Below are 144,179 nucleotides of genomic sequence, written 5' to 3'. Positions count from 1 at the left end.
ACATAATGATTTCGGTGTATATTTCTTTATGCCCTGTGTGTCATTTATAGTGTTATTCCCATTTTGGATGCTGTTCTACCCTTTGTCCACAAGGTGTCCTCCATAAAATATAACTCAAAGGCAGGCACTCTGCATCTGAAACCTCTCAGAACAAATATGGCCTAAAAAATGTGTTTACGGTAATAATGAATGAGAATTAACATAAGTTGCAAAAAATAATAAATAAATTAAAATCAATTAAAAAGATATAAAAAAAAAAGACAATGGTGAATGTTGCATAGAGTACAGTGGCGTCCTTGTATCCACAGCCCTATGTATGGGTATATATAAATATGATAAATTGAGATTAATTGTTATCACAGTCCTATGTATGGCATATATGTATATATGATAAATTTAAGATTGATTGTTACCATTCATATGGCTGCAACGAATCGCCACTTATTGTAATAATATTATGTTACAAATAATTTACATATAGCACAAATAATACGTCTTATACAGCTTAAAGTAATCAGACCGCTGTCTTGCTTATAGTAATAATGTTCTCTTTGAGAGTAATTCCCTCTCAATGATGTTCATAGGGCTATTAATATATGTCACTGGTTGGATAAACTTGAATATTCGTATTGTATCTGTTCAGTCACAAGGGTTCAGCCTTCTTTAATCGTAATGGTTCACTTAACCTTGTTGGTAGTAGTGCTATCTCTCAGTGAAAATAATGTATAAATATTTGTCACCAATTGTCACAACCAGACATCTGAGAAGCTCTGACAGATGCCTTTCAGAACCTCCTCCTTGAGTTTTCTTGGTTTTGGTTTTCAGTTCCTCATCTCGTTAGCCTGTCTCAGCTGTCATGTAGTTGGACTGATTGCATCCCTTTAAATTCCTCCCCATAATGCATTAGTGTGCGGCTTATACAACTTCCTGGAGTGTGTGTGCATGCTGATCCTATTTCCCAGTCTTCTACAAGATAAGCAAAATTTTCTGTTTGCTGGATCCCAGGTGACCCTGACTCCCTCCGTGTCTAGTGTAGGGAGCCGGTGGTCGTGTCCCCTCACTATTGTAGGGTGTTCAGGTGTTATATAGTCGAGGTACGAGGATATGCGATCGTCCACCATTGGGATTATCGCATAGGCTGAGCGGTAAGGGAGAGAGCCAGGTCTGATGCAGGGGTCTCCCTTTTGTTCCTTACTTTTGGATCCAGTGAGTCATATATTCATTTTGCATTGTCTTGTTTCCTGTACACCTTCCGTGACACCAATGATAGCTGCCAATCGTGGCGTCCCACGTGGCAGTTAATACACTGACTCCTGTTGCGTCCTATTTCTTGCTGATAAAACCTTCACTCCTGGCTATTATTCCCCGCAGTTCCCAGACCCGGTAATAATTTGCCGACTGTGTCGGTGGTTACTTTACCCCCTCCTGTCTTATGACCGGACAGGAAGGGGTAAAGTAACCACCGACAGAGTCGGCAAATTATTTTGTATACTAACCTGTTAACCCCTGACACCTGTGTAGCCTGACTAACGGTGTGCAAGTCTCTCTTCAACTAAAGACTGCTACAGTATTATGTGAGAAATACTAACCCGAATAACGCGCCAACACCTTTAATAGTTTACAAAATCTGAAATAATTGGGGAGTATCGACCATTAAGGACGTTTATTCAAACTTACCAAGGAACATTTATCTATGGTACCATAGCGACATCTAGTGGTGACCACCAACTACTACACCATATATGTTTTTTTCTTTTTTTCTATATTTTCAATATTTTTTTAGGGCTTTTTATCATTATTTTATTATGTTTCTAGAATATTTGTAAGGATTTTATATCAGAATAAATCATTTATTTGCATTTACGCTAGTGATTCCATATATTTTGAGTGGCAATCAGTTATTTTCTACTAATTATTATTCTTTAGACAACAAGGGTGTGTCTAATGGATTATATATAAAGCCACTGGATTATAGATATTTACAATTAATTTACAAATCTTAAACCATTACGATTAAAGAAAGCTGAACCCTTCTAACTGAACAGATACAATATGAATATTCAAGTGTATCCAACCAGTGACACATATTAATAGCCCTAGGAACATCATTGAGAGGGAATTACTCTCAAAGAGAACATTATCACTATAAGCAAGACAGCGGTCTGATTACTTTAAGCTGTATAAGACGTTTCATTTATCACGCGCATGCAAAACGCATCAAAATGCATTACACCCGCGCGATAAAAACTGAACAACTGAAATCGGGCATTTTTTACTGAACGCATTCGCAATGCATCCGGACCTAATCCAGACACGCTCGTCTGCAAGGGGCCTAATATTATTACAATAAGTGGCGATTCGTTACAGCCATATGAATGGTAACAATTAATCTTCAATTTATCATATATATATATATATATATACAGTATATACCATACTGTACATAGGGCTGTGGATACAAGGACGCCACTGTACTCTATGTAACACCCACCATTGTGTTTTTTATATATTTTTAATTGATTTTAATTAATTTATTACGGTATTTTTTGCAACTTGTTATGTTATTCCCATTCATTATTAAACACATTTTTTAGGCCATATTTGTCCTGAGTGGTTTCAGATGCAGAGTGCCTGCCTTTGAGTTATATTTTATGTCTATATTTTGACTGGGTGAGTCAGATTGGCAAGAGCGCCTTATCCGTGACAGCCCCTATATCTGTTCTTTCTTTCAAGGTGTCCTCCATGCTTCATTTTTTAAGGGCTTTTCTGAGGGTTTGAAATTGATGGCTTATCCTTAGGATGGGTCATCAATATCAGATCAGTGGGGTCCAACTACCGGTGCCCTTGCTAATCAGCCCATTTGAAGAGACCGTGGCACTCCATGAATGCATAGGACTCTTCCTAGGCCAGTGATGTTCATCTGTCACATGGTCTTAGGGTTGCCACCTTTCCCAACAAAAAATACTGGCCAAGTTGGTTTTGGGGCGTGGCTTAACACGGGGTGTTATGTCCCTATCATACTGACTGTGGCTCCCAATAATAGTAATGCCTCCATTAGTGCCGCCCCAATAATAGTAATGCCCCCATTAGTGCCCCCAGTAATATTAATGCCCCCATTAGTGTCCCCCAGTAATAGTAATTCCCCCATAAGTGCCCCCAGAATTAATACTGTCCACATTAGTGCCCCCCCAATAATAGTAATGCCCCCATTAGTGCCCCCAGTAATATTAATGCCCCCATTAGTGTCCCCCAGTAATAGTAATTCCCCCATAAGCGCCCCCAGAATTAATACTGTCCACATTAGTGCCCCCGGTAACATTAATGCCCCTATTAGTGCCCCCCTGTTATAGTAATGCCCCCATCGGTGCACCCCAGAATTAATGCCCCCCAGTAAGAGTAATGGGTCCATTAGTGCCCCCCAGTAAAAATAATGTCCCCATTAGTGCACCCCAGAATTAATGCCCCCTTTTATTCCCCATCAGGAAGAATAATGCCCCCCATTTGTGCCCTAGGAAGAATAATGCCCCTATTTGTGCCTCCCCGGAAAAATAATACCCCCTTTAGTGCCCATCGCAAAAATGATGCCCCCATTAGTACCCCCAGTTAGAATAATGCCTCCATCAGTGCCACCAGTTAGAATAATGCCCCCATTAGTGCCCCCCCAGTTAAAATAATGCCCCCATTAGTGCCCCAAGTTAGAATAATGCCCCCATTAGTGCCCCAAGTTAGAATAATGCCCCCATTAGTGCCCCCAGTTAGAATAATGCCCCCAATAGTGCCCCAGTTAGAATAATGCCCCCCTTAGTGGCCCCAGTTAGAATAATGCTCCCATTAGTGCCCCCAATTGGAATAATTAGTGCCCCCTTCTCTGTTTCTGCAAAAAAACAAACAAAAACAAAATCACTCACCTCCTTCATTTGCTCATATCTCTGGGAACACTCGCTGCTGACTGGAATCTCAGGACAGGACCTTCACTCCAGCGAGATGACGTCTCGCAGGTCCTGTCCTCCAGTCAGCAGCGCAAGCAAATGGAGGAGGTGCGTGCTTCTTTTTTATTAACACAAGTGTGGGGGGTAAAGGCTGCACTAATGATCACTCCGCAATAGAAGCGCTCATTAGAAGCAGTCCTGTTAGGAAAATAAAATTACCAGCACCAGCAGGGCCACTAAAACACCGTCCAGGTGGCAACCCTACAAAGACTAGGCACAACGCAAGTAAATGGGGCGAGCTGCAATACCAAGTACAGCCACTAGCCAATGGACGGCGCTGTGCTTTGTAAGCTAAGAGGAGGCTGCGGCTGAGGCCTCCAACAGCTGATCGACGGGGGTCCTGGGTGTCGGACCCCTGCCAATCTGATATTGATGACCTAAGAAAGATTTAAATAATGCAATTTATTTAGTCTTGTAAAACCCCTATAAGTATTTTATTCGGGTTATAATAAAGACTTTTACGCTTTGATTCATGTATTGGAGACTTTTTGGGTTTGACTATCTATTATTGGTGTTTGTGCAATTTACTGAAATGGAGCAGTGCAGCAGATGAGGAGAGCACAAGGAGATGGAAAAAACTCCATGTATAAGAAAAAGACATTGTAATTTATCATTTGCATTCAATTATTTTTTTCTCTCTTTCCCAAATGGTTAACCATGGAAAAAAATGTTAGTGAGACAGTAATATTATATACTGTGCATGTACCATAAACACTTCTCAACATTGAAATTGCAGCTTTAAGATGGCCGCAGCAGGCATCGCTAAGATCTGCAGATGAGGAAATTTTCAAGCACCTAGCTCCAATGTGTGAAACATAGAAACATAGAATGTGTCGGCAGATAAGAACCATTTGGCCCATCTAGTCTGCCCAATATATCTGAATCCTATGAATAGCCCCGGCCCTATCTTATATGAAGGATAGCCTTATGCCTATCCCATGCATGCTTAAACTCCTTCACTGTATTTGCAGCTACCACTTCTGCAGGAAGGCTATTCCATGCATCCACTACTCTCTCAGTAAAGTAACACTTCCTTATATTACTTTTAAACCTTTGCCCCTCTAATTTAAAACTGTTTCCTCTTGTGGTAGTTTTTCTTCTTTTAAATATGCTCTCCTCCTTTACCGAGTTGATTCCCTTTATGTATTTAAAAGTTTCTATCATATCCCCTCTGTCTCTTCTTTCTTCCAAGCTATACATATTAAGGTCTTTTAACCTTTCCTGGTAAGTTTTATCCTGCAATCCATGTACCAGTTTAGTAGCTCTTCTCTGAACTCTCTCTAGAGTATCTATATCCTTCTGGAGATATGGCCTCCAGTACTGCGCACAATACTCCAGGTGAGGTCTCACCAGTGCTCTGTACAGCGGCATAAGCACTTCACTCTTTCTACTGCTTATACCTCTCCCTATACATCCAAGCATTCTGCTGGCATTTCGTGCTGCTCTATTACATTGTCTTCCCACCTTTAAGTCTTCTGAAATAATTACTCCTAAATCCCTTTCCTCAGATACTGAGGTCAGGACTGTGTCAAATATTCTATATTCTGCCCTTGGGTTTTTACGCCCCAGGTGCATTATCTTGCACTTATCCACATTAAATTTCAGTTGCCAGAGTTCTGACCATTCTTCTAGTTTTCCTAAATCCTTTTCCATTTGGCGTTTCCCTCCAGGAACATCAACCCTGTTACATATCTTTGTGTCATCAGCAAAAAGACAAACCTTACCATCGAGGCCTTTTGCAATATCACTTATGAAGATATTAAACAAAATTGGTCCCAGTACAGATCCCTGTGGAACCCCACTGGTAACATGACCTTGTTTTAAATGTTCTCCATTGACTACAACCCTCTGTTGTCTGTCACTCAGCCACTGCCTAATCCACTCAACAATATGGGAGTCCATGCTCAATGACTGCAGTTTATTGATAAGTCTTCTGTGTGGGACAGTGTCAAAAGCCTTACTAAAATCTAGATATGCGATGTCTACTGCACCTCCACCGTCTATTATTTTAGTCACCCAGTCAAAAAAAACTATAAGATTTGTTTGACATGATCTCCCTGAAGTAAACCCATGTTGTTTTTCATCTTGCAATCCATGGGATTTTAGATGTTCCACAATCCTATCCTTTAATAGGGTTTCCATTAATTTCCCCACTATTGATGTCAGACTCACTGGTCTATAGTTGCTCGATTCCTCCCTACTACCTTTCTTGTGAATGGGCACGACATTTGCCAATTTCCAATCTTCCGGGACGACTCCTGTTACTAATGATTGGTTAAATAAATCTGTTAACGGTTTTGCCAGCTCACCACTAAGGGCTCTTTCACACCTGCGTTATAGTCTTCCGGCATAGAGTTCCGTCGTCGGGGCTCTATGCCGGAAGAATACTGATCAGGATTATCCTAATGCATTCTGAATGGACAGTCCGTCCTTCAGGATGCATCAGGATGTCTTCCGTTCCGGAACGGAACGTTTTTTGGCCGCAGCAAATAGCGCAGCATGCTGCGCTTTTTGCTCCGGCCAAAAATCCGGAACACTTGCCGCAAGGCCGGATCCGGAATGAATGCCCATTGAAAGGCATTGATCCGGATCCGGCGTTAAGCTAAACGTCGTTTCGGCGCATTGCCGGATGCGACGTTTAGCTTTTTCTCAATGGTTACCATGGCTGCCGGGACGCTAAAGTCCTGGCAGCCATGGTAAACTGTAGTGGGGAGCGGGGAGCAGCATACTTACCGTCCGTGCGGCTCCCGGGGCGCTCCAGAGTGACGTCAGGGCGCCCCAGGCGCATGGATGACGTGATCGCATGGATCACATGATCCATGCGCATGGGGCGCTCTGACGTCATTCTGGAGCACCCCGGGAGCCGCACGGATGGTAAGTATGCTGCTCCCCCGCTCCCCACTACTACTATGGCAACCAGGACTTTAATAGCGTCCTGGGTGCCATAGTAACACTGAAAGCATTTTGAAGACGGCTCCGTCTTCAAATGCTTTCAGTACACTTGCGTTTTTCCGGATCCGGCGTGTAATTCCGGCAAGTGGAGTATGTAACGGTCAGCAGAGGAAGAGACCGTAGAGCAGGACTCAAGTACAGTGCAGCAGACAAGGAGGCTGAAGTAGAAACCGGCTTTATTAAAGGAGAACTCTAACTGCCGGAGAAGCAGATTTACAATATGAACAGCTTGAGAATTCACAACAAAGATAATGGAAATTTGCATAAAGAAAACAAATGAATCACAAACACAAGTACAGACAATAGCAGGCTACTCTCTTCTAGGTAGTCCTATCTGTCCCCGCTACCCGGGGTGCACCTCTACGGTGCACTAAACTAAATCCTATTCCACTATGTCCTAGCTCCGGTTAGCATCAGTGCACTCACAGTTCGGTGTCCGGCACATGCAGGCAGATACAGTCTGGGTCCCGATCTGGTTGCTTGCTTGCTTCAGCGTGGCTCAGCTCTGGCCTCTCTTTGTAGTCTCTGTAACTCTGGTTAGAGATAATCAGCAGCTCTGGACGTGTAATCAGGCAGGGCCTGGAATTCACTCACAGTTCCTCTGGTAAGTGCCTCACACTACAGCAGTCTCTCTTCTGCACCAGGAAACATCAGCTCAGTCAGGGAGCAAACACACTCCAATGTCTCAGATACTGTGTCACAGCAGGCAGGGAGGAATCACTCTAATCTTCCCTGTGGATCTCCCTCTCAGTGCACAGCGTCCTTCTTCCTGTGTACTCAGACACCTGCACCCCAGGCTCTCTGCTCAGCCCGGGAAAAACACTTAACTCCTTGTCCTCTGGAAACAACTCCTCACACTGTCCTACTCAGCCACAGTGGCCTCTGGTGGCTGGAGGGAAACATGACAGTCTGCTATATATATATGTGTTGGAAATGTTGCTGGATGATCAGGGCTGCCTCTTACATGCCTCCCCACTTAAAGGTGGCCGTCCTCGGCCTTGCTATATAGTCCATAGAAATAATGGTTAATGTAACTTTTTATACAGCAGTACAACATTGTCCACAATACATACAGGTGGACCAAATGAACTCATCAGCAGCGTACCTGTTTGGTGGAACCCCTGCAGTAAGCCTACTGGATCTCCGGAGGTCCTGGCTATCTGTTACGACCTGACTCTCTCCACTAGGAACTGCCAGTCTGGATTCATCCACCACAATAGGAGGTTCGGGTGTGTCCGAGGGCCCCTCTCCATTACGGGCCGGCAATGGTTCTGTGACAGTGCCTTCATCACCTGTAACCTGGGAGGCTCCTTCAGTGTTGGGAGCAGTCCACCAGTCTTCACCATAATCTCCATCAGAGATAACAAGTTCTGAGTATGGGGCAGGAGGAGGTGTCCTCTGAACAGGTGCGGGATCTTTGGACCGGCATGGCCGTAACATATTCCTATGTAGAGTCCGTGAAGCAAATTCCTCATTCTCAACCTGCACTTCGTAGACCGGACCATTAGGGTACACTCTCTTGATCACTTTATACGGCTGTACTTCCCAACGCTCACTCAACTTGCCTCTGGGACGTTTCTCTCGTACCAGTACCCGATCCCCAGGCTGCAATGGAACCTCCTGAACTGGAGGACGGTCTGTATGAGCTCTCTCCTGTAACCGCTGACCTGCCAACCGGCGAATGGTCTGGAGACGCCGACGGTGTTCTTTCACCCATGAGGTGGTTGATCGCTCTATTAGGTCTTCTGGCTGTTCTAGGTTTAATTCCACGATCTCTCGACCAGCCCTACCGAACAGTAACATGTATGGGGTGTAACCGGTGGTGGTGTGGACACGATTATTGTAAGCCCAGACTAATTCTGGCAGGTAGTCAGGCCAGTGTGCCCTCTTGTCTTCCTCTAGTGTCCTCAGCATTTGCAGCAATGTGCGGTTAAAGCGCTCACAGGCTCCGTTTCCTTGGGGATGATAAGGAGTTGTCCTGGATTTTTCAATGCCGTACAGTCGATGTAGCTCTTCCATCACTTTTCCTTGAAAGCACGCCCCTTGATCTGAATGGATCCGCTTTGGACACCCATAGACCCGAATGAAGTCTTGACAAATGGCTCGTGCCGCGGACTCGGCCGTCTGGTCCCGAGTTGGGGTGACTACTGCAAACTTGGAGAAGTGGTCGATCATGACCAGGCAATACTGTGGACCTCTTGACGATTGTCCCACAAGAAGATAGTCTATCATCAACACTTCCAGCGGTTCTGTGGTCTGGATGGACTGTAGGGGTGCTCTCTGTTCTGTACTCTTCGTGAGTTCACACACTCGACACTGTCGGCAAACTTCTTCAACTGTGGCCTCCAGTCGCGGACAATACACATAACGCTGCAGCCACTGGTATGTCTTGACTGGCCCGAAGTGAGCTCCAAACTCATGAGCCTCTTTGGCTATCTCCCATGCCATTCTTCTGGGTATCACTACCTGCCACCTCGCCTCTAGGTCGGCAGGCTGTTGCCACTTGCGGAACAAAACAGCTCCATGCACTTCCAGTCTGTCCCATTGATGTAGAACGGACTTCATCTCGGCATCCAGATCAGTCCTTTCTTCTTTGTTGGGTTTCCTGCACTGGGTTACCCAGCTTTTCATTTGCTGCAGTCCAATGTCTTCATCTTGCAATCTGCCCCATTCTTCATTAGTTCTCCCCAATGCTTTGGGTAGCTTACGGGCCTCCCCACTTGTCTGGGCCGCGACTGTTGGGGGAGCGAACTTGCGGAAGTCAGGAGTTTCATCTTCTTCCTTTTGTTCATCCATATCCCCTACTGGAGTTTCAAAAGTAACCCTCGAGAGACCATCAGCATTAGTGTTCTCTGTAGCGGAGCGGTAGCGAATTGAGAAGTCATACTTTGCGAGGCGAGCCGCCCAGCGTTGCTCCAGGGCTCCCAACTTGGCAGTACCCAGATGGGCCAGGGGATTGTTATCCGTCCGTACGAAGATCTTAGCTCCTGTCAGATATCCTGCAAATTTCTCTGTCATAGCCCACACCAGGGCAAGGAGTTCCAGCCGGAAGGAACTGTAGTTATGGGGGTTTCGCTCCGTATCTCGCAAGGATCTACTGGCATAAGCGATCACTCTCTCATGTCCATCTTGTACCTGCAACAGGACTGCCCCAAGTCCGTAGAGGCTGCCATCAGTAGCTAAGATGAATGGTTTATCAAAATCGGCATAAGCCAAGATGGGGGCCGATGTCAGGGCTTCTTTCAGGGCCTGGAAGGCCTCTTCCTGTTTCTGTCCCCAGGGAATACTTTGGCCCTTGGGTTGCCCAGCCGTTCCTCTCAACAACTCATTCAGAGGGCCCGCTATTTTTGCGTAGTCTTTGATGAACCGCCGGTAGTACCCAGTCAGTCCCAGGAAGGCCTTCAACTCACGCAGTGTTCTCGGCACTATCCATTGTCGTATTGCAGCCACTTTGTCTTGGGACGGTAGCACTCCGTCTTGGGACACCCTATGACCCAGGTACTCGATCTCCCTCTTGAAGAGATGACACTTCTTTGGCTTTACCTTCAGGCCATGGGATCGCAGTCGCTCGAGTACCTGCCCTAGCCGATTCAAGTGTTCTTGAAAAGTAGCAGAGTATACGATGATATCGTCTAGGTATATCAGAGTGGATTCAAAATTCAGGTCTCCCAGGCATCTCTCCATCAGCCGCTGGAAGGTTCCAGGGGCATTAGTCAGTCCGAATGGCATCCTGTTGAATTCAAATAACCCCATGGGGAGTATGAATGCTGTCTTTGCCTTGTCCTGCTCAGCCACTGGTACTTGCCAGTACCCACTTGCTAGATCCAGGGTGGAGAAGTATTTGGCTCGTCCTAGAGCCGTCAGAGACTCCTCGATGCGTGGCAGAGGATATGAGTCTCGCGCAGTGCAAGCATTCAACCGCCGGTAATCCACACAAAATCGAATAGTGCCGTCCTTCTTCTTGACAAGCACCACTGGGGCTGCCCAAGGGCTCTGGCTTCCCCGCACCACTCCGGAATCTATCATCTGTTTCAATAGCGTCTTCACTTCCTGGTACAACTTGGGCGGAATCTGTCGATATCTCTCCCGAATTGGTGGAGTGTCCCCCGTCGGTATATCATGTGTGATAGCATTCGTGCAGCCAAAGTCATCGGCGTGGCGGGCAAACGCAGCCTGATTCTCCCACAGCATGGTTTCAACTGCTCGCTGTTGGTCTAAACTGAGAGCCTTAACATCTATCTCCATTTGATCCAAGATGGTTCCCCCATTCCATTCTGGGGTCGGCGCCTCTTCTGCACTGGCAGTAACTGCCAGGGTCCAACCAGCATCCCCTACCGGAGCTAGAGTCACTTCTCTCTGACTCAGGATTTCTCCCTGATGTAGGTACACACGAGCCAGTTCCACCCCTGGCGTCAAGGGAACTTCTAGATATCCCACATTCACAGCTCTTATGGGTACTCGTCCATTCTGGACCACTCCCAGTGTCCGGGCCACCAGGACGTCCTGACCCAGCTCTCCTAGGCCTGTTGGTTCAACGAACACCTCCATGCCTTCAAGATTACGGAAAGTTCCCACGGGTAACGTCAGCACGGTCTCCCGACCAGGGGGAAGGGTGAAGGTAGCCTTTCCTGGCGCTCGGATCGTTCCCACCGCCTGGTGTGCTGGTACACTTTTCTGTGTTCCACAAAAACGGATTAGCCGTTGAAATGCTTTCTGGGTAGGTTTGTGCGGGGTGGCTTGTTTCCAGTAACCCGGCCCCCGTTTGGTGAACATGATCTGATCCAATTCTCGCAGGATATTCATGCCCATTATCACCGGCACATCTTCTTTGAATGTTTCGGGGACCAACAAGATACCTTTCCGCCCCACTTCCTGTCCACATAGCCGTACATTCATCCACACGACCCCTGTGACAGGAATCTGTTGTTGGTTAGCCAATGTAACCCGGACCAGTGTCTCTCGTTCTGGCTTGGCCAGCGCTTGAAAGTAACGGTAGAAGAATGACTCGGGCATAGTTGTCACTTGAGACCCAGTATCCACTAAGCAGTCGACAGGAACACCTTCGAACTCAGCTCGTATAGTGGGGCACCCTGCGACCAGGTGTTCGGAGCTTTGCTGGGTAACTTGGCTCTCCACCTCCCCTGCAGTACGCCCCACTACTGCAGGGGTCGGTAGTTTAACGGCGGCTCTTGGCGTCCAGCTGGATTATTCCGACACTCTCTGGCGAAATGTCCTAGATCTCCACACCGCCAACACTGTGCCCCTTGACGGCCCACTTTTTGCCTGCGAGTGGGAGGTGCCCTCAGAGCTTGGCTGGATGGCCCCACTGAAGGGTAATGAGGGGCTTGATGGTATGGTAAACTAGCATAAGGGCATTCGGGTGTAGGAACCCACGGAGTCGCCTGATAGGTTTGTTGTCGGGCTGGATAGGCAGCCTCAGTAGTATGGCGCGACTCTATCCGTTTCTCCAGGTGTGTCAACTTTTCGTGCATGGCACTCAGGGAGCTCTGCAAGTCTTGTACCACTCTGACCAGGGCTTCCTCATTTCTTGTAACCCCGGGGGGTGTAACGGTCTGGGTCCGTATTACTCCAGAAGCATAGCCGTCTTCTTTGTTTCGCGTCACGGCCTCTGCCAAAATTTGTCGAAAGGTTAGGGTAGGGTCTACTCTGACTCGTTCCCGCAGAGCCTGTTTCAGGGGATTGCTGTAGAGCCCCAGAATAAATTGTTCCCGCAGTATCCGGTCTATGGGTCCCATGCCAGTAACCCCATCTGCCTCTTTTTTTTGTACCTCGGCCAACACTTCCTGTAGGGCTGTAGCGTACTGAGAGACACCTTCGTCTTCCCGTTGAATCCGGTAAAAAAACTTCGCCCGGAGGTGCCCTGCACTGGCTGTTTCCCCATATATTTCTTCCAGGAATCTCACCATCTCTTGCAATGTATTGCGCGTGGCTTCTGGTTGTAGGAGAACATTTCTTCGGGCCTCACCCTCGAGAGCGGCCAAAGCAATTTCTACTTGTAGTTCCGGGCTGACATTGTAAATCCTAACAGCACTCTGTAACCTTGTCACCCAGTCTGACAATGTCATGTTCTGGCCATCAAATTTGGGTAGCAAGTTGAACAACGTGCCAATAGGAAGGGCCCTTGCAAGGGTTCCACCATTGCCTGAGGTACTCACATTAACATCATGCACATTGCCTTCAGCCGCCTCCATCTCTGTGACTGTACCCTGCTCGCAGCGCCACTTGTAACGGTCAGCAGAGGAAGAGACCGTAGAGCAGGACTCAAGTACAGTGCAGCAGACAAGGAGGCTGAAGTAGAAACCGGCTTTATTAAAGGAGAACTCTAACTGCCGGAGAAGCAGATTTACAATATGAACAGCTTGAGAATTCACAACAAAGATAATGGAAATTTGCATAAAGAAAACAAATGAATCACAAACACAAGTACAGACAATAGCAGGCTACTCTCTTCTAGGTAGTCCTATCTGTCCCCGCTACCCGGGGTGCACCTCTACGGTGCACTAAACTAAATCCTATTCCACTATGTCCTAGCTCCGGTTAGCATCAGTGCACTCACAGTTCGGTGTCCGGCACATGCAGGCAGATACAGTCTGGGTCCCGATCTGGTTGCTTGCTTGCTTCAGCGTGGCTCAGCTCTGGCCTCTCTTTGTAGTCTCTGTAACTCTGGTTAGAGATAATCAGCAGCTCTGGACGTGTAATCAGGCAGGGCCTGGAATTCACTCACAGTTCCTCTGGTAAGTGCCTCACACTACAGCAGTCTCTCTTCTGCACCAGGAAACATCAGCTCAGTCAGGGAGCAAACACACTCCAATGTCTCAGATACTGTGTCACAGCAGGCAGGGAGGAATCACTCTAATCTTCCCTGTGGATCTCCCTCTCAGTGCACAGCGTCCTTCTTCCTGTGTACTCAGACACCTGCACCCCAGGCTCTCTGCTCAGCCCGGGAAAAACACTTAACTCCTTGTCCTCTGGAAACAACTCCTCACACTGTCCTACTCAGCCACAGTGGCCTCTGGTGGCTGGAGGGAAACATGACAGTCTGCTATATATATATGTGTTGGAAATGTTGCTGGATGATCAGGGCTGCCTCTTACAAGTACACGCCGGATCCGGACAACGCAAGTGTGAAAGAGGCCTAAGCTCTTTTAATAATTTTGGGTGTATCTCATCAGGCCCCTGTGACTTATTTGTCTTCACTTTAGACAGCAAACTTAGAACATCTTCCTCTGTAAAGACACATGCATCAAACGATTTATTAGTCATCCTTTCTAGTGGAGGTCCTTCTCCTTCTTTTTCTTTTGTAAAAACTGAACAGAAGTATTCATTAAGGCAGTCGGCTAGCCCTTTATTCTCTTCTACATACCTCCCGTCCTTTGTTTTTAATTTAGTTATTCCTTGTTTTAATTTCCTTTTTTCATTTATATATCTGAAGAATGTCTTATCCCCTTTTTTCATAGACTGAGCTAGTTTTTCTTCTGCCTGAGCTTTAGAAGTTCTTATAACTTGCTTGGCCTCTTTCTGCCTAATCTTGTAGATTTCCTTATCTTCATTGCTCTGGTTTTTTTTATAATTACAAAATGCTAGCTTTTTATTTTTAATGATTTGGGCCACTTCTGCTGAGTACCACAGTGGTCTCTTCCTTTTTTTGCTTTTACTGACAAGTCTAATGCAATTTTCTGTTGCCTTCGATAATGCACCTTTTAAGTAGTCCCATTTCTCCTGGACTCCATGTAATCCGTTCCAGTGGGAGGGGCATAAAAGCCAGATTAAAGGCACATTTTTTTGCAATGCCTCCTGTTCATCGCCAGTTATTGTCACCTGACGCAAACTGAGGGGGACAGAATCCTTGAAGCGAGAGAACTTGGTTTATCCCTCTGGCAGATCGCTACTTGCCCGGGGGCGAGATGTCAGCATTGTTTGACCTTGTGCAACGAGAGGTGGCAAGGACAGTAATAGCAGTGCTCGCGGTGCCCGTTCTCACTCTGGCGCTCTCTGGGCCATGCAGTGACGGGAGGGGGCGCACTGTTTCTTCCCCTTGAGCACACCCTGTGTCTTGGGATCTCCTGCCTGGTGGAAGTTGGGGTGCCCTGGGTGTTTTCTGGTGCAAGGCAGGGCTCCCTTGAGGTATTGGGGAGAAGTAATGAAGTGACAGTGCAGGTGAGCGATGCAAGGCAGGGAGGAGGCCAGTTTTGGTAAAACCATCCACCGCACTTAACTGAAGCAATATTGTAGATGGGGACAGGGACGCGCAGGAGTAAGGTCAGTCAGCGCGGCAGGACATTCCTCAGACAACCATTAGCAATGACTGTACATGCGTATGGTCCTCATACTCGATACTGAATAAACTGAGATATTTTAAATATTACAATTTTATTATCATTTGCATATCGTTAAAGGGCATCTGTCAGCAGTTTTGTCCCTATGACACTGGCTGACCTGTTACATGTGCGCTTGGCAGCTGAAGGCCTCTGTGTTGGTCCCATGTTCATATGTGTCAGCATTACTGAGAAAACTGATGTTTTATTATATGCAAATGAGCCTCTAGGAGCAACGGGGGCGTTACCATTACACCTAGAGGCTCAGCTCTCACTGCAACTGCCGCTCCCTCTGCAGTTTGATTGACAGGACCAGGTTTAATGACATTTTGTCTGTCTCGCTCTGTCAATCAAAGTGCAGACAGCGTGGCCAGCAGTGTGCATTGTCCCACTTACGTGACCGTGGGCACCGCAAACGTGTCTTAATTATGTATAAATGTCATGTAATATGCCTGCATTTTGTATTTTATCTCCAGTCATATTCTCCCATGTCACAATGTGATTCTATATGCAAAAATACTTTACACAGGCCTATTGAGGATGCACTACACTTGTTTCTCCACAAGATAGGGCAGTGTCAGTGTATATACTGTATGGCCTGTTTCAGACGGGCGAGTTTTCCGCGCGGGTGCAATGCGTGAGGTGAACGCATTGCACCCGCACTGAATCTAGACCCATTCATTTCTATGGGTCTGTGCACATGAGCGGTCATTTTCACGCATCACTTGTGCGTTGCGTGAAAATCACAGCATGCTCTACTTTGTGCGTTTTTCACGTAACGCAGGCCCCATAGAAATGAATGGGGCTGCGTGAAAATCGCAAGCATCCGCAAGCAAGTGCAGATGCGGTGCGATTTTTTACATACGGTTGCTAGGAGACTATCAGGATGGGGACCCGATCATTATTATTTTTCCTTATAACATGGTTATAAGGGGAAAATAATAGCATTCTTAAAACAGAATGCTAAGTAAATTAGGGCTGGAGGGGTTAAAAAAAAAATATATTATTTAAACTCACCTTAATCCACTTGTTCGCGCAGCCGGCATCTCTTCTGTCTTCATCTGTGAGGAAAAGGACCTGTGGTGACGTCACTGCGCTCATCACATGGTCCATCACATGACCCATCACCATGGTAATGGATCATGTGACGGATCATGTGAATGCAGTGATGTCACCACAGGTCCTTTTCCTCACAGATGAAGACAGAAGAGATGTTGGCTGCGCGAACAAGTGGATTAAGGTGAGTTAAATTATTTTTATTTATTTTTTAACCCCTCCAGCCCTAATTTACTTAGCATTCTGTATTAAGAATGCTATTATTTTCCCTTATAACCATGTTATAAGGGGAAATAATACAATCTACACAACCTTGAACCCAAACCTGAACTTCTGTGAAGAAGTTCGGGTCTGGGTACCACATTCAGTTTTTTATCACGCGCGTGCAAAACACATTGTACCCGCGCGAAAAAAACTGAACAACGGAACGCAATCGCAGTCAAAACTGACTGCAAATGCGTACCTACTCGCGCGGGTTTGCCGCAATGCACTCGGGACGCATCCGGAGCCAAAACGTGACGCCCGTGTGAATGTGGCCTATAGCTTAACTCAGACCTAAGTTAGGCAGTTCAGTTCAGATCAAACCAGATCAGTTGATGTTCAGATGAGCTCAGGTAAAGTGAGAGTTCAGTTCAATGCAGTTCTCTCATGAGCCTACAAGAAAGCAACAGCGATGTAGCTGAATACCTGGAGGGGGGCATCTTCCTAGCCTCTTTACTCGGCTGTCGGCTCCATAGCCCAGGGTTAAGGCCTGCAAGTATTCTACCTAGAGGTGAGCAATCCACTCCTATAGATCGCTCTTCCAGGGTGACCAATGTCTAGACTGTAGGCAGCCGAGTATATAAGGAATTATCACGTTTATGCAAGACAAAGGATTAGCAAGATAGTCATTACCTGAGGACTTATTAGGCACCTTTGTATTTGGTGTAGGAAATAGCTTGAAGCATCTACATCTCCAATCCAAATCCTGATGACACTTAGGCCAACTGTCAGAACAGCATTGGAATAGCAGTTTTAGGATTCAGAAACTCAAATTAACATAAAGGGGGAAAAGTTAAGCACTTTTTTTTTTTACACTAAGCCACTCCTCTTACTCCGCCCAATGCATAACTATACTCGCCCAGTCCCATTAATAAAATCTATCATCGGTTACATGGTGGTACCAATACACCTTGCAATGAAATGAAAGAACCAACTGGTCCTACCGCATCCAGTGTTTTCCTGGCGTCTGTGTGATGTCTGCTGGAACCAGAACAAGGTCCCTGTGGTGATAGAGCAAAAAAGAATAATCACATAAGGAACGGATGGTAACTGTCCCTTGAAATCCCCAGCAGGGAGCGCTGTGCTGGACCTATAAGACCGAGCCATCCCAATGTATAACAGGGTCATTTAGGGCATTGCTTTCCCCTTAGTGCTACCACACAGTACTAATGCCCACATTGTGCCTCCTTCACAGCCGGGACAGCTCCTTGCTTCACCATGGAAATGAACCGCCCCTTGCTACAGTCCTGGGCATGGCAGGTGCAGAGAGCGGAGCCTCTAGGTGTAATGGCAACGCCCCCGTTGCTCCTTGAGGCTCATTTGCATATATTAAAACATCATTTTTCTCAGCCATGAGGGCACATATGAAAATGGGACCAACACAGATGCCTTCAGCTGCCAAGTGCACATGTAACAGGTCAGCCAGTGTCATAGGGACAAAACTGCTGACAGATGCCCGTTAATGATATGCAAAAACCTTGGAGCCAACTTTTAAGAGTCAGGAGAATTGTATCCGATGATACCAACTTCACACAAAGGGTGGATGCCATGTGTGACAGATTCATTGAACGGGGCTACCCTAGGAAGCTCCTCGACAGGACCAAAAAGAGTCACATTGGTTGACAGGGATTCTGCTCTCCATAAATCTACTGGTTCCAATGTCACGAATAGAGTTCCTTTTGTGTCTGTATATGGCCGGGACAGTGTGGATATTGCCCATATTCTCAGAAAAGAGTGGCGTATACTACAACGAGGCCTGCCAGATATTGATGAATTCAGTGCCCCTCCATTGATGGCGTACAAGAGGAACTCTAATCTACGTGACAGGTTGGTCAAAACTGATGTTGGCGGCTCGGGTTTGGGCGCACAGAGATTATTGGCTCCGCGTAGGAATGGAACCTTTCCTTGCTTGTCTTGTTGCAACTGTAGAAATAGCCTCAAGGGTGACCATTTTTTTCACCCATACAGTGGCAAAAAAAACAAGATTAACGTCTATTACACATGTAGATCCCGGGATATTGTATATGTTATACAATGCCCTTGTAGTCTCATCTATGTGGGTGAGACTACAATGGAGATTCGTGAGAGGATCAATAAACATAAGAGCACAATCCGTAAAGCCAACTTGGATAAACCAGTGGCTATACATTTTGTGGAGGCAGGACACTCCGTCAACCAACTGCGCTTTAGGGTGATAGACAGTGCGGGTGATTTGCGTAGAGGTGGAGATAGAGAGGCTGTTCTCAGGAAGAAGGAGCTTAAATGGATATACACCCTTAGGTCCCTGCAACCACATGGACTCAATTTGGAGTTCAATGTGGCTGGGATCAGTTAAGGAACCCATCCGGTACAAGGTTCTATGTGTTTTTATTCATATATGTATTTGTACCCCCGGGGTGATTATAATCATTGATGATGTAATTGCTTATAATTGTGTTGGCGCATTGTCTGTTGAGGCGCCCTCAATGTATGACCTATGTGCCGATCATTATTATTTTATATCACACCATATGTTTCCCCTCCCATGTTAGTGAGACAGTTTTGTATATATCGACTGTCCCCCTTGTCTAGACGCGCATGTCCGGGACTGTGATAGGATACTAACACCGCGTAGCTTGGTTGGTAACTAGATGCATACAAACAGCGGTCATGTGACTATGATGCTGAGTCACGTGATTAACATGCTTACTTTTACATCATCAGTGCGAGTTGATTTTGGCACTAAAACTTCAGGTAGTGCATTGACATAACCTACTGGTTAAGGCCTCTTTCACACTACAGTTTTTTGCGTTCCGTATACGGTCCGTTTTTTGCGTTCCGTATACGGTCCGTATACGGAACCATTCATTTCAATGGTTCCGCAAAAAAACGGAATGTGTTCCGTATGCATTCCGTTTCCGTATTTCCGTTTTTCCGTTCCGTTGAAAAGATAGAACATGTCCTATATTTGGCCGAGAATCACAGTCCGTGGCTCCATTCAAGTCAATGGGGCCGCAAAAAAAACGGAACACATACGGAAATGCATCCGTATGTCTTCCGTATCCGTTCCGTTTTTTGCGGAACCATCAATTGAAAATGTTATGCCCAGCCCAATTTTTAATATGAAATTACTGTATACTGTATTTGCCATACGGAAAAACGGAACGGAACAACGGAACGGAAACGGAACCACAACGGAAGCAAAAAACGGAACAACGGATCCGTGAAAAACGGAACGCAAAACACTGAATGCAACATACTGTAGTGTGAAAGAGGCCTAAGATTGTTCAGAAGCCTTATGGAAAACCACAGTCTTAGGGTCCATTCACACGGCCGCAATTCTGTTCCGCATTTTGCGGAACGGAATTGCGGACCCGGTCATTTCTATGTGGCCGCACGATGTGCTGCCCAGATCCGGAAATGTGGACCCGCACTTCCAGGTCGCAATTCCGATCCCGAAAAAAATAGAACATGTCCTATTCTTATCCGCACTTGCGGACAAGAATAGACATTTTCTTTTAAGTTCCGGCGATGTGTGGTCCCCAAAATGTGGAACGCACATTGCCGGTGCCCGTGTTTTGCGGATCTGTGGATCCGCAAAACACACTACGGACATGTGAATGGACCCTTAGGCTACATTCACATGGCCGTGCAAATTGCAGATCTGCAAAACATGGATGCCACCCGCGAACTGGCGGCCCATTATAAAAATGCCTATTCTTGCCCACAAAATGGACAAGAATAGGTCATTTTCAAATTTTTTTTTTTGCGGGCCCACGGAACGGAGCAATGGATGTGAACAGCAGTGAATGGGCCACAAAACATGGAGCTTGGATGTGGACCAAAACAACGGTCGTGTGCAGGTAGCGTAAGAGGACATCAAAAATGTATGGAGGCTGCTACATCTAAAGGGTGGCATCACTCGTCCCCATGCAGGACAGCGGTGTGCCAGTGGCAGATCGTGATTACACAGCACCAGCTGCCTCAACTAAATCCAGATCTTTCAACATGCGAAAAACTGATCCGAAAAAAATACAGATGACGTTATTGTGCATTCCGTATTTTGCAGAAAGGGACATCTGCCCGCTAATAGAACAGTCCTATCCTTGTCCATAAGGCCTCATGCACATGACCGTTGTGCGGCCGTTCCGTGCATTGGAGACCGCAATTTTCGGTCCCCAATGCATGGGCAATGTCTGTGCATCAGCCGGGATGGATCGAGACCCATTCAACATGTTCTATTTTTTGCGGTACGGAGGCACGGACAGAAACACCATGAAAGCACTCCGTAGTGCTTCCGTGGGGTTCCATGCCTCCGTTCCGCACCACAGCTCCGGAATGTGAGAAAAATGTGAGAAACACACGGCCGGCGCCCGCATATTGCGGACCCGCTGTTTGCGGGCCGCAATATGGCCATGGCCGGTGTGACACAGTGAGAGGAATGGTCTGGGAAAACAGGTATTTTCCTCCCAGCGTGTGCTGCTAGGCTGATTTGCAGCCAGGTGGGGTCAAATACCGGACTGGATTTTAATTGCCGGTCCGGGTTTTTGGCAACACCTGGCTGTCCTTAAATAGGCAGCTGGGCTCAGCAGCAGGATCTCTGTGTTGGGATCTGACAGGTTGGAGGGCTGACACCCATGGGCTGAGGAAACAGGCCTTCTAAAGCCTGCCGTGGACTGCTGGAGGCAGAACTGACATCAAGGTGACTTGTCTTTTATGAACTTTCCATTGTGTGTGAAGTAAACACCAAGACTGCAAAGTAACGCTGAAGTTTTGCGTTAAGAACCTGTCTTTTGCCTCTGTACTGCGCCCGCTTACCCAATCTATCAGAGCGAAACCCCACATCGGGTAACAGCCGTGTGAATGAGGCCTAATGCAGACAATAATAGGACGTGTTCTATTTTTTGGCGGAATGTAAATACGGACATACAGAAACGGAGTGCAGACTGAGTAAAAAAAAACGGAACAGACACGGAAAGAAAATACATTTGTGTGCATGAGCCCTTACAGTTCTGTCTAGTGGTTTAAATAACACACCATTTTAACACAAAACCTCTAATTTTACAATCCAATACTAAAGCTGAGAAATATATGTTCATGTCCACATTATTGGTGTTAGCTCCCTGATACTGAAATAAAATAAAAAATTATTTCAATTCCATAGTTGCAAACTATAACCACTAGAGGGCAGTAACTGCATGACATATTTAATTTACTTCCATCCACTTTGGTTTTTAAAACCTGTATGAGGCTGGGAGTTGATAAGGAATGGGGTGTATGGGGCCGGGGAGCTATGATATTGGAGATGCATGAGGCCAGGGGTGTATGAAGCCTGGAGTTTATGAGACTGTTGGTGTATGGGGCTGGCAGTGGTTGAGCTTGGGGTGTATGAGGCTTCTATTGTATGAGGAGGAGTCAGGCTGGGGTATATAAGGTGGGTGTATGAGGTGGATGTATGAGGCTGGCGGTGTATGAGGTAGGGGTTTATGACGCTGGCGGTGTATGAGGTGGGGGTGTATGACACTGGCAGTGTATAAGGTGGATGTATGAGGCTGGCGGTGTATGAGGTGGGTGTATGACACTGGTGGTGTAGGAGACTGGAGGTTCAGTACAGGAGCTAGATATTAATTAGAAGATTTCAAACTGTAAAATCAGTACCTGTACTACTGCCCCTAGGGTGAACAAGTGTCAGATTCCTGTTCAGCCCCATACTGTAGGTGGAAATGGTTTTCTGTGCTGACAGATTCCCTTCAAGCAGCTTCCAGAAACGCCTCATCTGTTTCATAACGATGGAGTGTGTTACCTACAACAATTCTCAGGAGGCTCTGGGTCCAATTCACACTGATAAATGTGCAGTGGATGCCAAACAATATCTCGTATGTATGACCAGATTCATTCCAGCTTCCCTCATCAGGCTGCGGCTCCGACACACATACATGCTCTGAGGGGGCGGTATGCATGACGAAAGTGGCATGGCCTCTATCGGGTTGCGAAGAGGTTGGAATCTGTAAAAATGCGCAAGTCCGTGCACCCTAAAAATTTTGGCGGCGCACAGTTCATGACCAGCTAAACTCCATATCATAAATTGGGTAACCAGGCCAGCCAGGATCTACCCCAGACTCCACCTGCTGGGAGCTGGGAGATTATATTCCACAAGTAACTTTCTTGAAGTCCCAAGGAGCAGATGTCCAAAAAACACATGGCCATGGACAATTGTTTTCAAAAACTCAATTGTTTTGTGCTAAAGTTGCTTACCAATGCAATTTATGGCCACATTGTGCCCGATATTTGTTTTCTCACCCAGTGGCATACATAGAGAAGTAAGGACCCCATAGCAAGGATCAAATCAGGCCCACCACACAGGATAGAAGGGCTTCTGTCTAAACCCTTTTCAAAGACCCTTGGACCATTTTTCCACTGCCTTGTTTGCTAAAAGTTATTCCTTTAGAGGGTAAAGTTCTGACCACGTTTTTACCTCCAGTAAAAGAGGAGATAATCCTAACTAAGACTAGGCCCCCTCTTGCCCTGGGCCCCATAGCAGTCGCATGGTCTGCCGCTATGGTAGTTGCGCCCCTGGTCTCACCCTTTACAAGATATATAATAAATGGCATCTCTTGAATTCTCATCTATCTGGTGAATGAGTCCATCAGTTCCTGACCACCGCTTTCTCCATGTACATCCTTTTCATTGACGTGTTTGGGGAATGCCATTGGCTGAAAATTTGCAAATGGTGGTCAAGTAACATTTCCATGTAGCTGTACAGTGGACCACCAGAATGTGTTTTACTGATGGCCTCTAGGCACCCCAATTTGACTCTGAGTATGCGTGTTATCACCAGCATCTTTTCACTGAAACATGTGCCTTAGGGTGTGCCTACTAGTGACCGGCCAGCTGAGGAGAAGTGGTTGGCCATGTAAGGCAGAAGTCTACACCACAGTGATCCATGGAGGACCTTGTAGGCAACGTTGTGCACTTCAAGGTTCATGGTGCAGCCAAGGGCTGAAGGTCTAACTCATCACTGGGGATTCCAACTGGTAGGGGGTAACTCTCACCATTAACCATTGGAGGCACATCCCTCCATTCATAATGACCTTTATAATGCCCATAACATGACAAACACTGCATCCAGCCCTGTCATTGCTACATTCTTCATATCAGTTCCAGAACTTGGTCTGGTCACCACCATGAAGTTCTCCAGTCCCTATTAGATAATATTAGTTAATGATCAATAAAGAGACTCAGACTAGTGCTGAACGAATCGGTTCATCCCTCTACGGACAAACTTGATTTGTTCAAAATATAATTTTTATTGTGACCGAGGGATTGTTCTGCTCACCATCTGCCATCCTGACCACTATTATGGGATGTGTTGGCCCTTCAACTCAATATTGAACTCTGGGCCCCACATGAGGATGGAGCAGTGGTGGACACAGATTTAACAAGTTTGACAGGAACAGGTGTTTGCTCAGTATTGGGGCATCTAGAGTTGGAAAGAAAAGTAAGTGAACCCTTTGGAATGACCTGGATTTCTAAATTGATTACTAATACAATGTGATTGAATTGTTATCTAAGTCAGGATTATAGACAAACACAATCTAACTAAACTAATAGCAGAAAGCTGTTGTACCTTCCATGTCTTTCATTGTGTTTATTAAGTAAACATCCACAATGCAGATAAAGTAAGTGAACCCTTAAAGGTAATAGTCTGCATGTCCCGTTTAGCAGCAATAACCTCCACTAAACAATTTCTGTGGCTACAAATAAGATTAGCACAATGTTGAGGAGGAATTTTGGACCCTTCCCCCCTGCAGATGTGTTTCAGTATTTCTGGAATGCCTTGCATGCAGAACACTCTTCCGGTGAAGTCACAGCATCTTCATAGGATTAAAGAGGTATTACCGCTTATTGATATTGATAGGTCATCTGTCAATTTACCCAGCCACAGCTGTTCTAGGAGACTTGATATGTGGACCAACGGAGCCCCGGCTGATCAACTTATTTATGAGCTTCGGCGCTGATCCAATCAGGTCCCCTGACTCAGCTTCTAATACCAGAGCCATGCAGGGGATTTAAGTCTTGTGCTGATTGTTTCTTTTGCCTGTGATTTTGGTCTTGGCTCCTGTTAGTTCTCTGTGCTCTGAACAGTGCTGCATTTCTGTTCGACCTTTCTGTATATTGAGCTTGGCTTGTCTCTGGATTAGCCCTTTAGTACTGATTAGGCTTTAACTGTTTCTACAGGCTTTGACTCCTCAGCTTGTCTCTGGTTTAACCCTTTTGGCTTCTATTGACTCTTCAGACTCAGACTATGTCACGGTGATGAGTGGGGGAAACTCCCCACCGTACAATGTGGAGCAAACGGAAAAGCAACTAGGCCAGAGGCTGGGGTAAGGAAGCAGATCACCTCCTAAAGCATCCCTAATCCTCGCCCTAACTCCTCACCGTATGAGTGGACCTGGATGGTAGGACGTCTCATACTCAGGAAACCTAGGACCCTGAGTCGCCCTGATAATTCCTCAAATTAAGAAAGGGCAGAGACAACCTGTTCATCCCAGACACGGATGAACAGGAGTCTCCACCGGCCTAGCTGCAATGAAAAAGAGGAGACTGTATACAGTAACTGGATTGGCAGTTAAGCACACAATATAACACACTTACCTGCAAACAAGACGCATGGCGGCCCTAGGCAGAGCAGGATACAGACTTGTAGTTCCTTCTCCGGGGAACCCTGACACCCCCTTCCGGAGGCAGGTGGTCAACGCTGTTCCCCCTCCGAGGAACACAGAAGCCACTCACCGGAGGCACAACACACAGGGTAACGTCTTGCATACATGCTGGGACAAACAACACCCACAGACCAGACATGTAACTACAAACAAGATTTACACCACACCCTGAACGTAAACCTACACCAAACATAGGTAAAAGAAAGGTGGGGAACATGGAGGATATAATAGGAATTCAATCTATGTCCAACAAGGTGGCCCTCAAGCTGGACAGATGGAAAGGTCCAGGATGGCAGCATAACTCCTCCCAAAGAAGCTGAAGTCCCAAAAAGTTCAGGCTCCAAGCACACTTACTATAAGATCCATGAGGCCAAACCCAGCTCCATCTAGCACACACCTTAACCCGTAACACACCAGAATGGGAAGAGAAACTTCTTTAAAGGGGAAGTGCACACGCATGCTTTGCAAACAACACATTGCCACACTACCACAAGGCCATGACAGACTTTGGCTTGTTTTACTCTCCTGCCACTCTTTGGCATCTGATAGGTCTGCTTCTGCTCGCACCTGTTTTATGCCACCTTACTCTGCCGATGTAACCTAGGTTCCTAGCAGCCAAGTCCAACTGGGCTCTAGGCAGGCTCAGTCGAACACCTAGATCTACAAACTGAAGTGGTGAAGAGAGAAAGGTAGCAGATATAGAGTTTGCTGGTTTTGGTCGTGGATGGTGACCCTGCTTTCTTCCTCACCTCTGTTACCTTACATCATCAATATTAGATCGGTGATATGAGATAGATAGATAGATAGATAGATAGATAGATAATAGATACGAGATAGACAATAGAATCCATTTTCTGAACCGTGGAATTTTCTTTTAACCTCTAATGTTGATGCACATAGCTTAGTATTGCCCCCTCGAGCATGTACACTCTGTATTGTCTTCCATCCAGTGATATGTACGGTATTTCCCCGGCTAAGGCTTTATTATTACAGTTTGGTACAAGTTGCTTTATTGCAGCTTTTCTGCCTTCAAGAAATTTCTGTCCCATGTTGCAATAACAAGATCATCAATAATGTATTGAGGCGAGAAGCTGCGGGGATGTAATCTGCAGATTACTGAAGACATTGTGTTCTGTAATATTACACCTGATAAGTGCCGGTTCCTCCTAAGCTCTATTGGAGGACAGTGCTGTGAAAAAGTATTCACCCCCTTCTAGATTTTTTACGATGCGTTGAAATTACCGACTTGATACTGTTATTTATAGTCATCTGTTCTGAACATACCTCTGTCTGTACTGTGCCAGTACAGTATCTGTGCTGCTAGAACAGTTGTTTTAGGTGGGAATGTGGGGGTCCTTAGAGCCCTTCCATAAAAATGTGCAGACGTGTTCATTGTGTTGACATGTACTTTGTGACGAACCGCACCTCTCAGCCGTCCGCCTGACGTCACACTACGTTGGGATCAAGCGGTATGGTCTCGTCACTGTGACCAAGATGTGACGTAAGGTCAGGGAGTACGTAAGGTCAGCTTGGCACAGTATTACACAGACACAGGGAGGCAAGGGGAGTGAGAAAGGGTGGCCCATATGACCTCCGGCGTGGCACAACACTAGCTCACAACTCACTCAGTGAAACAGAGCCTTACCAGCAACAGTTCCTTGTTAGATATAAGCCTGGTCCATTAATGGGATTATATCGGGCTAGAAACCAGCCCAGGTAGCATGTAATACAATACAGAGACACGGACATGTGGATTCGTGGATCGAGATAAAAGAACAGCGCAAGATTAAACTATATACTTAATCGCCTTAACAGCACACTAGACACAACTATATACACAAAGTGTCTGTGAAGGTTCTCATTTATCCAGGTCATGGTATATCTGTAAAGAATAAATCAAGGCAACTGGACGTACTGTAGATTTCTTGAAAACGTTTCACTCGTTCTTCCAACGAGCTTTCTCAATTCTGAGTGACTGTACAAAAATTCTGGGAATAAATATGTAACTGAATCAACATCTGGTAATTATACCCAGCATTGGGTCATTGGGTTTATCACCTACTGACTCCAATTAGGATAATGAATCAACACCTTTGACCCAATGCTGGGTATAAAAATTCCAGATGTGGATTCAGTTACATATTTATTCCCAGAATTCTTGTACAGTCACTCAGAATTGAGAAAACTCGTTGGAAGAACGAGTGAAACGTTTTCAAGAAATCTACAGTACGTCCAGTTGCCTTGATTTATTCTTTACAGATATATACACAAAGAATATATACAATGGTCAGAGATGCAAACACAGGTGATGGCACAGTCAGCGTTAACAGATAAATGTCAGTCACTGGCTATATGTATAGTCCTTGATGCTGTAGTCACATGGGAGGCAGTGAGGTCAGTGAGGTTTCCAGTTCTCTCAAAACTCGATACCTCCCTTCAGAGAAAGACAATGGCTGTTGCCTCGCACGCGCAGTTAACCTTTAGTCGGTCACGTTCCCCCTGGGAGGATCCCACTCCCCCTCCCTTTGGTTATGGTAGCTAAAAATCCAAAAACCCAATATGGATCATAGCTCCTCACCGGAAGGTCACAGAGTGCGGTTCTGGTGCCAATGGACCCAGCCAGATCCCAGGTACATGTGGAGACCAAACATGGCAATGCTATTTGGCTCCTACTATGTGTTCGACATATCTCGCCTTCCCTGCATCCTATAGGCGAACGAAGTCCAGGGGAACGTCTGGCTCGGTTCCAGGGTCTCAAAGATGTAAATTGTGTATGGCTACGATGTGCGGTAATTTCATAATTCCTTATGAATTCGTGGTTGCGGATTGTCTGGAGGATTTCTTTTGATGCAGCTGACCAGCTCAGCCCTCCCGCTAGGGTGGTCGTCCTGTCAGCTAAGTTTGCTTCCAGTCCGGCTGCTGGAGGTGTGAAATGTTGTCACTGGCTTTGAGGCAGGGCCACCTATGGAGTCTGTTTCCTCCGAGATGACAGCAAATGGGCAGGCATTAAATTATAACTCCTCATATTCCTCACATACTTGTTTTAGGCCATTTGCCAAAATTACAAAGGGGCACATTTATTAAGACTGACGTCTTAATATAGCCCTAAACTGGTGGTGGATCCGCCAGGTCTCTCCATAACTTTGGCGCATCCAGCACCAGTTCTGAATGTAAGACAGTTTTCGAGCTGTCTTAGGCCTCATGCACACGACCGTTGTGTGCATCCGAGGCCGTTGTGCAGTTTTCCGGTTTTTTTTCGCGGACCCATTGACTTTCAATGGGTCCGTGTAAAAATCGTAAAATGCACCGTTTGGCAGCCGCATCCGTGATCCGTGTTTCCTGGCCGTGAAAAAAATAGGACCTGTCCTATTTTTTTCACGGCCAACGGTTCACGGACCCATTCAAGTCAATGGGTCCGTGAAAAAACATGGATGCACACAAGATTGTCATCCGCGTCCGTGATCCGTGTCCGTTTTTTCCTATCATTTCAATGGCAAACTTGACTATAGATTTTTTTTTTCATTTTTCATGTCCGTGGATCCTCCAAAAATCAAGGAAGACCCACGGACGAAAAAACGGTCACGGATCACGGACCTACGGACCCCGTTTTTGCGGACCTTAAAAGAAAACGGTCGTGTGCATGAGGCCATACATTTACACCTATTTCTACACCTAAAACAGGCGTAGAAAATGGTGAATGAGACGGCGGCCTGACCTCTTCCCCACCCATAATTTTAGACGCTGGCACGAGCGGGGCGAAGTCACAGCTATCTGCTCCTGAAATAAGCCTAGTTTAGGAGTATTTCAGCATAATAAATGACCTCACAAAATGTTTAAACATGACTACTCTACACTGATGCATCTGGTGCCCTTAATTCGCTCCCCCTCCATACAAAAATGTATTTACTTTAGATTAACTGTTCACACATCATTCCAATTTTTCCATATGTGACACCGACAGATCACTACACTTTAGTACACCACCCTGATCAATATTAGAAATTGTCATGAATTGCTGGGATATCATCAATCATGAAGATCAACCATACATGCTGGACTTTATAACTTCCCCTCCATGGCTCGCCACGACATGCAATGAGAGCTGCATTCTGAAAGGGGTTGTCTCTGAAGAGACATCTGCTGTACTGGAAGCTGTAAAGAGTGAGCTCCCTCTAGTGGTGGCTGCATGCAAATGCTATGACTTTGTGAGCTAAATCCAGGGAAGTGCTTGAGCACAGGCCCCGCTCTCAGTGCGGATCCCGTAGCAGTCCTGTGTTCTGCCTCTCTGAAATTTGCCGTACCACTGATTTTTTTTAGAGGTCATTAATTTCTGCATTGTATTCTGTTTGCACACACAGCCTTATCTCTGACTTCAATCACCGAGCCAACACCGACGAGACAAGCTGAAAACAAATACCTGCGATATCAGTTGTAAGTCGAGCAAACAGACAGGTGACGCACATTGTGAATACAAAGTGACAATATATCAATAATCAAGTAACCTGTAATACCCTGAACAAACCACACGCAAAGAGTTAAAGGAGTATTCTGGTTATATAAAGTTATTCCCTATCCACAGGGATAGGTGGGGCTAAGCTCCATTCAAGTGAACAGAGCTTAGCCGCGCCCAGGCCAGTTGATACTAGTCGCAATGTCACTGGGCCAGCGGTAAACAGTGAGAAGGCCGCGGTGCTGCTGCCTTCTCAAACAGCTGATCGGCGGGGGTCCCGGGTGTCAGACCCCCGCCGATCAGATGCTGATGATCTATCCAGAGGATAGATCATCAGTTAAAACAAACTGCAGAACCCCTTTAAGGAGTATGCAACTCTGTGATGTCATCGATGTGTTTTTTTTATGTTTAAATTTCATTATACTGCATATAAAAATGTTACCATGCAATATATATTAGTTATATCTAATTCTGGGAAAGCTGGGTGACAATCAGTAGGACCATCTTTACAGCTCCCATGGGGTGATCCTTGAAACATGTAAATCTGCAAAACTGAACAGTGTCATTCAGGAGCCTGGAAAAGCCTGTGGGAATGTAATGTACGGTCAGCACACATTTTGTTAAAGGGGTTATTCGAAGATCCCCTCAAGGGGGCTCATCACTGCCGCGGCCTGCTATCGGCTGCTCTCCCCATCGCCGGATGTTTTGATGTGCTCGGCAGGGAGATGCAGCGGCGGCTGCGCAGGGATCTGAAGTGATGTGGGTACCAGGCAGTTAACCATAATGTATACGAGGGGACCGGGCAATGGGGGGGGGGGATGTTTTAGAATTTGGATAACTCCTTTAAGTCATGAATGAGATTGCTCCATACAGAACAGCTCCTTGATTATTCCCACTAATGAATCAGGATGTCGGTAATCAGTAATGACGAACATCTAGATGTAAATCACGCTGCCATGGACAGATTTAGTGAGGCATGCAATTTTTTGTGCCTGGAATCATGATTAGTGTTGATCCGAAGTTTAGGAAAAATGTGATTGCCACGAATCCGAATTCCCTCGCGCTTCGTGGTAGCTAATCTTTTTTTTTTCTAAGATGGAGGCTATACGTGTTACAAAGTGAAAGTAAAAGTGAAAGTAAGAAGCCTGGGAATGTGCAGACCGCCAATCCGCAGATTATCCAGTGCAGTCTCTGCCATTTTACTGTGAATTGAGCTTAGGGAGAGAAGTGACAAGTGCTCATGCGCTAGGGACAGTGTTGCAGAAAACTGTTAAACATAGAATATTGGATAGGGAGAGTGCAGGGACAATGTAGGGAGATCATAGGGAGAGTTTTTTAATACTGTAGGGATAGCATAGGGAGACAGCAGGGAGACTGCAGGTTGAGTGTAATTGTCGCGTGCATCTTGTTCAACTGCTGCCACATTCTTAGTTAATCTGTTATTTTATACATAGACTTACTGTATGTCAGACTCATTATTAAAGGGCAGTCTAATATATCGCCGCATGCATCTTATTCACCTTATGCACCATTCATACTTAATCTGTTACATTACAGATACAGTTACTGTACAATAAGGTACAGTACACCAAAGGAACAGTCAGTGGCAAATACAGGTCCTTCTAAAAAAATTAGCATATTGTGATAAAGTTCATTATTTTCTGTAATGTACTGATAAACATTAGACTTTCATATATTTTAGATTCATTACACACCAACTGAAGTAGTTTAAGCCTTTTATTGTTTTAATATTGATGATTTTGGCATACAGCTCATGAAAACCCAAAATTCCTATCTAAAAAAATTAGCATATCATGAAAAGGTTCTCTAAACGAGCTATTAACCTAATCATCCGAATCAACTAATTAACTCTAAACACCTGCAAAAGATTCCTGAGGCTTTTAAAAACTCCCAGCCTGGTTCATTACTCCAAACCGCAATCATGGGTAAGACTGCCGACCTGACTGCTGTCCAGAAGGCCATCATTGACACCCTCAAGCAAGAAAGTAAGACACAGAAAGAAATTTCTGAAGGAATAGGCTGTTCCCAGAGTGCTGTATCAAGGCACCTCAGTGGGAAGTCTGTGGGAAGGAAAAAGTGTGGCAGAAAACGCTGCACAACGAGAAGAGGTGACCGGACCCTGAGGAAGATTGTGGAGAAGGACCGATTCCAGACCTTGGGGGACCTGCGGAAGCAGTGGACTGAGTCTGGAGTAGAAACATCCAGAGCCCCCGTGTACAGGCGTGTGCAGGAAATGGGCTACAGGTGCCGCATTCCCCAGAAACAGCGGCAGAAGCGCCTGACCTGGGCTACAGAGAAGCAGCACTGGACTGTTGCATGTCATTCGGAAATCAAGGTGCCAGCGTCTGGAGGAAGACTGGGGAGAGGGAAATGCCAAAATGCCTGAAGTCCAGTGTCAAGTACCCACAGTCAGTGATGGTCTGGGGTGCCATGTCAGCTGCTGGTGTTGGTCCACTGTGTTTTATCAAGGGCAGGGTCAATGCAGCTAGCTATCAGGAGATTTTGGAGCACTTCATGCTTCCATCTGCTGAAAAGCTTTATGGAGATGAAGATGTCATTTTTCAGCACGACCTGGCACCTGCTCACAGCGCCAAAACCACTGGTAAATGGTTTACTGACCATGGTATTACTGGGCTCAATTGGCCTGCCAACTCTCCTGACCTGAACCCCCATCTGTGGGATATTGGGAAGAGAAAGTTGAGAGACGCAAGACCCAACACTCTGGAGGAGCTTAAGGCCGCTATGGAAGCCTCCTGGGCCTCCATAACACCTCAGCAGTGCCACAGGCTGATTGCCTCCATGCCACGCCGCATTGAAGCAGTCATTTCTGCAAAAGGATTCCCGACCAAGTATTGAGTGCATAACTGAACATAATTATTTGAAGGTTGACTTTTTTTGTATTAAAAACACTTTTCTTTCATTGGTCGGATGAAATATGCAAATTTTTTGAGATAGGAAATTTGGGTTTTCATGAGCTGTATGCCAAAATCATCAATATTAAAACAATAAAAGGCTTGAACTACTTCAGTTGTGTGTAATGAATCTAAAATATATGAAAGTCTAATGTTTATCAGTACATTACAGAAAATAATGAACTTTATCACAATATGCTAATTTTTTTAGAAGGACCTGTATATAGCTGTAGCCGGCACAAGTAGCAGCAGAAGAAGGGGTGGTGGTAGCAGCAGCCGCACCAACAGGCCAGAGCTGACACTGTCATCCAGCGGTCATGTTTTGACCAACAATGGAATGGTTGACTTGCTTGTACACAGGTTGTACACTGCCTGCTACTCGAGAGACTACCTGTGAGGAGCACACTAGCAGTGCACTGGTTCAATAAAGTAGCAGCAGACAAGCATCATGCAGTTGTGGAGGGAAAATGCCATACTCGCCAGTGCGGGAATTTTTCATCAAGTCGCTGGATGACGCTAGCGTGGCGGTATGCAGAAGGTGAGGCACAGCCAGGGTGCTAATGTTGGCACGACGGCCCTGAGTCAACACATGGAGCGTCACCATAAAGTGGTATGGGAAAACTGTGCGGTGTAGTAAGGAGGATCTGTCAGCTGTTCTGACAGGTCACTGTATTTCATGCATTTCTAGGAGGAATTAAAGGCGTACCCTTTTGCGGATTATTTGACTCCATTATAAATAAAGACGACAACTCCAGTTTTGCACTGCAAGTATTATTTTTAATAGATCAGATTCTGTTAGGAGATTTCCTATTTGCACAATTCATATTAGAATTGAAACATGGATTTCAACCACTGCACAATATCACAACCCACAGCGAGAACATTGTATACATTAGCAGAACACGGCCCCATCCATACAAGGTAGCATCGGATGATACTGTCTGGTCTCCTACTGGCTTATGTCAAGCAGCACCAACTCACATCCGGTAAAATTTCCGGCTGAAAGACGCCGTCATACTAAATAATACGCTTTACAGATACGCTTCATCTCAATGATTACAGTAGGTAAAAATAATTTAGCTTGCATTGAAACCCCACATATAGCTCTATAGAGTTGGGTGCAGTGAAAGTAGCATTCCACCTTATGTATATGCTGCCCCCCTCACTTCTTAGCAATTTTGCGCAAATGGAGGTATAATGGCTTGTTTTTTTATGTCTTGGGTTATAAACTTCTTATGTTTTCTCCTCAGGGGTCATCATCACCATTTTTTTTAACAGCGTTTCTGAATAAATTCCACAAATGTTCAAGATCTCTGCTTGCTGTCATTTAATAGAAAAGCTCTGAGGCTACTTTCACATGTGCATTTTTGCTGTCCGGTTTTGAGATCTGGCATGGTATCTCAAAACAAAAGCAAAATGCTCCTGTTTGAATAATACAACCGTCTGCATACGTTCAGAACAGATCTGGTTGTATTATATTGAAAAAAAAGAAACCGGATCCGGCACTAAAACCTTTGTAAGTCAATGGGTGCCAGATACGTTTTTTTCATGTCCGAAAAAACGGACATGGTTACATGGTTTTTAGTGCTGGATCCAGCTTCTTCAGTTTCCCATGCCGCACACAAAAACGCTGCTTGCATGGGGACGCAACAAACTCGAACGGAATGCATTCTGGTGCACGCCGTTCCGGTTTATTCCGCTTTGTCCCCATTGACAATGAACTGGGACAAAACTGAAGCGTTGTGCTGCGATTTTGAGACCCTGTGCCGGATCTCAAAACCAGACAGTGTAGTGTAGCCTCTGATAACTGCAGTGTAACAAGCCGTGCAACTGTGTGCCCATCACATGACCCGGACAGAATGCTATCCATTGGGGTTAAATTATAAAGGTTTCTATTGAATGACAGCAAGCAGAGATTTTGAAAATTGTGAAGCATGGATGCATAAAGCAAATTAGAAAAGGATATATTTTGTGTACATTGTTTGTTTTGTGTTATGGGCATATGTAAAGGAAAAAACTAAAAACTAAAACAAAGCTGCTTGAAAACCCTGTTCGCTACAATGTAACAAATGAAGAGGAATAACAGATAGAAATATCTCTTGGTTGGAAATCTTTGTTCATAAAAAGCTTTCCTACAAGCCCCAGTCTTATAGATCCCCAATGCAAGACCAGACAGACTCATATACTGCCGATTCCTAAAAATATCGGAGAGCTTCTGCGCCAAATAACATATTTTCACACATTTTTATAAATGTGTAAAAATGTCTGCACATCATCTTCTTGACGGTGAGATGTCTCCTTACGTATGAGCAATAGGAGGCACAATGACCATAAAGACTAAAAGGAATTTTCCAGTTTTATAGATATAGTTTACTTTCCAATATATTTAATATTTTAATTCCGCACTATTTTCAAGACTTCTGCTTGCCATCAATGAATGGGATCATTCTTATTTAAATTCATACAGAATTCATACTTCTCACCAGGGAGTTGACTTAGGGCTCGCTCACACAAACGTGTGAAGCCCGTGCCTGTGCTGTGGACCGCAACTCGCTGTCCGCAATGCATGGGCACCGTCCGTGGGGCAGCCACATGGGAATCGTGGACCCATTCACTTGAATGGGTCCGCGATCCCTCCGTTCCGTAAAACGATAGAGCATGTTCTATCTATTTGCGGTGCGGGGGCACGGAACGGAACCCGAGGAAGCACTCTGTAGTGCTTCCGTAGTGTTCCGTTCCGCATCTCCGCATTTGCGTACTGAAGTGAATGGGTCGGTGATGCGGAATGCACGCGGAACGGTGCCCGTGTATTGCGGATCCGCAAATGCGGTCCGCAATACGGCAACGGACAGCACACGTTCGTGTGAACGAGCCCTTACACCTACAGCATGGTTGTCAAACTCATGGCCCTCCAGCTGTGTGAGAAAAAAAACGACAACTCCCAGCATCCTTTGATAGCTGTAGGATGTGCAGGCATGATGGGAGTTGTAGTTCTGCAACAGCTGGAAGGCCACGAGTTTTACATCCCTGACCTAGAAGCTCAGCTCTCTCTGCAACAGTGGGGAAAAAAAGTCATAATGCTTGTTCTTGTCAATCAAACTGCAGAGGGCGCACCAGCTGCAGAGAGAGCAGAGACTCTAGGTGTAATGGTAACGCCCCCGTTGCTCCTAGAGGCTCATTTGCATACATTAAAACTTCATTTTTCTCAGCAATGCGGGCACATATGACCATGGGACCAACACAGATGCCTTCAGCTGCCAAGTGCACATGTAACAGGTCAGCCAGTGTCATAGGGACAGATCTGCACTGATATGCACATAAGGCCAAAGTTCCTTTATCCTCTCCTGCATACATCTATGCTTAGGGATTACTGTACATCATGTTTTTGTCACCTTTTTTTATGAATCTTAGCAAAAACTGTGACAAAACTGCAGTGTACAATAATCCCCAAATACCTGATGTATGCAGAGCTGTGTAGGAGTGCAGGGCTGAAGGCTAAGCTGCTGCTTCCTGCAGTCCTAGCAGAGCGCCACCTGAGGAAAGAGTCTGAACTTGCCTCATGAATGGTGCACCTCTGAATCTGACATCCACGCTTTTTAGCTCAGGGAGTATTATTAGTCTGCATACAATTTTTGCAAACTCTCCGCTGAGTAGGACTAGGTCAGGTTGGCTTTTGAGCCTTTGGATGTAAACATGAATTTTCACCATACAATGACAGCAAGCAATCTTGAAAATAGTGAGGCTTTGAATCACCATGTTTTTTTTTTTGAAAACCCCTTGTTAATTGTGCCATTTTGAAAGACTAAGGGCTGTTTCACACGAGCGGATGCCATGCGTGTAATCCGCAGCGTGAATGACAGCCAATCCGCGCTCTGGACAGCAGAGACACGGAGCAGTAACATGATTGATAATGCTCTTTGCCTCTCTGTGACCTTTTTACTACAAAATCACGGTGACAGCTTTATCTCACTGTGATTTTGTAGTAAAAAGATCACAGAGAGGCACGGAGCATTATCAGTCATGTTAATGCTCCGTGTCTCTGCTGTCTAGAGCGCAGATAGGCATTCTTTCACGCAGTGGATTCCACGCAGGGCATCCGCTCGTGTGAAAGACCCCTAAATGATGGCGTCTCTCGCCACCGCAGACATTTTTGACATACAGGCCCCCATATTACTGAAATTTCATACATAGAAAATGTTTTTTATTTTATTTTTTTGTTTCTACGTCTGTTTTTATAAACAAATACATTTGTCCTAATAAAAACAAGATTTCTGCCAAAATATCAGAGTTGTTAGAGCTGTTTACTGGTAATTCATATTTTTATTACAGTTATCTAAAACCTTATTTGAAAAGTCAGCAAAACTGTAGTGAAATCAGTACAAAGCAGCAGAATATTTTTACCAAAAAACTGAAAATCCATCCTGTCCGGTTTTTAGACTCTTCATTGTTTGAATGAATCGAAGTGAATAAAATTGTTATCGCCTACTAAAGGTCAAGCAGGAAATCAGAAAATCCAGAAAACATTGGATTTTGGCTGGTTCTACAGTACATGGACATAACATGGGCCACAGTTTAAAGTCTGTATTCCAGCCTCAATACCGAGACCCTCCCCCGTGATTCTACTGAACCCAACTCACAGTACATCTTCATTGGATACTATGGATATGTCTGTGAAGGTTCTCATTCATCCAGGTTGTGGTATATCAGTAGTAATAAGTTAGTAATAATTGGACTTGTACATTCTCTTGGAGATGTTTCACTAGATATCTGACTGGCCTTCTCAATTAGAATGAATTGTACAAGGAATCTCAGGCATTAAATACCGGTGACTCATCATTCAGTCAGTATAATCTGTTTATCATAATCAATACAAGGTCAAGGACCTCATAAAGGTAAGACTGTAGATTGCATTTGCATGACTTAAGCTATTAGGTATGATTACTCTGCCTGGGGACAGGTGTTAGAACAGCCTTGTAACAGCATCTTAGACACAGAGGAGGACTAGTTCAAAAGAGATGTGAAAGAAGCAATTTATGGTAAATTGGAGAAACCAAGCTTGAAGAGAGGTGGAGGGGTGCGACATCTATTGTCTGCCACTTACAATGCTGTTCTAACACCTCTCCCGAGGCAGTTTAATCACACCTAATAGTTTCATTTAAGCAAATGCGACCAACATCTTCCCTCCCTAACATCTCTCTCCTCGTGTTGATTATGATGAAAAATTTATGCTGACTGAAGGGTGAATCTGCAGTATTTAATGCAGATGATTCCTTGTTCAAGTCATTCTAATTGAAAAAGCCTGTGGGATGAATAGAGAAATTACTTCAGGAAAAAAGAGAAAATACAAGAAGACCAGTTCCTCTGACCTTTTATTACTGATGTTCTACGGATCACTGAGTTGCGTGCAATTAGTACGGCGGGCCTTGACTTGCGGCCCATATTACAACAATGTGAAACCAGCCTTTGATTAACTTGCTCGGGATTTAGCTATTCAAAGGATTCTATGAATTAAAGGGATATTACAGTTTCAGCTAATGAAAGTTATTCCTTATACTGTATGATAGTCAGCTGGCTATGTCCGCCGCTGCCCTGCTCTCCCCTGCAGGCATGATACCCACGCTACTCACAATGCTGCTGCCTCTGGCTCCTTAGGACGTGCCTCTAAAACGGTCAGTGCGTGTGCTTCCAAATCTTTTCCCAGCCAATGGCTGTGGGTCCTTCAGTATTTAATGCACCCTCCCCAGTCAGAGGGTGCCTGAGCTTTAGGTTCCCTGGTGACCAGTAAAGGTGTTCTGATAGTCTTGTGCTTTTGAGATTTACCAGTGTTTATCCGGCGTTTGTTCCCCTCTGTGCTCCAGCTTGTACCTGCCCTGACCTTGTCTTCCAGCGTTTCTAGTTTCAGTTCTGTCTGTGTTTAAGCGAACCCTGTTCGTCTGCCTCATCTGTGTTCCTGCCAAGTGTCTAGCCTGCCTATGCTTTAAGTATGCAATTTTCTGATGTACCAATTCCTTAAACTTTTCAAGATCTTTGCTTGCTGCCAGTACGCAAAGGATAACATTCATCTGCTGAAACTAGACTATCCTTTCAAATATTCTATATGTATATATTAAAATCCAACATATATAAAAAACAATGAAAACCGTACCCTGTTAATGTTTAACATGAGAAATAATTTTTTAAATATCAGGTTATACCATAATGAAAATGTCAATTGGCAATAGTTTGTAGAATGTATTTCCGTTCTGCAAATATACAACCTACATAAGCTTTTAATTTGTATATTTTTTTATCACCTAATTCAATTTACGTTTGAATTTTTAAATTAAAAATTAAAACGTTTTCTATAACAATGAAAAAACCTGTCCGCCCCTATGCTCTCCAAATATTATTAATATTATGTTAAAATTTGCTTTAAATTCTGAACACTTTCTATTTTTTGGATACTTTTAGACACAGCGATAATATATAATTTTTTTACGTTATGGTACATTTTAGTCGGTGAAATTTTGATAGATGATATATAAGAGCCTAAGGAGTCAACGTAGTATCAGGAAATCTCTGATCAATTGTATCTGCACCAGAAAAATCAATAAATGCTATCTCCTTTCATCATGTATTACTGTAAAGCCTCCTGCACACGTACGTGTGCTGCCCGTTGCCGCATTGCAGACCGCATTTGCGGATCCGCAATACACGGGCACCGTTCCGTGTGCAATCCGCATCACGGATGCGGACCGATTCACTTCAATAGGTCTGCAAATCCGGAGATACGGAACGGAAGCACGGAACCCTAGGGAAGCACTACGGAGTACTTCCGTTCCGCAAAAAGATAGGACATGTTCTATCTTTTTGCGGAATGGCCCGATCGTGGACCCATTCAAGTGAATGGGTCCGCGATCTGCTGCGGCTGCCCCACGGTCGGGGTTCGTGCATTGCGGCCTGCAATTTGCGGGCCACAGCACGGCCACGGGGCGCACACGTTCGTTTGCAGGAGGCCTAAGGCATCAAATATTGAGCAGTGATTTTTGCGAGCCTTTAAATAAAAGGCATTAAGTTTTGCTATGCAATGAGGTTGCAGCCGTATACAGATACTAAGAAAAATGTGACCGCCTTCAATCTCAACTGTTATCTGAGATGTTTGAGGTGTCTTTGTAGGTTACATCATATCATCGATACAAGATGCAATATCTTGGCTTTAAAAAATGTGCTCAGTGGAGCTTTCCATCATACTGCCCACAAATTATCGTAAATACTTTAGCAAAATAATCCCATACAATGGTCCAACCACCACTTGTCCTACCACCTGTCCTTCTGAAATACTTCCTTCTGTGCTATATCATTCGGGTGTTCGGAAATACAAGCCCCGTTGATATCGTTGAGTTTGTTGTCTGCCATTTCTTCTTGGCTAGTACATAATTTGAGTGCCCTGGTAATAAAAACATCCAGATCAAAAGAAGATTCCGCATTCATAGCGATATCCCTTGGAGTGTGAGGAGGAGGACATGGTTGACACTGTTCATGGTCCTCTTGTGTCTCAGAAACAGGGCTCGCTGGACATTCAAGACCTATCTGGGTGCTCTTGACCCACTGAGCAATTTCCAAAAAGAGGTTGGATGGCTCTTCTTCCCGTGCAAGGTCACCTGTGGGTGGGATAGTGGTTTGTTTCCAGGTGGAAAGATCTAATATTAGTTTAGGTTCTGAATAGTGGTGTGGTTTGTTGTCTCTCCATAGTAGTTTATCCAGATAGGATGGAGACCCTACTTTATACTCACATGACCTTCCACAATCTCCCTCGAAAACCCGGTCCATTGAGGAGTGGGACTGTTCTAGGAACCTTTCTGAGCTACTTTGAGAGTATTTTCGAGGATCAACTTGAGCTTCTTCTGCCTGGGATCCTGACCCCGCACGGGGATCACGTTGGACATCACTCATACCAAGGCTCTGATCTTGTCTCCAGTCCATGTCCGAGGATAAACTCACTTGATACCTATGAAAAAAATACTATAATTAGAGATAAAAAAAATCTATTTCTTCTTTTTGATTTTTTTTTTGTTTCAATTTTTTGATTACAGGTTTGTTTAAAACAGTCACCACGTTATCTATGCTATGTTGTTGGAGAACTACAGTTGTACCTCTGGCAATGAACTGGAGAACCTCAATGTAAACTTACTGACTTTAACATTAGTTGGAGGTATCCCAGAGAAAAGCTGTGCTTGACAGTGCTGCTCTAGCTCTCGATTTCTTTACTTCAGGTCCCATCCTTCTATTACCATATCATTTTATAGTAGGGTTGACCACCCCTTCAATAAAGTAGCCATTGTATGCATGTATCCGACGAACCAAAAATGTTCCACCAAAAAAATCACTATTGGGTCTGCCCATTCTCATGCAGAGTGGACTTCCCTCTCCATGTAATGGTTAGAACCTGACACTAAGCACTAAAAATGTTGTCACTGTCTTTCCATAATTAGGGCTACAGTTCTTCTAACTTCCAACATTGGCAAACTAAAAAAGCAGTGAAGATATATTTATACACAGATGGACTCAAATGACCAACATGTTCTTTCAGCCTTGTAAGGTATTGGCCATTTGCTTGAGAGAACCTGAACCTGGAAAGAGCTGAAGAAAACGACTGACCATAGACATTAGTCTAAAGCTGATCAAAATGGACAATTTCCTCCATATTTAAAGTTTTTGGCCAACTGTCACTAGCATTTGACTATATATGGTGCAATTGGCTGTTATACGAACAACTGTTTTGTAAAATAACTCAGAGAACAACTGTTTGTCCTTTGCCTGACATCACTGAACATGTGTGGCCGGTTTGCACCACTGTAGTGGACTAAATGGAGTATGGTCATGTCTGGAAAATAATTGCTAACCAGAAAATTGTTCCCTCAACAAGTGTTCAACCACTAACCTACTTCTATCTAAAGTGTATGGCCACCTTTGGAGATGTCATCACATGTATACCCTGCCAGAAAGGACACATTCCATCCACCAAGGTGGATACAGAAGCTCCCAAGTCAAGATGAAGCACATTTTTCAAGAATTGTCCCAATGGTCAAGAACATTTATTGTGTCTCTTGACGTCACTGTTCTGCTTTACATTACATAATCATTAGTGGTATAACAGCGCTCAAGGTCCATGCACTAGCGTTTTTTACCATTAAAAAAACACCAGAATAAGTGCTTGCATTTTTTGGGGGCACCCATGACAGGTGCAACAATTTGTCACTAAAATCACAAAAGTGCAGAAAAATGCCACCAAAAATCTTTGCATTAAAGCAGCCTAAGAATGACTTTTTAAATATGGAGGACAACCAAATCTCACCGGTCCCAGTTGGATAACTGGCTCTGACTTGCTTCCATTAGTAAAATATCATCAATTTCATCCTCAATGCGGAAGGGGTGCATGGATATTGGCTCATCCTCCGGACAGGAATATGGAGTCATATATGGATGCTGTAGTGCGGCTTCAGCTGTCAAACGGTCCATTGGGTTGAAGGTCAAAATCTTCTCCAAGAAATCGATGGCTAAGGATAAAAAATAAAAAAAAAGCTTATACAGTGTTATCATAAGTTGTGGATGTTTATAACATTTAGCATACACAGGTTACAAAACATTAAAATCAAATGTTAGCCCAGATATAGTACTGGGCACTGTAACAGACCCTAATAAAAACCTACTCAGTATACAATAAATATACTTACACAAAAACAGCTGAGACTAAACAGGTTACAAATAAAAAATATATATTTTATTAAATAAAAAGAGACATGATTCATTAAATGTAAAGTGTAGTCTACCCCGAGGAAATAATATCAAACTACATATAGGGGGGAAATAACAGGGATCATAAGGATGCTATATCCCAATAGAAAATCATAATTGATGAAGTAATAAACTGATTCTTAGGAATTCGTATATTAGAAAGCATAAATACATAGTTCTCAGTACACTAATAATATTAAAGTGCATGTGCAAATGTACAAACAAGTCGTTCCCTCATATATAGTGACAAACAAGTGTTACATGCCCACTATAGGGAAATACGTACGTGAGGGAAGCAACAGGGGTCCAATGAACACAAAAACCCACAAAGGAACCATAATTGGCAAAATAACGAATTAAATCTTATGAATTCATATATAGAAACTCGTAAAAATTTGAATATTGTGCAAAGTTCATTTATTTCAGTAATGCAACTTAAAAGGTGACACTAACATATGAGACTCATTACATGCAAAGAGAGATATTTCAAGCCTTTATTTGTTATAATTTGGATGATTATGGCTTACAGCTTATGAAACCCCAAAGTCACAATTTTGAGGTCTCCTTTGCTCAGGGGGTATGGATTAATTAGCTGACTAGAGTGTGACATTTTGAGCCTAGAATATTGAACCTTTCACAAAATTCTAATTTTAAGCTGCATTAATGCAATTCCTTTTCATTTGCATTACTGAAATAAATGGACTTTTGCACGATGTTCTAATTTTTCTCAGTTTCACCTGTGTAGCGTAACACACAAGTATCACATACCCATTGTAGGGAGTTTCGCCTCAGGAGAGCGCGCCCCCAGAGGAAGGCATCACCGAAACGCGCGCCAGGGTGTGCGGCTCTCCTACAATGGGTATGTGATACTTGTTACTTGTTAACTCAGTTGTATGTTTGCACATGCACTTTAACATCATTATTATGTTAGGGACTCTGTATTTATCCTCTCCCATATATGAATTCATAAGATTTAATTAGTTATTTTGCCAATTATGGTTACTTTGTGGGTTTTTGTGTTCATAGGACCCCTGTTGCTTCCCTCACATATGTATTTCCCTATAATGGGCATGTAACACTTGTTTGTCACTATATATGAGGGAACGACTTGTTTGTACATTTGCACATGCACTTTAATATTATTAGTGTACTGAGAACTATGTATTCATGCTTTCTTATATATGAATTCCTAAGAATCAGTTTATTACTTTTCTATTGGGATATAGCATCCCTGTTATTTCCCTCGTATATGTATTCCAATATAATTTCCTCAAGTGTAGACCGCACTTTACATTTGATGTATCATGTCTCTATTTATTTATGTCACATTGTGTATTTAATAAAATATATATTTTTTTATTTGTAACCTGTTTAGTCTCAGTTGTTTTTGTGCAGGGATGTTTATAACAGTATAAATGTGTCTAATTTGTGCACCACTTTCTCTTAAAGGGGTTCTTCAACTTCTTAATGGAGTATGTTCTTCTAAAATGTGGCAGATCTTCGGGACCTTGGATAGGTGTATACAGTGGTATCCAAAATCACTGACCAAGTCTGGAGCTCATTACTGATAAATAGTAAGCATAAAACCCAGAACCCAGTCTATAATGGAGAATATGCCCAAAACCTTGGATAATTAACAAGATGATTGAATAAGGAGTTGAGGTGTCTTGTGTCTGATCTATTGGTGGATGAACATCTAGAGTATGTTGACCTGATAATCAAAAGACCCTCACCTTCCAGGTTCATTTCTGGCAGAAGTTTCCTCAGTGGCCTCTTGACTTTCCAGTTGGAGTTGACAAATGATGGCATCACTTTCAGCAGCTCTTCCTTGTCTTCTTTGTGAATGACGGGAATTGTGTCCAAAATCTGTTGCATCTGCTCCAGTTCATGACTACCTGGATGAGCACAGAAAACATACAGTTATCAATAATTCAATGGGGGTCTTCGATACCATTGCACAGTAGATCTGTGGGTGGCCATACACCTTCAATATCTGCTGAACACTCGTTCAACCAACAGTTATTTTGTTACACCCCATACACTTGCCTCGGCTTCGTCTGCGTGTGTTCTCAATAGGAAGAGGGAAAAAAAACGCTTCCAGACTTCTCTCATGGTGGCCCATCTGTACACAAAAGGGCTAGGCATGATGAATTCATGAACATGTGTAACCCATCTAGGCAGGTTTGGACAACATTCATCTAATGCACCTAAAAGGCATTTTAAGGGCTCCAGAATTTGATGACTTTTCCTCAGGAGAGGTCATCAATATCAGACCAGTGGGGTCCTTTCATTGGAATTGGAGCTGACCTGCAGTGACCCAGTATGGCCAGTACACGGAGAATAGAGCTCTCTCTTCCGACACCATTTTGGGTGGTAATTCCAGTACAGAGAACAACTGATCAGTAGGGGTGTCAGCGTCGGACCTCTACCGATTTGATATTAATGACCTATCCTAAGGGCTATATAATGTCTAAATAATACTGCTATACATTTAAAAGGAATGTGTCATCAGAAAATGATCCATGTTTTTGTTTAACATATTTTGAAAGAATTTTTGATTATGTTATTTTTTATTTTCCACGTCAATATCTATGTTTAAACAAAAAAGATAATATCCTGCAGTTTTCGTACTAGCCACTATGTCTAATAATTGGTCTGTACAGATCACTTTATTGCAGTTATCTGCTTAGCTGTCATTCTAATCCTGCCTATAATGATATCACCTCTGTGTATAGATAAGACAGGATCCGCCATTCACAATAGGCGATCGTCAAATCTTATCTAGTCTTTCCCTGTACAATGACCTCTGCACAGGTCACAGATCACGCCCAGAAAACTCTTCCATAGAAGTCACTGAGGTCCCCACCTTACCATTGTTGTCTATGGACCATGGGGCTGCCGTAAAGAAATTTTCTTAATGCTCTCTAAATGCTGTTAAGAACAGCTCAGGCAAGATGGCCGCCCCCACAATCATGTTCAGGAAATAGAATAAATAAATTTGCATTTAAAAAATAAAAACTGATTAGAAAAAAAAATAAAAAGAATAACTGGCAGATAAAAAAAATTGGTGACACATTTCCTTTAAGACTTATGGTGGTAATACCCCTACAGCAGGGGCAGCCTGTGTAACTATACTGTAGCACACCCCTTAGTCCATCCCTATCCAGTATGAGACTCAACTATATAATCTTTAATCTTTAAGTACTGGGCCCATTTTTGGTTTTTATCTTTCTTCCCTATGTTCCAATAGCCATAATTTTTTTAATTTTCCGTTCATATAAGCCATATGAAGATTTATTATTTGTGGGATAAGTTGTATTTTTTAAGGGCACCATTTAATGTATGACGTCTGTTATTGAAAAATAGGGAGTTTTGACATCATGGCATTCACTGTACGCTAAAAATGACATGATGGCCTTATTCTGCAGCTCAATAGTATTACGGTGATACCAAACTTGTATAGTTTTTTTTTTTCATTTTGGGGGAAAGGTGACTAAAAACTGCAAATTATTTGTTTTTCATTTTCTTCTGTTACAGCGTTCACCACACAGGAATTTATTTTTAATATTTTAATAGATAAGACACTTTCAGACATTGATATGTTTATTTTTTTTATAGTTTTTTATTTTTTATTTTTTACTTTAATAGTAATAACATTTAACCACTTTAAGGGGCTAAAACCTGGGATTTTTTGATCCCTTGTCCCATTCACCCTAAGGCTACTTTCACACTTGCGTTCAGAGCGGATCCGTCTGCATTATATTGTAAAAAAATTTCTAAGTGTCAAAGTAGCCTCAGATGGATCCGTCCAGACTTTACATTGAAAGTCAATGGGGGACGGATCAGTTTGAAAATTGAGCCATAGTGTGACATATTCAAACGGATCCGTCCCCATTGACTTACATTGTAACTCTGGACGGATCTGTTTGCCTCCGCACGGCCAGGCGTCCGCCTGCTGAGCGGAGCGGAGGACAGACGGTGCCAGACTGATGCATTCTGAGCGGATCCGCGTCCACTCAGAATGCATTAGGGCTGGACGGAAGCGTTCGGGGCCGCTTGTGAGAGCCTTTGAACGGAGCTCACAAGCGGAGCCCCGAACGCTAGTGTGAAAGTAGCCTAATAGAGATTCTTTTAGGGTGAATAGGATTTTGACACGCATCCAGTCTGCCATGGTAACGGATCGGTGTGATCGGAGGGCAGAGGTAGCCTCATCCTTCTGCCTAACCTCACAGATGCCGCTGTGTTAATCGTGGCATTTGAGGGGTTAAACAACTGGGTTCGTGATCGCCGTTCCCCGTCATTGTGGCCTGGTGCCTGCTGTATTACACTGCCGGCACCTGTCATGTTTGCAGTGGGCTCACCGCAGCAGCCAGCTCCATACATAAGGGGCTAATACCCTAAAGGGGTCACAGCATATGTCAAGGAGGGTTCCCCATTTTATTAGCTAGACAGATCCACCAACCAGCGGCTCCTCGGCTCCAGAGGTCACCGCTTTTATTTGAATGGCCAGTACGGTGCCATGGCAAGGAAAAAAGCTACTGCCAAACAGCTTCCCTCAGCACATAAGGTATCTAAACCCCCGACAGGTGGTGATCAGCTGAAGGGGGGGCTCACCTTCAATTTAAAGGGGGCTGTATGGATGAGACACTCCCTAGTATTTTACCCACTAGGTGGCGTCATTGATACTAATTTTTTTAACCTTTGAACACTTGAGGGTTAAGAATAGGAAGACAGCTGGTGTGGGCATCACTGGTGAGTAGATGTAAAAAATTCACATCCGTGTTCCCTTTTTTCAGCCCGTAATGAGTCATGTGGGACTTAATTATCCTGCTGTGGCAAACGATGTGCGGCATGGCAATTAGGAAAGCAAGCTATGCGAGGCTTACTTAACGATTCGCCGCAATAAATTAAAAAAACGCTGGAATCGGTGGTGAAATCTGCAGGGACCACAGATTCACATGAAAGTTAGAGCTCAACTCATACAGATCCTACAGTGCAAACATCTTCTTCTAAAGGGAAACTCCACACAAAACCGCACATTCAGTTTGGGGAGGGGTCCTCCTCCTACCCCGGCAAATCCCTGCTGCTGCAAACTGGAGGTGGGAAGTTGTGGTGGCCATGATCGCCATTTCCAATCACTGCATTTCCTGAGTGATTTAAAGGCTATGTACACCTTTGGAGCAATTTCACTTTGTGCCGGTCGTCTAATAACCAGGGAGGCACAATCAATTAGGCAAGATGAGTCGATTGCCTCAGGCAGTGCTGCCCTGGAGATAAGTGGGGGCGGTGGTCTAGGCAGGGCCTTGGGAAATGAGCGCTTCCATTGTGGAAGCGCTCATCTCTCTATATGCAACAGTATTGCCGTCTTCAGGATGCCATCGCGGGGTAGGGGAGAGGCGTCTCCCTTTCCTGTTCCTCTGATAGGCTTCAGGCCTGCAGCCTATCAGAGGCCTGACACAGGCGGCGCAGTGACGTCATTATCATCGCGCCACCAGAGCTGGACAGCATACAGCGTGGGACACATCACATTACTGCCAGAAGAATAGAGGCAAGTATTAGTGTTTATTTTTTTTATTTGGCACAATGCAGGAGAGGAGCGCTATGGGGGCATCTAGGGGCACTAAGAAGGGGCATTTTTTACTGGCACATTATGGGGGGCACTATGAGGAATGTAGGACAGAAGCACTATGGAGGCATCAACTGAGGGCACTAAGAAGGGGCATTTATACTGGCAGACGCTATGGGGGCACTTTTTACTGTCATATATTATGGGGAACACTATGGGGGCATCTACTGGGGGAACTATATAGAGGCATTTTATACTGGCACACATTATGGGGGACACTGAGGGAATCTACTGGGGCACAATATAGGGCCATTTTATACTGGCATATTATGGGGGCACTATGGAGGAGGGAGGAAAGCAGCACTATCGGGGCATCTACTGCAGGCACTATATAAGGGTATTTTATACTAGCACATTATGAGGACACTATGGGGAAGGATGGAGAGCAACATTATGGGGGTACTTACCGGGGCATTATATAGGGGTATTTTATACTGGCACATTATGGGGGGCACTATGGGGAAGGGGGGAGAGGAGCACTATGGGGGCATTTACTTGGGGGAATTTCATAGGCTTATGTTATACTGACACACATTATGTGGGCACTATGGGGACATTAGCTCAACTGGAGACACTAAGAGGGGCACACAGAACAGGGAGATTTTTGTACTAGTGCACATTATAAGGGGGCATTTTTTGTACTGAGTCACATAAGGGGGCATTTTTTTAACTAGTGCTCATTTTAATGGGGCATTTTTCTACTGTTACATTATAAGGAGAATTATTACCACTGGGGGACTATGTGGAACATGATTACTAATATGGGCACTATGGGAGCATTATTAATTCTGGGGCACAGTGCAGACATGTTGGGGGTCCTGTAGGAGCACTATTACTACCAAGTACTCTCTGGCAGAGAATTATTACTATTGGTGGGACTTTGGGGAGCACTATTACTGTGGGGGCACCCTGGCACAGTATCAGCTTACCACAATTATTTTTGGGGGACATTATTTTTACACTATTAGTATCAGGGACACTAGTTGCTGGGCATAATTATTTTTTAGGACACTGTGTGCCAAAAATTATTGAAGGAGGCACTATCTGCATGGTACTAGTATTATCAGGAAGTATATCTCTTTCTGCAGTATAATATTGGGGAGCACAACAGGCACAGTATTGCGGGTGGCAGGATGATTTGTCCAGAAGGTGGGAGGATGATGAAAAAGTAGGAAACTAAGATGTCTGTTTGTCAAACTGTAGAGACAAGAGATGGCTGAAAGAAATCATCATGGGGGTCTGGTCTGAATGGAGAAGATGAGGAATGAGAACGTCTACATCAGAGGAGACATCACTGGATGGAAGAGGTATGGGGCGCTGTATTATCCTGTATGTTCTGTAGTGATCTATGTAATGTTAGGAGGGAAGGGGTTAGGTTAAGTATTTGGCATAGGGATTCGGGAAGGAGGGAGGGGGGAGGGGTGCTGATTCAATTTTCGCCTCATGCAGCAGAAAGGCTAGGTGCACCCCTGCTAATAACCTTTATCTCAAAATTACTAAAAGGTCATAAACATTGAAGGTACCTTAAACACGAGACGATGATCATGTAAATTATCATTAAATTGAGTGAAACTGCACGATTATCAAGCAGTGTAAAAACAATGAACAATAGAGCGACAACCAACAATTGGTGGATTCTCTTTGTTTTCATCGTTTGTTTGGGCACAAAAATCATTGTTGGCCGATTTCATGCGTGTAAACAGGAATCGTTCACCGCACGCATGATAACAAACAATTCATTTATGCACAACACCATGAAACACAATGCAACTGTCTGCTTTACAAGCGATGGAATATGCGATGGAAATTACGATTACCAAAGAATGGCGCGTCTAAAGGACATTGTTGAAACGTTCACTACACCAAGAAAAGACTCGTTCGCGGCTCAATCGTACTGATCATCACCTCAAGTAAAGGGACCTTTATTTAAGCCACATTCTTATCAGTAAGATAAGGACTGAGCTATAATAAGTGTTTAGGAGGTCAGAGATCAGGGATAAGGAGCCGTCAGCTGAGCTGCCTGATGGAACAGAGTCAAGACAGACAGCCCGCTACTAGAGAATCTCAAGGTTGTACAGAGAAAAGGGTTCAAACTTTTTAATAAAGACCAATTGACAAAGTGATTTTTAGCTCAAAATGAGTATAATGCAATAATAAAAAAAGAATTGCCCCCAAAAGTGTACATAGCATTTAATTTAAATTCATCCTTTTTCACTATCTACCTTCCTAGAGTCACAACTTTTTTTATTTTTCCTTTCACATAGCCTTATGAGGGCTAATTTTTATTTATTTTTAACGGAATTCACTATGCGGTAAAACCTGCTAACAGGGCTGCAGCTATCGACAATTTTTGTAATCGAGTATTCTATCGATTAATCCAATGATTAATTGAGTACTCTAATAACAAAAAACTAATTAAAAGAACGTTTTTCTTTATAAAAACTCATCAGCCCCCTCCGTGCCATCAGCTTACCCCCCAGTACCATCAGCTTCCCCCAGTACCATCAGCTTCCCCCAGTACCATCAGCTTCTCCCCAGTGTTATCAGCTTCCCCCTCAGTGCCATCAGCTGCCCTCTCAGTGCCACCAGCTGCCCCCTCAGTGTCACCAGCTGCCATCCAGTGCCATCAGCTGCCCCCTCAATGCCATCAGCTGCCCCCTCAGTGCCACCAGCTGCCCTCCCCGTGCCACTAGATCCCCCCCAGTGCAACCAGCTGCCCCCTAGTGCCATCAGCTGCCACTCAGTGCCATCAGCTTCCCCCCAGTGACACCATCTTGCCCCCCCAGTGCCACCAGCTGCCCCCCCAGTGTCACCAGCTTGCCTCCCAGTGCCACCAACTGCCTCCCAGTGCCACCAACTTGCCCCCCCAGTGCCACCAGCTGCCCCCAGTGCCACCAGCTTGCCCCCAGTGCCACCAGCTTGCCCCCCAGTGCCACCAGCTTGCCCCCCAGTGCCACCAACTACCCCCCAGTGCCATCAACTTGCCCCCCCAGTGCCACCAACTTGCCCCCCCCCAGTGCCACCAGCTTGCCCCCCAGTGCCACCAGCTCCACCTCCTAGCCATGTCCCTAGCGCCGGTACTTACCTTTCCTGTAGGAGCACCGCTCCACAACATCTCCATCTTCTTCTCTGCGCGCTGCACTGCCGTCCTGATGTCACACAGCGTCGGGTCATAGTGCGCACTTATGTGCACTATGACCTGATGATGTGTCAGGACACAGTACAGTTCGGTGAGGGCCGGCAGGTGACCATGGAGAGGTGAGTAATAGCAAGCGCTTCACTCCCGCTCCGTGGTCACATGACACAAACAAATCCTCGATGCAAAAAATTTGCATCAATGATTTTTTTGTGTCGAATTACTCGATTCAATTGAGTAATCGTTTCAGCCCTACCTGTTACCTTCATTTTCCAGGTCAGTATAATTACAACTACAGGTATACCACACTTGTATAGTTTTTCTTGTGTTTTAATACTGAATAAAAAATAAAAACCTTAAAATTTTTTTTATTAGATTGCCCACTGTGTTCACTGATGGCTATATAGCCATCATTTAACCCTTTATTTTCAATATTACAATACTGTGCTGCCACCTAGTGGCCTGTATCAGTATATTCCTCTAATAGCTGCCTATTCCGGACTGCTCAGATGCCGTGGTCACATTTGACCACGGCATCTGAGGGGTGAAATGTATGCGATTAGCCTTATGTCTGATCACATACATGTGCTGCGGGTCTCTGCCGTTTGAAACAGCAGAAACCGGGTGGTTATGGGGTCCGCTGCACTTGCGAGTTGGCACCATGTTTAAAGACATGACTTCCTCCATACATGTACAGCGGAGGTCGCAAAGGGAAAGTTATCAGAAAATTATGTTGCTGTTTTTCTTTATTTATTTTCTTCACAATGCCCACAAGAGCAGTCACAATAGGCCGTCACACCCTAGTGCTCATTTATTAGGTTTGCAGTATTAACTGGGACAGAATGAGCAGAGTCATCTCATCATTACAGGATGCTCTGTTGAGCTTCTAGAGGACTAAATAATTCAGGACAGTAACACTGTGCACCTTGCACATAGACAAAGCTTTGCATGCAGCTCCGCTGTTTACATCCGTGTATGGTCCATCACATAGATTGCCATTCATTGCAGCTGCCATAAAGCACACACTGTGTCTATAGAGACAATACAGGAAGGAAGTGTGTGTCTCCAATATGGCCACTCCCAAAGAAATTTCTAATATTAAAAAGAAAAAAAATAGCTACATTTCTAAACAGAACAAACACATAATTCTACAGACTAAGGCCTCATGCACACGAACTTATTTTCTTTCCGTGTCCGTTTGTTTTTTTGCGGACTGTATGCTGAACCATTTAGTTCAATGGGTCCGCAAAAAAACGGAAGTTACTCCATGTACATTCCGTTTTCGTATGCCTGTATTTCCGTTCCGCAAAAAAATAGAGCATGTCATATTATTGTCCGCATTACAGACTGTTCTATGAAGGGCCAGCTGCTCCGTTCCGCAAAATACAGAATGCACACGGATGTCATCCATTTTTTTTTGCGGACCGCAAAATACATACGGTTGTGTGCATGAGCCCTAAGGGCTCGTTCACACAAACGTTTTTACGGCCGTATACGGGCCGTTTCCGTATTTCCGTTTTTCCGTTCAAAGATAGAACATGTCCTATTATTGCCCACAAATCACGTTCCGTTGCTCCATTCAAGTCAATGGGTCCGCAAAAAAAAACTGTATGTACGGAATGTACTCGGTATGTCTTCCGTATCTGTTCTGTTTTTGGGGAACCATCTATTGGAAATGTTATGCCCAGCCCAATTTTTTCTATGTAATTACTGTATTTGCCATACCGAAAAACAGAACAGAAAAACGGACTGAAACCGGAAACACCACTGAAACAAAAAAACGGATTCATTAAAAACAGCCCGCAAAACACTTAAAAAGCCATATGGTCGTGTGAACAAGCCCTAAGGCCTCTTACACACAAACGTTTTTTTTTTCCGTTTCCGTTCCATTTTTTTGCGTTCCGTATATGGTCCTTATACGGAACCATTCTTTTCAATGGGTCCGCAAAAAAACGGAAGGTACTCTGTATGCATTCTGTTTCCGTATTTCCGTTCCGTTCAAAGATAGAACATGTCCTATTATTGTCCGTATTACAGACAAGGATAGGACTGTTCTATTAGGGGCCAGATGTTCCATTCTGCAAAAAACGGAATGCACACGGATGTCATCCGTATTTTGCGGACCGCAAAATACTGAAAAAGACATACGGTCGTCTGCAAGAGGCCTAAGGGCTCGTTCACACGAACGTGTGAAGCCCGTGCTGCGGACTGCAAATTGCAGTCCACAATGCATGGGCACCGTCCGTGAGGCAGGCGCATGGGGATCGTATACCCATTCACTTGAATGGATCCGCGATCCTTCCGTTCCGCAAAAAGATAGAGCAAGTTCTATCTTTTTGCGGTGCGGAAGCATGGAACAGAACCCCAGAAAGCACTCCATAGTGGTTCCGTAGTGTTCCGTTCCGTGCTTCCATTCCACATCTTCGCATCCATGCGGAATGGCCGCGGAACGGTGCCCATGTATTGCGGATCCACAAATGCGGTCCGCAATACGGCGACAGGTAGCACACGTTCGTGTGAATGAGCCGTAATCTAATAAATGAAATATTAATGAAGTGGGCGGGGCCGGAGCGTGACTGACTGAGTGAATGGAGTCCGGCTTAATGAAATTCAGTGACTTCGCCGGGCCCCGCGGCCACTGCAGCGGCAGTTTCCAGCCTCCAGGCTCCCTCTCCAGGAGCTTCTGACTGTACTGTCCTGATAACAGTGTCATCCACAAATCCTCCATAAGTGTTATCCACAGATCCCCTATAACAGTGTGTCATCCACAGATCCCCCATAACAGTGTGTCATCCACAGATCCCCCATAACAGTGTCATCCACAGATCCCCCATGACAGTGCCTTCCGCAGATCCCCCATAACAGTGTCACCCACAGATCCCCCATAACAGTGTCATCCCCAGATCCCCCATAACAGTGTCATCCCCAGATCCCCCATAACAGTGTCATCCCCAGATTCCCCATAACAGTGTTATCCACAGATCCCCCATAACAGTGTGTCATCCGCAGATCCCCCATAACAGTGTCCTCCACAGATTCCCCATAACAGTGTATCATCCACAGATCTCCCATAACAGTGTCATCCACAGATCCCCCATAACAGTGTGCCATCCACAGATCCCCCATAACAGTGTGTCATCCACAGATCCCCCATAACAGTGTGTCATCCACAGATCCCCCATAACAGTGTGCCATCCACAGATCCCCCATAACAGTGTGTCATCCACAGATCCCCCATAACAGTGTGTCATCCACAGATCCCCCATAACAGTGTGTCATACACAGATCCCTCATAACAATGTGTCATACACAGATCCCCTATAACAGTGTCATCCACAGATCCCCCCATAACAGTGCAATCCACTGATCCCCCATAACAGTGTCATCCACAGATCCCCCATAACAGTGACATCCACAGATCCCCCCATAACAGTGCAATCCACAGATCCCCCCATAACAGTGCAATCCACAGATCCCCCCATAACAGTGCAATCCACAGATCCCCCCATAACAGTGTCATCCACAGATCCCCATAACAGTGTCATCCACAGATCCCCCATAACAGTGTGTCATCCACAGATCCCCCATAACAGTGTCATCCACAGATCCCCATAACAGTGTCATCCACAGATCCCCCATAACAGTGTCATCCACAGATTCCCCATAACAGTGTCATCCACAGATCCCCCATAACAGTGTCATCCACAGATCCCCCATAACAGTGTCATCCACAGATCCCCCATAACAGTGTCATCCACAGATCCCCCATAACAGTGTCATCCACAGATCCCCCATAACAGTGTCATCCGCAGACTCCCCAATTAGTTCAAAACCCACCAAAAGCACACCATTTGGTTCAAAATATATATTTTTTATTAATTTCCTTCTCAAAAACCTAGGTGCGTTTTATCATTAGGTGCATCTTATAAAGTGAAAAATATGGTATATACTTGAATAGGAAGGAGACGTCCCAGAGAAGTGAATGGGACAGCTTCTTGTAGTTACACTGCTCACTGCTGCGATGTGCACGGCGAGCAGGTAAACAATGAAGAGAAGGCTGCGCGGGTGCCTTCTCTTCGATCAGCTGATCAGCAGGGGTGCCGGGTGTCTGACCCCCGCCGATTTGATATTCATGACCTATCCTGAGGATAGGTCATCAATAAAAAAAACTGGACAACCCCTTTAAGGAAAGCACTGGATTAGCTGTAATGAACCTATATATAAATGTACTCACCTGCAAAAAGCATCCGCCCCGTCAGCATTTCCGCTAATATGCACCCGGCCGCCCACATGTCAATGGCTTTGGTATAGTTATTAGGTGAGAGGAGAAGTCGAGGAGATCGATACCACTTTGTCACCAGCCCTTCCGAGAGATAACCCTGGAAGAAAATGGAATAGAAATATTTAAAGGGTAAGTGGATTTATTTAAGGTAAGATAGAATGTACAGTGTGACCTTCCAAAAGCTGCACCTGCTGTTTTCTATTCTATTTGTCTTCATAGGAGGTGGTGGTGTCTAACCCCCTGTGAACCTCCCACCTTGATTGTCAAGGCCTCTCCATTAGGCTACTTTCACACTAGCCTTTTAGTTTTCCCAGTATTGAGATCCGTCATAGGGGCTGAATACCGGAAAAAAACGCTTCCGTTTCGTCCCGATTCCTTGTCAATGGGGACAAAATTGAACTGAACAGAACAGAGTGCTCCAAAATGCATTCCGTTCCGTTTAGTTGCGTTCCCAGACCGGAGAGCCTGCTGGATCCAGCAAAAACGCTAGTGTGAAAGTGGCCTTAGACATAAAACTGTCTGAAAAGATAACAAAAAAAACGAAACCACTGATACTCAATAAGATTCTGCAGCCTGAATAAAGTAGGGAGTGCTCTATGCCTACAGTCCTCTCTCATTCTATATTACGGTTTACATATTGAATTCATCTGAATAAAAAGTTGAGCCAGTTTATAAATACTTTACATTACTTATCCTGCATTATACTCCAGAGCTGCACTCACTATTCTGCTGGTGCAGTCACTGTGTACATACATTACTTATCCTGTACTGATCCTGAGTTACATCCTGTATTATACCCCAGAGCTGCACTCACTATTCTGCTGGTGGAGTCACTGTGTACATACATTACATAACTTATCCTGTACTGATCCTGAGTTACATCCTGTATTATACCCCAGAGCTGCACTCACTATTCTGCTGGTGGAGTCACTGTGTACATACATTACTTATCCTGCACTGATCCTGAGTTACATCCTGTATTATACTCCAGAGCTGCACTCACTATTCTGCTGGTGGAGTCACTGTGTACATACATTACATTACTTATCCTGTACTGATCCTGAGTTACATCCTGTATTAGACTCCAGAGCTGCACTCACTATTCTGCTGGTGGAGTCACTGTGTACATACATTACATTACTTATCCTGTACTGATCCTGAGTTACATCCTGTATTAGACTCCAGAGCTGCACTCACTATTCTGCTGGTGGAGTCACTGTGTACATACATTACATTACTTATCCTGTACTGATCGTGAGTTACATCCTGTATTATACTCCAGAGCTGCACTCACTATTCTGCTGGTGGAGTCACTGTGAACATACATTACATTACTATCCTGTACTGATCCTGAGCTACATCCTGTATTATACTCCAGAGCTGCACTCACTATTCTGCTGGTGGAGTCACTGTGTACATACATTACATTACTTATCCTGTACTGATCCTGAGTTCCATCCTGTATTATACTCCAGAGCTGCACTCACTATTCTGCTGGTGGAGTCAATGTGTACATACATTACATTACTTATCCTGTACTGATCCTGAGTTACATCCTGTATTATACTCCAGAGCTGCACTCACTATTCTGCTGGGTGAAGTCACTGTGAACATACATTACTTATCCTGTACTGATCCTGAGTTACATCCTGTATTATACTCCAGAGCTGTACTCACTATCCTGCTGGTGAAGTCACTGTGTACATACATTACATTACTTATCCTGTACTGATCCTGAGTTCCATCCTGTATTATACTCCACACAAACGTTTAGGTTTTTTTCGTTTACGTTCCGTTTTTTGCGTTCTGTATACGGACCGTATACGGAAAAAATAATTTCAATGGATCCGGAAATAAAAACGGAAGGTACTCCGTATGCCTTCCGTTTCCGTATTTTCGTTCCGTTCAAAGATGGAACATGTTCTATTATTGTCAGCATAACAGACAAGGAAAGTACTGTTCTATTAGGGGGCAACTATTCCGTTCCGCAAAAAACTGAAAAAGCCATTCTTGCACACAAACGTATTTTCATTCTGTTTCCATTCTGTTGTTTTTTTTGCGGACCGTAAACAGAACCATTCATTTCAATGGGTCCACAAAAAAAACGGAAGTTACTCCATGTGCTTTCCGTTTCCGTATTTCTGTATTTCCGTTCTGCAATAAAATAGAACATGTCCTATTATTGTCCGCATTACGGATAAGGAAAGCACTGTTATATGATGGGCCAGCTGTTCCGTTCCGCAAAATACGGAATGCACACAGATGTCACCCGTATTTTTGCGGACCACAAAATACATACAGTCGTGTGCATGAGCCCTTAGTAAAATGAGCTAATAACTCTAAATCACTGTACATCAGAGACATTGCAAAACAAGCAAAGTACAGAAGGTGATCTTGTGCCTCCTCTTATCTGAGACCTTTGTCTTAGATGACAAAAAGAAAAGTTAACCGCCATCCGGTAAGAAGTACAGTATGTCGTCTTGAAGTCAGTCTATGAAACAATCCAACCTGAGGATATATTATTTTTATTTCAGTGGTATATGGAGGAATTGGATTCACGGCTACATTATTCCAGAAACAGCACCACACCTGTCTACAGGTTGTGTCCGGTATTGCAGCTGAGCCCCATCGAAGTGAATGGGGATGAGCTGCAATACCACAAACAACCTGTAGACAGGTGTGGTGCTGTTTCTGGAAGGAGTAAAGGGGTTGTCCCAAGAAAAATATTCTACATTTTTCAAACCAGCACCTGGATCTGAATACTTTTGTAATTGCATGTCAATAAAAATGTATTATAGCCACTGAGTTATTCACTGAAATCTGTATAGCGCCACCTGCTGTTTGCTCTTTTTTGTAATTTCTCTGTCCTGCTCACGGAGACGGAAACACATGCTCAGTTCCATCCTTCAACTGCAGCAGATAGGACACGCCCCCTGAGAAAGGACACACCTCATGAGAAAGGACACGCCCCCTGAGAAAGGACACACCTCATGAGAAAGGACACACCTCATGAGAAAGGACATGCCCCCTGAGAAAGGACACGCCCCCTGAACTAACAGCTTGAAATAAATCATAAATCTAACAAAGCAATTGGAGCAATGGATGGGGAGATCCCTGGATCCATGTGAGGTACAGGGCTGGTTCTAGCTTTGTTAGAAAGAGGTTGTCATGTGCTATATGATGTCTGATTTTCATTTTTTACATTACTCCTTTAAGAAAACATGGCTACTTTAGTCCAGAAAAAGCACCACACCTGTCCACAGGTTGTGACTGGTACTGCAGCTCAGCCTCACTGAAGTGCATGGGGCTGAGCTGAAATACCACAAACAACCTGTGGACAGGTGTGGCGCTGTTTCTGGAAGAAAGAAGCCTCTTTAACATTCCTAAGCCAAGCCCCATCCACCCTAAATTAAGTCTATAATCATATACCATGAGGCATAAGCAAAGGGCAATTATCCAGTACAGTCATGTGGCATGTACACCTACCACATGCTGAGAACCTAAGCTGTAGAAAACACTCCATCACCCAAATTTGGGGACTGATTGGCATCTAAGCTAGTAGGGTAACCCCATCTAAGATGTTCATGTGCCCAAATAGTATATAAGGAATTAGGATGTCTTGCCCGTTAAGAAATTGCTATAAAACTAAAGCAATATTACAATTTTCATCCCAAACCCCCGAAAAGTTATTTTCCCCAATTGTTTTCCCTTTCTCCCCACAGATGGTCAATGCAGAGTTCATAATGGAGAGCAGTAGTGACAGCAGCCTTATCAGATTAGACATTTCAATTCGTCCAATCTCCATCTCTCCGGCACGCCGCGCGCGATCTGGGAACAGATCCAAATGACGAGCTGACTGTTATCCTTAGCACTGCTGAATCAGGCGCTGCGCGAGAGCAGCAGAGTGCTATCCAATTAGTCTAATGTTTTCGGTGTCCTCTAGCGCAGATTTCATTTGCTGGCAGAAAACGAATGAATGAAAACAAACACGTTGCGCGACATTTTTAATTTTTTTTTTTTATTCTACTTTTTGCTTTGTACTGAGCATATCAGGGAAATGTGACAGGCGCCGGGCACGAAATCATTCTTTCCTGACACTAGGATCATAATAATAATAATAATAATCTTTATTTATAGAGCGGCAGCATATTCAGAGAAGATCAGTCATTACAGAGTCACAAACTAATTCGCCATTCGAACAATAGGAATGAAGAACAGGGGCAACAAGAGGTAAAAGTGCTTGTTTCTTACAATGGTTCAGCCATCTTTTATAAAAACGGGTAAGTACACAAAAAACGTCAGGAAGCGGTCACCACTTGCAGGGTCGCACCTACCATGAGGCGAGAGGAGCATCTTTACAGCACACTTAAAACTGTGGATGTTAGGAATTAACCTGATGCCCAACCTGCGGCCCTCCAGCTGTTGCAAAATTACAACTCTCAATATGCCCTGATGGCTGTAGGCTGTCCAGGCATGATGGAAATTGTAGTTTTGCAACAGCTGGAGGGCCGCAGGTTGGGCGTTCCAGAGAACTGGTGCGGAAGGGAGTGAGAGGTTTGTGAAACCGTCCGTGCGACTAGATATTGTCACACAGCCGGTAAAAAAAAAAGAGACTTGCAACTATTTTTTCAACTAAAATTGGTCCATTAATAAATGACCCCCTTAATTTCTTGTATTCCAGGAAGCCTGGTCATTGGTCTCCACGTCCAAACTCTAGGCCTTCCCTTGCTCTCCTGCCTTGCATTCTGCTACCCATCCATTTAACATCAGGGGCGCCCCAGCCAGCACCAGGTGGAGATCCCCAAAGTCCAGGATGTGCCCCAAGGAGAAGATGGGTTGTGCCCCTTCGCTCACTGCCTGTGCAGCCTGAGGGAGAGTTGGAGTAGAATCAGCCACCATGAGGACTACAACCACCCTCGTTGCCTCAGTCACCACTCCCATCCTCTCCGTCTCATGCCTTCTTCCTGTGGGTCGGCTCGCTGCAAATGAGAACGCTCCTGTTTCCAGAGGCAGTAATCCTGTCCACAGCTAGTCCTGCTGAGAAGTGGGAACAGTTGTATCCGGTCTAGACAATGCTCTGTGAGCTAAACCGCCTGGACTCCTGACTGATACATTGTAGCAAACAAGCAGAGTTGTATCCGGTCTAGACAATGCTCTGTGAGCTAAACCGCCTGGACTCCAGACTGATACATTGTAACAAACCAGCAGAGAAGTATCCAGTCTGGACAATGCTCTGTAAGCTAAACACATCAACAGCAGCTGCACAAATCTCTCTGCTAGTTTGCTACAATGTATCAGTCTGGAGTCCGGGCTGTTTAGCTCACAGAGCATTGTCTAGACTGCATACAATTTTATCCACTTCTCAGCTGAGAGCAGGACAAGCTATGGACAGATTTGCTGCCTCTGAATAGAAACAATAATTGTTTCATTCACTGACAGCAAACACATATCTGGGAAATGTTTATGAACTGAAACATAATAAAGTCTATTAGGCTACTTTCACACTTGCGGCAGGACGGATCCGACAGGCTGTTCACCATGTCGGATCCGTCCTGCGGCTATTTCGCCGTGCCCCTGGACCGCTGCCGCCGGACTAAAAAGCCTGGCATGCAGTAATTTTAGTCCGGCGGCCTTTCGCCGTGCACCGCCGTGCTGCGCCGTAGTCAATGGGGACGGAGCGGCAGCACGGCGAAATAGCCACAGGACGGATCCGACATGGTGAACAGCCTGTCGGATCCGTCCTGCTGCAAGTGTGAAAGTAGCCTTAGAAAGCTGTAGAACATTGCATTTATACAGGGATTATGCCTTGTTACAACACAAAAATGCAAGCACCGTTGGCTGATCCGTCGGTAGCTCTCCAATGCCACCCCTTGGAGGTATAGCTTCCATATCTTGTACTGACATCACCACTTAGACTAAGGCTACTTTCACACTAGCATTAATATTTTCCGGTATTGAGATCCGTCATAGGGTCTCAATACCGGAAAAAAACGCTTCGGTTTTGTCACCATTCATTGTCAATGGGGACGTAACGTAACTGAACAGAACGGAGCGCTCTAAAATGCATTCCGTTCCGTTCTCATACCGGAAAGCAAACCGCAGCGTGCTGTGTTAAAGATAATACAACCGGATCTGTTCATAACGGATGCAGACGGTTGTATTATCAGTAAAGGAAGCGTTTTTGATGAACCCTGCCGGATCCAGTAAAAACGCTAGTGTGAAAGTCGCCTTAGACATAAAACTGTCTGAGAAGACAACAACAAAACTAAACCACTGATAGTCAATGAGAAACGCTAGTGTGAAAGTAGCCTAATAAGATCACAAAATAATTTCCAGTCACGTGTGAGAGTTCATTGGACCGCACCGTGGTTTTAGTAGATTATTAATATTTTGCACCCAACGCTACTATGGGGGAAGAGGATGATGCTGAAAAAAAATGTGGCACCATTTAAAGGGGTTGTCCGGCCATATAGATTAATGACCTATCCTCCATGCGAGCGCCGCTTCGCAGCGAAATACAAGTACCGGCTCCATTCAAGTGAATTGTAATTACACTACGCCAGGCATGCTCAAAATGCGGCCCTCCAGCTGTTGCAAAACTACAACTCCCATCATTCCGGGACAGCCTACAGAAGGGCATGTTGGGAGTTGTAGTTTTACAACGGCTGGAGGGCCGCAGGTTGAGCATGCCTGCACTACGCCGTCGCTACAGACGAGACGAAGCATAGTGTAATGACCAGGAAGTGGCAGTGCAGCCTCCTCGTCAAACAGCTGATCGGCGGGTGTGCCGGGTGTCAGACCGCCACCGATCAGATATTGATGACCTCTCCTGAGGATAGGTCATCAATATATATGGCCGGACAACCCCTTTAACCAAGGGCCAAAACCTCCTTGTTCCTCCGATACTGGTATCAGAGAGCATAGTCATGTTGATTGAAGGGTGAACAAGAAAAGCAGCAAAATCTTGTTAGAATTCACATGGACACCCTTGAACGGTACATTCCCAGCAGATTTTATTTCATTCGCTTTCAGTAAGTATTTCTAAGCTGCCGTTGAATTGGGTGTTTGTGAGGAGTGAGGACCACTGGGGCCAACGCTGACCTCATCAATCAAGTGCAAAGCATAATAAAAGCTGACTGTAGGGCACAGAGTGTCCGTAGTGACCAGCTGGGCAACCACAATGCTCTACGAATGCAGATTCCCTGATATTTGTTCCGCAGTCATTGTCCAGACGAGCTGGCACTGGACCCTGTGTGCCCACAGCCAAGAGAACAGGACAACAAATGCAATGCTTATGGAACCGTAGATGTTCCTGCATGACAAATGGGGGAAAGGGGGTCTTCAACACTGGACAAGTAAACATGTTTGCACTTGTAATATTATGCGTTTTGGGCACATGGCACTTGTTGACACTGAGTGCGCTGATGGATCAGGGACCAACTCACAATTTATCAAAAAAAGAACTTGCCTTAAAACCAACACTTCCATACTGGAGACCAGCAACTATCCTTCTTCTATAAAAAACAAACAAAAAAACATGGCCTCCAGCTGTGAATATCCAGCCCTTTAACCTTTCACTTAGCTATCTATTGCTTCATCCTGGAAAAAAAGGTAATTTTAATCCACATGCAAATGAGCAATAAAGTGCACCGAGGGCGGGTCCAAGCCACTCTGTGCACCCTTGCTCCTCCTGCTTCCTGTGCCAGCCCCTCCTCCCCTTCAGGATTAAGAGGGCCAGGTCCCATAGTCATCTCACCTGCCTCTGCAATCAAGAAGGAGGGAGAATGCTTGGCGGAGGAGCAAGAGTGCACAGAATGGCTTGGGTCCACCCTCAGTGCACTTAACTGCTCATTTGCATATGTATTAAAATATTTGTTTTCTCCAGAATGAAGCAACAGATCACTAAGTGAAAGGTATCATTACGGTCATCTGAGGTAGCCCTACAAGACATTGTGCCGGGTTTATCACTGAATTTCCTGCTAACAGGTTCCCATTAAAAAGATTTCCGAGCGCAGACTTTGATATCATGTCAATAAGGTTTTGGGAACACATAATCACTGGAATTATTTTTAATATTCCACAATTACGGTGGTTACAGTAAGTCAGATTCAGAACACGGAGGCAGAGCGAATACGTAACATCTGAGCAACGCTCTGCTGATTATATGCCGTTTAAAAAAATTTCGCTGAAAAATTGAACCTACTTTAAAAATTAACTTTTAATGGATACTTTATAAGATAAATCCCAAATAACAATATTTTTACATATATATATAGATTTAGATAACGACTGCAGTATATTTTATACTGGCTGCAGTTTCATATCTAGCATAGAGAGTTCACAGGGTTCTTTTGTGTTTCCAATGTGTATCACACTAGATAAAAAGATTGTTACCACTCACGGTTACCGACGGTGATTCACAGTGGGTCCCAGACCAGGTTTTCAGAGGATGACTGGATGTTGAGTTCCGGATCCGAATACCCTTGATATTCAGGTGTAGGTGCGGTTTCTCCACTATCAGTTTTGCCAATATGTTAGATTGGAGAAAAACGGAACAAAAAATAAGAAAAAGTAGGGGGGTCTGACCCTAAACTACTTGTGAGTCCCTGCCTAAAAGTGGAGAGACCCTCTGCCTAAATGCAGAGGTATCACCCCCTAATGAGGCGACCCCACTTATCGACGGCTAAACCCTGAGTGGTAGCCCTGAGGATAAACTCCCAAAACAATATAGTAGATCCCGACGCGTTTCTCACTGTCACTGGTTTGGTGACAGGATCATCAGGGGATATCAGATGTAAGTGGAAACTAGTGGATTTTGTCCTAACACACAATTACTTCCTGTTCAACCAGAAATTCTTCCACCAGCTCAGGGGCACCGCTATGGGGAGCGCTTGTGCCCCCACCTATGCAAATTTGTTCCTGGGCTGGTGGGAGGATACAGTGGTATTCACCGAAGATAGTGTATGGACGCCCAGGATAGCCTTCTGGGGCCGCTATATCGACGATATATTGATATTGTGGAGCGGCCCCAGAGGGCTATTCTTGGATTTTGTGGCTGATCTTAATCAAAATCAAATTGGAATGCATTTCACATCAGAAATCAGTGAAGGGGGCCTCCCTTTTTTGGACTTATATATTTCTCTCAACAATGGTAGCATCAGTACTAAAACCTACAGAAAACCTACTGCCACAAATAGTTTGTTAAGGTGGGAAAGCCATCACCCCCACAACCTGAAAAATGGCATACCTAAAGGACAGTACTTACGTATTAGGAGAAATTGCAGTTCCAACAGAGATTTTTTCGAACAAGCAAGGGATCTAAAAACTAGATTTAAAGAAAGGGGTTATCCAGATCAACCTCTACAGAGAGCATTTAGGACAGCGAAAAATGCCACTAGACTAGATTTACTTAATCCGAAAAAAGAAGAAAGATATAAAAAAGAAGCCAACCCCATCTGCCGCATAATCGGCACTTTCGATCACTGTAATAGAGAGGTAAAAGGTATCCTAAATAAATACTGGGAAATGTTACGCCTTGACCCCGACATAGGAGAGATACTTCCAACACACCCGGCCATAACATATAGAAGAGGGAGATCACTGGGTGACAGATTCATTCATAGTCACTACATGCCAACAAAGAAATCTGGTACCTGGCTAGACAGGAGGCCTTTGGGGACATTCCGTTGTGGCACATGTATAGCATGTCCCTACATTCATCAAACTAAGAACTTTTTCAGTCATACAACAAATAGGACCTATGTCAGCAGGGATTTTGCTAATTGCAAAACAGCAGGGGTGGTATACCTAATTAACTGCATATGCGGCCTACAATATGTGGGCAAAACTAAAAGAGAACTAAGAAGGAGAATTGGTGACCACCTGGGTGACATAAGGAATAATAGAGATACTGCTGTGGCTAGACACATCCGGTTATTCCATAACAACAACGATAAAGCAATTAACTTCTGTGTCATGGAAGTGGTCCGTCCGTCACCTCGCGGAGGAGACCACAATAAGCGGATTTTGCAAAAAGAGGCCGAGTGGACTCACAGGTTAAAAACGGTGAGCCCACTCGGACTGAATGAAGTTCTGTCTTTCGGATCCTTTTTGTAAAGGACCCCCCCCCTGCCCCCCCCCCCCCTCTTTCTTTTCCTCTTTATGGGGAAATCGTGTGATCTGTCTGTCCTGTGAATGTAATTATCTTGGGAACAGACCCGTCAGACAATTAATACAGTTATCCAACCGGAATAGGTTGAACTGATTATATCTTTTGAGGTGATCTGGGGTATCGACTTATCTTTTTGTATTACGCTTTAATACCTTATCCATCCCTCCCCCCCCCCCCCCCCCCGTGGGATCACCTCCCCCTAATGTGCATATTTATAGATATCCATATGTATAATTGCTGCTTAGAAGAATAATTAATAATGTATTGCCACCCCTATGATTTATGCGATCGCTATTTCCATTGCAAATTGTGTCTTTACCGGACTTTATAAAAAGTAATGATTCTCTATTTAGGTGTCAATGCATACATCAGAGAATTTTCTTCTCCTCACAGTTCTAATAAACATCATCTATTCGGCCGAATGTGCGTTCCAGATGCGGTTCACACACTGGAAACGTCACATCCGGCTTCATACGAGCACTTCCGGAACGCACGATGATGACGCGGTTGCGTTCCACCGGCATCAGCTCACCACACGAATAGGGACACCCCTTATGGGACGCACGGAAGTGCGTCACATGCGTTCCACAGGGCGGAAATGCCTGCCTGTGAAGCGCACGCCGGAACACCTATGGCGATCACATTACAGTAAGCAATTCACTTAATCAATGGGGTATTTAAGGGCAGTAGAATTAGGGATCGGCCTGGACTGCCATCTCTACATCCACCTAGCAGCAATACCAGCAGCTCTCATCTGGCTTAAAAACTTTTTGGGCGATTGTGCCACTTACATCTGATATCCCCTGATGATCCTGTCACCAAACCAGTGACAGTGAGAAACGCGTCGGGATCTACTATATTGTTTTGGGAGTTTATCCTCAGGGCTACCACTCAGGGTTTAGCCGTCGATAAGTGGGGTCGCCTCATTAGGGGGTGATACCTCTGCATTTAGGCAGAGGGTCTCTCTACTTTTAGGCAGGGACTCACAAGTAGTTTAGGGTCAGACCCCCCTACTTTTTCTTATTTTTTGTTCCGTTTTTCTCCAATCTAACATATTGGCAAAACTGATAGTGGAGAAACCGCACCTACACCTGAATATCAAGGGTATTCGGATCCGGAACTCAACATCCAGTCATCCTCTGAAAACCTGGTCTGGGACCCACTGTGAATCACCGTCGGTAACCGTGAGTGGTAACAATCTTTTTATCTAGTGTGATACACATTGGAAACACAAAAGAACCCTGTGAACTCTCTATGCTAGATATGAAACTGCAGCCAGTATAAAATATACTGCAGTCGTTATCTAAATCTATATATATATGTAAAAATATTGTTATTTGGGATTTATCTTATAAAGTATCCATTAAAAGTTAATTTTTAAAGTAGGTTCAATTTTTCAGCGAAATTTTTGCAATATACCTACCCAAATTATGTATTGAAAAATTCTGTGAAAATAATTATATGCCGTTTACATGCGCTGATGTTTTGTGCTTTGCAAATTACCATGAAAATTGTGTCTTCTTAGAGATGAATGATTCCAGGAGAAAAGGATGAAACAATGCACACAGTGCAGAGCTTCACGTCCTGCACAAACGTAATAAGCATATATCATATTGCACACATGAACAGACATTTTGTACTGACATGTTCTGTATATAAAAACCCTTGTATAATTGATTTGTTCTAAGAAAAAGTAATTCCTGCTCCTTCTCACATCCTTCTTCTCCTCCAATGTGGCTTCTCTGAATCTTTGCCTACTATAGCCTGTCGGTTCCTCTTCACTTCCTTGGTAGCTCCGTCCTCACCCTAGCCTCTTCTCTCCTTACTGCATATCCTCTCATTCTCCATACCTGCACCTCCTTTCTTCCCTGGCTTCTTCTCTCCTCTACTCCACCTGCTCCTCCACCCTAACTGCAGCTTCTCTCCTCCTACCTGGCTTTCTCTTCTCCTCCTACCTGGCTTTCTCTTCTCCTCCTACCTGGCTTTCTCTTCTCCTCACTACCTGCTGCTCCTCTCCTCCTACCTTCTCTCTTTTCCTCCCTACCAGCTTCTCATCCCTGGCTTCTTCTCTTCTTCTCCCTACACACAACTTCTCTCCTCCTCCCTGTCTTCTTATCTTCTCATCCCTACCTGCTCATCCTCCATGGCTTCTTCTCTTCTCCTCCCTATCTGCACCTCCTCTCCTCCCTGGCTTCTCTCCCTATCTGCACATCATCTTCCTCCCTGGATTTTCCTCTCCTCTTCCCTACCTGCACCCCCTCAATTCCTCCCTACTTGCATCTCCTCTCCTACTTCCTGACATCTTTTCTCCTCCTCCCCACCTGATCCTCTTCTCCTCCTCCTCCATGGTCTCTTCTCTCCTTCTTCCTGGCTGATTCTCTTTTCTTCCTCTCTAGCTGCTCATCCTCTCCTCTACCATGAATATCCTTCCTTTTTGGGTGCTACTCTCCTCTACCCCTTCTATTTCTTAGCTGCTCCTGTGCTACTTTAGGGTTCATCTTATTCCCCACCTCTTTGGCTGTTCACCTCCTCCGTAGTTTCCTTGCCTGCTCATTAGCTAAGGAGCTGTCATACTCCTCTTCCCAGATGGCTTCTCTCTTCCTGCTCCACAGTTACTTCTTCTCCTTCCTCCCTAACTTTTCTCGTCTATCTCTTTTTCCTCACTGCTTTTCTCTAATTTCGCCCTCACTGCTCCTCTTGCCCTCTTCTATCCTTTCCTTTAGGCTCCTCCATACCTCGCTTGCACCTCCTACTCCCTGCCTGTTGCTCTTTGCTCTTCTATTCCTTCCTTCTGCTCTTCTTCTCCTCACTTGCAGCCATATCCTGCCTAGCTGCTCCTCTCCTCCTTGATACAATGTGACATTAGAGGACAATGCTACAATTTATATTTACAGGGCCCTGCCTTATCCACCGTGGAGAAGAAGAGAACTGCTTACAGTGCTTTCACTTGTGTAAACTAAATCTTCTTGAGCTTTTTAGCCCATAGGCATCAAACACAATGTGATGCTTAACCTGAAAAGGGGGGAGTGGGGTACAAAATCCTTGAAAAGTTGTGTAATTCTGCACAGGTGGAGCAAGGACCAAACTGCAACTTTTTTATGCCATTTGGCATACAGGGGTTGATAAATGTTCTTTATCTACCCGCTGTTACTGGGATGATTCCCTAGACACATGCACCTCCAAGTGTACGTTCCCAATCTACAGGCTGCACCCAACATATGGGATATCTACTGAGAGTAGACGCGTTTCCACATATATCTGTCATCTACATACTCTCACCTCAATATAATTGAGATAAAAATCCACTCAAATTGTCTTCCTACAGAAAGGAGATAAGAAGTTTCAGAGGGTTCAAGGCTGAGATAAAGTTGCAGGCACTCACGCAATCCTCAGCCCAATCCTGATCTGCACTGGGCAGAACATGAGGTGATGCAAGGGTTCATCGGACTGGATAAAGAAATGTTCTTCTAAATTTTCTGCTACAATAAACATGAAAAATAAACCTGAGCGATTCTGGAGTCCACATAAACTCGACTTCTTTTTATCAATAGAGCTCAATGAGGCCAGCGAAACGCGTCTGGGGATACAGGCCGGGACATAATCCTTACATAATTCCTGGTTTCTGCCTTAATCTTTTTCATACAGGATTTTTTATTTTGATGGGCAAAGAAACATAAAAGTGAGAGGCTGATCCGTGTAAATCCTCACATTAAGAACTGCAAGAACTACACAAAAATAGTCGAAAATTTGAAAAATTAGTTTTTGGCTAGATCTCTACTGAAGGCAGGACATACACATTAGATGGCTTATTGGCTGACAGCTATCCTTCCTAACCCCCACATACATATGCACCTTGGGCCCAGCAGGGGGAAGGTAGTATTACAAGCCAGATTGTAAGGTGTTGAGGAGACCCCATGTATATTGTTGGAACTGCTCTCATTTTATCCCAGTTTTTATATTGTTGCTTGTGATTTGTGTTGATACTTTTTCTTTTGCCAATGCAGGTCCAGAGAAGAGGACCGGCGACGGTCACTATGCTCTTTAATAATGTCAGCGCTCTATATGTTTCATGCTGTATAGCAGTTATATTGCATATTGTACATGTATAGCATGGTGGTTTTCAAAGGGTCACTCTCATGCCCATGTCACCACTTTTCCTCTCTGTGACGAGTTGGGTTACATGGTGGTCCTTTTGGTAAGGAGGTTGCGTGTTACCCCAAATCACCAGCATGTCTTAGGGAGACTCTGTGGTATACAGCCACCATACAATCACACACTGCATCTGCACCATGAGAGAACCACCACTGCAGACCTGGCCACGACTACACGGTAGTGGTCCCGGTTTATCACAACTTATTCAAATGAGTGGCCGACTGTGTAAAGTCCACCAGAGCAGGCTCATATATCAATTCTAACCCCAATACAATTCAGACCCCAGACTACACTCCTAAAATTGTTTTAGAACCCCAGGTCAGACAACTAAGATTAATCAGACCCAAGACCAGACCCCTAAAATTAATCAGATCCCAGACTAAAACCCTAAAATTAATTTGGACCCCAAGGCCAGCCAGCTAAAATTAATCAGATTCCGGACAAACCCCTAAAATCAATTCAGACCCCAGACCAAACAATAAAAATAATCAGACCCCAGACCAAAGCCCTAAAATAATTCAGACCCCAGACCAAACCTCTAACATTAATCAAATCCACACCAAACCCCTAAAATTAATGAGAGCCCAGACCAAATCGCTAAAATTAATCAGACCCCAGACAAAACTCCTAAAATGAATTAAGACCCCAATCCAAACAGCTAAAATTATTTAGACCCCAGACCAAACCCATAAATTTAATTCAGACCCCAGACCAAACACACATTAATCACAACCCAGACCAAACCCATAAAATTAAATTCAGACCCCAGACCAAACCCATAAAATTAATTCAGACCCCAGACCAGACAGCTAAAATTAATGAGATCCCAGACCAGAACTGAAAAATGAATCACACCCGTAAAATTAGCTCAAACCCCAGGCAAGATTTGCCCTATAATGGAGTTATTTCAGATGTTTTCAGATCTCAATCAATGGGCAAAAACACCCTCCACTTGTTGGGAGAGGGGGGCGGAAGGGAGTGCAATGCCCCGTGTTAAGAAAGATAAATATTTGTGGTATTTATTTATTTATTTATTTTCATTTTTACTCAAATTGCCCCATAAATGTCCATAATGAGCAATGTCTACCTCGAAGCTCTGAAAGATTATAAAAGGAGTTAATCATAATGTGTATTTTATTGCATAACTGCCGCTTATCATGAGGAGACAACCTGATTACTGTGCAGAGTCAGTTCTGCATTATAAGCTTATAAAATATTCAGGACGGTTTATTCTGGAGGCAGCTCTGGAGAGGAAGGACACCGCATTCACCCTGCAGCCGCACAGACAATGCAGTCCCTGCAGGTTATAGCAGTATATGCCTCTAAAGCTGAGGGCCGCTGGCTCAGTTATCTCTGGCAGTCCCATGGAAGTGAATAGGGTGTTAGCTGCGCTTGTGCAGTGCGCTCTCCACTCATTTCTATGGGACTACCGAAAATAGACGAGTGCTGGCTCAGCTATCTCAGGCGGTCCCATAGAAATAAATGGGGTGGTAGCTGCACATGCGCAGTGCACTCTCTATTCATTTCTATGGGACTCCCGAAAATAGCAGAGTGCACTCACTCAGCTATTTTCGCGACTCCCATAGAAATGAATGTAGAGCACACTGTGCATGCACAGTGTACTCTCTTTCACTTCCAGTGTCCCGTTCTGGAGATAGGAGAGGTCCCAAAGGTAGGAACTGCACCTATCTGACATTGGTGGCATATACTAACGATATCACAGACCCTTTAACTGGTGTGGGTCTGAGCGCCGAGACCCGCTTGATCCCTAGAACGAGGAGACAGTAGCGCACGCACAGCGCACTTTCTCTCCTCACCGCACGAGACAGGCTACATAGAAGTCTATGTCTGTGAAGGTTCTCATTTATCCAGGTCATGGTATATCTGTAAAGAATAAATCAAGGCAACTGGACGTACTGTAGATTTCTTTAAAAAAGGTTTCACACGTTCTTCCAACGAGCTTTCTCAATTCTGAGTGACTGTACAAGAATTCTTGTACAGTCACTCAGAATTGAGAAAGCTCGTTGGAAGAACGAGTAAAACGTTTTCAAGTAGTCTACAGTACGTCCAGTTGCCTTGATTTATTCTTTACAGATATAGAAGTCTATGGGTCCATCATAAGTTTTTGGAACAGTTAGTCACCTTTTAAGCTACTGTCTAAATACATGAGCGCCTGATATCACACGCCTCGCAGTCGTCCTTATATAAACCAGTTCATGATGAGTCAGACATAGCGCATGTTTGGAATTCTTTATTACAATCACTTCTCACATCATAAAATTCGCAGGTCCGTTTTTGGAAACATTATGATGTTATAAAAGATTTACTGGCCCTTTACAAGGTTACAATGCATAAAAAACGCAACTCGGAAAATCTACGGGTCTCGTCACATGACGCGCTGAACTCGCCAACGTATGGCGCTCATCAGCAGTGTCCTTCTAGAATAAATCAGCTGGAACTGGCTTAGACCAGAGTCAATTACATTCCAAAATACACCACCATCACATACACTGAACAAAAATATAAACACAACACTTTCGGTTTTGCTCCCATTTTGCATGAGCTGAACTCAGAGATCTGAAACATTTGCTACATACACAAAAGACACATTACTCTCAAATATTGTTCACAAATCTGTTTAAATCTGTGTTAGTGAGCACTTCTCCTTTGCCAAGATAATCCATCCCACCTCACAGGTGTGGCATATCAAGGTGCTGATTAGACAGCGTGAATATTGCACAGGTGAGCCTTAGACTGCCCACAATAAAAGGCCACTCTGAAATATGCAGTTTGATCACACAGCACAATGCGACGTTTGAGGGAGCGTGCAGTTGGCATGCTGACTGCAGGAATGTCTACCAGAGCTGTTGCCCGTGCAATGAATGTTCATTTCTCTACCATAAGCCGTCTCCAAAGACGTTTCAGAGAATTTGTCAGTACATCCAACCGGCCTCACAACCGCAGACCACGTGTAGCCACACCAGCCCATGACCTCCACATCCAGCATGTTCACCTTCATGATCATCTGAGACCAGCCACCCGGACATCTGTAGCCACAATCTGTTTGCATAACCAAAGAATTTCTGCACAATCTGTCAGAAACCGTCTCAGGGAGGCTCATCTGCATGCTCGTCGTCCTCATCGGGGTCTGGACCTGACTGCAGTCCGTCTTCGTAACCGACTTGAGTGGGCAAATGCTCACATTCGATGGCATCTGGCACGTTGGAGAGGAGTTCTGTTCACGGATGAGTCCCGGTTTTCACTGTTCAGGGCAGATGGCAGACAGCGTGTGTGGCGTCGTGTGGGTGAGCGGTTTGCTGACGTCAATGTTGTGGATCGAGTGGCCCATGATGGTGGTGGGGTTATGGTATGGGCAGGCATATGTTATGGACAACGAACACAGGTGCATTTTATTGATGGCATTTTGATGCACAGAGATACCGTGATGAGATCCTGAGGCCCATTGTTGTGCCGTTCATCCACGACCATCACCTCATGTTGCAGCAGGATAATGCACGGCCCCATATTGCAAGGATCTGTACACAATTCCTGGAAGCTGAAAACATCCCAGTTCTTGCACGGCCAGCATACTCACCGGACATGTCACCCATTGAGCATGTTTGGGATGCTCTGGATCGGCGTAAACGACAGCGCGTTCCAGTTCCTGCCAATATTCTGCAACTTCGCACAGCTATTGAAGAGGAGTGGACCAACATTTCACAGGCCACAATCAACAACCTGATCAACTCTATGCGACAGAGATGTGTTGCACTGCGTGAGGCAAATGGTGGGCACACCAGATACTGACTGGTTATCTGATCCCTCCCCCAGTAAGGAAAAACTGTGCACATTTCAGAGTGGCCTTTTATTGTGGGCAGTCTAAGGCACACCTGTGCAATATTCATGCTGTTTAATCAGCACCTTGATATGCCACACCTGTGAGGTGGGATGGATTATCTCGGCAAAGGAGAAGTGCTCACTAACACAGATTAATATTTCAGATCAATATTAAAGAGTAATGGGTCTTTTGTGTATGTAAAAAAAATGGGAGCAAAACCAAAAGTGTTGTGTTTATATTTTTGTTCAGTGTACATACAATAGCATCTGCAGCGCTTGGGAAATCCTCCTAAAAGAGGACACGTTCCCTTTCCTGACATGTCTGTTTTAGTAACGAGTTTTAGTCCCCATGTAATTACAGTTCTAGAGCATCTCAGAACTCTGCACTGTTTGCTTCCTCCTTTATTCCTCCTATAAGCTTATGAATAAATTGTCAGCTGGGTGTTACCAATTGAGGGGTGTGCCCCTAGCACATTCTGACAATGCTAAACTGTGAAGAGTCACACCCAATTGTGAATTTAGTCATACATTTTTAAGGGGAATAAAAGAGGAACATCACAAGTTAGGGATCTAATCAAAACGAATCCAGAATTGTTATTTAATGGGATGCAGGTATTTATGGAAGCAGATGTCAGGAGAGGTCCTGAACCTCCTCGATGGCCAGAGTCTTAGTGCTAGGTGCAACATTTGGGGCGCAAACCAGGTTTGAAGTTGGGGACCAGTCAGGGTGAGGTGAAAAGCTGGAAGTGAGAGCAGCACCCCGAGTACAGCCATGGGAGTATACAGGAGCATTTCTTCATGTCGTCACCCCTTTAAAGGGGTGACAACAATTTTCACACTTAAAGGGGTTATCCCACTGCAAACACTTTATTCCCTGTCCATAGTGTCTGATGAGCAGGGCCCAACTGCTGGGGCCCCCACCAATCATGAGAACAGGGGCCCTGTGTACCCTTGTAATGGAGCAGTGGTCACGCATGCGCACTGATGCTCCATTCAACTCTATGTAGACTCATAATACTGAGTGGATTGTCAGTGCACACTTATGACTGCCGCTCCATTCAAACAGGGGAATGTGGTTTGGGGATAAATGTTTGCAATGGGACAACCCCTTTAAGGAGTCTTTATTTCTACTACTGTCTCTCCAGGTTTTGCCTGGGTCAGACTTTTAGTCCCAAATAGGAATTTTAAATTGATACAAACTTACATGACAGTGCCCAGGACTGTTAAGCGCGAGGTGGAATTTTCTCAATATATAAAGTGTCCACTTTCAAAAAATAAATGGCAAATATGAGTTTATTTTATATTATTTACTTTCTAAATTTATTATTTGAGTACGTAAAAAATTTGAAAATTGCCTCAAAACCATTGACAGAGAAAGAATTGAGCCAGGCGGGATGTAGATATAAATGTGGCGTGTTGTGACTTCGGCGCCCATATCTTTAAGAGATATTTTTTACTATTTTATGGACTGCATTAATTAGATAATAAAATAAAGATATGGATTTTTATGGCATTTTTTGCACCTTTTTGCAGCAGGAAGTAAAGATGCCCGTACACACTGGAAAAAAAAGCAATTAAACCAACCTATTTTGGAAGGTATGGCTCATACTCACTGGCGTAGCTATAGGGGTCGCAGTTGCGACCGGGCCCCTAAGCCAGGGGGGCTGTATTTTTCCCTTTATATGATGCAGTGCAGGAGGCGGGGGAGTGATGCGCTGTGAGCGCTCTACTTACCCCTCCTCCTGCTTACTCTTCTCAGGACCCGCGCTGCTGTGTCGTGGCTGCCTGCAGCGTCAGGACGTACAGCGCGCACTGTGACCTGATGCTGCAGGCAGTCAAGTGACTGTGCAGCGCGGGCCCCGAGGACACCAAGAGAGCAGGGAGACCGGTGGAGGTGGAGAGTGGCAGCAGAGCAGGAGAGGTAAGTAAATATTATTTTAAAGTCTGATCTGAGGTCTGATCTGGGGGGTCTGGAGGTCTGGTCTGAGGTCCAATGGGGGTCTGAAGGTGTAATGGGAGTCTGTTCTGAGATCTGATATGGGGTTTAGAGGTCTAATGGGGGTCTGGTCTGAGGTCTAATATGGGGTTCTGGCAGGGGCGTTGCTAGGTTAAAACATTCGGGGCCTGGGCCCCTGATGTTTTGTCCCAGGCCCCGAATGTCCTGCCTGCCTGCTAGATACAACTGTATTGCCATCCTCAGGACGGCAATACAATTGAATCTAATGCCCTGAAGGACCTGTGATGACCTCACAGTCCATGTGATTCTGAATGCAGTAGCTGAAAAGGACCTGCGATGATGTCACCATCATGTGACCAGTGCAGGAGAGGATGGCTCAGCAGTGAAGAGAAGCCCTGGGAAGAAGCTGTGGTGATGTCTGCTACATGAGGAGTGGTAAGTGAAGGGAGAGGCAGAGCAATGCTGGGAGTTGTAGTTATTTAACTGGGACTGTATGTTAGGGCTGAAGGGAGGGAAGTTATTTACATGGGACAGTGGGGTGGAGTGATGTTATTTACATGGGACTGAAAGTTGAGGGGGTGAAGTCATTTACATGGGAATGCATGTTGGAGGTGGCTGGGGCAGGGTGATGTTATTTACATGGGACTATATGTTGAAGGCAGCTGTAGGAGGTAGTGATATTATTTACATGGGACTGAATGTTGGATGTTGAGGGGTAATATTATTTACATGTTGACTGCATGTTGGAGGTGGCTAAGGAGGGGGTGATTTTATTTACATAGGACTGTATGTTGAAGGTGTCTGGCGGAGTGATGTTATTTACATGGGACAGAATATTAAGGGGGTGATGGGACTATATGTTGACGGTGGCTGGGGAGAGGGTGATGTTCTTTACACGGGAATGTATGTTAAAGGCGGCCGGGGAGGAGGTTATTTACGTGGGACTGTATATTGGAGGGGGCAGGAGAGATGGTGTGATGTTATTTACATGGGACTCTATGGCGGAGGGAGGGAAATAATGTTATTTACATGGGACTGTATGGTGGAGGGGCTGAGGAATTCTAATTTCTGAGCACACTAAACTGAGAAATATAAATACTGGGGGCACTTCAGGGCAAGCACTATAACAGTAGGGGGCATTATAAATACTGGGGGCATTTTAAATCCAGGAGACATTAGATGTGAGAGATACGTGCTGCTGTATAGCAAGTACAGTAAAATGTCTTCAGTGCTAGTGTTTGCGGGGGAAGGGGTCGGTTGGTCGACTTGGGCCATATGCATTGGGTTCTGGAGATCTAATGGGGGTCTGCGGCGAGCAGGTAAACAGAGCAGAGGAGGCAGCACTCGTGTGGGAGCTGCCTTCTCTTCAAACAGCTGATCGGCAACTTAAGGTATTTAAGGGGGTTAGGCAAAGATTGATGTAAAAAATGAATATCAGAAATAATATAGTACACGACAATCTATTTCCAAGCTAAAACCAGCCCTGTACCTCACAGAGCTCCCCCCATTCATTGCTGCAATTGCCCTGCTAGATTTATCTCAGGCTGGAAGCTCGGCGGAGTGTCCTTTCTGCTACAGTTCTCTCCCCATCACAGCTTAGGGGCTGTGTCCTTTCTGCTACAGCTCTCTTCCTATTCCAGCTCGGGGGCATGTCCTTTCTGCTATGGCTATCTCCCTATGACGGCTTCGAGGGCATGTCCTTTCTGCTGCAGGGCTCTTTCTATCACAGCGTTCTTGTAATGATGGTATACCCTTTGAAAGGGGGTTCTTAATTTTAATGTAAACTAAAATACTTAATACAAATTACTTCTGGTAGGACTCTATTTACAATTTAAGTAAAGAGGATGGGTTCTTTCTACCAGAAACACTGCCACACTTGGGTTTTAGCTGGTATTGCATGGGGCTGAGCTGCAAGGGGTGGTGCTGTTTTTAGAAGAAAGCAGCTAGGTCCACTCCCGTCACCAGGGCCAATCACCCAACCTTTCATAATACCCTTGAAAGTGTTATACATCCTATACATTTAGGTCAGCCACAAATAGAATTAGGAAAAAAAGGAAAATGAAAGTTTATTTACAATAATGGTGCCTTAAAAATTACATTGCGTCTCACCTGTTACAACTATGTCAAAGGGAAAATAATGAAGTAATGGTTCTTGAAGGACATTAATGAAAAAAAAACAGTGTCCTTAAGGCCCCATATAGCCCAAAATCCACTGGAACCTACTTGTTCAAGACTTCGACAGGTCTCCAAGTTCCTACATCCCAAGTTATAAGTATGGTTAGAAGATCCTGGCATTGTAATAACTTGTGATTTAAGAACATTTTGGATTGGCCTATCTAGAGTTTTTGGTTAGAAAAGATCTCTCCATCTTCATGGCTCCTAGAAACCAACCCTTATTAATATACATCAACGTTAAAACTCTAAAAATACTTTTTCAATGGAAATAAATCCATTGGGACCCACTTCTTCAAGACTTTTGACAAGTCTCCAAGCTTCTACACTCCAAACATATGTCTGGTTAGAAGATAAATACTTTTTGATTTAACAAACTTTTGGATTGATCTAACCACAGTATGTGGTTTCAACAGATCTCCTCATCTTCATGGAACCTAGAAACCAACAACTATTAATAAACATCAAAGATAAAAAACAATACCTTATGGGAGTAATGCTGGTCCACAATACGAGCCAAGCCAAAGTCTCCGATCTTGAGTACGAGGTCCTCCGTATTAATGAAGATATTGGCTGGTTTCAGATCTCGGTGAAGCACGTTGGCCGAATGGATATATTTCAAACCCCGTAAAAGTTGGTAAATAAAAAGCTTGGCGTGGTCCTCACTAAGAGGCCCTTGTTCCAACAGCCTAGAAAGATCCATCTCCATGTGTTCCTGTATAATGTAAACCACGTTGTATTTGAAGATGTCTCCTTGAAGGTCAGCCCCCCTGGGACCCAACACGGCGTGAACTTTTACAATGTTGTCATGGTTGAGACGTCGGATGATCTTAATCTCCCGAAAGGCGTGCTTCATGCTCCGACAGTCGCTAATGGTAATTTTTTTCACTGCCACTTTTCGAGAATTTTTGCTATCGACTGCAGAAAGGACGAGACCATTGGCCCCAAAACCCAACGGCTTAAAATCCACAAAATGAACACCCAAATCATAGCCGTACATGTTAGCAATGAAATCACACTTTTCTGCCATGGCAATGCCAATTATGGGAAGAGCTGTTGTAAAATATAAGCCGAACAGATTTCAAAAAGTTGTTGAAAGTGTCTCATAAAAAAAATTCCAAAATGTACTAATTTCAATGGAGATGAAAATTGGGGTTGAATATTTTTGGATCTTCAGTTAAGACATCCAAGCATATCCGTGTTAGCCCAGAGATTGCCTGTCCTGCACAGGTTTCACACAGGGGTGGACAGCTGGTTTTATACCCATCTCGTGACGTAATATGAGAGCGATGCCTTTCAAGCAACCGGCTGCAAGCGTTCTTGATTTCCAAGCTTCCGAGGATTGTCTACAGACTGGTCAAAAAAATCATCCCTCGAAAGAAATTCCTGTTATTCCCATGCTTGTCACAGCCCGGTGATAACTCATGAATGAGCTGATTCTTCTTCTCTTCTTCTCCTCCTCGGTGACGCAATCTGCCCCGTCAAGTCAGCAGAATGCAACCCAAGCCTGCTTCCCCTCACAGCAGTAGAGCCATCCACGTTTCTGGTACCACGGGCATTGATGAGCACTCGTCCTGCACTCTTCTAGCAAGTGATCCTTGAACTTGGTAGAAGACTGGAGTTATGTGAGCGACCTGCATTGCGATCTGCAGCCAGCCTTGAGTTCTGTCTCTTTATCATTCTCTCTAGAAGCAAGCACAAGATTGATTGAATTGATAGGACAGTAAATGGTGGAGGCTTTATGTTCATTCTTACTGTGTGAAGGTTAACATGAGTCAGAGCCCGATCTTTGGTAATTCATTAGCCCTGCTCACCTACTGCAGTTTTCTAGCAGAACAATTCTATAGGTTGTAAAGTCTAACGATAGGAAAAATACAGCGAGTGCCAAAAGTCAAAAAGTTTACTGACAGCATTGTCCCCGAGATAAGTCACAGATCTGTTAAGCAACTGGCACAATTGTGGACACTCTGCTGGGAGATAAGGCATATGTACACAGTCCACTGGCCACTCCATGAAAAATCAGTACACATTAGATGTGTGTCGGCCAAACTCAACAATCAGGATCAAGCAACCATCTAATGTGTATGGGGACCTCATGACTCTCCCCCCAATGACAAATGTTGGGAAGAGTTTTGGATTTCAACATGTCCTACCCTTTTGTTGTAGGATGGTGTCTATCAGCAGCTTTCTTCCCACTCCCATTCACAACACATGCATGCTCAGCCAAGCGGAGCATGCACGTGTATGGGGGATCGGGAGAGATAGCTTTCGACTGACAGATATTGCTGTTCTATGATGGGTCTATCTGGTCAAACATGGATCATCCTAAAGAGGAACATGTCCATGGGGGTGGTGAGGTAGCAGTCACACCTGACTCCTGGTGACCTAGGGGACCAACAGGTCACATACATATTATAAATAGCACATTGTAGGTGGGTTGCTTTAAATGAGTTTTGCAAGAATGAGGTTTTTTTTGGGCAGACCCCCTCACTTGGCTGGACCTGTAAGTGATTGGCTGCGGTGACGTCAAACCAGACGTTTCAGCGAGGGAGCCCAGTGGAGCATCTCAAGCCTGGAGGAGAAGGGAGCTAGCACCGGGAAGCAGGTAAGTAAGCTTCCCTTTACAGGTCTGGCCAACTGGGGGGGGGGGGGGGGGGGGAGGGGGGGTGCCCAAAAAATCTCTGCACCTGTAAAAAGGAACAGTTACATTGATTTTTACTAGTTGCCTTTATAGACGTGTACCACCCAGGGCCTGAACTCTAGTCTGGACTTAGACGCGTTGCTCCATGCCTCCTCAAACCCACATTACATGACTGCAACCACTTGGCAGAAATAAAGCAGCCCCTCTGACTATGGTTCACATACACTAATGTATTTGTGAACCATAGACCATAAGGTATGTTGTCATCACCCTTATACAACTAGACAAGTTAGTAATAACCCCTTCAGAGCACTAGACCACCTAGTGTTAAAGGGGATATCCAGGTGTTTAATATTGATAAGCTATTCTTAGGATAGGTCATCAATATCATTTCAGCAGGGGTCTGGCTCCTGGCACCCCGCCAATAAGCTGTTTGAAGAGGCAGTGCTATGGCCACCAAGAACGCTGCCTTCTATTGCATAGCAGCTGTGCTCGGTATTGCAGTCCATATGACCAATAGGCATGACGTCACAGGTCTAGGGAGAGTCAGCGGTGCTCACGGAGCTATGCAATCTCTTCAAGCAGCTGATCATCGGGTGTGCTAGGAGTTGGACCCCCACTGATCAGATATTAATGACCTTAACCCCTCTTCACAACTTCACTACCCTAGATCAACAGTCATCACAATTAGACCGAATGCACACGGCCGTGTTCCGCGGCCGAGAGCGGTCCGTGGTATGCCGGGCTGGATTCCTGTTCAGAGCAGGAGCGCACAGCGTCATTGGTTGCTATGACGCCGTGCGCTCCTGCTCTGAACAGGAATCCAGCCCGGCATACCACGGAACGCTCTCGGCCGCGGAACACGGCTGTGTGCATTCGGCCTTAACTGCATTACCGTAAAGCAGTTTTTTTCAATCACCATACAAAATTTTTGGGATATAAGCCTTGTTGAAACAGCTACATTTGTTTCCTACAGAATGTCATTCTTCTTGCTAGGAGACTTCCCCTGGATGTATTTTAGCATGGGCACCTCCGAGTAGACGTCAAGGTTGCCAACAGGAATTTAAAAAAAATTCTGGGGCAACTTATCCCAAAATCAAGTACAGCCAATATTTTTTTATGGACAAATTGCAAGACCATAAAGTCAATATACTGATAAGAGCGCATTACCAGTATTTACTGTGAGCTGTAAAATGATGATAATTACCACCAAAATAATCTATTCAAGTACCACCAGCTTAAAAAATAAATAAAAACATGGACACATCCATTTTTTTTTTCACGGACACACGAAAAAAGTCACCTGTTTTTAAGGACTGTCTAGAAATTTCTGGACGGTTGGCAACCCTAGTATCTGTCGGCTACATGCAGTTCAGTCTAAGGGTACTTTCACACTAACGTTTTTGTTTTCCGGTATTGAGTTCCGTCCTAGGGGCTCAATACCGGAAAATAACTGATTAGTTTTATCCTAATGCATTCTGAATGGAGAGCAATCTGTTCAGGATGCATCATATCAGTTCCTCTTACGTTTTTTGGCCGGAGAAAATACCGCAGCATGCTGCAGTTTTCACTCCGGCCAAAAATCCTGAACACTTGCCGGGAATGCCGGATCCGGCATAAATTTTCATTAACAAGTGTTCCGGCAAAACGGATCTGTTCTTTCCGTCCGCACATGCGCTGACCATTAAATCTGTGAAAAAAAAGAAATACCGGATCCGTTTTTCCGGATGACAACCGCAAAGACGGATCCGGTATTGCAATGCATTTGTGAGACGGATTCGCATCCGGATCCGTCTCACAAATGCATCTGTTAGCGTCCAGATTGCCGGATCTGGCAGGCGATGGAACTGCCTGCCGGAATCCTCTGCCGCAAGTGTGAAAGTAGCCTAAAATGCCATATTGTTACATAAAAGAAACATTTGTGACACAAGGAATCCTCTGGTTATACACAAAGATATTATGTTTGTAAACACAGTCATTTCTGTGACCGAGTTCACTGTTTTCAAGCACATAAATTGTTGTTTTGTGAGAGTTATTATTATTATAGCGCCATTTATTCCATGGTGCTGTACATATAAAAGCCTAGTCTGATTCAGGGTATGTTCACACAGAGAATTTTCAGCACTAAAATAAAACCTGATGCAGAATTGGAAATCCCCAGCAATCTAGAATTTATCATCTACCTAGTAGTTAAAAAAGAATATGTGCTCCAAGCTGGAATACCCCCTTTAAAGAGGTTGTCACACTAAAAAATTCAACATTTTTCAAACCAGCCCCTGGATCTGAATACTTTTGTAACTGCATGTAATTAAAAATGTTGTATAGCCGCTGAGTTATCCACTGAAATCTATCTGTATAGCGCCACCTGCTGTTTTCCCTTTTTTCAAATTCTCTGTCCAGCTCACTGAGATGCTCAGTTCCACCCTTAAACTGTTATCAGCCGCAGCAGACAGGACACCCCCCTGAGAAAGTGCACGCCCCCTCTAGCAGAGCAATTGCAACAATGAATGGGGAGATCTCTGGATCCATGTGAGGTACAGGGCTGGTTCTAGCTTTATTAGAAAAGGATCGTCATGTAGTATATCATATTTAATTAGCATTTTGGACATTAATCATGGGATAACCCCACGTTAGTCCAACCTGCAATCAGTGAAGGTTACTTACAATTGCCTTCCACCTCCAGAGATTTATGATTCTGTTACTGACATCTATTTCCAAGAATTTCTTGAACAATCAGCATCTAAATCTCTGTTCCAGACAGTCATATGTCATCATCATCGTGCCGCCTGTTTGCTTAATAGAGCGGAGAAGGCAATATACTCCGCAGATTATCCCTTTTTTATTGGAGCTTACAGCGCGCATTTCCTCATACCTGCTCTTGGATAAAGCGTTTTATGGACGGCACGGCTGTACGACAGGCCAGCTCTCTGCTCACTCCTCTCAATAGCTGAGGGGCACGTGTTAAAGTTTAAATGGAAAGTATACAGCGCAGGGTCATCCAAGAGATTGTCACCGTTTATAACAAGATTATATATTATATATATTTTACATGGTGGTCACTAAAGCCTTCAACGCCCCTTCTCCTACCTGCAGGTTCACATAGATGTATTTGCAGACTTAATCAGTCACCAAAAATTAGAGAGGGAGGAGGGGGATGCAGCTGCAGTCTTCCCTCGCTGTCTATGACACTGTGTGCTGTGAGAGGGGAAAGAGAGCAACAGATCGTCAAAGGGGTATTTCAGTTGTAAAAAGTTATCACCTATCCACAAGGTCTCCCAAAAAGCATGAGAGCAGGGTACCACACCCCCAAATGAATCGAGCAGCAGGTTGACCATGTGTACAATCCATTCATCTCAATGGGACTGCAAGAGCTGTACTCGGCTATTTCCTGGAGTCCAATAGACTGAATGGAGCAAGGCTGCCCATGCTCCACCAACACTCCATTCAAATAGGCGACACAAGACCCCATTTATCATGATCGGTGATCCAGTGGGAACTTTTCTAATTGGAATATCCCTTTAAGGAAGGGTTGTGTTTAAAAAAAAAAGAAAAGAAAAGTTTCAACCTTCAGCAATAGGTCACATTGTAGAGACTCCTACATATGGTAAAGGGAATCTGTGGTCAATTCTGACACCACCAGCTCTGGAGTATAATACAGTATGTAATTGAGGATCAGTACAGAAATAATGTATGTACATGGTGACTGCACCAGCAGAATAGTGAGTGCAGCTCTGGAGTATAATACAGGATGTAACTCAGGATCAGTACAGGATAAGTAATGTAATGTATGTACACAGTGACTGCACCAGCAGAATAGTGAGTGCAGCTCTGGAGTATAATACAGGATGTAACTCAGGATCAGTACAGGATAAGTAATGTATGTACACAGTGACTGCACCAGCAGAATACTGAGTGCAGCTCTGGAGTATAATACAGGATGTAACTCAGGATCAGTACAGGATAAGTGATGTAATGTATGTACACAGTGACTGCACCAGCAGAATAGTGAGTGCAGCTCTGGAGTATAATACAGGATGTAACTCAGGATCAGTACAGGATAAGTAATTATGTACACAGTGACTGCACCAGCAGAATAGTGAGTGCAGCTCTGGAGTATAATACAGGATGTAACTCAGGATCAGTACAGGATAAGTAATGTAATGTATGTACACAGTGACTCCACCAGCAGAATAGTGAGTGCAGCTCTGGAGTATAATACAGGATGTAACTCAGGATCAGTACAGGATAAGTAATGTAATGTATGTACACAGTGACTGCACCAGCAGAATAGTGAGTGCAGCTCTGGAGTATAATACTGGATGTAACTCAGAATTAGTACAGGATAAGTATTGTAATGTATGTACACAGTGACTCCACCAGCAGAATAGTGAGTGCAGCTCTGGAGTAAAATACAGGATGTAACTCAGGATTAGTACAGGATAAGTAATGTAATGTATGTATACAGTGACTCCACCAGCAGAATAGTGAGTGCAGCTCTGGAGTATAATACAGGATGTAACTCAGGATCAGTACAGGATAAGTAATGTAATGTATGTACACAGTGACTGCACCAGCGGAATAGTAAGTGCAGCTCTGGAGTATAACACAGGATGTAACTCAGGATCAGTACAGGATAAGTAATGTAATGTATGTACACAGTGACTGCACCAGCAGAATAGTGAGTGCAGCTCTGGAGTATAATACAGGATGTAACTCAGGATCAGTACAGGATAAGTAATGTAATGTATGTACACAGTGACTGCACCAGCAGAATAGTGAGTGCAGCTCTGGAGTATAATACAGGATGTAACTCAGGATCAGTACAGGATAAGTAATGTAATGTATGTACACAGTGACTCCACCAGCAGAATAGTGAGTGCAGCTCTGGAGTATAATACAGGATGTAACTCAGGATCAGTACAGGATAAGTAATGTAATGTATGTACACAGTGACTGCACCAGCAGAATAGTGAGTGCAGCTCTGGAGTATAATACTGGATGTAACTCAGAATTAGTACAGGATAAGTATTGTAATGTATGTACACAGTGACTCCACCAGCAGAATAGTGAGTGCAGCTCTGGAGTAAAATACAGGATGTAACTCAGGATTAGTACAGGATAAGTAATGTAATGTATGTATACAGTGACTCCACCAGCAGAATAGTGAGTGCAGCTCTGGAGTATAATACAGGATGTAACTCAGGATCAGTACAGGATAAGTAATGTAATGTATGTACACAGTGACTGCACCAGCGGAATAGTAAGTGCAGCTCTGGAGTATAACACAGGATGTAACTCAGGATCAGTACAGGATAAGTAATGTAATGTATGTACACAGTGACTGCACCAGCAGAATAGTGAGTGCAGCTCTGGAGTATAATACAGGATGTAACTCAGGATCAGTACAGGATAAGTAATGTAATGTATGTACACAGTGACTGCACCAGCAGAATAGTGAGTGCAGCTCTGGAGTATAATACAGGATGTAACTCAGGATCAGTACAGGATAAGTAATGTAATGTATGTACACAGTGACTGCACCAGCGGAATAGTAAGTGCAGCTCTGGAGTATAATACAGGATGTAACTCAGGATCAGTACAGGATAAGTATAGTAATGTATGTACACAGTGACTGCACCAGCAGAATAGTGAGTGCAGCTCTGGAGTATAATACAGGATGTAACTCAGGATCAGTACAGGATAAGTAATGTAATGTATGTACACAGTGACTCCACCAGCAGAATAGTGAGTGCAGCTCTGGAGTATAATACTGGATGTAACTCAGAATTAGTAAGGGATAAGTACAGGATACATTATATGTGGAACATACAGTATTATTCTTTGGAATGTACTTTACAGGCTGGGTGCTATTATATGGGTTTTACTCAAAGAGTTAGAGACAATCAACAGGAGCTATCACTGTATATCTAGAACCCTCTGCACGGGACGTGTATTTGTCATGGAAGCAATGTCCCTCTGAGGGTCAGCATGGAAATGTTCTCCAGGCACCAGAAGAAATGAAAACACTGAGCAGAGAGACTGGCAGCACAGAACTGAAAGCCGGTGATGACGCCCGCTGGATTGGAACCAGCCTGAGAAATGAGGCTGAGACGTGCCTGGCACATGTACAAGACACACCATGAATACAAGCCAAGACCCAGTCATAAAAGAAGGGGACACTGCAGGGTGGCAGGAGGAGTAGGACCACACATCCAATGAACTGGGGAAAACCCAACTGACTCTTCTAAGACACCTTTAGACCGGATACTCACACGTTAGAAGGGTTTTCTAATGTTATGTACATAAAGCTCCATTGAAAATGTTTGCAACTTTGGTAACATATCTTGTGTTTTAATATATCACCGTGTTCAAGATCTCTGTTTGCAGCCAGTGAATGACAACACTTGTTTCAATCCAGAGGTTAAACCTGTACAAACCTAATACTTTTAGCAGTTGAGAGTTTGCTACCATTACATCCTTCCCAACCTGATTGTTTGCTACAATGTAACAGTTTAGGTAAAGCTATGTTCACACTGGCATTCCGACTTCTGCTTCTACACATCAGATGAATGTCAGTCGAACCTGGCGATTTTAGCAGGACTGGCAAAAACATCTTAGGTTGCCTTAACTGGCCCCTGATGGCAGATGACAGGAAAGAAGGGTCGGACATGTTGGATTTCAACATGCCCGATCCATTCGGAGATGAGCTGTCGCCAGAGGTCTCCCCACATGGAAGCTCAGCCAAACCATCTAGATACTGCAAACTGCCCCGTGTATTACAGGAGCTCAGCAGTCAGGGTGTGTCTGTCGACAAGGTGTTGACAGGTTCCAATGACAATCAGTGGAAATTTGAGTTTCTTTGAAAAAGTGAAGTTACATGAAAAATACTAATGTACTGGATAATGTGGTTTCTGTTTTTGACTCATTTGTGAGACATTTCCACTTGATAAGAGACTTTTTTAAGACATTGCACAGATCTATAGAGCAATCTATATTTAATAGAATGACACATCTTTAAAAGCTTTAATGCTTTCTGCAAGATACATTACGCCTGCCTCAGAGCGGTGCGAGGAGGACATTTGCATATATGTGAGCATCACTAAGGACACAGGGGAAATTAATGTTATTTCTGGGACGAGAGTGGTAAATGTATCTATCAGAGCTGAACCGCACAGCTACCTCACTGGGAACAAGCCAGAAGGAAGAGGTTGTTTGGTTTAGAAAAACCCCATTTTCAAATACCCGAAGTCTGTCTCTGGAGGACCTGGCACATCCATGCATTACACAGGAAACAGTGCAATTCTCCGTTTCTCCTCTGGAGGTGCTGCAGGGGAGAAGAACACTTCCTTCCAGGATCCTTCACAGATTAGAGCTGATCACTGGGTTCCCTCCAGACAGAGGACCATACATGGGCTGTCTAAAATGAAGAAGACATTACTTAACTCATGGGTTCACTGAAATAGGTTATTTCCCGTGTTTGGGGAAGCCCTCCCAAATAACAATTACAAAAGTACCCAATAAATCTGAATTCAGAACTAATCCTAATTTTAAAAAGTTTTTCCACTGACGAGTTCCCTACTGATCCTCAAGATGAAGGGTCTACTCCACAATGCTGGTTAAAAGGATTGTCCAGTTTGGGAAACCCATTTATATACACTCACCTAAAGAATTATTAGGAACACCATACTAATACGGTGTTGGACCCCCTTTTGCCTTCAGAACTGCCTTAATTCTACGTGGCATTGATTCAACAAGGTGCTGATAGCATTCTTTAGAAATGTTGGCCCATATTGATAGGATAGCATCTTGCAGTTGATGGAGATTTGAGGGATGCACATCCAGGGCACGAAGCTCCCGTTCCACCACATCCCAAAGATGCTCTATTGGGTTGAGATCTGGTTACTGTGGGGGCCATTTTAGTACAGTGAACTCATTGTCATGTTCAAGAAACCAATTTGAAATGATTCGAGCTTTGTGACATGGTGCATTATCCTGCTGGAAGTAGCCATCAGAGGATGGGTACATGGTGGTCATGAAGGGATGGACATGGTCAGAAACAATGCTCAGGTAGCCCGTGGCCTTTAAACGATGGCCAATTGGCACTAAGGGGCCTAAAGTGTGCCCAGAAAACATCCCCCACACCATTACACCACCAGCCTTCACAGTGGTAACAAGGCATGATGGATACATGTTCTCATTCTGTTTACGCCAAATTCGGACTCTACCATTTGAATGTCTCAACAGAAATCGAGACTCATCAGACCAGGCAGCATTTTTCCAGTCTTCAACAGTCCAATGTTGGTAAGCTTGTGCAAATTGTAGCCTCTTTTTCCTATTTGTAGTGGAGATGAGTGGTACCCGGTGGGGTCTTCTGCTGTTGTAGCCCATCCGCCTCAAGGTTGTGCGTGTTGTGGCTTCACAAATGCTTTGCTGCATACCTCGGTTGTAACGAGTGGTTATTTCAGTCAACGTTGCTCTTCTATCAGCTTGAATCAGTCGGCCCATTCTCCTCTGACCTCTAGCATCAACAAGGCATTTTCGCCCACAGGACTGCCGCATACTGGATGTTTTTCCCTTTTCACACCATTCTTTGTAAACCCTAGAAATGGTTGTGCGTGAAAATCCCAGTAACTGAGCAGATTGTGAAATACTCAGACCGGCCCGTCTGGCACCAACAACCATGCCACGCTCAAAATTGCTTAAATCACCTTTCTTTCCCATTCTGACATTCAGTTTGGAGTTCGGGAGATTGTCTTGACCAGGACCACAACCCTACATGCATTGAAGCAACTGACATGTGATTCGTTGACTAGATAATCGCATTAATGAGAAATAGAACAGGTGTTCCTAATAATTCTTTAGGTGAGTGTATATACCCCTTTTAGGGAATTGTTAATAGGGGGAGATTCTCTGGTCAGAACGGGCACTGCTGAACGGGCAATGTGCAATGCTTCACTTCCCCTGTGGAGGCGCTGCAGGGAAACTGAACAGGTACTTATTGTTAGTACAATATTTCAGCGTTTGGGGCTCTACTTTTTATTTTATCTAGGGCCACAATTTGTTTAAAAGTTGCCCTGCCAAGATATAGGTGGCACAATGATAATGTCATGGGGAGAGGCATTAATGAGTGTTGTGAGCATGCCCTGTGGATGACTTTGGTGGGGAGTGTTGAGCATGTCCTGTGGATAACTTTGATGGGGAGTGTTGAGCATGCCCTGTGGATGACTTTGATGGGAGAGTGTTGTGAGCTTGCCCTGTGGATGACTTTTGATTGAACATTGTTGAGCATGTCCTTGGGATGACTATTATGTGAGTGTTGTGTGCATGCTCTGTGGATGACTTTGATGGAAGAGTGTTGTGAGCATGCTCTGATTGGAGTTTGATTGGAGAGTGTAAGGAGCATGCTCCAGTGGTCACTGGCCAGAAAAGACAGAGGGGAGGTGAGCTGTAGCCATCACCTATTGTCAATTATGTGATTGTGTGTTACCTGCCTCCATGGATATTAGATAGATAGATATTTTACATAGTCTTCATGCAGAAGTAAAGTTTCATTGGACTCCTGAGACCATCATAGTTTATTTCCTTGGTATCGGTGCCTGATTTCGGCAGCTCTGGCAGTGGAATAGGGCAGTGACCTTGGCTTACATAGCTGACCCAGCAGGACCATGTTGTATAAACTGCACAGCATCCATTGTAAATCCCACAGAGAAATTCCAAGACTTTGCTTATAAATATACAACATCCAGCATAATCCCATAATCCCCGCGGGTACGTCAGTAAACGGCAGCTATCAGGACTATTATGTGGGACCCTGCATGTCTCCTCTATAGTCCCTGTCCTTCTGTCTGTACAGCAGCAATGTCCTCTAGACAGCGAGCCTGTGATAATATAAAAATCAGACATTTATCCCCCGGGTCATGAGCAAATACCTATCTTCCTAACAGGACGGATGCACATAGGAGATGAGATTAGGGGGCAGGGGTGGCTATTTAAAGGGACAAGCCAGGAAGGCTGGAAATAGATGTTATTTTAATCATGGAGCTGAGAAAGCGAGAGGATTTAGAGGTCGACAATTTAAGGTTAAAGAGACGTAATACTGATAAGGAAGACTACATCAGACACCTTACTGTATGATAAGCTTATCGTGGAGGTCTATGGGCATTACAATACAAGGCAAATGTAGTATTACACATGGGCGAAGCCTGAGGAGGCTTTGGGGCCAATTTCCTGGGTGCTGGGGTGGCTGCGGAGGGGGGGCATGTTGAGGACAGGGCAAAATCTTTCAGGTGAAGGGAACATAGCAATGAGAGGGGTAGTGATGATTTTGATCTTGAGATTAAAGTTTCTAAGATTTTCTAACATGCTTTGCTTTCAATATATCACTAGTTACAAGATCTCTGCTTGCTTTACCTCCAGAGACTAAAAACGAGTACAGATTAAGGGAGCATTCACACGACCGTGTTGGTTTTGCGGTCCGTAAATCACGGATCCGTGTGTTCCGTATGTCTTCAGTTATCTTTCCTTTTCCGTTCCGCAAGTCCGTATAATACGGACGTGGTGCTTCCGTGTGTCATCCGTTATTCACGGTCCGCAAAAAAAACTGATGGGTAATGAAATGGGGTTTCCTAGAATGTTTTCAGTCCAAGGGTCCGTTAAAAACGGATGACACACGGATGCATTTCCGTGTGCTATCCGTTTTTCACGGACCCAATGACTTTCTATGGGGCCACGGACCGCGATTTGCGGCCAAGTATAGGACATGTTCTAAAACACACGGAACGGACACACGGAACGGACAGCACACGGATGAGAATAAAAGGCATACCGCAATTTTCACGGACCCATAGAAATGAATGGGTCCGTGCATTGTCCGTCAAAATTGCGGAACGGACACGGAACGGACACGGAAGAAAAACACGTTCGTGTGAATGCTCCCTTAAAAGGATTGTCCAAGGGGTATTCCCATCTCAGACAATGGGGTATATCGCTAGCATATCCCACCTCTGGGACCGGCACCTACACCGAGAATGAAGCGGGCAAGGTGGTGGCCGGAGGACCTCGGAAAAAAAAAAAACAGGGTCCGGCCGCCACCAAGCGGTCTCCCCATAGTAGTGAATGGGAGGGCGCCCACAACTCCAATTTATTTCTATGGGGCCAACAGAAATAGCCAAGCTATTTTTGGCAGCCCCAATAGAAATGAATGGAGGGTGGCTGCGCATGTGCAGTGTGCCCTCCATAACTTTTCAGGGCTCCGTTCTCAGTGTAGGTGCGGGTCCCAGATATGTCCCCCTTGTCTGAGATGGGATTACCCCTTTAATATTGATGACCTAACCACGGGATAGATCATTAGTATCTGATCGGTGGGGGTCTGACTCCTGCAGCCCCGCCAATCAGCTGACATGAGCGCCGCAGCCTCTTCCTAGCCCATGTGGCATCACGTACAGCGGTCACATGGCCTATGCTCAACTCAAGTGAATAGGGTTGAGCTGCAATACCGAGCACAGCCACTATACCATGTACGGCGCTGTGCTTGGTAAACTGCTAGGAGACCTCAGTGCTCGACAGTCTTCAAACACCAGGATTCGACCCCCACCGATCAGATACCGATGACTTATCTAGAGGACAGGCATTTTTCTATTGCTGGTTCTATAGAACTGTATCGCCAGAAAAATCGCAAACAAGCCCCTTCAAAGTGACTTCTTTTATGTTATTCATCTTGGGGAAATTGGGACATTTTAATTTTTTTTTTTTTAATACATTTTTTTAATTATTTATTTATTTATTTATTAACTTTTTAATAAAAAAGTGAATTAACCCCTTTCTGCCACAGTCAAGGCAGGAAGAGGTTAAAGGGAACCTGTCATCTGGATTTTGGGTATAGAGCTGAGGACATGGGTTGCTAGATGGCCGCTAGCACATCCGCTATACCCAGTCCCCATAGCTCTGTGTGCTTTTATTGTGTAATAAAACCGATTTGATACATATGCAAATTTGCCTGATATGAGTCCTGTCCCTGACTCGTTTTTTTTACACAATAAAAGCACACAGAGCTATGGGGACTGGGTATTGCGGATGTGCTAGCTGCCATCTAGCGACCCATGTCCTCAGCTCTATACCTAAAATCCAGATGACAGGTTCCCTTTAATTCCCAGCCTGCAGGCGGACATTTCATTTTGAAGCCAGCAGGTGGCGCTCTTACCTAACAAAAAGCGCTCCCTGCCGGCTTTTAGATTTTACAATGTAATAGACGCTTGTAGCTGGATGCTACAAGCGTCTATTACTCCCTGACCGCCACCGCTGGCCACGGCACACCTCCCTGTGACCGCAGCTGTCTAATAACAGCTGCGGCGCCTGCAGATCGCAATGTAACCCCACGCTTTTATACGTCGGGTTACAGATAAGAGCCTGCCGCCGTGACGTAGAAAGTCCTGCAGCGGTAGGCAAGTGGTTAAAGACAGCATTTAGAGATATTGAAAATTGTAAATTATTAAACAACACAAAAATATATTGTAGAAAATTGCAGAACATAACAATAAAAAAGCACTTCGGTACATTTTGGAACTATTTCAGATGCTCACATTAGCCCTATGGGCCTCCTTGATCAAAAATAATTGTTTCTATGAGAAATCAGATAATTTCTAAGAAATGCGTTGTGCCGTTCCTCTGCTGTTCTTCCTTGAAATGTATGAATATATGGACAACTGGGCGTTCCCTTTTCCCTTGTCAATAGGGTATTTCATTACACATTCTGCCACCGTCGACACCAATTGTACAGTGTGTAGGTACGTATCAGTGGATTCATACTTTTCAAAGAGGAATAACAGAGGAAAAGGAAAGTTCTAAGAAAAGAACCTCTAGAGCTGTCATGGTGTGAGGAATACAAGTACTTACAGGAGAACCTCTTTAGGTCCCCGAAAATCCCTTTAAAAAGGTTATACACTATTACTCCCCTAAAATTAAAGGAAAAATGTACAATAATAATTTACGCCCGAACATACTAAATGTAAAACACTGGGTAACACTGACATGGAAAAGGACTTAGGAATTTTAGTGGATAGCAAACTGAAGGGGGTTTTCCGAGACTTTATGTGCTTGGTGAGCAGCGCTCCTAGGAGAACCGGTGCCTTCACAAACTGGGTGTCAGACCCCACCAATCAGATACTGATAGCCTATACAGAGGATATCCCATCAGTTCAATAACCTTGGAAAAACCTTTTCACTGTAGAGACCAGTGTCAGGCAGCTGCTGCCAAGGCCAATAAGATAATGGGTTGCACCGAAAGGGGCATAGATACCCGTGATGAGAACATAGTCCTACCACTTTACACATCACTAGTCAGACCACACATGGAGGACTGTGTACAGTTCTGGGCTCCTGTGAACAAGGCAGACATAGCAGAGCTGGAGAGGGTCCAGAGGAGGGCAACTAAAGTAATAACTGGAATGGGGCAACTACAGTACCCTGAAAGATTATCAGCATTAGGGTTATTCACTTTAGAAAAAAAGACGACTGAGGGGAGATCTAATTACTATGTATAAATATATCAGGGGTCAGTACAGAGATCTCTCCCATCATCTATTTATCCCCAGGACGGTGACTGTGACGAGGGGACATCCTCTGCGTCTGGAGGAAAGAAGGTTTGTACACAAACATAGAAGAGGATTCTTTACGGTAAGAGCAGTGAGACTATGGAACTCTCTGCCTGAGGAGGTGGTGATGGTGAGTACAATAAAGGAATTCAAGAGGGGCCTGGATGTATTTCTGGAGTGTAATAATATTACAGGATATAGCTACTAGAGAGGGGTCGCTGATCCAGGGAGTTATTCTGATTGCCGATTGGAGTCGGGAAGGAATTTTTTCTCCTAAAATGAGGAAGATTGGCTTCTACCTCACAGGGTTTTTTTGCCTTTCTCTGGATCAACTTGCAGGATAACAGGCCGAACTGCATGGACAGATGTCTTTTTTCTGCCTTTTAAACTATGTTATTATATTTAAATAGAAGCCTTTGAGTCGTGTATTGTCAAAAATTTTTTTTTTTGATTTAGCCATAATTCATATCCACATCAGAGAAGACTTTAAAAATGCCAAATGGGACTGATGCATCATAGGTAGAGTTGAGCGAACACCTGGATGTTCGGGTTCGAGAAGTTCGGCCGAACTTCCCGGAAATGTTCGGGTTCGGGATCCGAACCCGATCCGAACTTCGTCCCAAACCCCATTGAAGTCAATGGGGACCCGAACTTTTCGGTACTAAAAAGGCTGTAAAACAGCCCAGGAAAGGGCTAGAGGGCTGCAAAAGGCAGCAACATGTAGGTAAATCCCCTGCAAACAAATGTGGATAGGGAAATGAATAAAAATAAAAATTAAATAAATAAAAATTAACCAAAATCAATTGGAGAGAGGTCCCATAGCAGAGAATCTGGCTTCACGTCACCCACCACTGTAAGAGTCCATTTTCATAAATTTAGGCCCAGCACCCAGGCAGAGGAGAGAGGTCCCGTAACAGACAATCTGGCTTCATGTCAGCAGAGAATCAGTCTGCATGTCATAGCAGAGAATCAGGCTTCACGTCAGCCACCAATGCAACAGTCCATTGTCAGATATTTAGGCCCAGCACCCAGGCAGAGGAGAGAGGTCCCGTAACAGACAATCTGGCTTCATGTCAGCAGAGAATCAGTCTGCATGTCATAGCAGAGAATCAGGCTTCACGTCAGCCACCAATGCAACAGTCCATTGTCAGATATTTAGGCCCAGGCACCCAGGCAGAGGAGAGAGGTCCCGTAACAGACAATCTGGCTTCATGTCAGCAGAGAATCAGTCTTCATATCATAGCAGAGAATCAGGCTTCACGTCAGCCACCAATGCAACAGTCCATTGTCAGATATTTAGGCCCAGCACCCAGGCAGAGGAGAGAGGTCCCGTAACAGACAATCAGGCTTCACGTCAGCCACCAGTGCAACAGTCCATTGGCAAATATTTAGGCCCAGCACCCAGGCAGAGGAGAGAGGTCCCGTAACAGAGAATCTGGCTTCATGTCAGCAGAGAATCAGTCTTCATATCATAGCAGAGAATCAGGCTTCACGTCACCCACCACTGTAAGAGTCCATTTTCATAAATTTAGGCCCAACACCCAGGCAGAGGAGAGAGGTCCCGTAACAGACAATCTGGCTTCATGTCAGCAGAGAATCAGTCTTCATATCATAGCAGAGAATCAGGCTTCACGTCACCCACCACTGTAAGAGTCCATTTTCATAAATTTAGGCCCAGCACCCAGGCAGAGGAGAGAGGTCCCGTAACAGACAATCTGGCTTCATGTCAGCAGAGAATCAGTCTGCATGTCATAGCAGAGAATCAGGCTTCACGTCAGCCACCAATGCAACAGTCCATTGTCATAAATTTAGGCCCAGCACCCAGGCAGAGGAGAGAGGTCCCGTAACAGACAATCAGGCTTCACGTCAGCCACCAGTGCAACAGTCCATTGGCATATATTTAGGCCCAGCACCCAGGCAGAGGAGAGAGGTCCCGTAACAGAGAATCTGGCTTCATGTCAGCAGAGAATCAGTCTGCATGTCATAGCAGAGAATCAGGCTTCACGTCAGCCACCACTGCAACAGTCCATTGTCATAAATTTAGGTCCAGCACCCAGGCAGAGGAGAGAGGTCCCGTAACAGACAATCAGGCTTCACGTCAGCCACCAGTGCAACAGTCCATTGGCATATATTTAGGCCCAGCACCCAGGCAGAGGAGAGAGGTCCCGTAACAGACAATCAGGCTTCACGTCAGCCACCAGTGCAACAGTCCATTGTCAGATATTTAGGCCCAGCACCCAGGCAGAGGAGAGAGGTCCCGTAACAGACAATCAGGCTTCACGTCAGCCACCAGTGCAACAGTCCATTGTCAGATATTTAGGCCCAGCACCCAGGCAGAGGAGAGAGGTCCCGTAACAGACAATCTGGCTTCATGTCAGCAGAGAATTAGTCTGCATGTCATAGCAGAGAATCAGGCTTCACGTCACCCAACATTGGAACAGTCCATTGGCATATATTTAGGCCCCGGCACCCAGACAGAGGAGAGGTTCATTCAAATTTGGGTAGCCTCGCAATATAATGGTAAAATGAAAATAAAAATAGGATTGAATGAGGAAGTGCCCTGGAGTACAATAATATATGGTTAAGGGGAGGTAGTTAATGTCTAATCTGGACAAGGGACGGACAGGTCCTGTGGGATCCATGCCTGGTTCATTTTTATGAACGTCAGCTTGTCCACATTGGCTGTAGACAGGCGGCTGCGTTTGTCTGTAATGACGCCCCCTGCCGTGCTGAATACACGTTCAGACAAAACGCTGGCCGCCGGGCAGGTCAGCACCTCCAAGGCATAAAAGGCTAGCTCTGGCCACGTGGACAATTTAGAGACCCAGAAGTTGAATGGGGCCGAACCATCAGTCAGTACGTGGAGGGGTGTGCACACGTACTGTTCCACCATGTTAGTGAAATGTTGCCTCCTGCTAACACGTTGCGTATCAGGTGGTGGTGTAGTTAGCTGTGGCGTGTTGACAAAACTTTTCCACATCTCTGCCATGCTAACCCTGCCCTCAGAGGAGCTGGTCGTGACACAGCTGCCTTGGCGACCTCTTGCTCCTCCTCTGCCTTGGCCTTGGGCTTCCACTTGTTCCCCTGTGACATTTGGGAATTCTCTCAGTAGCGCGTCTACCAACGTGCGCTTGTACTCGCGCATCTTCCTATCACGCTCCAGCGCAGGAAGTAAGGTGGGCACATTGTCTTTGTAGCGTGGATCCAGCAGGGTGGAAACCCAGTAGTCCGCACACGTTAAAATGTGGGCAACTCTGCTGTCGTTGCGCAGGCTCATGTGTGCCAGGCTGCCCAGGGGTAAGGACAAGCTGTCCTCTGTGGGAGGCGTATCGTCATCGTCCTGCCTTTCCCCCCAGCCACGCACCAGTGATGGACCCGAGCTGCGTTGGGTGCCACCCCGCTGTGACCATGCTTCATCCTCATCCTCCTCTACCTCCTCCTCATCCTCGTCCTCCTCGTCCTCCAGTAGTGGGCCCTGGTTGGCCACATTTGTACCTGGCCTCTGCTGTTGCCAAAAACCTCCCTCTATTTTTGGGAATCTGATTTCAGTATCCCAGAATTTTAACCATGTTCTAATACAATTTTACATTTCCCATAGACTATACATTACTCCCCTATGGATGAATAAATGCGGGTTGAGAGCCACGTCCAACTGCCCCAAATGTGATATTGTAGGAGCAGACTTCCTCCACATGATTTGGACTTGTCCAGAACTTGTAAAATACTGGAATAGTATTAATAATTGTATTATCCATAAACTAAAAATTCGAATTCCTTTTGAACCTCATGTATTCGTGCTTAACGACTTTTCCAAATTAAAAAATCACAAGTATCAAAAGATCTTTCTGAGCAGAATATTGATGTTGGCTAGAGTTCTGATCAGTCGGACCTGGTTTGCTCGATCCACTCCAGACATAAATATATGGATAAACTTAACTGATAAGGTAAAAAATTACGAGAAAATTATATATAAATGGAGGGAAGTTGAGGACCAGTGGAATAGGATATGGGGTGGCTGGAAGATTGACTAACTGAGGTCATGTGGGTTTGTTTATGGGGGTCCTACCTTGACGCACCACAGACTAGGGGGGAGGGAGGGGAGGGTTTTTTCTAAATGCAACCAAAAGATGAACTGACTACATTTATATTTATCTACATTTGGTTGGGTCATTAATAATTGAGGGGTTGTAAAAAATTTTGCTGTTAATGCTTTGTAATTTTCCCAATAAATTTTTTTGAAAAAAAAAAACAAAAAAACTCCCTCTGAGTCACTTCGAAGAGACTGGCCTGAAAGTGCTAAAAATGACCCCTCTTCCTCCTCCTCCTCCTCCTCCTCCTCCTGGGCCACCTCCTCTTGCATCATCGCCCTAAGTGTTTTCTCAAGGAGACATAGAAGTGGTATTGTAACGCTGATAACGGCGTCATCGCCACTGGCCATGTTGGTGGAGTACTCGAAACAGCGCAACAGGGCACACAGGTCTCGCATGGAGGCCCAGTCATTGGTGGTGAAGTGGTGCTGTTCTGTAGTGCGACTGACCCGTGCGTGCTGCAGCTGAAACTCCACTATGGCCTGCTGCTGCTCGCACAGTCTGTCCAGCATGTGCAAGGTGGAGTTCCACCTGGTGGGCACGTCGCATATGAGGCGGTGAGCGGGAAGGCCGAAGTTACGCTGTAGCGCAGACAGGCGAGCAGCGGCAGGATGTGAACGCAGGAAAGCGAACAGACGGCCCGCACTTTATGCAGCAGCTCTGACATGTCGGGGTAGTTGTGAATGAACTTCTGCACCACCAAATTCAGCACATGCGCCAAGCAAGGGATGTGCGTCAAACTGGCTAGTCCCAGAGCTGCAACGAGATTTCGCCCATTATCACACACCACCAGGCCGGGCTTGAGGCTTACCGGCAGCAACCACTCGTCGGTCTGTTGTTCTATACCCCGCCACAACTCCTGTGCGGTGTGGGGCCTGTCCCCCAAACATATGAGTTTCAGAATGGCCTGCTGATGTTTACCCCGGGCTGTGCTGAAGTTGGTGGTGAAGGTGTGTGGCTGACTGGATGAGCAGGTGGAAGAAGAGGAGGAGGAAGCCGAGAAGGAGGAGGTGGCAACAGGAGGCAAAGAATGTTGCCCTGCGATCCTTGGCGGCGGAAGGACGTGCGCCAAACAGCTCTCCGCCTGGGGCCCAGCCGCCACTACATTTACCCAGTGTGCAGTTAGGGAGATATAGCGTCCCTGGCCGTGCTTACTGGTCCACGTATCTGTGGTTAGGTGGACCTTGCCACAGATGGCGTTGCGCAGTGCACACTTGATTTTATCGGATACTTGGTTGTGCAGGGAAGGCACGGCTCTCTTGGAGAAGTAGTGCCGGCTGGGAACAACATACTGTGGGACAGCAAGCGACATGAGCTGTTTGAAGCTGTCTGTGTCCACCAGCCTAAATGACAGCATTTCATAGGCCAGTAGTTTAGAAATGCTGGCATTCAGGGCCAGGGATCGAGGGTGGCTAGGTGGGAATTTACGCTTTCTCTCAAATGTTTGTGAGATGGAGAGCTGAACGCTGCCGTGTGACATGGTTAAGATGCTTGGTGACGGAGGTGACGGAGGTGGTGTTGGTGGTACATCCCCTGTTTGCTGGGCGGCAGGTGCCAACGTTCCTCCAGAGGCGGAGGAAGAGGCCGAGGCAGCAGAAGAGGCCGAGGCGGCAGCAGCAGAAGAGGTAGCAGGGGGAGCCTGAGTGACTTACTTGGTTTTAAGGTGTTTACTCCACTGCAGTTCATGCTTTGCATGCAGGTGCCTGGTCATGCAGGTTGTGCTCAGGTTCAGAACGTTAATGCCTCGCTTCAGGCTCTGATGGCACAGCGTGCAAACCACTCGGGTCTTGTCATCAGCACATTGTTTGAAGAAGTGCCATGCCAGGGAACTCCTTGAAGCTGCCTTTGGGGTGCTCGGTCCCAGATGGCGGCGGTCAGTAGCAGGCGGAGTCTCTTGGCGGCGGGTGTTCTGCTTTTGCCCACTGCTCCCTCTTTTGCTACGCTGTTGGCTCGGTCTCACCACTGCCTCTTCCTCCGAACTGTGAAAGTCAGTGGCACGACCTTCATTCCATGTGGGGTCTAGGACCTCATCGTCCCCTGCATCGTCTTCCACCCAGTCTTGATCCCTGACCTCCTGTTCAGTCTGCACACTGCAGAAAGACGCAGCAGTTGGCACCTGTGTTTCGTCATCATCAGAGACATGCTGAGGTGGTATTCCCATGTCTTCATCATCAGGAAACATAAGTGGTTGTGCGTCAGTGCATTCTATGTCTTTCACCGCTGGGGAAGGGCTAGGTGGATGCCCTTGGGAAACCCTGCCAGCGGAGTCTTCAAACAGCATAAGAGACTGCTGCATAACTTGAGGCTGAGACAGTTTCCCTGGTATGCATGGGGGTGATGTGACAGACTGATGGGGTTGGTTTTCAGGCGCCATCTGTGCGCTTTCTGCAGAAGACTGGGTGGGAGATAATGTGAACGTGCTGGATCCACTGTCGGCCACCCAATTGACTAATGCCTGTACCTGCTCAGGCCTTACCATCCTTAGAACGGCATTGGGCCCCACCATATATCGCTGTAAATTCTGGCGGCTACTGGGACCTGAGGTAGTTGGTACACTAGGACGTGTGGATGTGGCAGAACGGCCACGTCCTCTCCCAGCACCAGAGGGTCCACTAACACCACCACGACCATGTCCACGTCCGCGTCCCTTACTAGATGTTTTTCTCATTGTTATGGTTCACCACAACAACAAATATATTATTTGGCCCAATGTATTGTATTCAAATTCAGCGGGATATAAATTTGAGGCCTAGTATTTAGGCGCTGGGTGACAGGTATGGGTTTAGTGACAGAATTAGACTTGGAAATGCACAGAAGCGTGTGTGTGAAGTTATTCTGAATGACCCTATGTGCACCTTGAATATTATATACCCTTATAGGGATAGATTTCAAATAGCTCTGATACAGCAGAAACCACTAAATTAGGAAATTGCTAAATTGGGAATTGTATTTCAACCCAGAACAAAAAATGTGCTTTGACGGACACTAAATAACTTTCCCAGCCACAACAGGACAGCGGTAACGAGAGATTTAGCGGGATATCAATTTGAGGCCTAGTATTTAGGCGCTGGGTGACCGGTATGGATTTACTAACAGAATTAGACTTGGAAATGCACAGTAGCGTGTGTGTGTGAAGTTATTCTGAATGACCCTATGTGCACCTTGAATATTATATACCCTTTTAGGGATAGATTTCAAATAGCATTGATAAAGCAGAAACCACTAAATTAGGAAATTGCTAAATTGGGAATTGTTTTTCAACCCAGAACAAAAAATGTGCTTTGACGGACACTAAATAACTTGCCCAGCCAGAACAGGACAGCGGTAACGAGAGATTTAGCGGGATATAAATTTGAGGCCTAGTATTTAGGCGCTGGGTGACCGGTATGGATTTACTGACAGAATTAGACTGGGATATGGCCAAAAAATAACCACACTATTGCTGGTTAAATGCACTTGGTGTGACAGCTTGACCAACCACACTACTGAAGGTTAAATGCACTTGGTGACAGGCGCAGCTTGCCCCTGATGTAGTATATGGCCAAAAAATGAACAGACTATTGCTGGTTAAATGCACTTGGTGTGACAGCTTGACCAACCACACTACTGAGGGTTAAATGCACTTGGTGACGGGCGCAGCTTGCCCCTGATGTAGTATATGGCCAAAAAATGAACAGACTATTGCTGGTTAAATGCACTTGGTGTGACAGCTTGACCAACCACACTACTGAGGGTTAAATGCACTTGGTGACGGGCGCAGCTTGCCCCTGATGTAGTATATGGCCAAAAAATGAACAGACTATTGCTGGTTAAATGCACTTGGTGACGGGCGCAGCTTGCCCCTGATGTAGTATATGGCCAAAAAATGAACAGACTATTGCTGGTTAAATGCACTTGGTGTGACAGCTTGACCAACCACACTACTGAGGGTTAAATGCACTTGGTGACGGGCGCAGCTTGCCCCTGATGTAGTTTATGGCCAAAAAATGAACAGACTATTGCTGGTTAAATGCACTTGGTGTGACAGCTTCACCCTGATGTAGGCTTTAGCCAAAAAACAACCACACCATTGAGGGTTAAATGCACTTGGTGACAGGCGCAGCTTGCCCCTGATATAGTATATGGCCAAAAAATGAACAGACTATTGCTGGTTAAATGCACTTGGTGTGACAGCTTCACCCTGATGTAGGCTTTAGCCAAAAAACAACCACACCATTGAGGGTTAAATGCACTTGGTCGCAGCTTGTGCTGGCGCACCACAAGACACAAAATGGCCGCCGATCACCCCAGAAAAAAGTGACTGACAAACGGTCTGGGCAGCCTAAAAACAGTGAGCAATTGAATTTCAGCAGCTCAATGATCCACAGCTGCAGATCGATCAGTTAATCAAGTCCTTTGGAGGAGTTAATCTGCCTAATCTCGCCCTACTGTCGCAGCCGCAACCTCTCCCTACGCTAATCAGAGCGGAGTGACGGGCGGCGCTATGTGACTCCAGCTTAAATAGAGGCTGGGTCACATGGTGCTCTGGCCAATCACAGCCATGCCAATAGTAGGCATGGCTGTGACGGCCTCTTGGGGGAAGTAGTATGACGCTTGTTGATTGGCTGCTTTGCAGCCTTTCAAAAAGCGCCAAGAAAGCGTCACAAAAGCGCCAAGAAAGCGACGAACACCGAACCTGGACTTTTACGAAAATGTCCGGGTTCGGGTCCGTGTCACGGACACCCCAAAATTCGGTACGAACCCGAACTATACAGTTCGAGTTCGCTCATCCCTAATCATAGGACATCACAATAAAATTACTTATATCTTGCCATTAAATTTTTTCTGTGTATTCATACAATTTAAAGAGCTGATGTCCTAATCTATGTGGCATACATAAACGTGTTGATCCTGAGCCTCCTGGTTCATAAACAGAATGCCAGAACAATAAAATATGTCAAAAACTACCGTAACATACAGGCAGAGCATGGAAGCTGGGTGACAACCTTTATGAGGTTAACTACTGCAATTTTAAATGGCTGGTTCATATTTCTAATTATGCTTTTTTTTTTCTAGGGCAATGTTCTTTAACTTACGGGTTTAATCAAAATTTCATGTTGAACAACAATAAAGCAGCAAATGTAATCAATGTCCCTTTCCTGCCCCTCCAGGCGGTGTGACGGTGCAGCCGCCTTGTGTTCTCGGCTGTGAGATTGGTAAAGCACATGACGACCCGTGTAACAAAGCACCAAAGTCCTGAAGGCTTGTTTACCGCATAATGTGCAGCACAAACCAATCTAGAAAGAAACTACATGATGAGAGCTCCTCAAGGTTAATTACAAGAACAGTCCTGGCTTCAAATGTCCAAGGGAAGTTCAGTAATTGAAATCTCCCTAGTTATAAGAGATAATTATAATAACATTCACATATATGATGGGCAATGCTCTTGTTACAGCAGACACTAGTTTATCCTTGGGGAACCTTTCTATTGACAAAGAATATAACTACTATAATACAGCTCCTAAGTATGTACAAGAATATAACTACTATAATACTGCCTCCTATGTACAAGAATATAACTACTATAATACTGCTCCTATGTACAAGAATATAACTACTATAATACTGCTCCTATGTACAAGAATATAACTACTATAATACTGCTCCTATGTACAAGAATATAACTACTATAATACTGACTCTTATGTACAAGTATATAACTAATATAATACTGCTCCTATGTACAAGAATATAACTACTATAATACTGCCTCCTATGTACAAAAATATAACTACTATAATACTGCCTCTTATGTACAAGAATATAACTTATTATAATACTGCTCCTATGTACAAGAATATAACTACTATAATACTGCTCCTATGTACAAGAATATAACTACTATAATACTGCCTCCTATGTACAAGAATATAACTACTATAATACTGCCTCCTATGTACAAGAATATAACTATTATAATACTGCTCCTATGTACAAGAATATAACTTATTATAATACTGCTCCTATGTACAAGAATATAACTACTATAATACTGCTCCTATGTACAAGAATATAACTACTATAATACTGCTCCTATGTACAAGAATATAACTACTATAATACTGCTCCTATGTACAAGTATATAACTAATATAATACTGCCTCCTATGTACAAGAATATAACTACTATAATACTGACTCCTATGTACAAGAATATAACTACTATAATACTGCCTCCTATGTACAAGTATATAACTAATATAATACTGCTCCTATGTACAAGAATATAACTACTATAATACTGCCTCCTATGTACAAAAATATAACTACTATAATACTGCTCCTATGTACAAGAATATAACTACTATAATACTACTCCTATGTACAAGAATATAACTACTATAATACTGCCCCCTATGTACAAGAATATAACTACTATAATACTGCTCCTTTGTACAAGAATATAACTACTATAATACTTCTCCTATGTACAAGAATATAGCTACTATAATACTGCTCCTATGTACAAGAATATAACTACTATAATACTGCTCCTATATACAAGAATATAACTACTATAATACTGCTCCTATGTACAAGAATATAACTGCTATAATACTGCTCCTATGTACAAGAATATAACTACTATAATACTGCTCCCTATGTACAAGAATATAACTACTATAATACTGCCTCCTATGTACAAAAATATAACTACTATAATACTGCTCCTATGTACAAGAATATAACTACTATAATACTACTCCTATATACAAGAATATAATTACTATCATACTGCTCCTATGTACAAGAATATAACTGCTATAATACTGCTCCTATGTACAAGAATATAACTACTATAATACTGCTCCCTATGTACAAGAATATAACTACTATAATACTGCCTCCTATGTACAAAAATATAACTACTATAATACTGCTCCTATGTACAAGAATATAACTACTATAATACTACTCCTATGTACAAGAATATAACTACTATAATACTGCTCCTATGTACAAGAATATAACTACTATAATACTGCCTCCTATGTACAAGAATATAACTACTATAATACTGCCTCCTATGTACAAGAATATAACTACTATAATACTGCCTCCTATGTACAAGAATATAACTACTATAATACTGCTCCTATGTACAAGAATATAACTACTATAATACTACTCCTATGTACAAGAATATAACTACTATAATACTGCCCCCTATGTACAAGAATATAACTACTATAATACTGCTCCTATGTACAAGAATATAACTACTATAATACTGCCCCCTATGTACAAGAATATAACTACTATAATACTGCTCCTATGTACAAAAATATAACTACTATAATACTACTCCTATGTACAAGAATATAACTACTATAATACTGCCCCCTATGTACAAGAATATAACTACTATAATACTGCTCCTTTGTACAAGAATATAACTACTATAATACTTCTCCTATGTACAAGAATATAGCTACTATAATACTGCTCCTATGTACAAGAATATAACTACTATAATACTGCTCCTATGTACAAGAATATAATTACTATCATACTGCTCCTATGTACAAGAATATAACTGCTATAATACTGCTCCTATGTACAAGAATATAACTACTATAATACTGCTCCCTATGTACAAGAATATAACTACTATAATACTGCTCCTATGTACAAGAATATAACTACTATAATACTGCTCCTATGTACAAGAATATAACTACTATAATACTGCTCCTATGTACAAGAATATAACTACTATAATACTGCCTCCTATGTACAAGAATATAACTACTATAATACTGCTCCTATGTACAAGAATATACCTACTATAATACTGCTCCTATGTACAAGAATATAACTACTATAATACTGCCTCCTATGTACAAGAATATAACTACTATAATACTGCCTCCTATGTACAAGAATATAACTACTATAATACTGCCTCCTATGTACAAGAATATAACTACTATAATACTGTCCCTGTACATACTGTAATAATATGGTTTTAAGGAGTAGGATATTTTTAATATCTGACTGGAGGCTGTGATAACAATAATGCCAGTCAATGTGTTAAAATTGATATAGATTATATACTGTATATGCAGCACTATTTTTGAGCGGATTTCATTTACGTGTAGGAACGCTGACTTATCATGTAGGTCTAGTAAGGGCAGTCGCCCAGTTTTGTCCAACTTTTTGACTATGTAAGGCTACTTTCACACTATCGTTATTGCTGGATCCGGCAGGGTTCAGCAAAAACGCTTCCGTTACTGATAATACAACCATCTGCATCCGTTATGAATGGATCCGGTTGTATTATCTTTAACATGGCCAAGATGGTTCCGTTTTCTATTGTGGCAGAGAAAACTGATCCGTCACCATTGACTTACATTGGGGGTCATGCCGGATACTTCTTGCTCCGCATCCCAGGACGGAAAGCAAAATACATGTTTCACGAAATTTTTATTAATATCAAAGGGTAACAGGTTACAGTGTATAAACATATAGCCCAATAGCTTGATGAACAAAAAGAAATACTATGTATACATAGTACAATAGATACATTTGACAATGTACACAATTTAGTAGTAGTCGAGCTACATCCAGACAGTTGTCATATAGTTACCCAGGGAAGGGTGGATAAGGTAAGGAAGGAGAGGGGAAGGGAGAGAAGGGGAAGAGAAAAGGGAACAAGAAACAAAAACAATAATCCAACACAACTATGCCAGAGAAGAACAGAGCAATGTTAACAGGAGCAAAACATAATCACGTAGGAGAGCCGAATATATATCAAGGTATTTTCAGTTCGGATACACTTTCAGCCACTTATTCCAATACTGCAAATAAGAATCATAAGATCCCCTACAAAAAAGCCATCGTACCCTCCAATGCGAAATTATAGCCCACCCTACGTATTATATCATCAAGGGAAGGAATGTGGATGGAACGCCAATGTTTAGCTATTAACGTCTTTACTGTTGTAAGAATATGAAATATTATGACCGTATCGACCCTTGGAAAATACTTAATCCCTATTAGTAAAAACAGGGAGCAAGATCTTTGGGTATGGAGGTGCTTAAAATTCTGTTCAGTAATGATAGTGTTTTATCCCAGATGACAATAAGAGCTTCACTTTCCCAAAAGATGTGTTTTATGTCACCCATCGCCTTTTCACAACAGGTTGCTGATACATCTGAATATATTTGTGATGAGCGTTGAGGTGTGTTATACCACCTATATAGCATTTTACGTGCAGACTCAAGGTGTGTTGCACAACTCGAAAATTTCCTTGCTGCAGTAAATGCCACATGGCAAATTTGTTCTTCATTAGGTAGATCCAGATCAGATGTTCATATCACCCAAATTTATTTAGTACAGCTTCTAGATACCCCCAATGTACTCTGTCAAACGCCTTCTCCGCATCAAGGGAAAGCAGCAGAGAAGGCGTTCGACAGGTCTCCACCCTCCCCACCAGGTCCAGAAATCTCCTTGTGCCGTCTACTGATTGCCTACCCTTGACAAATCCCACTTGATCACCGTGAATCAATTTAGGAAGGATATCCGCCAATCTAGTAGCTAATATCTTTGCATATAATTTTAAATCTGTGTTCAAAAGAGAAATCGAGCGAAAATTTAGGTAATGCAACTATCGTTGCTGAAAGTAATTCTTTGGGGGAAGGACCCCGAGTCACGAAGATAATTGAACAATCTGCAAAGGTATGGCACCAAAATGGAGGAGAATTGTTTATAATAATCATTGGAGAGTCCATCTGGACCCGGAGTTTTATTAGATTTGAGGGATTTAATGGCCGCATTTCTGCAGATGTAAACTCTGATGATACGGTTTCCAGTTGAGATACTTCAATTAGTGGGAGTTTCACCGAATTAAAAACATTTCAATGGCTTTGAGATCAGGTTGGGATGTGTTAGTGTCCTCCTTCAAATGATACAATTTGGAGTAAAACCTGACTATGGAGTCTGCTATCCCTTTAGGGTCAAAAATCTTATCCCCTTTTTAATCATATATATAGGATATCTTGTATTTAGCCTGTAAGGCCTTTAATCTAGATGCCAAAAGAGAGGTGGCCTTGTTATTATGGCCATAGAAAAGCAGGAGTGTGTAATGCCGCCGACGGGACGGCCTTTTGTTCGTCTGCCGCGGTCCTTGCGTTCCACCGTGGAACGCGGAAGACGCGCGAACTCCGGGTTGTGACGCGGCGGCTGCGTTCCACGGTGGAACGCGGAAGTCATCCAGACCAATCAGAAATCCCTATTCTACTTCCTGGTTCCATTTAAGGGCGCTGGTGAGGCAGCATGGCGTGCTGTGATTGTTGTCGGAACGCCTGCTGCCTCACCACCTGTGTATGCGACCTCCATAAACCGGACCCTTCACATCTCCCCGCTGTCATCTGGGAGACGGATCCGCTCCATAACCGGACCCTCTCCATTTCCCACGCTGCCATCCGGTAGACGGGTCCGCTCAGTAACCGGACCCTTCTCATTTCCCCGCTACCATCTGGAAGACGGATCCGCTCTGTCCTGATACTGCAGTCTCCTGGGAGTCTCAGCCATCGCATAGCCGCTGCCAATCGCAAGTACCCTTTCTGTGAGAGAGCACCTCTCCTTTACCTACATGCAGGCTGAGATAACTGTGTATGACTCTTACTGAGTACCTCCAGTTAACCCCGCGGCAGCTACCGCATTCAAGTATTCTAACACCTACCCGCAGTCTATGAAGCAATAGTACTGTGCCGACCTGAGTTGTTTTTCCTGTGATCACGTGATGGTAGAATCTCAAACTCACCGTTGAGTTTGTGAGTGACGCCTGAGATTCATATCTGATTGATCCTAATTAATCCGCAGTTGAGATCCACTGTTGTAAAAATTGCAGACGTGACAGAGTGGTGCGCTCACCTGGGGCCAAATAGAGGATGCACGGACCACGCCACAGGAACCTAGGCGTAAGAGTAATTGTCCAAGTAGAAAAAATAGGAGGTCCAGCTTCCGAATAACGTGGAATCTTTTTAATAATTCAGTGCAATAAAAACCATGAACAATCCAGGTCTACGCGTTTCGGATCTTAAAATATAGATCCTTACTCTTGATCCTTACTTGTTATTATGGCCATAGTATGATGCTTTAAATTTCTTAAAGCTAGCTCATACTTATTAAGCTGAAGAAGATGCAACCTGTGGTGCAAGTCCTTAAGTTATTTTTCTCTTCCCTGGTCATAAGACTGTTTATTCATTTGGGTGAGCTGTATAATAGAGTCAGTAAGCCTCACACACTGGGCCTCCCGCTCTGCTTTGTCCCGGGATGCTATACTAATATAATGACCACGAATAAAGGCTTTAAGAGCACACCAAATTGGAGCAATGCTGTATCTCCCCGATCATCAAAAGAGAAGTACTCTTCAAGAGTCATCCTTGACTGGGGTAGATATTTGGAGAAATGTAAAATCCTTCCATTAATTCTCCAAGGTATAGTGGGAGGAGAGTTATATTGCTCCGAGATCGTAACGGCGTCATAGTCCGACCATTCTATGTGACCTATCGTGCAGGATGTCACCCTTCTATAGGTGTTATAGTCCGTCAGGAATAGGTCTATTCTAGAATAAGTTTTATGAGCAGAGGAGAAGAAACTATAATCCCTTTCAGTGGAGTGTTTCAACCTCCATACATCTAATAATCCTTCTTTTTTGCGTTAGGCAAAATACCTTAGAGGGGAGAGTTGTTTTAGAGATCGCCGAGGAATCTAGTTCAGGCCACATAAGTGAGTTGAAGTCCCCCATATAAAGAAGGGACCCCTTCCTGACCGTCTACCACCCTCGCGAAAAGTCTCTTGAAAAATCTAAGTTGATTCTTATTAGGAGCATATACAGCTAAAAATAAAAAAGAAGAAAGCTTATTTGCTCACGATCATGTTCAGTCATTTGGAGAACTCCTCTGCCTGACTGTGGTCCATTCTTCTTCCAAGTGCGTTGGGTAGGCAGGTTTTGGTGGTGTCACAGATCCACGAGGTACAGATAAGTCCCATTTAGAGATCAATTGTAGAGCTTCTGATGGAGTGGACGCCACCAGCTTGCCTCCTTCTCTGGATATCAAAAATTTCACTGGAAAGCCCCATCTATATGGAATTCAGTTCTTTCTCAGGATTTTTGTAGCTTCCTGAAATTCCCGACATCTACTGAGAGTGGCTGCGGACAAGTCCATGTAGAGAGAAACGGAGCGAAATCTTTCTGGTACTACCGGATTGTTGCGTGCAGCAGCCATAAGGTGCTCTTTAACATGATGTCTGCTGGCAATCTTTTAGGTTTCGGTATTCTGTGAGTATCAATGAAGAGCTCAGTTGGAGATGCAGTAGGTAACAGAACCGTAAAGAAAGTCTGTCAATAATTAGTGCAGTTGGTCAGGTTTCACTGCTTCCGGAATCCCACGGAATGGTATATTATTGCGACGAGACTTGTCTTCCAAGTCTATCACTTTTGCGCGGAGGGCCGCCAACTCCTCATCTTTTTCATTGGTAGTGTCCACCAGCTCGCTATGAGCTTTAGCTAATTCAGACATTTTATTCTCTAAATGGGATGGCTGGGTGACTGCAGGAGAGCCTGCCACACGTGCTGCCTCCTCTTGCCTTCGCAGCGCGCCACCGCCGCCATCTTGTGCAGCGCATGTTGCGGAGAAAAACTCTGTTAACTTGCCCGTGGACGCTTTTCTCAGAGTCTTCGTGAGCGGGAGAGTCAGTACTTGCTTGTCTAGGTGCAGGCAGTTTTTGAACAGAGATGATGCGCTTTGAGACGCCGTCTCAGAGCTGTAGAGCCGGAGCCGAGCTAAGACGCGGCTCACTCCATGCGCTGCTGGCCACGCTCCCCTCAGCAACATACAACATGTTGCAGTTTTCTCTCCGGTATGGGAACGCAACTAAACGGAACGCATTTTGGAGCACTCCGTTCTGTTCAGTTCAGTTTTGTCCCCATTGACAATGAATGAGGACAAAACAAACATTTTCTTCCAGTATTGAAAAATACCGGAAAACGGATCTCAATAGCGGAAAACTAAAACGCTAGTGTGAAAGTAGCCTAATAGATGACTCAGTGACTATTACCTTTACTGGGGACTTTTTGATCATGAGCCTCTGGCACTGACCATTATTAACATGACAGATGCATTTCCGTCTCTTGCTTCTCTATAATTGATTTTATTAAATGGCAGAGGAAGTCGTGATGTTCTGGAAGACAGATATCTAATGATGACCTCACCGGGCAACACAATAACTGGATGAGAAGTTAATATAATAATCATTGTTTACATCAATCTTCAATTTGATTAAATTAGAGTTATAAGGGTTGTCCTTTGTGGACCCCAGTGATGCATATGGACATCATAGAGGTCAGAGCATTGAGCTTCAGCTCATCACTGGAGGCTTCAAAAGGAAGACCTATGGCAAATAAGGCTACGCTCGCGTTTTGGCTTCGTTCAGGGCTCTCACAAGCGGTCCAAAATGGATTAGTTTTGCCCTAATGCATTCTGTATGGAAAAGGATCCGCTCAGAATGCATCAGTTTGCCTCTGTTCCGTCTACATTCAGCTTTGGAGGCGGACACCAAAACGCTGCTTGCGTGTCCGTCTGACGAAACTGAGCCAAACGGATCCGTCCTGACACACAATGTAAGTCAATGGGGACGGATCCGTCCTGACACACAATGTAAGTCAATGGGGACGGATCCGTCCTGACACACAATGTAAGTCCGGTTTCACTGAGACAATCTGGCACAATAGAAAACGGATCCGTCCCGCATTGACTTTCAATGGTATTCAAGACGGATCTGTCTTGGCTATGTTAAAGATAATACAAACGGATCCGTTCTGAACGGATGCAGACGGTTGCATTATCTGAACAGATCCTTCTGTGCAGATCCATGATGGATCCGCACCAAATGCGAGTGTGAAAGTAGGCTTAGATGAGCAGCAGAAAAAGTAGGAACCTTTCAGCTAAAAGGTTGTCAAAAATTCAATCACAAGATAAATAAATAAGTCATTGCAATAAAAGGCAGCATGACAGTATTGTGTGTGTTTGAGATTGTGCTGAGACTTCCTGCTGAGGGAGAGGCAAAAGGAGCAGCTTCATTCACAGACTATGAAAATTGACAATTGGAAACTGAGGGGGGAAGGGATGTGGGTCAAACGAATAAATTGTGAGGGTATGAATACCTAATTTCAGTCCAGAAGTTTTAGTTGCTTAGTAACTGCACCACCGGCACTACCACATTTCTGATTTGGACATTTCTCCAAAGAGACTATTGCGTCTCTTACATGGTGCCATCAAAGTGCAGTGTTTTGCAACTAGGGTTTCCCAAGGCTTCTTGGACAACAAAAGCCCTTTACAGCAGGGATGGGGTAGTTGTAGAAAGGGGGGTGGGGGGTCGTTTTTGTCAGGAAGTGTGTGGGGGGCTAATTTTTGTCAAGGTTTTGTCAGGGGGGTCATTTTTGTCAGTGTGGTGAAAAACTGTCTAGTGAATGGGTGATCGCTGTCGGACTGGGGTTTCTTGGACCCAACTAGGGAAATTATTCTCGGAGGCTAATCCCTTTATCGTCAAACTTTTGAATCAAAGAAATAGACCCTAGTGGAAAGTGATTAGCTCCAAAGGAGAGACCCCACTGCTGAATGAACATGAAGGTGTTATGTTATTTGGTGACCTGTATACTTGGTATACTGGTATCTACCACATATGCGGTACCCCTGAGCAGGAGATATCAGCAAATGGTTTGTTATATATTGTTATGTTATGTATTGCACCCAATAGGTATGGATGGCACAGCCAGGGTTAACAATCCTGGCTTAACCCCTTGTAGGAGGCTGGGTGGTGGCTGGCTCCAATGGCACCAACAAATGGGATTTTTATCCTGGACCTACTGTGGCTTCGGACACTGGGCCTACTGGAGGATCCTCTTGTACTTTGGTGGTCCAGTCTGACCATGTGGAGGAGGTCAAAAGATTTATCAGAATTTGTGGGCTAGGCCAAGGTAGAGCCCAAATCTGAATGTAGCATGCAGTATGTCATTGCTTTATGCCATATCCCATAGATATAAAAAGGGGATGAACATAATTCATATAGTGGTAAGAGATAAAGGGGTCCTTAGGTCAGACTCCCAAACTATTAGTGTCACGGACGTACCAAGACATACGGACGGCCCGGCGACAGTGAGCGGCAGGAGATCTGTGAGACTGGCAACATGTGGTTTGATCTGACAGGTTTTCCTTGTGGATCAATAGGTGCCTGTGTGGTTTCTGGTAATGGCCTCACCCCTTGCCTCCAGGTTTTGCTAATGTGGTCACTTAACCTTCCTTATTTATAGTTGCTTCTCCCACACTGCTGTGCGGTTTATATTTTCCTGCCTGTGGATTGTTTGTGGTTGGATCTCTGCTGAGTACCTGGTGCTTCCATAGCCCCTTTGGAGTTAAGTCTTTCCTTTCCCTTTTGTATTTTGTGTGGGTTCTGTGGGTTGCATTTCACTATTGTTTGTATTAGGCCTGAAGCAGACTCCTGTTCGTCCTTCCTTTTGGAGGAACAGGTAGTCTCGTCCCTGCCATTAGTACCAGGGTCCTATAGGGCTAGATAGGACTCTAGGTATTCCTGCGTATGAACTCACCTACCTTTGGGGTCTGTTCATACTAGTAGTCAGTCAGGGCTTTGGCTAGGGTTTTCACTAGGAGGTGTCCATCTTCCTTCCCTAGTTCTCAGGCCTGACTCCCTGTTCCCCCCTTCCCTCCTATGCTCGGTGTGGTGTTTCCCTCCCACACCGAAGCGTGACAATTAGCCAGAGTGGAGAGAGGGGCGACCTAGTTTAGGACCTAGCACATTCGTGCATTACTTAGGCTGAGAATTGTGTAATGTTCCATTTCCCCTGTGGAGGTGCTGCAGGAACTTTTAAAACGCCTATGTCAGCATGATCAACCCTATTGGGGTTGATGATGCTGAGTAAAACATTACCTTTCTTATATATCACAGTTAAATAATAGCCAAGATATATTAGTGACAAGGCTAAACATCTCATCTAGCCCTGTCTTCTTACCGCAACTCCGAGGCCCAGTGACTCGGCGCTTGTGCAGTGAATCAGATTTTGCTTCTTGAGGTTGGAAAGCAGCAGAGGAAGCATTGCCCAAGCGTCAAGTTAGCTAAGTAACCCGACACCTGCGCAGTGGATCTGATGAGAACTGCATCCTAGTCACTGAGCAGTGCACATCAGATCCACTGCACAGGTGTTGAGTCACTGAGCAGCACACATGAAATCCACAGCGCAGGCGCAAATGCACTGCACATCAGATCCACTGCACAGACGTCGATTCACTGATCAGCACACATCTGATCCACAGTGCAGGCGCTGAATCACTCAGCCTCGGCGCTGTTGCGAGGACATAGGGCTAGACAACATGTCCAACCTTGTCACTTAAAGCGAAGGGGGAAGTACAGAGAGCACAGGGGGCATTGCTCTCGTGGTGCTCCTAGCGCTGCGGCCATCTCCCTGGTGCTCCAACTGGGTAATTAACATTAAATCAAAAATTTTACATATCTCGACAATTTTTAACCCTTTATAGAAAATAAAGATAATATTTTACTCAGCATGATGAACCCTACCAGGCAATATGTCTGGTTTAATAGGGTTGATCATGCTGAAAGAGGCCCTTTAACAATTGAAGCCAAAGTAGCAAACAGATTACAGCATGATCACATGAACTGAAATTCAGCTTTGAAATTAATTCTGTGTTTGCGAAGCACCTGACAATCATCCCAGCAAATCCATCATCCAGACAGCGGCAGGTTGACTGTCCCCGCTCACAGTTTGCATATCACACTGTCATCTATTCCTGTGACACTGCGCCCTGTTAGCTGCTAACTCATTTATACTGTGTACAGAGGAGCTGCTGACACGGATATAGGGGTCAGGCGACGCCTCGCGCTGCTGCAATTGGAACCGAAATAGGTGTCTATGTTGAAAATGTGAAGGATTGGAACATTCTCTCCAGATACCATGTTTCCTTTCACTGAGAGCAAGCAGAGATCTTGAAAATGGTGAAAAATTTTAATCTAAAAAGGTGGACATGTATCATCCCCTGTATGCCAGAAAACTGGCGTAAAATGTTTGGAGCATGCTATAATTGGGCAAAATTTAGCAAAATTTTGGGGGATTAGAGCCCCTGCTCGCCACCTTCCAAAAAGTGGGCAGAGAGAGCTGGGGTATGGGCGGTGCCAGTCCGGCACATTTATTATAATCTGTGCCAGGAAGCTGGCATAGGTTAAAGCAGAAATCTACGCCATCTCCCTTTCTGGTATACATTTATGTTCTGGAGCACGGACCTGCACAGATGAGCCACAATTATGAATTTATTATGAAATTATTAATTATTAGTAAGATTAATATTTCTGATGCCAGTAAGGGAATAGATTAGCGTGTAAAACATTGGTCTTAAAGGGTATCTGTCAGCAGGTTTGTCCCTATGACACTGGCTGATCTGTTACTTGTGCGCTTGGCAGCTGAAGGCATCTGTGTTGGTCCCGTGTCCATATGTGTCCGCATTGCTGAGAAAAATGATGTTTTGATATATGCAAATGAGCCTCTAGGAGCAACGGGGGCGTTACCATTACACCTAGAGGTTCTGCTCTTTCTGCAGCAGCTGCGCCTTCTCCCCTTAGAATGACAGGGCCAGACAGTGAAAACATCATCACACCTGGTCCTGTCAATAAAAGTACGAGGGCGCGGCAGTTGCAGAGAGAGCCGAGTCTCTAGGTGTAATGGTAACGCCCCCGTTGCTCCTAGAGGCTCATTTGCATATATCAAAACATCTTTTTTCTCAGCAATGCGGACACATATGGACACGGGACCAACACAGATGCCTTCAGCTGCCGAGCACACATGGTACGGGTCAGCCAGTGTCATAGGGACAAACCTGCTGACAGATGGGCTTTAATAAAGGTCTCCCCAAAAATGTTAATAAGACCCCTGATATCTTCTAAAACCAACTCCAAACTGGAGCTAAACACATCTCTCTGCTAGTCTGTTACAGTGTATCAGTCTGGAGTCTCGACTGTTCAGCTCACAGAGCACATCCATCTATCTGTCTCCTATCTATCCATCTCATATCTATCATCCATCTCATATCTATCTATGTATCTATGTATCTATCTATCTAATATCTATATATCTTATATCTATCTATCATCCATCTCATATCTATCTATCTCATATCTATCTCCTATCTATCTATCTATCTCCTATCTATCTATCTCATATCTATCTCATATCTATCTATCTATAGAGAAGACAGATAATTGAAAAGACAGATAAATAAGATTGATTAGAATGATAGATAGATTCGGGTTGCAGCTAGCGGCATAATTGGTGGCTAAGTTCTTGACCGAAATGGATCATGACCCTAAATAGATAGATACATGAGAGAGGTGATAGATGGATCAATGATTAGATATTAGATAGATGGATAGGAGACAGATAGATACTGTTATAAGCAAACGATATCTCATATCTATCGAGAAGTGAAGTCCCTTGTAGTCTTCTACTTGGTGACCCATGGGGCTCTCGCTGTCTCTCTGTGATCAGAGACCTTCCCCAGGAGCAGTGACTGCATAGGACGGTTCTCACACGGTCCTGTCTATTGCATGATGTAACCTCCTCTAAGCACAGATTAACCCCCTTATTATGGAAGCATCTTCCAAGAAGCATTATGTAAGACGGCAGATGAACTGATAGATGCTGGAAATAGACTTGGCCATGGAGGCAGCACTGGGGTCCTTTGCAGGGTTGCCAACCGTCCAGAAATTTCTGGACAGTCCGTAAAAATAGGCGATTTTTTTTTGAGGCTGGTGGTACTTGACTAGATTATTTTGGTGGTAATTATCATCATTTTACAGCTCCCAGTAAGGCCTCTTTCACACAAACGTGTGCGCTCTGTGGCCGTTCCGGGGGCATTCCGCATCACGGATGCGGACCCATTCACTTGAATAGGTCCGCAAATTTGGAGATGCGGAATGGTGCGGAACAGAGGCACGGAACGGAACCCTACGGAAGCACTATGGAGTGCTTCCGTGGGGTTGCGTCCCGTACTTCCATTCCGCTATTGGCTGCCAACCCCCGTCACCAGCTGTTTTAATCCATGAGACGGGGAGATCCGCGCATTGCAAAAGCCTATTACATGGGTAGCAGTGCTGAATGGGTTAGATGTAGAACAGCCGAGTTTGCAATCACAAACCATGTCCTCCTATAACAATAAATGACGCCTTCAGCTCTGCTACATCTGTATGACAACACGCACAACATTAAAATGACACAGTCAGTGTAGATAAATTTTTAGCATTGTAACACGCATTGCAAAAGCCTATTACATGGGTAGCAGTGCTGAATTTGTTAGATGTAGCAATCACAAACTCCAAACCATTTAATCTTATAACAATAAATGACGCCTTCAGCTCTGCTACATCTATATATCGACACGCACAGCAATAAAATGACACATTCCGTGTAAAGGAATTTTTAGCGTTGTAACACGCATTGCCAAAGCCTATTACATGTGCTGGATGTGGTAGAGCTGAGTTTGTCAAAATGTAGCAAAGCTAAAGTTTGTCAGAAGTAGAAGAGCTGAGTTTGTCAAATGCAGGCTGATTGTGTCACAAACAGAACTGAGACTGTCAAGTATCACAGCGCTGATTCCGTCAGATGCAGCAGAGCTGAGTTATTTCATGCCGCAGATCAGAAAGGCGCGATATGTTATTTGAAATGTGCACAGTGCGCAAGGAATTATATTTTCATGACACATTCAGCTCTGCTACATGATATCAAGTGCAAATAGAACTGCATTACTACTAATAATAATGTGTCCTCCCGCGTTCCGGGAGCGTGCACAGAAGCACGTTTTACAACATGACAGCTGCTGGCTGTGACATGAGACACGCGCAGGAATACGTGAACAGGGAGCCGTGCGGGGGACAGATGGAAGATGGGAGGAAAACTGACGAGGGAATTGAGGGAAAAGCAATAACTATTGGAAAAGGGGGGGGGGGGATAAAAAAGGCAAGCCAAGACCGGCTCAGCTGGAGACGATAAATCAATAGTCATTAGCCAATCACAGCGAAGCTTGTAGAAGAACGCTCAGAGAGGAGGGCTATCGCTGGGCAGAACTGCCGCATCACTGTACGAGAAAACTGCATCACGTACAACATACGTTATGTAAAGTCACAGCTGTAGGGGGGCAGAGGAAGTGGTCGCCCCGGGCCCATAAGTCAACGTCTGGCCCTTTAAACAGGGCTTGGAACAATGGCCAGGGTATAAAGGCTCATGCACACAACCGTTGGATGTTTTGCAGTCCGCAAATTGCGGATCCGAAAAAACACGGGTACTGGTCATGTGCATTACACATTTTGCAGAACAGGACGGCCGGCCCCTAATAGAACAGTCCTATCCTTGTCCGTAATGCGGACGATAATAGGACGGACATGTGCTATTTTTCTGCGCACGCTGAGTCATTTCCGTTTTTTTTGCGCCTCCATTGAAGTGAATGGTTGTGCATAGGGGCCGCAAATAAATAAATAAATGTGACCGTGTGCATTAGGCCTTAGCCATAACCAGACCCATTTGCAGCTGTTTTTGAGGTACTGCGGCCAGGCAATGCTCCCTGGGGAAAAAAATAAAAACTGTTTAAAGGGGTTATGCCCTAATCGATGTAAAAAATGAAAATCAGACATCATATAGTACATGACAATCTCTAACAAAGCCCTGTACCGCACATGGATCCAGAGATCACCATACTCACCGCTCCAATTGCTCTGCTAGATCATGTTCAGCCTGGAAGCTCAGGGGCGTGTCCTTTCTGCTGCAGCTCAGGGGTGTGTCCTTTCTGCTGCAGCTTGGTGGGCTTGCCCTTTCTACTGCAGCTCAGTGGGCGTGTCCTTTCTGCTGCAGCTCCAGCCCTGTAACTGCCACAGCTTCTAACAGAACATATGGCCGGTGGCAGCTGAAGATTTAAACTGAGCACGTGTGACCAGCTTAGTGAGATGGACAAAAAAAAAAAGGAAAAGAACAAACAGCAGGTGGCGCTATACAGATACATTTTATTGAATAGCTCAGTGGCTATACCAAATTTTTAATGACATGCAATTACAAAAGTATTCAGATCCAGGTGCTGGTTTAAAAAATGTAGAATATATTTTATGACCCAGCCCCTTTAAAGGACTAGATATCAAATTATAGTTTAGCCTGCCAGTCGGTGACACTAGCTTTTGCCCACCTGGATAAGGTCTTATTTACATTTCCTTATTCCCAGGGAACAATGCCGGGCGTATAAGATTCCCTACACCAACTTGGCGGTTTCCAGATGGAAAACTTAAACTTTTAACAGGCCATAAATATCAGATGGGTGACACCCCGCACCCCCACCAATCAGCTATTTCATTGTAGCTCTGGCACCGGAACTACACAGCGCCATCCATTGTGTAGTGGACGGTGCTGGTTACTGCAGTGCTGCTCTCCGTGATGTGAATGGTAACCAGCTCCATCCATGGAGTCCCAGCAAAGCCACAGCTGATTGGGAATAGGGCGTGCGGGGTGTCAGACCCCCTGCCAATCTGAGGGTAGGCCATCAGAATTAAAATACTGGAATACCCAGACCCATTTGAATGAGTGGCATGTGAGGTCCCTACGGGGACAACGTATGGCCAGTTAAAGGTTTTTGAATGTGGGGTACATTGCACTATTGTTGTTGTAGGGCACTCTGCTGGCATCCTATGGGGGCACTTTGGCTGGTGTCACAGGGGCGTGGCCTCCAGGGTTGAATAAAACATGATCTGGCAGCTCATGATAGTAGGCAAGAATATTTTATCAACTTGATCTGCGCCCAGTGAATCATCATACACCTGAGAACAGAAAATGTGCAGGCTGCGAGAATAGAAAAGTAGTTCTAAAAACAGAAGAGCGGGACGCTGCAAGTGTTAATGACTGCGGGGCGTGACAGCGGCTAGCCTGCATCTTCAGAGAGGTCCCACATAGCAAATTCTGCCTGCTCTGGAGATGGAAGAGGAGAGGATGAGGGTTATCTCTACTAAAACTATGGACTCCAACCTGAGGCTCTGCAGCTGCTGCGAACTAGGACTCCCAACATGCGCAAGCTGTCTGGAGACGCTGGGAGTTGTAGGTCCACAAGAACAGGAAAGCCACAGGTTGCAGCCACTGCACTTATGATGAGACTGTCAGGTGCAGGCGGATGAGAGAGAAGTAGAACTGTCTCATGAACAGTTGTCACGCTGCAGACCAGAGCAATTAGACTCTGCAATGTCTCTGTACTGCCATCGATATCAATTGTTCTGTACACCAGTCCACCCATGGCTGCCCGCTTCTCTGCACAGAACCTCTCTGCCGACCAATTCTCTGCTCACTGCCTCTACATTTAGCTTCTCTGTTCACTGTCTGCACACTGCTTCTCTGTATGCCACTTCTCTGCTCACTGCCTGCCTGCACATAGCTTCTATATTCACTGTCTGCACACTGCTTCTCTACTGACAACTTCTCTGCACACTGCTTCTCTACTGACAACTTCTCTGTTCACAGCTTCTCTGCTCACTGCCTGTCTGCACATAGCTTCTATATTCACTGTCTGCTCACTGCTTCTCTGCTGACAACTTCTCTGCACACTGCTTCTCTGCTGACAACTTCTCTGTTCACTGCTTCTCTGCTGACAACTTCTCTGCACACTGCTTCTCTGCTGACAACTTCTCTGTTCACTGCTTCTCTGCTGACAACTTCTCTGTTCACTGCTTCTCTGTTCACTGCTTCTCTGCTCACTGCCTGTCTGCACACTGCTTCTCTGTATTCTACTTCTTCGCTGACAACTTCTCTGCTCACTGCCTGCCTGCACATAGCTTCTATATTCACTGTCTGCACACTGCTTCTCTACTGACAACTTCTGTGTTCACTGCTTCTCTGCTGACAACTTCTCTGCTCACTGCCTGTCTGCACACTGCTTCTCTGTATACAACTTCTCTACTGACAACTTCTCTGTTCACAGCTTCTCTGCTGACAACTTCTCTGCTCACTGCCTGTCTGCACACTGCTTCTCTGTATACTACTTCATCGCTGACAACTTCTCTGCTCACTGCCTCTGTGTCCACTGTTTGTCAGCACACTGCTTCTCTGCACACAGCTCACATGTGCTCACTCAGGAACAGTTCTGCTCTCACGTGCACTGACTGGAACAGCTCTGCCCACCCACTTCTTGTCCAGGCACAGAGGAATAAGATGCTGCATCTCTCTCTGTGTGTTAGACGGCCAAGCAAAAACTGATTCTAATATTGGTAAGTACTAATCTGTCCTCCAGAGCATCCACCTGAGGCCAAATAATCTCTATGGAAGTCTTCAGAACCAACAGCTCTATAGATGTATTCTCCGTGAAAGGTTGCTCACAAGCGCAGTATCTGCTCCCCCGAGTATAAATGCACCACTGCATTTGGGGTTGAGCATTTCCTGCCTTTTGAGACCACGTATTTTTGTCATTTATATTGTAGATTTATATGTGGAGGTGTATAAACTCCAATCTAAATGCGCCTTGATTACCATCCATAGGCAGCATTTAGGCGCACCTGTGAGGCCTGCAACATATCAGCCAGCCATAGGCGGGACTTTAAGCCTCCTCCTCTCTCCTCCCATTGCATGTAAGGTCAGTCACACTGGAGGGAACTGGGAGCTGTGAGTCGGACCTTACGCTGTTGTAATTTGCCCACTGGGTCCTGGTACTACCCATACGATACAGACAGTGGCGGATTACAATAGGGACGTTCGGGTCGGCAGCCCCGGGTCCAGCACCGCTGGGGGGCCCAACGCTGACCCGAACGCCCACATACTGCGGCGGCGCACACGAGCGCATAGCTCCCTGTCCCGTCGCCGATCACCGCCATAGGCTTCAGGCCTTGTAGGCCTGAGGCCTATGCGGTAGTTAAATCCTGGCGCAGGCGTGCGTGATGATGTCATCGCGCGCCTGTGTCGGGACGCAGCACTGTGACGCGCCTGACTCATCCCGCCTTCCTCTGCGAGCAAGCGCCTGGCCCTGGACATAGGTGAGTATTTAGCTTTTCATTTTTTATGGTGTATACAAGTCTCTACAAAAGGAAGAAAAACCGCAGCTCACCTGCGCATCTTTATCTGCAACATCCGAATATTTGCCGAAAGAAACGATAGTCCTGCCTTGTCCTGGGTAAAAGACATTGAGTCATCACAATCCGTAAGAGGGTACAATCCCACATCTACCCCTGCATTTAAGCGGACTCTTTCTATGGTTGCAAATTTATTACTCGCTTCAAAAGCCGATCGGCGGTACGACCATCTGTGCTGGCAATACGTGGGACGCCACGTTAAGCACAAAAATCCGAACACTTTACTGCTTCGAAACAGTGAGTAACCTGCTAATACTACATTTCGCAGTGTACTAGCTAAATACAATTAAGCTATAGCTGTGAAAGTACATATGCAACGTATTGCAAAAATCTTGCTACTTCAGTATACCTGTATATTGGATATATTGCGGATCAACATAGAGACTGTATCCACTATCAGTACAAGCTGAGACCATTGAAATAGACATTGCATCATTTGCTGCGGCCTCACATCGAGCACCCTTGGCATGGTCATATTTTAAATATATATATTGCATTTTAGAGTGAATAGGTACCTTATTTGCACATTATTTGTATTTAATAAAAATTTTTAAATTAACTATTGTCTAGAGTTTGGTATGAATCAGATGTAGGTGTGCCCCTCTTATATAGCTATACTTTGACTAGCTTTTCATTTTTTGTTCATTTTTTTATATTTTTTATTTCATGTGCCTACTTAGGGCGGGGGGGGGCACACAGGAGGACATATTAGGGAAGATAAATCGATTACATGGGGGGGAATGTGGGGGCTGTATGGGGCCAAATTATTATGAGAGGGAATACTATGTGGGGGCAAATTATTATGAGAGGGAATACTATGTGGGGGCAAATTACTAGATGGGGCAGTGTGGGGGCAAATTGCTGTGTGGGGGCAAATTATAATGGGAGGGACTACTATGTAGGGGCAAATTTCTATATGGGGGCAGTGTGGGGGAAACTTGTGTAGGGGTAATTGCCATGTGGGGACAGTGTGGGGAAATTGCTATGTGGGGACAGTATGGGGTAATTGCTATGTGGGGACAGTGTGGGGTAATTGCTATGTGGGAAAATTGCTATGTGGGGGCAAATTACTATGTGGGGGCAAATTACTATGTGGGGGCAGTGTGGGGAAAACTATTGTGTGGGGGCAAATTATTATGAGAGGGAATACTATGTGGGGGAAAATTACTAGATGGGGCAGTGTGGGGGCAAATTACTATGTGGGGGAAACTATAGTGTGGGGGCAGTGTGGGGGAAATTGCTATGTGGGGACAGTATGGGGTAATTGCCATGTGGGGACAGTGTGGGGTAATTTCTATGTGGGGACAGTATGGGGTAATTGCCATGTGGGGGCAAATTACTATGTGGGGGCAAATTACTATGTGGGGGCAGTGTGGGGAAAACTATTGTGTGGGGGCAAATTATTATGAGAGGGAATACTATGTGGGGGAAAATTACTAGATGGGGCAGTGTGGGGGCAAATTACTATGTGGGGGAAACTATAGTGTGGGGGCAGTGTGGGGGAAATTGCTATGTGGGGACAGTATGGGGTAATTGCCATGTGGGGACAGTGTGGGGTAATTTCTATGTGGGGACAGTATGGGGTAATTGCCATGTGGGGACAGTATGGGGTAATTGCTATGTGGGGACAGTGTGGGGTAATTGCTATGTGGGGACAGTGTGGGGTAATTGCTATGTGGGGGCAAATTACTATGTGGGGGCAGTGTGGGGAAAACTATTGTGTGGGGGCAAATTATTATGAGAGGGAATACTATGTGGGGGCAAATTACTAGATGGGGCAGTGTGGGGGCAAATTTTTATGTGGGGGCAGTGTGGGGAAATTGCTATGTGGGGACAAATTACTAGATGGGGCAGTGTGGGGGCAAATTACTATGTGGGGGAAACTATTGTGTGGGGGCAGTGTGGGGAAATTGCTATGTGGGGGCAAATTACTATGTGGGGGCAGTGTGGTGGAAATTACTATGTGGGGACAGTGTGGGGTAATTGCTATGTGGGGACAGTGTGGGGTAATTGCTATGTGGGGAAATTGCTATGTGGGGGCAAATTACTAGATGGGGCAGTGTGGGGGCAAATTACTATGTGGGGAAAACTATTGTGTGGGAACAGTGTGGGGAAATTGCTATGTGGGGGCAAATTACTATGTGGGGGCAGTGTGGTGGAAATTACTGTGTGGGGGCAGTGTGGTGGAAATTACTGTGTGGGGGCAAACTACTATATGGGGGCAGTTTGGGGGAAATTACTGTGTGGGGGCAAATTACTATGGGGGGATTACTATGTGGGGGCAGTGTGGTGGAAATTACTATATGGGGGTGTTGCTATTGGGGAGGCACTGTAGGGGCAATTCTATTATTTCTGGGGACACTATACAGGGATTATTACCTGGAGCACAATATAGGGTGTTATTATTACTGGGGGTAATTTATCAAACTGGTGTAATGCAGAACTGGCTTAGTTGCCCATAGCAGCCAATCAGATTCCACCTTTCATATTTGACAGCTCTTTTGGAAATCCAGTTCTACTTTACACCAGTTTGATAAATTACCCCAATTATATCTATCAGGGTCACTATTTTTTCAGCAGTATAGTTCCTGGGGCATTGGGGAGCACAACGGGCACAGTATTGGGGGTGGCAGGATGACACTGTGGGGACACCAGGATGAGGAGGTTGATGGAAAAATTGAGAAATCTAACGTGTCTGTGTGACAAACTGTAGAGACGAGATGCGGCTAAAAGAATTTGCCATGGTGGTCTGGGTCAAATGGAGGAGAAGAGGAAAGAGAAGGTCTACATGACAGGAGATGTCACTGGATGTAACAGGTATGTGGTGCTGTATTCTCCTCCATGTCTTTTTTATTACAATTATATGTATTTTAAATTTGACGACCAAATTTTTCAGTTTAGGACCCAATTTGGGGTATTTTTTTTTTGTCTGAAGATGTCATATGGCCTAAGAAGAGACTGTGGCGCCCATGAAGCACCGCAGCCTCTTCATACAAAAAAATAAAAAAATAAACTAAAATGGAGGGGGGGGGCCCAAGTTGGGTAGACAGCCCCGGGCCTATCATGCACTTAATCCGCCCCTGGGTACAGATAGGTTTAGCGTTAGGTCCTGTGCCACTTGAGAAACCTTGGCGTGGTGCACGGGCTCAGGTATGCCCTTAATATAAGGATATACTGGCTAAAGTCTCATTTTTAACATCAGTGTGAGGGTTAGTCAGATGTTACTGTTTGCATCCACCAGAGTATTGCACCTATTCTTGTAATTATTTATTCTATACATCGGGACTATCCCAGGAAGTAGTGGCCTGGTTTCTTCCCTGAAGCGGATGCTAGACCCCTGTACATTGATTAAAGGGTGAATACCAAGGGGGCGCCGGAATAACAACCTTAGGGTTATCCTTAACCAGTTAGTTGGCACAGTGGGTCAACACCCGCTGGTCCGTAACAGACTATGCTGCACATAGGCCATGGCACCAAGGAATGAGACGTCACTGGCCTAGGAAGGGGCTGCGACACTCACAGGAGCACTGCAGCCTCTTCACATAGCTAAAAGGCAGGGGTGGCAGGAGTCGGACCCTCACCATTTAGGGGGATGAAGGCTTGGGGGATGCAGTGTGCAGCAAGCAGAGGTAGGTTTTGGGTGTTGTCTAATAGAAATATCTCATCATGTACAGGGAACGTCTCCTCGCCTAACCTTATTAGTGCGGACCTTGAACTGGAAACGCGTCTAGTAAACAAGTTAAATAAATCAACATGAAGGAGAGTCTACAACCTTGTGAATCCTCACACGTAGTAATTAAATCTCTTAGCAACAAATCTCATCTTTCCGGTCTTCAAAACTGTCCGTCGAATGTGCTGAGGCTGCATGGAAATCACACAGGCACCAGCGGGATCCTTTGATTCTGGCTCCATCTAAAAAAGGTCAAATCTGTCGTCAATTAGTCACGCGTCAAGTGCAAAATAAAAATACACGCACCCTTCGTCACGCAGACACGGGCACCTCAGATCGCTGGGTGACATGGAGCAACAGAGCTGGAACAGCAGAGGATTGAGCAGATCCGTAAGGGTTCTTCTTTTATTTTAAAACACTTTTGGACTTTAGGCAATTTTTGGGGGTCCCAGAAAACCCTGTAAATAGGTAAAGTTCTTGGTGGTCTAGGAAAGTGATGGGGTTCATTGCGAAACCCGTGGTGGTTCTGTCACGGAAGGTGTACAGGAAACAAGACAATGCAAAATGAATATATGACTCACTGGATCCAAAACTAAGGAACAAAAGGGAGACCCCTGCATAAGACCTGGCACTCTCCCTGTCTGCTCAGCCTATGCGAAAATCCCAATGGTGGATGATCGCATATCCACGTACCTCGACTATATACCACCTGAACACCCTACAATAGTGAGGGGACACGACCACCGGCTCCCTACACTAGACACGGAGGGAGTCAGGGTCACCTTGGATCCAGCAAACAGAAAATCACAAATATATGTACAGCACTTATCTTGTAGAAGGCTGGAAAATAGGATCAGCATGCACACACAATCCAGGAAGTTGTATAAGCCGCACACTAATGCATTATGGGGAGAAATTTAAAGGGATGCAATCAGTCCAACTACATGACAGCTGAGAGAGGCTAACGAGATGAGGAACTGAAATTCAAAACAAAGAAAACTCAAGGAGGAGGTTCTGAAAGGCTTCTGTCAGAGCTTCTCAGCTGTCTGGTTGTGACAGTACCCCTCCCTCTACGAGTGGACTCCGGACACTCAGAGCCCACCTTCTCAGGATGGGACCTATGGAAAGCCCTGATGAGACGAGTGGCCTTAATGTCCGTCACTGGGACCCACATCATCTCCTCAGGACCATAACCCTCCCAATGAACGAGGTACTGGAGAGAACCGCGGACAAGACGAGAATCCACAATCCTAGAGACCTGAAATTCAAGATTCCCATCAACCATAATCGGAGGAGGAGGCAAAGGCGAGGGTACAATGGGTTGAACATAAGGTTTCAATAAGGACTTATGAAAAACATTATGGATCTTCCAAGTCTGAGGAAGATCAAGACGGTAGGCAACAGGATTGATGACAGACAGGATTTTGTAAGGCCCAATAAACCTAGGACCCAACTTCCAGGAGGGAACCTTCAATTTGATATTCTTGGTAGACAACCACACCAGATCACCAACATTCAGGTCTGGACCAGGCACACGTCTCTTATCTGCCACACGCTTATATCTCTCACTCATGCTCTTTAGATTATCCTGAATCTTTTGCCAAATAGAAGACAAAGACGAGGAGAATCTGTCCTCATCAGGTAAACCAGAAGAACCCTCTCCTGAGAAAGTCCCAAACTGCGGATGAAACCCATATGCACCAAAAAATGGTGACTTATCAGAGGACTCCTGACGACGGTTATTTAAAGCAAACTCAGCAAGGGACAAAAAAGAACACCAATCCTCCTGATTCTCCGCCACAAAACAGCGCAGATATGTCTCCAGATTCTGATTGACGCGCTCTGTCTGGCCATTCGACTGCGGGTGGAAAGCAGAAGAGAATGACAACCGAACCCCCAAGCGAGAACAGAAAGCCTTCCAGAATCTGGAAACAAACTGCGTGCCCCTATCAGAGACTATGTCTGAAGGAATACCATGCAATTTGACAATGTGATCAATAAATGCCTGCGCCAGCGTCTTAGCATTGGGCAAACCAGGAAAAGGGATGAAATGCACCATTTTGCTAAAACGGTCCACCACCACCAGAATCACAGTCTTCCCCGAGGAACGAGGCAGGTCCGTTATGAAGTCCATGGACAGATGTGTCCAAGGACGGGAAGGAATGGGTAAGGGAAGGAGAGGACCTGATGGCCGTGAATGAGGGACTTTGGCACGAGCGCAAGTCTCGCAGGCTGCCACAAAACCCTCAACCGACTTACGAAGCGCAGGCCACCAGAATCTCCGAGCGATGAGATCCACTGTGGCTCTTGCCCCCGGGTGCCCAGCAAGGACCGTATTGTGGTGTCTTAAAGCGAGAGGCACAAACAACCTCCCAGGAGGACAAAGATCAGGAGCCTCTGACTAGGCTGCCTGCACCTCTGCCTCCAATTCAGGAAAAAGAGCAGAGACCACCACACCTTCAGCCAAAATGGGACCCGGGTCTTCAAAATTCCCACCTCCCGGAAAACAACGTGACAGGGCATCTGCCTTCACATTCTTAACCCCAGGGCGGAACGTGACAACAAAATTAAACCTTGAAAAGAACAAAGACCATCTGGCCTGTCTCGGGTTCAGACGCTTGGCTGACTCCAAGTAGGCCAGATTTTTATGGTCAGTAAACACGGTAATAGGGTGTCTGGCTCCCTCCAGCCAATGGCGCCATTCCTCAAAAGCCAACTTGATGGCCAACAATTCCCTATCTCCCACATCGTAATTTCTCTCTGCGGAGGAGAGTTTCTTCGAGAAAAAGGCACACGGTCGCCATTTGGCAGGAGAGGAACCCTGAGACAAGACCGCACCCACACCCACCTCAGAAGCATCAACCTCAACTATGAAGGGTAGAGAAATATCAGGTTGTACGAAGATGGGAGCGGAAGCAAAACTCTCCTTGATATTAGAAAAGGCCTTACGCTCCTCTACCGACCAGGAAGAAAAATCTACCCCCTTTCTGGTCATGTCAGTGAGTGGTTTAACAATAGAGGAATAATTCAAAATAAACTTCCTGTAATAATTGGCAAAGCCCAAAAAACGCATCAGCGCCTTCTGATTCTCAGGAAGCTCCCACTCAAGCACAGGGCGGACCTTCTCGGGGTCCATGCGAAAACCAGAAGCGGAGAGAAGAAACCCCAGAAATTTCTGGAACCGCAAACACACATTTTTCCAGTTTCGCGTATAATTTATTCTCCCGCAGGATGAGCAAGACCTGACGTAAATGTTCCTTATGAGTTTTGAAATCAGGAGAAAAAAATCTAAATGTCATCCAAATACACTAATAAAATGATTAAATGATAAAAAATGCTGTTCACGAAATGCTGAAAAACGTCTGGAGCATTTATCAAACCAAAAGGCATAACCAAATTCTCAAAATGGCCCTCAGGGGTATTGAAGGCCGTCTTCCATTCGTCTCCTTCTCTGACCCTGACCCTGACCAGGTTGTATGCCCCTCTTAGATCTAATTTGGAAAAGACTTTAGCCCCAACAACCTGGTTAAACAGGTCCGGGATCAGAGGAAGCGGATAAGGGTCACGAATAGTGATACTGTTCAGCTCCCTGAAATCCAGACAAGGTCTTAAAGAACCATCTTTTTTCTTAACAAAGAAAAAAACAGCGGCAACAGGTGACTTCGAGGGTCGTATGTGTCCTTTTGGCCTCATGCACACGACCGTTGTGTGCATCCGTGGCCGTTGTGCCGTTTTTTTTCGCGGACCCATTGACTTTTAATGGGTCCGTGGAAAAATCGGAAAATGCACCGTTTTGCAGCCGAGGCCGTGATCCGTGAATCCTGTCCGTCAAAAAAATATGACCTGTCCTATTTTTTTGACGGACAACGGTTCACGGACCCATTCAAGTCAATGGGTCCGTGAAAGAACACGGATGCACACAAGATCGGCATCCGTGTCCGTGATCCGTGGCCGTAGGTTGCTTTCATACAGACGGATCCGAAGATCCGTCTGCATAAAAGCTTTTTCAGATCTAAGTTTTCACTTCGTGAAAACTCATATCCGACAGTATATTCTAACACAGAGGCGTTCCCATGGTGATGGGGACGCTTCTAGTTAGAATACACTACAAACTGTGTACAATACTGCCCCCTGCTGCCTGGCAGCACCCGATCTCTTACAGGGGGCCGTGATCAGCACAATTAACCCCTTCGGGTGCGGCACCTGAAGGGGTTAATTGTACTATCATATCCCCCTGTAAGAGATCAGGGCTGCCAGGCAGCAGGGGGCAGACCCCCCCCCCTCCCCAGTTTGAATATCATTGGTGGCGAGTGCGGCCCCCCACCCTCCCTCCCGCTATTGTAATAATAGCTTGGTGGCCAGTGTGCGGCCCCCCGGCCCCCCCCTTCCTCCCTCTATTGTAATAAATCGTTGGTGGCACAGTGTGCGCCCCCCATCGGGACCCCCCTTCCTCCCTCTATTGTAATAAATCGTTGGTGGCACAGTGTGCACCCCCCATCGGGCCCCCCCTTCCTCCCTCTATTGTAATAAATCGTTGGTGGCACAGTGTGCGCCCCCCAACGGCCCCCCCTTCCTCCCTCTATTGTAATAAATCGTTGGTGGCACAGTGTGCGCCCCCCATCGGCCCCCCCTTCCTCCCTCTATTGTAATAAATCGTTGGTGTCACAGTGTGCGCCCCCCATCGGCCCCCCTCCCTATATAGCATTACCAACATTGGTGGCCAGTGTGCGGCCTCCCATCTCCCCCCCCCCCCCCCCCGATCATTGGTGGCAGCGGAGTTCCGATCGGAGTCCCAGTTTAATCGCTGGGGCTCCGATCGGTAACCATGGCAACAGGACGCTACTGCAGTCCTGGTTGCCATGGTTACTTAGCAATAGTACAATAGTAGAAGATTCATAGTTACCTGCTGGCTGCTGCAATGTTCGTGTCCGGCCGGGAGCTCCATCTACTGGTAAGTGACAGGTCTGTGCGGCGCATTGCTAAACTCTCCAGTAGGAGGAGCTCCCGGCCGGTCACAGACATCGCAGCAGCCAGCAGGTAAGTATGAATCTTCTACTATTGTACTATTGCTAAGTAACCATGGCAACCAGGGCTGCAGTAGCTTCCTGGTTGCCATGGTTACCGATCGGAGCCCCAGCGATTAAACTGGGACTCCGATCAGAACTATGCTGCCACCAATGATCGGGGGGGGGGGGGGGAGATGGGAGGCCGCACACTGGCCACCAATGTTGTTACTGCTATAGAGGGAAGGGGGGGGCGATGGGGGGTGCACACTGTGCCACCAACGATTTATTACAATAGAGGGAGGGAGGGGGGGGCCGATGGGGGGCGCACACTGTGCCACCAACGATTTATTACAATAGAGGGAGGGAGGGGGGGACCGCACTGGCCACCAATGATATTCAAACTGGGGAGGGGGGTCTGCCCCCTGCTGCCTGGCAGCCCTGATCTCTTACAGGGGGATATGATAGTACAATTAACCCCTTCAGGTGCGGCACCTGAGGAGTTAATTGTGCTGATCACAGCCCCCTGTAAGAGATCGGGTGCTGCCAGGCAGCAGGGGGCAGTCATGTACACAGTTTGTAGTATATTCTAACTAGAAGTGTCCCCATCACCATGGGAACGCCTCTGTGTTAGAATATACTGTCGGAAATGAGTTTTCACGATGTAACTCATATCCGACAGTATATTCTAACATAGAGGCGTTCCTATGGTGATGGGGACGCTTGAAGTTAAAATATACCATCGGATTGGAGAAAACTCTGATCCGATGGTATAAAAGGGACTCCAGACTTTACACTGAAAGTCAATGGGGACGGATCCGTTTGAAATGGCACCATATTGTGTCAACATCAAACGGATCCGTCCCCATTGACTTGCATTGTGATTCAGGATGGATCCGTTTGGCTCCGCACGGCCAGGCGGACACCAAAACGACTTTTTTTTCATGTCCGTGGATCCTCCAAAAATCAAGGAAGACCCACGGACGAAAAAACGGTCACGGATCACGGACCTACGGACCCCGTTTTTGCGGACTGTCAAAAAATACTGTCGTGTGCATGAGGCCTTTCTCAGACTCTCCGAGATATAAGCACGCATAGCGACTCTTTCAGGTTGGGAAAGATTGTATAAACGAGATTTAGGCAGCTTGGCGCCTGGGATGAGATTAATAGGGCAATCGTACTCCCTGTGCGGGGGCAAATCCTGAACTCCACTCTCAGAGAAGACATCCGAAAATTCAGAGAGAAAAGGTGGTACAGTCTTAATAGAAACCTCAGAAACAGATGTCGTGAGGCAATTCTCTCTGCAAAAGTCACTCCAACCATTTATTTGCCTCGCTTGCCAATCAATGGTGGGGTTATGTTTAGTGAGCCAGGGTAGCCCCAACACTAGAGGAGTAGGCAATCCGCTAAGGACGAAACATGACACATCCTCAACATGAGCATCACTCACAATTAAACGAATATTGTGAACTATGCCCTTTAATGATTTCTGAGAAAGTGGAGCGGAATCAATAGCAAAAACAGGAATATCCTTTCCCAAAGTGCACACCTGGAAACCATGAGTTATCGCAAAATGATTATCAATGAGATTGACAGCTGCTCCACTATCTACAAAAATCTCACAAAAAATTGTCTTGCTCTCTAGCGCCACCCTGGCAGGCAGGACAAAACGGGAACTACAAGCAAACGGAAAACCTTGAATTTCCGCCTCAACCCTGCCAATAGTAACAGATGGAACATTTTTAAAAGATTTTTTCCTTTTTGTTTCTTTATTACTCCCAGAAAACTGCCTGAATCTCCTAGAGGGACAAACATTTGCCAAATGATTTATACCTCCACAACAAAAACAAACCTTCCCATGCAGGCTGAATCTTCTATTGTCAGAGGCAATCAACCCCAGCTGCATGGGCTCCTGCTCAGAAGGGGCTGACAGCGACTGAGACTCCTGCGCATAGAATGAGACCGCTGCACTGTCCTGGGACTGAGTATGACAGGAAGGAGAGATCTCTCCTCTCTCTCTAAGACGCCTGTCAATACGAATGGCCTGAGACATAGCACAGTCCAAGGAGATAGGCCTCTCATGAAAAGGCAAATGCATCTTTCAATCCCTCTGAAAGACCATGGCAAAATTGACTTCGGAGTGCAGCATCATTCCAACCAGTATCAGCTGCCCATCTCCGAAATTCTGAGCAGTATATCTCTGCGGATTGTTTACCCTGGCATAACAGACGTAGTCTAGACTCAGCCAGAGCAATACGATCCGGATCATCATATATCTGACCCAGGGCTAAAAAGAATTCATCCACTGAACGGAGGGGCCATGCCCCCACCGGCAGCGAAAAGGCCCACGACTGAGCGTTTCCCCTGAGCAGCGATATAATGATCCCCACCCTCCGTTCCTCATCACCAGAGGAATGGGGAAGAAGGCGAAAATGGAGTTTGCAAGCCTCTCTGAAACGCACAAAATTCTCACTACCCCCGGAGAACGTATCCGGGAGCGAGATCTTAGGCTCAGAACAAGCTCCATGAAAGCAAGCTGAACCGGTCACTAGAAACTGAGAAAGAGTCTTACGGAGATCAGCTACCTCCAATGAAAGACCCTGGAAACGTTCAGTCAAAAGTGAAACCGGATCCATGCTTGAGACGGTTTTGGCGGCTTATAATGTCACGGGTGTACAGGAAACAAGACAATGCAAAATGAATGTATGACTCACTGGATCCAAAACTAAGGAACAAAGGAGACCCCTGCATCAGACCTTGCTCTCTCCCTGTCTGCTCAGCCTATGCGAAAATCCCAATGGTGGATGATCGCATATCCACGTACCTCGACTATATACCACCTGAACACCCTACAATAGTGAGGGGACACGACCACCGGCTCCCTACACTAGACACGGAGGGAGTCAGGGTCACCTGGGATCCAGCAAACAGAAAATCACAAATAAATGTACAGCACTTATCTTGTAGAAGGCTGGAAAATAGGATCAGCATGCACACACACTCCAGGAAGTTGTATAAGCCGCACACTAATGCATTATGGGGAGGAATTTAAAGGGATGCAATCAGTCCAACTACATGACAGCTGAGAGAGGCTAACGAGATGAGGAACTGAAATTCAAAACAAAGAATACTCAAGGAGGAGGTTCTGAAAGGCTTCTGTCAGAGCTTCTCAGCTGTCTGGTTGTGACAGGTTCAGGACAATGAGGGGGTTGAAAATATCCTGATGGTCTAGAGCAGCGGAGGGATCAACGGTAGAGTTCGTAGCAAAGGTTTATATGTACAAATTACTTAATTTCCTAGGGGATGAGTCCTTGGCAACCCTGGCATCTACCGCGGCCCTGCTCTGAGCACGGCACCTCTAGGGAAGGGGGCGGCAAGCGCCTTCCACCCCCAGCCATGTCTGTGGAGCCACGCACGTGCAGGAGCCTCAACAGAACCCCGCTCTTAGCATGGCACTTCCAGGGAAGGAGAGTGGCAGGCTTGTGCCCATCGCGTCCGCGCTTGTGGAGTCGCGGCCTGACAAGAGCCTCATGCACCGCCGCTCAGGGGTGGGGAGCAGTGATTGAGAGCACCGCTCTTAGCGCGGCACCTCCGGGGAAGGGAACGGCAGGCTCGCGTCCACCGCGACCGGGCAGAAGCCTCAACCGAGCCAAGCTGTTAGAGAAGCAGGCTTGCGTCCACCTAGGCAATTACCCAGTTTGTCCCCACTGTGACCCATCCCTATATTGTGGTATTATATTATATAGTACTGTTCAGAAAAGGTGCCAGGATCAGCCCCTGCCAGTCCAAGGAGCTCACAATCTAATATCTAAGAAGCCATTTAAGATAGCAGTATGTTCTTGGGCTGTGGGATGAAATCAGTGACCCTGAAGCAAACAATTAGTCTTGCGTCAAGTGCAAAAAAAAAAAAACATGCACTATTTGTCACACAGACACAACAGCTAGATGAAGATAAATATGTTGTGGGAGACGCGGGAGAGTCACACCGACGGGTGATACATATACACTGCCTGCCCCAAAAAAAAAAGTCGCCACCTGGATTTAACTAAGCAAATAGTTATGAGCCTCCTACTGGATAATTACTGCATGGGCGATTATCTTTCAGCTGGCAACAAGTTATTTAACCCCGACTGGTGCAATGAGTTGCTTCTCATTTCTTAAACAACCATGTCGAAAGACACATCTCGTGGTCATGCATCAAGCAGAGAAAACATCTAAGGAGATTGCAGAAACTACTAAAATTGGGTTAAGAACTGTCCAACGCATTATTAAAAACTGGAAGGATAGTGGGGACCCATCGTATTCGAGGAAGAAATGTGGCGGGAAGAATAAATCATGAATGATTGTGATCGGCGATCACTTAAACGTTTGGTGAAATCAAATCGAAGAAAAACACCAGTAGAACTCAGGGCTATGTTTATTAGTGAAAGTAAGAGCATTTCCACACGCACAATGCGAAGGGAACTCAAGGGATTGGGACTGAACAGCTGTGTAGAAAACCACTAATCAGTGAGGCAAACCAGAAAAAAGGCTTTAATTTGCTAGGGAGCCTAAAGATTGGACTCTGGAGCAATGGAAGAAGGTGATGTGGTCTGATGAGTCCAGATTTACCCTGTTCCAGAGTGATGGGCGCATCAGGGTAAGAAGACAGGCAGATGAAGTGATGCCCCCATCATGCCTAGTGCCTACTGTACCAGCCTGTGGGGGCAGTGCTATGATCTGGGGTTGCTGCAGTTGGTCAAGTCTAGGTTCAGCAGCAGTATGTGCTCCAAGAATGAGGTCAGCGACTACCTGAACATACTGAATGACCAGGTTATTCCATCCATGGATTTCTTCTTCCCTGATGGCACGGCCATATTCCAAGATGACAATGCCAGGATTTATCAGATTCAAATTGTGTAAGAGTGGTTCAGGGAGCAGGAGACATCATTGTCACACATGGATTGGCCACCACAGAGTCCAGTTAACCCCATTGAGAATCTTTGGGATGTACTGGAGAAGGCTTTGCTCAGCGGTCAGACTCTACCATCATCAATGCAAGATCTTGGTGAAAAATTATTGCAACACTGGATGGAAATAAATCTTGTGACATTGCAGAAGCTTATCGAAACAATGCCACAACGAATGTGTGCCGTATCCGTAATCAAAGCTAAAGGCTTTTTTTTGGGTGGCGACTTTTTTTGGGGGACGGGCAGTGTATTTGCACTCAGTCTATTTGTTTCAGCCTAGTAAATGCAAGACTACAGATACAGTTTTATATAAAATGGGTATTCTGCTATGCAATGGTCAAATAATACCACCATACGGTGTCCAAATAATAGGCTGGGAATTAAATAATACTCACTGGCTCAATCCACCACCGTTTCAGAGCTGTCGGTGGTCCATGTTTCGAAGTGCCAGCCAATCACCAGCCTCAGAGGTCACATGAGGTCGTCTGGTTCATCGTCGCTGTAGCAAGAACGGTGCTGCCGAAATGACATGACCCACCACTGCAGGTGACCTCTGAGGCCACTCATTCGCTGCAGTGGTCACATGGAGTAGTAATCGGGCACCTCATTGCTGTAGCAGCACAAACACAGACCACCGGGTGCCCTGGAGCAACAGAGCTGGAACAGCAGAGAATTGATCAGATCCATAAGGGTTCTTCTTTTATTTTAAAACACTCCTGGACTTTGCCAAAATTTTTGGGGTCCCAGAAAACTCCTTAAAATGTGAAGTTCTTGGTGGTCTAAGGAAGTGATGGGGTTCACTGTAAAGCCCCTAGTGGTGCAGGACAGTGAAGGGGTTGTAAATATCCTGGTGGTCTAGAGCAGAGGAGGAATTAATGGTAGAGTTCCTGATAAAGGTTTATATGTAGAAATTACTTGGGGTCCCCTTAGAACATGTGGGCCCTGGGCAATTAACCAGTTTGTCACCATCTCAACCCTTCCCTATATCAAAGTATTATAACATATTCTATAGCATTGTTCATAACAGGTGCCAGAACCAGTTCCTTTCAGTCCAAGGAGCTTACAATCTAATATCTCAGAAGCCCACTATCGCCAATTTCATAGGAAGCCATTTAAGCTACTAGAATGTTCTTGGGCTGTGGGAAGAGATCAGGGACCCTGAAGCAAACCGTGCAAAAATGGGGACAATCTACATGAGGATGTGGTCCCAGGTCAGATCGGAACCCAGCACGCTGATCTCAAATGTGAAAATGTTTTCTTCCGAGACAGAAACCTATCACTGTATAGGAGCCGCTGGCTATGATAATGTATTCTGAGTGGGGAGGAGGCGTCCATTACTCAGGGCCAACATTACTCCTACTAACTAAAACACCAACCTGCTTCTCCCACCTGATAATAACATACAATAAAAGACCAAAACACATCTCTACCCAGTCAGATGGACCTCCAACTGGTAAACGTCAGGTCATCTTCAATAAAGCCGGTCTACATTGTGAAAACACCAACAAACAGCATCTCGTATCTCAGCTTCTTAGTATCCTGTGAGTGAAACATGGCAGAAGGCGGCTATTTGGGTTATCTGAAGTCACATCTTAATTTTATAGGATTTAAGAGAGCACATTTAAAAGAAGAAAAACTACCACAAGAGGACACAGTTTTAAATTAGAGGGGCAAAGGTTTAAAAGTAATATAAGGAAGTATTACTTTACTGAGAGGGTAGTGGATGCATGGAATAGCCTTCCTGCAGAAGTGGTAGCTGCAAATACAGTGAAGGAGTTTAAGCATGCATGGGATAGGCATAAGGCCATCCTTCATATAAGATAGGGCCGGGGCTATTCATAGGATTCAGATATATTGGGCAGACTAGATGGGCCAAATGGTTCTTATTTGCAGACACATTCTATGTTTCTATGTTTCTATGTTTCTAAGTGGAGTTTGAATTTGAAGAGATTTTCTCATACTCAGATAGATCAATAGGTATTTTATAGTGATAGATAGATACAAAGAGGAGTATACTAGCATCTAGAGGAATGACATACAAACACCCCAGAAGCTGACAGTATACCAGAGGCTGCAGAGGGAGTACAAACTGGCCCCATATCTGGAGAAACTCCCCAATCCAAGAGACCGACAGATACTGAGCCGGTACAGACTGAGCGCCCACAGCCTGCTCATTGAATCCGGACGTCACCGACAGAGGTACGTGCCCAGGGAGAGCAGACTGTGCCAGCAGTGCGAGCAGGAGGCCGTGGAGGATGAGGCTCATTTCCTGCTGCGGTGCCCCAAATACTCAGCAGTGAGGGAGACTCACCTCAGGAGACTGTCTGATCTCTGCCCAGACTTCACCTCCATGGAGGAGGAGGAGAGACTCTCCATACTGCTGGGGGAAGAGGAGAACACAGCGGCCACAGCAGCACAATATATTACTGCCTGCCATAGACTGAGAGGAGCCTGATATACCATGGACTCCTATACCCCCACCCTGTATATGTCCCCATCCCCCAACCTTACCCAATTTTTTCCCAACCACTTTGGCAATGCTAAAATGTATTTAGTCCTGCCAATAAAGCTAATTTGATTTGATTTGATATGAGATAGATAGATAGATAGATAGATATGAGATAGATATGAGATAGATAGATAGATAGATAGATAGATATGAGATAGATATGAGATAGATAGGAGATAGATAGATAGATATGAGATAGATAGATATGAGATAGATAGATAGATAGATAGATAGATATGAGATAGATAGATATGAGATAGATAGATAGATAGATAGATAGATAGATAGATAGATATGAGATAGATATGAGATAGATAGATAGATAGATAGATAGATAGATAGATAGATAATAGATAGATAGATATGAGATAGATAGATAGATAGATAGATATGAGATAGATAATAGATAGATAGATAGATAGATAGATAGATAGATATGAGATAGATAATAGATAGATATGAGATAGATAGATAAACACAAGGAAATGATAACTATATTTAATGTATTTAGTAGAGATCTCACTTATCACACATTACTAGTTTTCCCACAATGCAGTAAAGCACCACTGCCCCCCATAATCACTGTGGGAACCCTGAGCGTCCATTCCTTGTCGGTGCCCCTTTAATGTGGCATCAGATGGGTCAAGTAGGAGGCAGTTTTCTGCCCTGCATCACAGAAGAGGTCCGCTGGGTCCTTTTTTACCTCCAATGTCTTCCGCCTCCTAGAGCGGCTGATAGATTATTCTCCTGTTCAGCCGCCTCTCTGGGTCACATACACAATCAATTGCTGTGATCACAGCTATATCAGAAAGTGACATTCCTATTACCAGCAGCCCGGGGAGGAGGACAGTAATACATTTTTCACAAGTGAAGAATAAAAAATAACTATATAGCAAAAACAATCAAAGAAAAAAGCTAAAATATAATGTAAGAAACCGGAGGTGTATGAGGCCGGGATACAGCGCAGTATGACGGCAATGGAAAGCTGACCCGAAAGTCTATCTTAACACCATTTTTTCTTTCTGATACAGAGTTCCAAATATCCAGCATGGACAGAGAGTTAAATGACAAGACTCCTGTTTCCTGCAGCCACCACTAGGGGGAGCACACCGCATACTGTTCATGCATTGCACTCAATAATAGCACAGTATACAAGAAGGAGGTCTATGAAGCACAGGGAGGCAGTGTACTTTATAGGACGGTATTACATGTACAAAATTGGCACCGCTTTATTTGCTCACTCCGGGTGTTTTACAATGTCTCTTGCAGTTCATATATGAATTAAAGGGTTTTTCCTGGAATGATATATTGATGAGCTATTCTCAGGATATCAGATCAGTAGCGGTCCGACCCCTAAACCCCCACTGATCAGCTGTTTGAAGGGGCTGCAACGCTCGGAGATGCGATGCAGTCTCTTCGTAGTATACAAGGCACAGCGCCATCCATTTTATAGTGGCTATGCTTGGTATTGCAGCTCAGTCCTATGCATTTTAATGAGTTGTAGGACAGCCACGTGACTGATGGACGTGACATTACAGGCTAAAGAAGAGGCCACAGCACTCACCCGGAGTCGGATCCTCACTGATCTTAGGATAAGTCCTGGAAAACCCCTTTAAGGGGGATCACCACTTTGAAGGACCTCAGCTTTGCTCTAGCCTCTCACAATAGGCCCGATTCAAGAGTTGCAATTATGGCTACTTTCACACTAGCGGCACGGACCTCCGGCAGGCTTTTCCGTTGGGTGAACAGCCTGTCGGATCCGTCCTGCCGCTAGTGACCGTGAGTCCCCGGACTGCCGCTCCGTCCCCATTGACTATAATCGTGGCGGGGCGGAGTCCCGGCGGAGGCACAGCGAGAGGCTTCCGGAATAAAACTACGACATGTCCGACATTTATTCCGGCAGCCTCTCGCCGTGCGCTGCCGTAACACCGCCCCGCCCCCATTATAGTCAATGGGGACGGAGCGGCAGTCCGGGGGCCCACGGTCACTAGCGGCAGGACGGATCCGACAGGATGTTCACCCAACGGAGGTCCGAGCCGCTAGTGTGAAAGTAGCCTTAGACAGACAATATGAATGTGGTCTAGAGACAGAAACCACAGAGAACCCCATAGTGACATAGATAGATAATAGATAGATAGTGAGATAGATAGATAATAGATAGATAGATAGATATGAGATAGATAGATAGATAGATAGATAGATATGACATAGATAGATATGAGATAGATAGGCTATATATCCATATTAACAGTATTCTAGATAATCGGACATTTACAAAAAAATATATTAAACTCAATTTTAAGTTTTTAAAACTTTTACGGAAAAAAAAAACCCAAATACCTGCCATCACAGTCTGCTGCTGTCACTTACAGTTTCTTGCTGTCTCCTCTTTGCTCAGCGTTCGGTCTTCTGACCCTCCTCATTATATTTCAGCTCTGTGCGCCGTTTCCTCAGCCTCTCTGGATTACCGGATGCCGGATTAAAGCCATTTCCCTGTACAGACATTCTAATCCTCTATAAAACACTGCAGGGTCGGGTGAACCCCAGGAGCTGGCACTCTATGACAGCCCCTCCATGCAGTGTCCTGTAGACCAGTGGTATATAATGTATATCTCCCTGCGGCGTTCAGGGCATGCTGTGAGTTGTAGTTCTACACCACTGGCGTACAGTAATCCCACGTGTTTCTGAATTGTCAGCTTCTGATTCGCGCGCACACCAGCCGTACAATGAATGGACTTCCGCGACAAATGACAAGTGAGTCACCAGCAGATACAAGAGAGGGACAAGTCTGTGAATGAATGGGGGGCGAAGGGGGGGACCGTACGGTACACGCAGCCAGGGGCTCCTGGACAACTACAGCTCTCAGCATGCTGTCTGCCAGCGGCAACCTGAGACTTGTAGTTCCATGAGACCTAGGATACAATGTAACACAGCATCTATAATACCGCACTGTGTGAACATTGTAACCACAGGCGAAGAACAGTTACCGTATAATGAGCTATACATCACTACACGCCCTGTATACGCTATATACCGTCAGCCTCCAGTGCAATGCATCACAAGGGGCAGGAAAGGGTTACACGGCAGGTGAACAATGCTATCTCTACACAGGCACCTGAATATCCCCATGGACAGGGCAGTAACCGCAGCTGGTCCTGCTGTGCAGAGCATCTCTATTCTTCTTTGTGTATCAGCAGATGATTGCACTGGAGGGCAGTGAATGGCTGCAGAGCATCCTCACCAAGCACTTACCATGGTGCTGCTGATAGAGCCAGCTCCAGGCTGCTCCCTCCTCTTCCTCCATGCTTTGTCCTCTAGGCAGTGGCAGCAGCAGCCATACAATGCCTCCTGCTTCTCCCCAGCCCTGATCCTGCAGCCAGGTCCTGATCAGCTGCTCAGTGCTCTCCCAGGACACCCACTGGAGTCAGCCTCCCTGCCGGTGTCATCGCTGGGACGTCCACCAGGGGGAGCGCCAGCGCGGTGACATCACAGCTCCCCGTCAATCCCTGGGCGGGCACCTGCTCTGTACCACCTGCACCTGGGAGCCCAGAGCAGAGATGCCAGTCTGATGACGGGACGCCACATCATGGCAGGTGCAGCCAATACTGCCCACATGCAAGGCTGTAATGTATTTGTATCTAGAGTGTTTAATAGAGAGCAACTGTCAATTTATTATCATTATTTATATCATTTATTATTATTTGGTTATAAAAATGTTTTATAATTATTATTACTACAAATATTACAATTATTATTTATAGAAGGTATTAATAATATTGTTATGTATATTTTTTATAATAATTATTATTACTGCTACTACTATTATTACAATTATTATTTATATAATGTATTAGTATTATTATTGTTGTTTTTTTATTTAAAGAATGTATTTTTATGGTTATATAATTTATTATAATTATAATTTATAAAAATGTATTATTAGTAGTAGAAGTTGTACTCTCATTACAATTATTGTTTATTTATATAATTTATTACAATTATTATTGATAGAATTTATTAGTATTATTGTGTTTTTTTTATTTATACAATGCATTTTTATAGCTATATAATTTATTATAATTAGAGATGAGCGAATTTCAGGTTATGAAATTCGTTCACTGGTAAAAGGTAAATTGCGTTAAGGATTCCGTTACCACGGACCATAACGCAATTCTATGACAGAATGCCTTTAGAGGCATTCCGTTATTCATTCCGTCACAATAGAAGTCTATGGCCTTCATAACGGATCCATCCAGTTTCCGTTATGCAGGGGAGTGAATTGTAAAGTGGTAGGACTATGTTCTCATCACGGGCATCTATGCCCCTTTTGATGCAACCCATTATCTTATTGGCCTTGGCAGCAGCTGCCTGACACTGGTTTCTACAGCTTAGTTTGCTGTTCACTAAAATTCCTAGGTCCTTTTCCATATCAGTGTTACCGAGTGTTTTACCATTTAGTATGTACGGGTGACTTGCATTATTCCTTCCCATGTGCATAACCTTACATTTGTCAGTGTTAAACCTCATCTGCCACTTCTCTGCCCAAGCCTCCAATCTATCCAGATCCATCTGTAGCCGTATACTGTCCTCTGTAGTATATATACATCTTTTGCTTGAAGAAGGCTCATGTTTGGAGCCGAAACGTTGCACCACCTGGGTGAATAAAGGGTTCACTTGCTTTTATCTGCTGGAGTGCCGCTCTTTTTTCTGGATCTATATATATTTATATATATATATATATATACGTATGAAATCGGACAGCACTCCAAGACTTGAAAAAACGTGATGTCTTTATTCACCCATGTGGAACAATTGCAACGTTTCAGCTCACAACTGAGCCTTTCTCAAGCTTGAGAAAGGCTCAGTTGTGAGCTGAAACGTTGCAATTGTTCCACATGGGTGAATAAAGACATCACGTTTTTTCAAGTCTTGGAGTGCTGTCCGATTTCATACGTATATTAAGGGTGAGAAGCTAATTCCCTTGGACCTTGCACCTGAGCCCGTTTACTGGTGCCGCCAAATTTCTTTATCTTCTATATACAGTACAGACCAAAAGTTTGGACACACCTTCTCATTCAAAGAGTTTTCTTTATTTTCATGACTATGAAGGCATCAAAACTATGAATTAACACATGTGGAATTATATACATAACAAACAAGTGTGAAACAACTGAAAATATGTCATATTCTAGGTTCTTCAAAGTAGCCACCTTTTGCTTTGATTACTGCTTTGCACACTCTTGGCATTCTCTTGATGAGCTTCAAGAGGTAGTCACCTGAAATGGTCTTCCAACAGTCTTGAAGGAGTTCCTAGAGATGCTTAGCACTTGTTGGCCCTTTTGCCTTCACTCTGCGGTCCAGCTCACCCCAAACCATCTCGATTGGGTTCAGGTCCGGTGACTGTGGAGGCCAGGTCATCTGGCGCAGCACCCCATCACTCTCCTTCATGGTCAAATAGCCCTTACTTTCAAAGTTTTCCCAATTTTTCCGCTGACTGACCGACCTTCATTTCTTAAAGTAATGATGGCTACTCATTTTTCTTTACTTAGCTGCTTTTTTCTTGCTATAATACAAATTCTAACAGTCTATTCAGTAGGACTATCAGCTGTGTATCCACCTGACTTCTCCACAACGCAACTGATGGTCCCAACCCCATTTATAAGGCAAGAAATCCCACTTATTAAACCTGACAGGGCACACCTGTGAAGTGAAAACCATTTCAGGTGACTACCTCT

At 44.9% G+C, this 144,179-nt stretch overlaps 1 protein-coding gene across 3 annotated transcripts; it reads right to left on the bottom strand.

The window, feature by feature from the left end:
- Nucleotides 1–39,713: 39,713 nt before the first annotated feature.
- On the bottom strand, nt 39,714–142,007 carry MAPK4 (mitogen-activated protein kinase 4). 3 transcript variants are annotated; one of them, XM_044292648.1, is made up of 6 exons: nt 141,697–142,007; nt 78,271–79,471; nt 55,450–55,594; nt 44,187–44,348; nt 42,014–42,215; nt 39,714–40,666 (listed from the first exon to the last, which is right to left on the bottom strand). In XM_044292648.1, the coding sequence occupies exons 2-6, from the start codon at nt 78,814–78,816 to the stop codon at nt 39,976–39,978; spliced, it is 1,746 nt and encodes a 581-aa protein (XP_044148583.1). In that variant the 5' UTR covers nt 78,817–79,471; nt 141,697–142,007; the 3' UTR covers nt 39,714–39,975. The 3 variants fall into 3 exon arrangements, with proteins under 3 accessions (XP_044148583.1, XP_044148584.1, XP_044148585.1); XM_044292649.1 differs by lacking the exon at nt 141,697–142,007 and adding an exon at nt 83,515–83,590; XM_044292650.1 differs by lacking the exon at nt 78,271–79,471 and having other exon boundaries at nt 141,697–142,004.
- Nucleotides 142,008–144,179: the final 2,172 nt, after the last annotated feature.

This window comes from Bufo gargarizans, chromosome 1 (genome assembly GCF_014858855.1).
Source record: "Bufo gargarizans isolate SCDJY-AF-19 chromosome 1, ASM1485885v1, whole genome shotgun sequence".
Lineage (NCBI taxonomy): Eukaryota > Metazoa > Chordata > Amphibia > Anura > Bufonidae > Bufo > Bufo gargarizans.
This window is presented reverse-complemented; position numbering and strand designations above follow the sequence as displayed.

Coding starts and splice junctions, on each gene's coding strand:
- MAPK4 (XM_044292648.1), bottom strand. CDS start 78,816: ATGGCAGAAAAGTGTGATTTCATTGCTAACATGTACGGCTATGATTTG. Junction 55,595..78,270: donor ACCAGCATTACTCCCATAAG/GTATTGTTTTTT, acceptor ATTTTCTTCCAG/GGTTATCTCTCGGAAGGGCT. Junction 40,667..42,013: donor CAGTTATCCAACTGGGACCG/GTGAGATTTGGT, acceptor TTTTTTTCATAG/GTATCAAGTGAGTTTATCCT.